The sequence below is a fragment of the Malaclemys terrapin genome, chromosome 16 (assembly GCF_027887155.1).
Source record: "Malaclemys terrapin pileata isolate rMalTer1 chromosome 16, rMalTer1.hap1, whole genome shotgun sequence".
Lineage (NCBI taxonomy): Eukaryota > Metazoa > Chordata > Testudines > Emydidae > Malaclemys > Malaclemys terrapin.
The window spans coordinates 13,514,429-13,655,782 of NC_071520.1; the positions used below are offsets into that span (position 1 = coordinate 13,514,429).

General features: G+C 44.1%; 8 protein-coding genes across 16 annotated transcripts in view; all 8 read right to left on the bottom strand.

Annotated features, from left to right (window-relative positions):
- Positions 1 to 2,289: 2,289 nt before the first annotated feature.
- Positions 2,290 to 22,107, bottom strand: LOC128824590 (glutathione S-transferase theta-1-like). Of its 2 annotated transcripts, XM_054006271.1 has the most exons (6): positions 21,919 to 22,107; positions 19,781 to 19,837; positions 10,910 to 10,997; positions 8,792 to 8,942; positions 4,071 to 4,247; positions 2,290 to 3,211 (listed from the first exon to the last, which is right to left on the bottom strand). In XM_054006271.1, exons 1-6 carry the CDS (start codon positions 22,028 to 22,030, stop codon positions 3,011 to 3,013), a joined length of 786 nt encoding a protein of 261 aa, XP_053862246.1. In that variant the 5' UTR covers positions 22,031 to 22,107; the 3' UTR covers positions 2,290 to 3,010. The 2 variants fall into 2 exon arrangements, with proteins under 2 accessions (XP_053862246.1, XP_053862245.1); XM_054006270.1 differs by lacking the exon at positions 19,781 to 19,837 and having other exon boundaries at positions 21,919 to 22,104.
- A 5,128-nt stretch (positions 22,108 to 27,235) lies between these two features.
- On the bottom strand, positions 27,236 to 42,773 carry LOC128824589 (glutathione S-transferase theta-1-like). 3 transcript variants are annotated; one of them, XM_054006268.1, is made up of 6 exons: positions 40,251 to 42,773; positions 31,626 to 31,713; positions 30,737 to 30,887; positions 30,191 to 30,286; positions 29,007 to 29,183; positions 27,236 to 27,662 (listed from the first exon to the last, which is right to left on the bottom strand). In XM_054006268.1, exons 1-6 carry the CDS (start codon positions 40,474 to 40,476, stop codon positions 27,561 to 27,563), a joined length of 840 nt encoding a protein of 279 aa, XP_053862243.1. In that variant the 5' UTR covers positions 40,477 to 42,773; the 3' UTR covers positions 27,236 to 27,560. The 3 variants fall into 3 exon arrangements, with proteins under 3 accessions (XP_053862243.1, XP_053862241.1, XP_053862242.1); XM_054006266.1 differs by having other exon boundaries at positions 27,570 to 27,924; XM_054006267.1 differs by lacking the exon at positions 30,191 to 30,286 and having other exon boundaries at positions 27,570 to 27,924.
- A 78-nt stretch (positions 42,774 to 42,851) lies between these two features.
- LOC128824591 (glutathione S-transferase theta-1-like) lies at positions 42,852 to 56,652 on the bottom strand. Its single transcript, XM_054006272.1, has 5 exons — positions 56,438 to 56,652; positions 48,835 to 48,922; positions 47,456 to 47,606; positions 46,323 to 46,499; positions 42,852 to 43,079 (listed from the first exon to the last, which is right to left on the bottom strand). The coding sequence occupies exons 1-5, from the start codon at positions 56,547 to 56,549 to the stop codon at positions 42,888 to 42,890; spliced, it is 720 nt and encodes a 239-aa protein (XP_053862247.1). The 5' UTR covers positions 56,550 to 56,652; the 3' UTR covers positions 42,852 to 42,887.
- Positions 56,653 to 60,605: 3,953 nt separating this feature from the next.
- Positions 60,606 to 75,423, bottom strand: DDX51 (DEAD-box helicase 51). Of its 2 annotated transcripts, none has more exons than XM_054006265.1 (16): positions 75,349 to 75,423; positions 73,968 to 74,253; positions 73,318 to 73,605; positions 72,503 to 72,653; positions 70,207 to 70,352; positions 69,784 to 69,855; positions 69,469 to 69,575; positions 68,370 to 68,478; positions 67,329 to 67,474; positions 66,240 to 66,438; positions 65,359 to 65,474; positions 65,147 to 65,263; positions 63,600 to 63,701; positions 62,954 to 63,017; positions 62,185 to 62,319; positions 60,606 to 61,466 (listed from the first exon to the last, which is right to left on the bottom strand). In XM_054006265.1, exons 1-16 carry the CDS (start codon positions 75,369 to 75,371, stop codon positions 61,440 to 61,442), a joined length of 2,088 nt encoding a protein of 695 aa, XP_053862240.1. In that variant the 5' UTR covers positions 75,372 to 75,423; the 3' UTR covers positions 60,606 to 61,439. The 2 variants fall into 2 exon arrangements, with proteins under 2 accessions (XP_053862240.1, XP_053862239.1); XM_054006264.1 differs by having other exon boundaries at positions 73,318 to 73,577; positions 73,826 to 74,253.
- Positions 75,424 to 76,711: 1,288 nt separating this feature from the next.
- On the bottom strand, positions 76,712 to 80,646 carry LOC128824593 (macrophage migration inhibitory factor). The gene is made up of 3 exons (XM_054006275.1): positions 80,425 to 80,646; positions 78,456 to 78,628; positions 76,712 to 76,978 (listed from the first exon to the last, which is right to left on the bottom strand). The coding sequence occupies exons 1-3, from the start codon at positions 80,530 to 80,532 to the stop codon at positions 76,912 to 76,914; spliced, it is 348 nt and encodes a 115-aa protein (XP_053862250.1). The 5' UTR covers positions 80,533 to 80,646; the 3' UTR covers positions 76,712 to 76,911.
- A 4,709-nt stretch (positions 80,647 to 85,355) lies between these two features.
- On the bottom strand, positions 85,356 to 95,128 carry LOC128824594 (macrophage migration inhibitory factor-like). The gene is made up of 3 exons (XM_054006276.1): positions 95,021 to 95,128; positions 86,448 to 86,620; positions 85,356 to 85,559 (listed from the first exon to the last, which is right to left on the bottom strand). Exons 1-3 carry the CDS (start codon positions 95,126 to 95,128, stop codon positions 85,493 to 85,495), a joined length of 348 nt encoding a protein of 115 aa, XP_053862251.1. The 3' UTR covers positions 85,356 to 85,492.
- Positions 95,129 to 100,892: 5,764 nt separating this feature from the next.
- On the bottom strand, positions 100,893 to 133,107 carry LOC128824644 (solute carrier family 2, facilitated glucose transporter member 11-like). Its single transcript, XM_054006379.1, has 12 exons — positions 133,000 to 133,107; positions 126,342 to 126,440; positions 123,517 to 123,677; positions 121,178 to 121,302; positions 120,801 to 120,930; positions 120,053 to 120,201; positions 119,445 to 119,632; positions 118,420 to 118,530; positions 117,132 to 117,233; positions 116,444 to 116,519; positions 106,904 to 107,031; positions 100,893 to 101,184 (listed from the first exon to the last, which is right to left on the bottom strand). The coding sequence occupies exons 1-12, from the start codon at positions 133,021 to 133,023 to the stop codon at positions 100,978 to 100,980; spliced, it is 1,500 nt and encodes a 499-aa protein (XP_053862354.1). The 5' UTR covers positions 133,024 to 133,107; the 3' UTR covers positions 100,893 to 100,977.
- Positions 133,108 to 139,787: 6,680 nt separating this feature from the next.
- LOC128824646 (solute carrier family 2, facilitated glucose transporter member 11-like) overlaps positions 139,788 to 141,354 on the bottom strand; it is a 17,731-nt gene continuing 16,164 nt past the window's right edge. For all 5 annotated transcript variants that reach the window (XM_054006381.1, XM_054006382.1, XM_054006383.1 and 2 more), the window contains 2 exons: positions 140,699 to 140,826; positions 139,788 to 140,343 (listed from right to left, as the gene is read on the bottom strand). In XM_054006381.1, coding sequence (XP_053862356.1) covers positions 140,140 to 140,343; positions 140,699 to 140,826 — 332 coding nt within the window. In that variant the 3' untranslated portion in view covers positions 139,788 to 140,139. The remainder of the gene's footprint in view (positions 140,344 to 140,698; positions 140,827 to 141,354) is intronic.

The window sequence follows — 141,354 nt, forward strand, 5'->3', positions numbered from 1 at the left end:
CAGCCACCTTGTCTCTCTAATAAACTAAAGGCAGTTTCTTTTCCTTCGGAGCAGACCATTAACAAGTGTGTGGGTGTGTACGTACACAGCAAAAAAGACAAGCAGAGAAGAAACACATGGTCTCATCTGGTAAATTCATCCGCAAAGCCTTCATCCTTCAGAGAACCAATGATGGCTTTTATTCTCTGAATGGAAGAACGTAGGAATGCCTGGATGTGCAAAAGTCTCTCAAAATCAAAACAGAACCATCCTGGCCACTATCGATGTAGAAGCCCTCTACACCAACATTCCACACAAAGTTGGACTACAAGCTGTCAGGAACAGTATCCCTGATAATGTCACGGCACACCTGGTGGCTGAACTTTGTGACTTTGTCCTCACCCACAACTATTTCACATTTGGGGACAATGTCTACCTTCAAGTCAGTGGCACTGCTATGGGTACCCACATGGCCCCACAGTATGCCAATACTTTTATGGCTGACTTAGAACAACGCTTCCTCAGCTCTTGTCCCCTAATGCCCCTACTCTACTTGCGCTACATTGATGACATCTTCATCATCTGGACCCATGGAAAAGAAGCCCTTGAGGAATTCCACCATGATTTCAACAATTTCCATCTCACCATCAACCTCAGCCTGGACCAGTCCACACAAGAGATCCATTTCCTGGATACTACAGTGCTAATAAGCGATGGTCACATAAACACCACCCTATACAGGAAACCTACTGACTGCTATACTTACCTACATGCCTCCAGCTTTCATCCAGACCACATCACGCGATCCATTGCCTACAGCCAAGCTCTAAGATACAACCGCATTTGCTCCAATCCCTCAGACAGAGATAAACACCTACAGGATCTCTATCAAGTGTTCTTAAAACTACAATAGCCACCTGCTGAAGTGAAGAAACAGACTGACAGAGCCAGAAGAGTACCCAGAAATCACCTACTACAGGACAGGCCCAACAAAGAAAGTAACAGAATGCCACTAGCCATCCCCTTCAGCCCCCAACTAAAACCTCTCCAGCACATCATCAAAGATCTACAACCTATCCTGAAGGACGATACCTCACTCTCACAGATCTTGGGAGATAGGCCAGTTCTCCCTTACAGACAGCCCCCCAACCTGAAGCAAATACTCACCAGCAACCATATACCACACAACAAAAACCCTAACCCAGGAACCTATCCTTGCAACAAAGCCCGGTGCCAACTCTGTCCATCATAGGACCTAATCACATCAGCCACATCATTAGGGGCTCATTCACCTGCACATCTACCAATGTGATATATGCCATCATGTGCCAGCAATGTCCCTCTGCTATGTACATTGGCCAAACCAAAAACAGACTCCAACGAGAAACTGCAGAACTGGACGCCATTAAATTTGGCTTGAATAAAGACTGGGAGTGGATGGGTCATTACACAAACTAAAAACTATTTCCCCATGCTAATTTTTCCCCTACTGTTACTCACACCTTCTTGTCAACTGTTTGAAATGGTGTCTGATGATGTCTGCATGCATCTGATGGTGTCTGCACGCATCTGATGAAGTGGGTTTTAGGTCACGAAAGCTTATGCCCAAATAAATTTGTTAGTCTCTAAGGTACCACAAGTACTCCTCGTTCTTTTTGCTGATACAGCCTAACACGGCTACCACTCTGAAACCTCTCAAAATCTTAGCTCTCATAAATACATGCTGTCTCTCTTGAATCTGAAATAAATAAATGTCGAACCTTTTTACGATTCACTCATAGCTGTATTTTATATTTTTATAGGAAAAATATAAATAAAAACATATTAATGACCCTCTATTGGAGAAAGGGGGCAGGAGAATTCAGAAAACACTGCATTTCCCAGGCGAAGGTCAAATCAGAAATCATATTTCTAATATGTTTTGTTGATCAACGTTGGCTTCACTCTGAGAAGAAAAAGTCTTCTTTGATGCCTTATGGACTTGTGATACATTTACAGAATATTTTCTTGCCACAAAACCTAATTTTAGCTTGTTGATAAAATTTAGGTTCAGGTTGAAATTTATAATATATGGAGATATACCTATCTCATAGAACTGGAAGGGACCCTGAAAGGGTCATTGAGTCCAGCCCCCTGCCTTTGCTAGCAGGACCAAGTACTGATTTTGCCCTAGATCCCTAAGTGGCCCAGTCAAGGATTGAACTCACAACCCTGGATTGAGTAGGCCAATGCTCAAACCACTGAGCTATCCCTCCCCCCTTATGATATACATTCTCAGTTTGGGAAGGAATTACCACATCACTCCATACACACAGTTTATAGGTTAAATTTATAAAAATGCTTCCAAGGTAGCTTAGAACTTAAAACCTAGTTCAGTAGCGCTATTACAACCATAATGACATTGTAGAAAACTTCAGCAACAACAATCTATATAGCTGAGCTAGTAAATACTTAAAAGGAAAGAGGGTGTAAAATATTGAAGTTTTTAATCATGATATTGTCATTGTCAATGGGGAGAAAGTTTTGCCTGAGCAAGAACTTCAGGATAAGGTTCGAGGACAACAGGAAATCATAACTATAAGCACATTGAAATACAGATTCCACCCATTTAGGATTCTTTCACAATTGGGTGTTTTCAGCAGAATCCAAAGTCTTTGTATAGTTTTCTCATCACTGCCTCCTCAATTTTGCTGCAGTTCCAGAAGGTTTATGTGTTATTGCTACAGATCACCTAAAAGTAAATATGACAACAAAAAAGTCACAAAGCCCATGCCCCCAGAAGATTTGCTGCCCGTTTATTTGTTCTCAGATGCTTCCTGTGAATTTACAGCTTCAGATTCTAAGATTTCCCCAGCTTCTGTCCCTGAGGACAATGGACTACCATGGACTAAGGGTGGGCTGCATTTTCCACATGGAAAGTACTGCATTATTCTTTCCTCCTTATGAAGGGCACTTACTCATGGTTCTGGAGAGGGGGTTGGGGGAGCAAGATGGTGGAAAGATGCAGATCAAATGGTAACAGAACATTAACTCATTTCATCATTTTCCTTAGCACAGGCGCCAGATGCTCTTTCAGCTGTGGGTCAATTTGGATGTTGCTGAGTTCCTTGATATTCAGAATAATCTCGTGTGCTTCCTGGAAGAGCTCTTTCCCCACAGCTTCCTCCACCCGGTTGCGCCATTCTGATAGCTTGGGTCTGTCTTCAAAGATGTCACAACCTACTCCAATGGGCTGCATAGAGAGACACAACTGCAGTGAGACATGCTGAAGCTTCCACAAGGGAAGACACCGTAAGTGTGTGTGTGTGTGTGTGTGAGAGAGAACTCATGGAAGAGCATCAGAAAGGTTGGGAGATCTCCTAGTCTACCTATGCACCTGGAAAAAAAACCCAACTGGACTGTATTTCTTCGTGCATTTTAATAGTCCCAAATCCATTCCTGACAAAAGTGGCCACTTTTACTTGATGATGACACGATGTGGCTAGCACTTATTTTGAGTAATGCTCAGCTACAGTATTAAAGAGATGGGGCTAGAGAGTCCATTGGTGGCTGCTGATATTGCCTATTTGCTATTTGTACAGTAGTGAGGAATGCTAAACCAGATAGCACCCTATGAGACCACCACCACCGTTGTAACTTAAGCTGAGGTTTTAGTTGGCGCTTCCCCTCTACTTTCTGCCTGACCCACCCTCCGAAATGCTTCACTGCCGAGATGCAGCACTGCTATTTGTTAGCCACCGAGACATGGAATTCGGGGCGGGAAATGCTCTTGCTCTGCAGGATCTGATGGCCTAGGACCGAGCAACCAATCTAAGTATGATCCACTTAATTTGATTTTTTTTTTTTAAAAAAAAAGCTCCCCACAGCTTTGCTACTGGAGAAGTTTCAAGTTGGGATCTTGTGGGTCTGGTGTGGGGAAGAATAGGTAGGTCTGGAGGAGAATATTCTAATATGAGAATCTCTCCCTCTGCTGAATTAGATCTGCATCCCGGCTCTTGGGAAATAGTACCACATGCTGCTCATTCCCAGGTAGTTAGACAATACCAGCTTTTCCTTGTGCTGAGTCTTCATGATTACAATCCACTACTCACCTGCATGAGCTCCACAATAGCCATTAGGTCTGCCAGGGAGATCTCACTGCCCACGATGAACGGCTTGTCCTGAAGGAATTTCTCCTCAAACTGCTTCAGAGAAATAGCCAGCTCATCCATAACCTCCTGCAGCTTCTCTGGAGGCAGAGTCTGGCCTGTAAGGAGGGGAATGAGCACCTATGTGGGGAGAAGGGAATAGACTTAGCCTCCGTAGATGTACTTGCATTGGAGTTCCTTTGCCTTTGCAAATGGGATCCACTAAGGGCTGGTCTACACTGGAGGGGGGATCGATCCAACATACGCAACTTCAGCTACACGAATAGCGTAGCTGAAGTCGAAGTATCTTGGATCGAATTACTTGGGGTCCAGATGGCGCGGGATCGATGGCTGCGTCTCCCCCGTTGACTGTGCTACCGCTGCTCGCTCTGGTGGAGTTCCGGAGTCGATGGTGAGCGCGTTCCGGGATCGATATATCGCGTCTTAACGAGACGCGATATATCGATCCCGGATAAATCGATTGCTACCCGCCGATACGGCGGGTAATGAAGACATACCCTAAGTTTACTGATCATCATGTCATACACTCTAGGATCAGTTTGAAGTGATGCTATATTCACATGTGGCAAGATCTCAGCTTTCATAAAAAGATGATCCTTTACCCTCCAAAATGCTCATAGTCAAAGCAACCGTGTCCAAACACCACACAGCTTCACTGCTACCTCCTGCTATGGCTTCTGATTAAGCCTCTTGTTTATTTTGGGACTGTGGCGCTGACAGCTAGCCAGCTCAGGTCACAACTTGTTAGAAAAGAACAAAAATGGATGTTATCACATTACCCGTACCTGGTAATTACATTTGCTTTAGATGCATGAAAGCTAGTGAAATTATGTTATTGTCTTCACCTGTTTCCTGTGATTGCTATCTTTGTACTTAATTAACCTTAGCCCAGCAGTTCTCAAATGGGGTCACCAGAGCCGAAGCCTGAGCCCAACTGCCCGGGGTTCAAGCCTGAGGGCTTCAGCACTGGCTGATGGGGCTCTGGTTACAGGCCCCTAGCCTGGGGTTGCAGCCCCTGGGCTTGGGCTTTGGCCCCTCACACCTAGGGCAGTGGGGCTTGGGGTCCCCCCACCCCCCACTAGGGGTCATGTAGTAATTTTTGTTGTCAGAAGGGGGTCGTGGTGCAATGAAGGTTGAGAACCCCTGCCTTAGATCAAAGATGTGCTAGGATAAGAGTTGGCTTGATGTCACATTGTTCATGAAAACTAATGAAATTGTCTGGATGCCTATACCTAAATGTATTAGGATGTCTCTGTAATTGAATGGCCCATCAACTGGGGTTGAAGCCTTAAACTTTAAATGAGAAGGTTGTTAACTTCAAAGTATGGGTCATTATGTAAGACAATGGAAGATCTACAAACTTGGTCTGCATTTAATTGACAAAACAAGAGCCCCTGCAGCGATGTAAACGCTTGCCAGACTTTTCAGCTATAAAAAGGGAACCTGGGAATGATTCTGCATTTCTGATCTATTTGGATGCTTTAGGGGGCATTCCAAATACAAGACAGAGGTCCCCAAAGCCATTTTGGGCAGCCCTAAGAGATTATGGAGAACTAAGCAAATACACCATCTCTGCTATCACTTTGGACTTACAAACTTTGATTCACCTGTTATGTATTTTACCTGCTTTAATCTCTCAGTAACGATCATTTCTTTTTCTTAGCTAATAAATATTAGGTTAGTTTACTAGAGAAACTGGCTTTGGTGATTTCTGGTTTTAATAAACTTTCATCATAAAGTCCAGTTTATCTGGGTGGTAAAAAGGGGCTGGAGAGCTTAAGGGGACTGTTCGTGGCTCCATGGTTAGACTAATTCAGTAGTCCAGGATTGCACATTTGTTACTGGTTTGGTGAAATCTAATTATAGAATATACCACCAGTTTGGGGTATGAGAAGGAGTAAATAACACTTCCTTATTTACTCTTTCCACACCAGATATGATTTTATAGACCTCTATCATATCCCCCCTTAATCATCTCTTTTCCAAGATGACAAGTCCCAATCTTATAAATCGCTCCTAAAATGGAAGCTGTTCCATACCCCCTAATCAATTTTGTTGCTCTTTTCTGAACCTTTTCCAATTCCAATATATCTTTTTTGAGATGGGGCGACCACATCTGTACACAGTATTCAAAATGTGAGGGTACCATGGATTTATATAGAGGTCATATAATATTTTCTATCTTATTATCTATCCCTTCCTTAATGATGCCCAACATTCTGTTAGCTTTTTTGACTGCCACTGCACATGGAGTGGATGTTTTCAGAGAACTATCCACAATGACTCCAAGATCTCTCTCTTGAGTGGTAACAGCTAATTTATATTTTATGTGTATAGTTGGATTATGTTTTCCAATGTGCATTACTTTGCATTTATCAACATTGAATTTCATCTGCCATTTTGTTGCCCAGTCACCCAGTTTTGTGAGATCCCTTTGTAGCTCTTGGAAATCTGCTTTGGACTTAACTATCTTGAGTAGTTTTGTATCATCTGCAAATGTTGCCACCTCACTGTTTATGCCTTTTTCCAGATAATTTATGAATATGTTGAATAGGACTGGCCCCCAGTACAGACCCCTGGGGGACACCACTATTTTCCTCTCTCCATTCTGAAACCTGACCATTTATTCCTACCCTTTGTTTCCTATCTTTAAACCAGCTACCGATCCATGAGAGGACCTTCCCTCTTATCCCATGACAGCTTACTTTGCTTAAGAGACTTTGGTGAGGGACCTTGTCAAAGGCTTTCTGAAAATCTAAGTACACTATATCCATTGTATCCCCCTTGTTCACATGCTTGTTGACCCCCTGAAAGAATTCTAGTAGATTGGTGAGGCATGACTTACAAAAAACATGTTGATAAGACAGAGTTGGTAAGACAACTCCCACCTGTTCATGCTCTCTGTATGTGTGTATATATATCTCCTTAATATATGTTCCACTCTATATGCATCCGAAGAAGTGGGCTGTAGCCCATGAAAGCTTATGCTCTAATAAAGTTGTTAGTCTCTAAGGTGCCACAATACTCCTGTTCTTTTTGCGGATACAGACTAACACGGCTGCTACTCTGAAAAAAACACATGTTGACTCTTCCCTAACAAATTATGTTCATCTATGTATCTGACAATTCTGTTCTTTACTATAGTTTCAACTAGTTTGCCTGGTCCTGAAGTCAGGCTTACCGGCCTGTAATTGCCAGCATCAACTCTGGAGCCCTTTTTAAAAATTGATGTCACATTAGCCATCCTCCAGTCATTTGGTACAGAAGCTGATTTAAATGATAGGTTACAAACCACAGTTAGTAGTTTGGCAATTTCACATTAGAGTTCCTTCAGAACTCTTGGGTGAATACCAGCTGGTCCTGGTGACTTATTACTGGTTAATTTATCAATTTGTTCCAAAACCTCCTTTAATGACACTTCAATATGGGACAGTTCCTCTGACTTGTCACCTAAAAAGAATGGCTCAGGTTTGGGAATCTCCCTCATATCCTCAGCCGTGAAGACCAATGCAAAGAATTCATTTAGTTTCTCTCCAATGGCCTTATCATCCTTGAGTGCTCCTTTAGCATCTCGATTGTCCAGGGGCCCCACTGGTTGTGTAGCAGGCTTCCTGCTTCTGATGTACTTAAAATGTTTTTGCTATTACTTTTTGAGTCTTTGGCTAGCTGTTCTTCACATTTTTTTTTTTGGCCTTCCTAATTATATTTTTACACTTCACTTGCCAGAGTTTATGCTCCTTTCTATTTTCCTCAATAGGATTTAACTTCCACTTTTAATTTTCTTTGAAGCCTTGTGAGAGCAGGTTGCAGAGATTGGAAGCAATTGTATGTTGCATATGTGACTCATATTTGTATTTCTTCTTTGTGGAGTTTAGCCAACTGTATTCTAATGTCAACAGAACAGGAAGCTAAACAAGCCCCAAGGTGTTTAGTCAATTACTGACAAGGGCAAAGTTACAACAAGCAAGATGAAGTTATTACATGTTTACTGGCAACTCTCCGCTCAGAGTGTGTACCCATTATTTCTATTCTTGTTCCCATTTTGGAGTAGCATCTGTGTGTGCTGGAAGCAGACAGTCCCCTACAGATTTCATAATTGGTGGGTCTGCAGGGGAGCTGTGATTAAAGAATACAAGCCTTTCAGCTTTGTATAGAAGAGCATGCACAAGGGAAGCAAAAGGAACCCAGGTCCTATTCACATCTCCAAGCTCTCTCTTTGGCTATGTCTATACTAAAACCAAAGGGTGTGATGCGATTTGTGTAGACATACCTGAGCTAGCTTTAATCTAGCAGTGAAGGGGCAGCAGCACAGGCTTCAGCAGGGACTAGCCGCCTGAATAATCACCTAGGGTACCAGGTCTGGGTGGGCTTGTACAGCCTGTACTGAAGCAGCTTCACTTTCTGAAGATCTGTGCTTCCCTGGCGAGGTTCAGACCTTCTGTGTTAGACTGATATTTTTAAGGGAAAGTTATTACCAAAGCCTTCCTTCCCACATCCAAATATTAAGGCAACAATTGCCTACGTGAGGTTTCTTCTCAGCTGGGTATGGGGCCAAGTGTGCTATTTTGGGGAGACAAACTTGCTTTGTCTAGGAGCTGTTTAAATGTCCCATGTCCAGTGAGGAAATACTAGTATTCTGAGCTTTTAGCATTTAATCTTCTTACCTTGATCCACAAGGCCTTGCCAGCATTACCCCGGATGTTGGTATGATGCCATGACAGGTATTCATCTACCCGGGCCCGTTTCTGTGTGTCGGACGGGTACCAGTGATCAGGGGTGTTGTACTTCCGGCTCAGATACAGAAGAATTGCAGTGCTGTCCAGAAATTAATGGGAGACAAACCGTGGGGCAGATAAGTTGAAAGAATATACTGAGCTGCATCAATCTCTCCTCCCTCTTGCCTAATGTTGCTTCCACTAAAAAGTGTTGGGGCTGGGATTTTCAAAGGAGCTTAATGGAGGTAGCCACTCAATTCCCACTGAAAGTCAATCAAAGCTGGGCTGGGCACCTAACTGTTCAAGGCTCCTTTCAGAACTTTAACCTGTAGGAAAATTAAGCCTCAAGATGAAACCAGTGTTTGTACAGTGCCTAGCACAATGGAGTCCTAGTCTATGACTAGTGCTCCTAGGTGCTCCAGTAACACTACTATTACTACTACTAACACTAATAATAATCTGTAGACAATAGTTTGCTAAAAACCCATTAGCAGCTGTAACTCTTCTGATGCCTCTCTCATCAATGCAGATTTTCAAGGGGTTTGTGTACCAAAATAAACTCTCTTTAAGTGGCACCCTCCTCCAATCATCTTCATATAGGCCCTGTCCTGCAAGGTCTCCCCACCCAGAGCTCCTAGTGAGGTCAAGGGAATTCCTTGCACAGAGAGCTTGCAGGATCAGGCCCTTGGTGTTTGTTGCAGCTTGCAGTCCAGTGTTTGTGTCATCTCTAGCAGGCAGGAGAAATCAGCTGGTTAAAAATCTTGGTAATTTGCAATGGCGTATGGTCAGCTATTGTGGTGGGGAGTGAGTGCCATAGAAAAACCTATACTGACAAAAGTAAAGAAAGAAAATACAAGCAGCCCATGCCATTCTGATACAGATATCACTGAACTATTTTAGCATTATGACAGTGTTAGCCTGCTGAGCTAGGGCTCTTCAAAGGATGCAGACAGGTCATTTTGTAAAATAAAAACAAGGTTTTATCTGTCTGATGCTTATATGGCCTTTGTCACTGTAGTATCTGAGTGACTAACATAAACAGAAATGTTGCCATGATTTTGTATTTCACAGTAAAAGTTTTTGTTTGTTTGTTTAGCTTTAAGCATTCCTCTGCAGTGTTCGTAACCCAAGACTTTGTTGTGTAGTGCATGCACATGAGAACTAGATGGCAAAACCCATGCCTAAGGCCCTAGGTGCTATGGTCACACAAATAATACATAATAACAATAGTATGTTTTCATCGTAGAAGCTAACAAATGCAGAAAAGCAAACAAAGTAAATGAGATTTTTTTATTACAATAACCTGAGATGTTAAAAGGTAAGAATTTTAAATCTTTGTGTATGATTTTTATCTTGGCAGTGTCCCTTTCATTGTAAAGAGGTTTCAAATGTAAGAAGGTCATTGCAAAACATTTTCAGTGGATACCCATGGCCCAAGCATGAGTGTCAATTAAATTAACCCCTTCAGAGCCAGCAGAGAGGCACATGAGACAAACACTGTATTGTCCTGCTCCAGCCCATACCAGAAAATCCTTGGTTCCCCATGAATAACAAGGATCAATTAATCTAGAATGACTACTCCACAATTTCAAATACACCTAACCAAAGAGGACCCTTCTGAGTATCAGCTCCAAGTCTGAATCATATCATATGTTCGAAATATGTGCATAGATTTAAGAACATAAGAACGGCCATACTGGGTTAGACCAAATGTCCATCTAGCCCAGTATCCTGTCATCTGACAGTGGCTAATGCCAGGTGCTTCGGAGGGAATGAACAGAACAGGTAATCATCAAGTGATCCATCCCATCGCCCATTTCCAGCTTTAAACATCTAAATGCTAACACTGCATGTGAGTCAAGTCCCTACCATCTCCTTTCTTTGCAGGAACATAGGAGCTGAGATACCAAAGCAGATCATTGATCTATCTAATCCATAAATGTATATGCCAAATTCTGCATTTTTTTTTGTCAGCCATAGGGAATGATACTTCCCAACCCCTGAATTTAATCACCTTATCCCCTCATAAGTATGGTGAGTAATGGAATTTGGGGATTGAATTCTTACCTTTCTGCTAAGGTGAAGACTCCATCCTTCAGTGCTGGCACTTTCTTTAGGATGTTCACTTTGCCAAACTCTTCTCTATAGTGTTGCCCTAAAAACAATTAAAATGTGATCGTCCATGGTCAGAAGTATCTAAACCTGTGAAAACTGAAGCAAGCACCTAGCTCATACGTAACTAGACCATGCATGAATGAGGATCAGTCAAACCCATACGAACATTCTACCTTCACTTCATGGTGTTCTGTTAGAGTTTTCCTACATGTGTCTGTTTCATATTAAAAAGGGGCATAAGTTAAAGAGCTAAAATATAAGCTATGTGTGAACTTTGCAAGCTGCTCAGGTCTGCCAATGGCATGGCGCAGTTCAGAATGTTGCATGAGGATTCAGTCATTTGACTCCTGTCAGTGTTAGTTATTAGTATTATATAGTTTATATTATGTAGCAAATATTATGCATTTTTAAAGGCCCTCTATTTAAGCTAAATAAAATACCCTCCTGTCATGCTTTGCACTAGAAATGTATTAAACTGTGATTAGGCTTTTCTTCTTGGTACATGTGAAAATCATCAAGGACAAGATAGCGTGTAGTTGAGGTTTGCTAAAATTAATCGGTAACTATAATTGTTGCAGTTTTCTATAAATATTTTGGTATAGATGTCCAAGAACCTTGGAAAACATGTGCAAACTGGATAAGAAAGAAAAATAGGATACATAATGAGACAATGGAATGTGGGGAATTTCCTGTCCGTGATAAACAACACAGAGGGTGTGTGTGTGTGTGTGTGTGTGCGCGCGCGTGTGTGTCCATCAGTGGTGTGATAAAGTGTAATCAAGGATTAATAATTGTGATTTTGCATGGTCTCAATCATGGTGTCCCCAAGAGTTTGTAAAAGAACCCCTGTGACTCAAACAGTGGGAGTCACACCCCTGAGGTGGCTGTAAGAGGGACGACTTGTCCTTACAAGGCTCGGTGGCACTTGACTGCAGTATTGCTGGTGCAGGTAGCAAGTGGGGATTAAGCCCCAAGCCCCTATGTCGTTGTCTAGCTCAGTCAGGCCTCCCTATGGGGGTGTCGCTAGGCACAATGTTCCTGCTGAGCCTCTCAAGGGGCACGGCTGAACCTGTGCTCTCCACTGCAGGCCTCTTGCTGGCAGGGTTAAGAGCACAGCTAAGGACCGAACCAGCCCGCAGTGTTACCACATGGGACAGGACTGGTGCTCAGCTGGAGCCCAATGGGCATGAGGGGAAAATTTCCCACCTTCCGGTGAATTTAAACCTTGCCTGGCCTGAGGGAAATAGCCCTCTGATTGGCTGTCTTCCCTACCTGCCCACCTCCTTGGGCTGAGTGACCAATCAGAGCTGCTACAGGAAGAGTTAGCGCTCACTCTCTCTCTCCACAGCGACCCAAAGCCATTCTCACAGGAGGGGAGGGCGGAAAGAGCCCAGCCTTCAGGGCAGCTCTGCTGCCTCCTCCCGCTTCCCTCACTTCAACACTGGCCCTGAGCGGGGGTGGGGCGAAGAGCCCATGGAGCTGCCCCCAGCCTGGAAGGGGAGAGCAAACCCCACTGCAGCCCCCAGGCCTGGGAGTGGGGGTGCAGAACCGTAGAAGGAGCAGAGGTGAGGCTGGGGCGGGGGCTGGGCTGATTGGGGGCATGGGCTGAACTGATGGGCTCCAGGGGGCAGGACTGATCTGGAGGTTGGGGCAGGGGCAGAATTAATTGCTGGGCAGGAGTTGGGCAGATGTGGGGTAAGAGTTCCTGCTGCAGAGGCCAAAATCATCACCTCACCCAATAAATCTGGGAAATAGTCAACACTAGTTGTCATACACAGACAGGCATGCACAGACACAGGCACGCACACACATGGGCTGTCCATAAATTATATAATACATTTTTTGATTATTTTCGAGCCCCACCCACCTCTTGTAACACGTAATAACACTGAAACAAACACACAAAATTAACCACCCACCCACCCCCTTATGTAACTTATGGATAGCCCCACCACCACCACCTCACAGACACAAAGGGGATGGGGAGGAGGAGTTAAAAAAAATCAAAAGTCAGACCAAAAAAACCACAATATCACCTTTAAAAAAAAAAAGCATGATTTTTGTGGGGTCTGACTCATGGCACTTGAGGTCAGCAATACTGGAATCAGCCAAGGAAAGTGAAGACCAGCAGAACAGGGTTGAGGCACGGTAGTAAGGCTGTGTGTTGAGACCTGCATTGCAGCTGCTTGTAGCTATCCTGTGCAGAAGGGGGATTTCTAGCATCTCTCACCACCCCAAATAGTCACTAACGTTAAACAAATCTGTTAAGTGAGAGGCTCAAACAAATTTCCAAAGAAAAGAACAGCCCTGAGGCAAAGTACAGGGGCAAGGCTCATTATCTCAATATTTTGAGTTCTGTTGACAGACTGAGCTCTCTGCAGAGTAAGGCTTGGCTTTTCGATTCTGTAACAGACAGAGCAGGCTGTAGGGAGTTGTCTCCATGAGGATTTAGTTGTTGTCCATAATGTTAGTGAGACAAACGATTCCAGAATGTGGGGATTCTGTATGTGGGAATCAGCATGTGCATCTTGGACAGTAGCTTCGTGTTAGGTTAAAGGGAAACAGCATTAATGTTTCCCAGCAGTCTAAAAGTTCACAAGAAACACCTTTCAAAGCAAGTGCACTGGTGTCTGAGCCTATTGTTAGAGGCAGCCAACAACAAAGTGATGATGTCCTTTATCACAGTGGCAGCAGAAGAGCTCCATGTGTAATACTCTGAACCAGTTTCCAAGCTGCTTTAATAATTAACAGCCCTATTAAGAACTCAAAATTAGTGTCCTTGATGGAACTATTAAATTATTAAAGCAGTTTGGAGACTGGTTCAGAGTCTCTTACAGGAAGCTCTCATGCTGCCATTGTCAAAATGAGAAATTACATCTAATTTTTTTGTTTCATGATGGCTTTACATATTCAATACAGCCTTGCTGAGATTTCTGTCACAGGGCTGTGCAGTGAACCATTCAGGTTTGCAAAGAAAAGCCTTAATGCCAACGCTGGTTTCACATTGCTTCAATGGGATTAATGGTTTATTTATTTATTTATGATAATTATTATGACTGATCTTTATATTTGCAGTTTAGCAGAGATGACACTGTTGCTCCTATTCTACTAGGCTGTGCTGGCCACTATAAGTGAGAAGCCTGTTCACAGGTTACCTGGTGTTGACCTGACTTGTGCAGTCATCTTTTGAATGAGAACCAGATCTGCTGCAAGTAATGAATGATTTCAAAGCCGCACCTCCAGCTCTCTTGGGGTTATGTACACAAGGGTGGTTGCCCTGCCTCAGAGAGCAATTTCAATAGGTAGTACACACAGTTGTTCATGGAATCAAGAAAAGGGTTATGATACTAACAATAAGGACTCCTAGGTATAAGGCCTTAGGGGAAAGGAAGTTTATTGGACAAAGGAAAAAGAGCAAAGTGGGTAATACATCATAAAGAAAAGAGAAAAATCAATCCTTTTGTCATGGCCAGCCATTCGCCCAGGACTCACATTTCTGAGAACTCCACTTCTTTTTAGTTTCAAAGGTGACTAGGGTGATCAGATGTCCTGTTTTTAAAGGGATAGTCCCATATTTAAGCCCTCCTGCAGGTGTCCTTACTTTTTCTTAAAAACAGGCAAATTGTCCCATATTTTCTGTCTCCCGCCATCAGTACTGGCAGGTCCTTCTGCTGAGCAGATCCCGGCTCGCCAGCCAGCCACCCACGAGCAGTGAATGGAGGGGTCCAGTGGCCAACAGTGGGTGTGGGTGTGCAAGTCTTGTGGCAGGGCAAAGCTGCAGTGAGTGGGGCCGGGCACTCACCCTGCTGGTCTATCAGCGCAGTCCCTGCTGCGTGCCGGCTCTTGGCCAGCAGGGCCCCATCCCCCATCCTGTTTCCGACTGGCATTGGCTGCAAGCTATGGTGGCTGGTGAGTGTGGGCAGGCACCAGGCCGCATCTGGTTATGTGTTGCATCTGCTGCCCACCCACTGGTCCTTTACATATTTCCGCTCCCCTGTCCTCTCCCTCTTCATCTCCTCCAGCCCCACTGCTCCTCCATATCCCCCCCGGTGGGGCGCATCCCCCTCCCAGCGCTGTGCGGAGGACCAGCCCCCGGTCAGAGTGCTCAGCTCACCAACAGCCTGGCTGGCAGGCTCCTTCCTTCCCTGACTGCCTCTGGCTGGGCCAGCGCCCTGGAAAAGCCCAAGACCCTCTGGCCTGGCGCGCTGGCCAGGAGGAGCTGAGCCCTGCATGTACCAAAGCTCTGCACAGCGCTGCCAAGGGGAAGCCTCTCCGCCCCTCAGTTAAGCTCTGAAGTGGCGGGAGGGGAGGGGGAAGCGATTTCCAGCCTGTTCACATCCCAACACTGCAGGCCCCACAGTAGCCCCCCTGGGCGGGTGCTTAGCACCCTCTTCATCCGCATCCCCCTTCCTGGGTCCTGCCCCCAGGAAGCGCAGGGCTGCTCTGTCCCGTAGGCACCCTCCCCTGCTGAGCCACCTGTCTGGTTGGGTTCGCTGAAGCCCCTGCAGCCAGGTTCCCTGGGCCCTGGTGCACAACGCATCCTTACAGCTTAACCCCTTCCTGCCCGCGTTGTAACCGGGGACAGGAAGTAGTGGGTTATGTTGGTGTCCAGCAGCAACTGGAGGTGTTAGCTTCCTTGTGACCATAGGTATGTGCAGCACATTGTATTAAGGTGTGCACCAGGGAATTTTTTTTTTCTTTTTTTAAAGGCGAACATTTATCGAATACTCAATCATAAAGGACATTATTTTTATTCATCAAACAAACTGAAGAAACTAAAACTTAACTAAACTTAATTTTTTTAAAATTAACAACTAAACTTTACTTAAATTAAAACGCAAAGCCACTTTTTTGAGACATTAGGGTGTCCCTGGGCTCACCCCATATGCACACCTATGCTTGTGACACTCTGCAGGCAGGAAGGGACAAACTGCTTCCAGCCACAGGGGAGTGTGGGGAGTGGGAAAGAGATGAGCTCTGCAACGACAGGGGCCAGGTCATCCCTTCCGCCCCCTCCCCTGCGGCTGGAAGCAGCTCCCATTCCTTCCCTCCCACACAGCTCCAAAAGGCTGCTGCTGGCCACAGTTAATCTGGGGAGGGGACATGTGTCCCTGCATACGCCCCCCCCACACACACACGTGTTGCATCAGGAAGACGTGGTGCCAGGTACCAGGAGAGCCGGGTCCGTCCTGGGGGCCCAGCCAGGCAGGGAGGGCGGAGAGTGCCGGGCAGGGAGGGTTGGGTTGCTTGGTAACCCCGCTGTGTGAGAGAGGTGTACAGGAGTGTGTGTGTGTCATCTCTCCCTACGTGAACCCTAAAGCCTTAACTATAAGAAGGTAAATAAAAAGAATCCAACTACGCAGTATTTCTTTTTAACAGGGGCTCAGTCAACTTGATGTTAATTTGAACATTTGTACTGCAGTTTTCTTGGATTGCCGTTGAACTAGCTTGAATACGAGTCACTTTACCACGTCTCCCGTATTCAGCATAGGGAAATACAGTCACCCTAAAGCTGGCAGATGGGTGTAGCTGGAAGCTGCAGTCAGTAAATGAGTAACAGTCATTTTAAACAATTGCGGGGGTCTAAACAGAAGCAAGCCGAGTGCTTCTGATAAATACACAATCCTATATAGTGCTCCCATGCAGACATTCAGACTCTACACAATAATGTCCAGTGCCCAGGCTGTCCTTCCCCTGCAGAGTCTCCGTAACTAACCAACTAAACGCGCCAGACATGACTGTAGGGCATTCCCTGCAGTGCCACAGAAGCAGCCACAATACAGATGAGTCAGTTGGGCATCCCAGGAATAGAAGCACACTGGTCAAACCACAGAAGCCTCTCCCTTAGCTCCCCACAGTAGGGAGTTAAAATAGTGCCATTGCCTTAGCAGTGAATCCTTCTCTCTCTCAACAGGCTGAGCAAAGCTTCCAGGGGCTGGAATAGTGGAATGGATTCAGTTAGGCTGTGCATCCCTTCACAGGGTTTACCTTCTTTCGTGTCTCTCCCATGTGTAAGCAGAGTCAGGATGAGCTCTACCCTGACATCTGGTGGTGAATTATGGCTAGTGTGGAAAATAACTTCAGGGGCTGAACATGTTTGCATAGGCACATCCACCCCGCCTAGCATGAGCCCACGGCAGCCCAAAATGGTCACTTTGGCTGCTCTGGGATCCCCAGTTTCTCTGTTATTGGGGCAGGAGGAGTAAAGTGTTGTTACCCTGATTATGTGAATCAAGGACAATGAAACTGTTTTATGACAGAGGATCTCACCATCACCTAAGTAGCACTTGCTAGACAAGGGACATGGGTTCCAAAACCCAGTAACTTGAAAGAGGTTGGGGGCAAGTATTTGTACCTTGTGGTGTAGGTCTTCTCTGTGAGCCTGAAACACAAATTGGACTCTCTTTTTTCTATACTGTTGAATATCAGAGCTAATTTTGATTCTATTAGGAATCTAGTTATAGGCTGCTAAGCTGAATTCACTTTGGGTCAATGGTGTACCAGCACTGGGGCTCTCCTACTACAAGCTGAAATCACAAAAGAATTTAACTTACTAAAAGCTGAGATCACCCTGAAGCTATATTGCTAAGCGGTTGGTGGAGCAGTTTGCAGGGACAGCTGGAGGAGCAGGCTGGCAGAGCGCAGCAGTTTGTTGGACCGTTGGAGAAGCCCACGGAACGGCGAGCGGAGCCGCGGAGCTGAGCAGGTTGCGGGGACGGTGGGAGCGGCCCACAGAATGGTGAGTAAAGCGGAGCAGTTTGCAGGGATGGCTGGGGGAGTAGAGTGGAGCAGAGCGGCTGGTAGAGCAGAGCAGTTCGTGGGGCGGCAGGAGTGGCTCACGGGACGGCTGGTGTTGTGGACCGTCTCGTGGAAGGCTGCAGCGGAACCCCACGGAGAGGCGGGCAGTCGGCCTTGGACCACATAAGGTACCTCTTAGCACCCTGTGTGCCCCCCTCATGCCCCCCCCACATTTCCACGCAGGCTGGGGGGGGGGGAACCCTGCAGATAAACTTTTGAACTCTGGGGCTGCACTGACCAGGGGCAGAGACTTTTGGGTTGTTGGACTTTTGGGACTTTGGGTGATTCTTGGGTTGTTGAACTCAAGAGACTTTTGGGGTGTTGGACTTTGGGTGATTTTTGGGTTGCTGGATTCAAGAACCAAAGGCAAAGGACACGGCCCAATTTGCTGGGGTGGGTCTTTGCTCATGGTTTGGTCTATGAACTCTAGTTGTGGTGTTTTCCCAATTTAATGCTGATGTTGTTTACCTCGTGTTATCAAACATTTTCTGCTACTCCAAGATTCTGTGCTTGCGAGAGGGGAAGTATTGCCTTTTCGAGGCGCCCAGGGATGTGTGTAAGATTTTCCCAGGTCACTGGGTGGGGGCTCGAGCTGGTTTTGCGTTACGTTGTTGGGAGGGGACTCCTATGTATTGAACCCGACCCTTGCTGCTAACAATTCAGCTGGCAGAAGGGTTACACACGCATCATGGGGCACTGGCTGGCAGGATGACAGCAAGAGGCTGCATACTGCTGTCTCTGAGCTCTGCCCCTGTGTTCTCCTCCAAAACAGTCCCTCTTATCCCCTCCCTCAGCATTTTTTACAGGCTGTGAGAGTGTTTTTCCACTTTCAGGGAACACAAAAGCTCTACTTGCTCATTAAGCACTGACAGCGGAGAGGACCCGCTGACTTGCGCTGACTAGAATTACAGTTTTTGAGTTTCCCTGCAAGAATTCTACAAAATAAATCAATAATGTGATGAATTCCAGATAAGTGGTAGTTTATTGAGGAAAGGTAAATTTAAAAGGAAACAATTGAGATTCTGGTCACAGAGCAAAACTGGAGAGGGAAGAATGTGATGACCAGGTAAAAGAAAGCAAGTATGTCTCCTCTTATTGGTGGGACAACAGGATTCCACTGATATTGGGTGAAAACAAAAGTGCTTGTTGATTGGACAGCAATATTTGCTCTTTCATATCTAGGCCTTTCAGACCTATGAGCAGAGATGGTGTTTGAGGAAAATCAGCCCATTAGCTTGAGAAAGCAGCACATGGATATAAACACACTGATTTGCTGTATCCGCAGAAACTGCCCATAACTCCCTGGCATGGATGTGCCATTGAATCTCCTGAGTTATAAGCAGCCTCCTGTTCACAGCTCCCATTTAACTGAATAGGTAAAACTAGACACCCTGTACTTCCACAATGACTGCTGTCTAGGATTGCCAGCTGTATGGCTCCTGCCATACAAAGTGATCTTCTGGTTACTGGATCCCAAAAGGCCCGTCTACACTGCAAAAAGCGATGTTACAAGACAATATTTCCCCGACCACTTTATAGAAAATATTGTTCTTGCTGTGTAGATGGCACCAAACAGTGTTATACATGTTTCCTAAGCCCTGTAAAGCTCAATGTGTTTCCCCCTTCCATTCAGATGAGGCCAACACATTTTAAGAAGATCCAGGGGTTATCTTGTTATAACATGATGCCAAGGCACGGTTCTTGGTTGTTATTTCTAAAGGAGAGATGCCTATGGTTTGTCAGGCTGAACAACAGGCGTTGCTTGTTAACTGGTTGCAAGCCCTGTTAGTCATCTGAGGAGTCAGTGCAGGAACTCTCTGTGAGTCCCTATTCCAGTGAGAGGAGAAGCTGCTGAGATGACACTGGGGAGGAACGGGGGAAGTAGAGAGCGAGGAGTGGCAGGGGGAAGAAGAGGTCCAATTCAGGGCCCCCAAAGCTCTGATAGAAAGGGGAAACTGTTCATTTTTGTAGGATTCTGTCTCTTTTGAGTAATGCAAGAGCAGTGTCTGTAACTAGGACCCTTACCTTCGTGTGAGTGTCCAGGGTGATTGCCACCTGGCATTTTCCTCCCCAGAATGGAATCTGCCAACAGACAGGTAGATTACTGTGACCGAATGCACCCCTGCATTCGCACTCTACATACTAGTGTAATGATCTTTGTACAAAATATGCCTTGTGAGGTATCATTTGAAAACTAATAGCTTGCTGGTCAGTAATGTGTGTAGCAACCTTATATGTAAAGTTATGAATTCTTCCCGAATTATGTTAGTGGCACAAGTTCAAACCCATATAGCTCCAATTTGGCAGAATTGGTCAAGCAGGCCTATCTTAAACAAAAGAAGGTGTGTTTAACTCAATTTACATATAAGTAATAAACAAGGTCCTTAAAACAGCACGAAGGAGACAAGGCAAATCTGCATTTTAGCAAAACACAGTAGGGAACCTCTTTCACCACCAGATTCCTTGTCTCTGTGCTCACAGCATCCCTGAACTTTTACCCAGGGTAACTCTCAGGAAAATGCATTTCAAAGGGTGACAGACCTATAAAAGTGAGGGGCAAAACATCCCAGGCTCTCTCTCTATCCATCTCTCTCTTGCACCTGAGAAGACAAAAGAAACAGCCTATGGACTTGGGAGCAGATCCTGACCTGAAACTTGGTCAGCAGTGTTACTGGAAATGTGTGGTAAGAATTTCACCTTGGACCAAGCCTAGTTTAAGTTTAGTACTAGGAAGGATTTTATCTTTATTTTGCTAGTGATCATTTCTGATTTTAATGCCTTATACTTGTACTTATGTAAAATCTACCTCTTTATAGTTAAATAAACTTAATGTATTCTTTAATCAAAGCTAATCCAGTGTTGTGACTTGTTTGGGTAACACCATTTAGCGTAGCAAACTATTGTATATTTTAGAGGAGCAATGAACCTAATGTATCTGACTGTTCAGGAGGGGGCTGGACACTACAGAACACATTTTGGGGAGAAAATCTGGGACTGGGAGTGTATTAGGGTCACTCTGCAAATGGTACCAAGGCTGGTGGAATTCAGAGTGTGACTGATGTGTGGCTGGCAGGCTGCAGCTATACACAGACATTCAGGGTGTTACCTCCATGCTGGAAGGCTACTTGTGAGCAGCCCCGTTGGGAGCTACAGCAGCAAAACATTGCGATGCACTCGAATTGCAGGACAGGGGTGACACAACCCCTCACTGGTCTGGATTGCATTCCCCAATGTCATAATTACACAAACCAGAGGGACAAAAGGAAAAAGGCCTTAAATACTAGGGGGTCCTTAGACAGGGCCTATTTTCTTCCCACCTGAAGTAAAGCCCATGCTGTCTACAAATGTCCCTGCAAACCTCACATTCCAACCTCCTCATAAACTTCCAACCCTTTTCCTAAAACCTCCTTTACCCCCATCTTCCTACCCCACCCCCAAGCAAAACTGACTGCCACACACAGTTTATCCCAATCCCTATCTCCCCTGTGTGCCGCATCCCACCCAGGAAAAACTACCTCCCCACAAACAGATTTCTCATCTCCCACAAACTCCTGGCCCTCTCTAACGCTAACTCCCTTCCCACTAGGAAAGATCCCAAGATTTGAACTCAGCTTTCCAGCACCCAGGCCTTGTAACACCTGTCTCCAGACTTCCCCATCCCACTCAGACTCCCTCTCAGCAGAAAAGGCTCCCATACTTTGCACTGCTCTTCTTTCATTGACTTCTGTAAAGTCTGTTAGTAGCAGAATAATGAGGGGTTTTCTACCTGGAAATTTACCAAAATTTCTATCCTGGAATATTCCAGAAAAGTTATTTTTGTATGAGCCTCTAGTGGACCCTCTTATTCCAGAATAAGCATGTCCATACAAGAACCGATACCAAAATTATAATCAACCCAGAATAACTATTTTGATACAATCCCACTATAGAAAAGTGCTTAAAGGAGGAAGGGAAATGCACAGAAATCCTGGGGAGGGGATGGGGGGAGAAGGAAACACACCACAGTTCCTTAGGGCTTGGGAAAATGGGTAATATAGCGCCCTTTCCACAAGTGCAGGAAGTGTACTTTGACTCAGTTACTCACGTACAGGTGCTAAGAAGGCTCAGCCCCCAAGGGGGGATGGGATGCAGAGTGGTAAAAAGGCTCAGCTCCCCTCACTCACCTTTGAACAGCTCCACATGCTTGAACTCAAAGGGGATGTTGTTCTTCTTTGCGAAGATGTAGACCGCTCGGCAGGGCTGGGAAAGCAGATCCAGGTAGAGCTCCAGCCCCATCCTGCCTGCTGGGCACAAGGAGCAGCAGTGAGAGAGAGAGAGAGAGAGAGAGAGAGGGGCTTGTCTTAATGTGGCTTTGGCAGCAGCAACAGACAGGGCGGACAGAAATTTCTCTCCAAGGCAGACAGTGGCTTAACTTTGAACCAATAGGGAGAGCCCTTTCCCTGGACTGCCACGTGTTCCTCTAGGGGAGGTAGAAGGGGCAGGGACTGCAGTAGGTGGGTGGTAACTTTCCCTCTCATTCAGAAAAGGACTAGACATTTATACATATAACACTGAGAACAGCCACTGTTATGTTACATGGGGTAGCAAAGTACAAGGAATATCAAGAAACCTTCATCTTCAGGCCAACAACTAATTGGTTAAGCAGCTGGCATACTGTGACCACTGTTTGATACCCAGATCACTGCTACCTTGTAATCCCCCATCTGTTTGTTTTACCCCATGTGTCTTTTATCATAGATTGGAAAGTCTCTGGGGCAGGCACCAACTTTTCATGATATCTATGTACAATGCGTCGGACAATACAGTGGCTGATCACACAATACAAATAAATAATAATAATTAATTAACTGCATGGAGTTAGGAAGACCTTTCCTTTATGCAGAGGCGGCTCCAGGCACTCGTGCGCCAAGCACGTGCCTGAGGCGGCAAGTCGCTGGGGGGCGGCCTGACAGTTGCCGTGAGGGCGGCAGTCAGGCAGCCTTCAGCGGCATGCCTGCAGGAGGTCTGCCGGTCCCGTGGCTTCGGCGGTAATTTGGCGACGGGTACGCCGAAGGCGCGGGACCGGCGGACCTCCCGCAGGCATGCCGCTGAATCTGCGTTACCAGCAGACCTCCCGCAGGCGCACCGCCAAAAGCTTCCTGCCTGCTGTGCTTGGGACGGCAAAAAAAGGTTCTTCCATAACTGTGGGGCTCTTGTACTTTCCTCTGAATCATCTGGTACTAGCCACTGCCAGGAACAGGATACTGGACCAGATGGACCACAGGTGTGATCCAGTGTGGCAATTCCTATTCCTATTAGAATAGTGCCAGCTCCCAACAACCAGCACGTTGACATTGTTCCTGAAAAGGGACCTTCACCCAATTCAGAATGAAGTCTCATTATTATTTCTAACTGCTCTAATCTCTGAAGTCTCTGTAACCCTTTGATTATTTGTTGCTTTTCCATCCCCTTGGGGAAAGCAGCATCAGGTCATTGATCAAAAGCAACTGCAAACCAGGTAGTTCAGCAAACTCAGTAACCAATAGGAGACAATGGGTTGGGAGAGAGGCTAGGATTTGGGAGACCTGGGTTCAAGTCCCTGCTCCATCACAGACTTCCTGTGTGACCATAAGCAGGTCAGTTAGGTGGGAGTGAGGCACCTAAATACCTTTGTAAATCCCATCCTTAGTCTCTCTTTGCCTCAGCTCCCCATCTATAAAATGGGGATAATAATACTTACCTATCATTAACAATTGTTAGGCACTCAGATACTACAGTAATAGGGGATCTATAAGCAGGGCCGGCTCCAGGCACCAGCTTACCAAGCAGGTGCTTGGGGCGGCCCCTCCGGAGAGGGGCGGCACATTCGGCAATTTGGCGGACGGTCCCTCACTCCTGCTCGGAGCGAAGGACCTTCCCCCGAATTGCCGCCGCAGATCGCGATCGCGGCTTTTTGTTGTTGTTTGTTTGTTTGGCTGTTTGGGGCGGCCAAAACCCTGGAGCCAGGCCTGTCTATAAGTACATAAGATAAATAAATTTCCCCTCTACAGTTGTCTGGGACTGGCCTTTGGGACCTAAGAAATCCACTGTCACAGGCCCCTGGTGTTTAGGGGCGAGATCCCAGACTGATCTGTAGCTTTGTGAGGCCATTCTGCCCAAGGAGTCAGTGGTGGCATCAGAGCTCCGGAAACTTTCCATCTAGATGGCTGTCTGCGACTGAGACTGCTCCACTGCTAAGCAGCCATTGTGGTCTTTGCTCTCAGGAGGGAGAGCTCAATGACATAAAAGGCATTTCAGGCTAGTGAACTAAGCACAGGACCGAGAACAGTGACATTATAGTTAGGTAGTTAGGGTTTAATCTTGCATGATTAAGGTACATTAAAGGGCTTTCATTTACCTGGATCATCAAGACCTGTACTGCCAGTTCCCAGTATAATAAAGTGTATTTCTAACAGCATCAAATTACAGGCCTGCAACGTGTCTCCACATGCATCACCTGAGACATGCAGGACAGACAGAACCGAGTGGGGAGACACTTTGTTTAGGAATACTGGGGGAGTATGTGGTCATGTAACCTAGTATGCTTGCTGGCAAAACCTTTAGTAATGAAAAAGCATTATTAATATCTCTAATCAGTTTAATAATTTAATATTTTTACTGATTGTATATTTCTCTTGTTTTTAATTTGTTTGCTTGCGAGAGTTTCAATTATTTGTGAGTTAAAGTGTGGTAGCCACTGCTTTAGGGCAGTTAACCCTTTGTCTCATTGGAGGCACTACCAAGAAGCTTTTTTCTTTAGCACAACACGAAGAGGAGTTGGCCATCTAGCAGCAGCACAGCGAAATGAGACCAGCAGGTGACAGAAATTTTGGAACCGTCCAAAGACGGTGAAGTAGGAACATAAGAATAGCCATACTGGGTCAGACCAATGGTCAATCTAACCTAGTATCCTGTCTTCTAACAGTGACTGGTGCAAGATGCTTCAGAGGGAATAAACAGAACAGGGCAATTTATCAAGTGATCCATCTCCTGTCATCTGGTCCCATCTTCTGTCAATCAGCAGTTTAGGGACAACCAAAGCATGGAGTTGTGTCCCTGACCATTTTGGCTAATAGCACTCGCTGGACCTATCCTCCATAAACTTCTCTAATTCTTTTTTTGAACATAGTTATCCTTTTGGCCTTCACAGTATCCCCTGGCAATGAGTTCCATAGGTTAACTGTGCTTTATGTGAAGAAGTACTTCTTTATGTTTATTTTAAACCTGCTGCTTATTAATTTCATTGGGTGACCCCTGGTTCTTGCGTTATGTGAAGGGATAAATAACATTTCCTTATTTACTTTCTTCACACCATTCATGATTTTATGGACCTCTATTATATCTCCCCCAGTCCTCTCTTTTCTAAGATGAACAGCCCAAATCTTTTTAATCTCTCCTCATATGGAAGCTGTTCCATACCGCTAATAATTTTTGTTGCCCTTCTGTGTACTTTTTCCAATTCTAATATATATATTTTTCATATGGGGCAACCAGAACTGCACACAGTATTCAAGGTATGGGCGTACCATGGATTTACACAGTGGCATTATGATGTTTTCTGTTTTATTATTTATCCCTTTCCTAATGGTTCTTAACATTCTGTTAGCTTTTTTGACTGCCACTTCACATTAAGCAGATGTTTTCAGAGGACCAACCACAATGACTCCAAGTTCTCTTTCTTGCGTGGTAACAGCTAATTTAGACCCCATAATTTTGTATAGGTAGTTGGGATTTTTGTTTTCCAATATGCATTACTTTGTATTAATCAACATTGAATTTTATCTGCCATTTTGTTACCTAGTCACCCAGTTTTGTGAGATCCCTTTGTAACTCATCACTGTCAGCTTTGGTCTTAACTATCTTGAGTAATTTTGTATCATCTGCAAACTTTGCCACCTCAACGGTTACCCCTTTCTCCAGGTCATTTATGAGTATGTTGAACATCACTGGTCCCAGTACAGATCCTTGGGGAATCCTGCTACTTACCACTCTCCACTGTGAAAATTGGCCATTTATTCCTATCCTTTGTTTCCTATCTTTGAACCAGTTACTGATCTATGAGAGGACTTTCCCTCTTATCCCATGACTACCTACTTTACTTAAGAGCCTTTGGTCATGGACCTTGTCAAAGTCTTTCTGAAAATCCAAGTACACCTCATTGACTTGTATTTATAATGTATCCTTGGCATAGGGTTGACAACCCCCCCGGACTGGCCGGGAGTCTCCTGGAATTGGGCTTGATTTCCCGCTACTGAAGCCAATCAGGGAGATTTTAGGCTGCTAAAAGTCCAGTTGGCAGTGCAGCAGGGCTAAGGCAGGCTCTCTATGTGCCCTGGGTCCGTGCAGCTCCTGGAAGCGGCCAGCATGTCCCTCTGCTTTCTAGGTGCAGGGGCGGCCCAGGGTCTCTGTGCACTGCCCTCGCCCTGACTCCACAGCTTCCATTGGCCAGGAACTGCAGCCAATGAGAGCTGTGGGGGTGGTTCCTATAGGCAGGGGCTTCACACAGAGCCACCTGTCCGCCCCTGAGCCTAGGAGCCAGACTTGCTGGTGGCTCCCGGGAGCCACCTGAGGTAAGCGCCGCCTGGCTGGAGCCTGCACCCCAACCTCCTGCCTCAGACCTGAGCCTCCCGCATCCAAACTCCCTCCCAGAGCCTGCACACCTCATCCCTTCCCGCACTCCAACCCCGATCCAGGCTCAGCCTGGAGCCCCCTCCCACACTCCAAACCCCTTGGCCCCATCCCAGAGCCTGCACCCCCTCCTGCACCCCAACCACCTGCCCCCAAGGGGCAGGAGCGGGGCAGGGGCAGGTGTTTGGGTTTATGCGATTAGACAGTGGCCAACCCTACCTTGGCAGGAATTTATAAAGCTGCTCTGGAGAGCTCAGTCCATACCTTTAATTCAGCATTATTCTCACGATGTTGGAGCTTCAGAAGATGCTCATTTCTAGAGATCAATATACCCTATGCCCATCTCCTGGGTCAATTACCACTGCTTGGTGATGGAGATCTGCAGAGTCATTTTGGGGGCATGAAGAAAACTTGCTTACTAGAACCTGTACTTCTCTGAATATATTACCTCTGGAGATCCACAGTCACCAACCCTTTTCCCCAGGTCTCTGAGGTTTAAGATTCCTTGCAAGGAAAAAGAACTGAGGGAATCCAGAATGGACACAAGCATGTGCCTTGAGCCACTGATTGTTCACTGCTCTGAAATGGAGCTGCAGCCTGTGTGATTCCTGGAGTTGGATATGATTATATTTGGAGCATTTCAGTTACTGGAAAGTATCCTTCTGCACACCCCAAAGTCAGAGCAGGTGAGCCAATGAAAAGTAAAGTCATCCCTAATCAAATCTACCTCAGTCCCCTAGCATCCCCTTAAGTTTACCGCAATCGCTGAAGGCTTATATTTCAGACTTAGATCCTCTGAAAGAGTCACAAGAATCTCAATGAAAGGAAATCCCAGGATTTGCTGCCGTTTTATTTATCACACATATGATTGTTACATAGCACTATGAAAAAGCTTTAGGGCTCTGAGCACAAGGGAGCTCTCAGGTTGAATTGAGTTGGAAACAATCTCCATAGTTTTTGTTTATTTTGATACACACAGGTTGCTAGGATTCCTGCTCTGCATTTTCTAGGAGGCATAGGGATTGCTGTTAAACTTCAATCTATCTGCAAGAGTCTTCTGAGCAATTTGGTCTAGAGTCACTTCAAGGCAGTAAACAACGAACCCACCCCTTTTACAGAGTCATTTTTCGGAGTTACAGCTACACTTTAAGACTATTCCTCAGTTTCTGTAGCTGAGCAGAGAGTGATGGGCTGTGAAGTGTTTCGTTTCCCATATGATGTGGAGTTCTTCCCTCACAGCTAAGAGCAGCCACACATGGAGCTAGGAGACCACAAGATGCAAAAGAAATAAATGTACTGTTACAATTTTTTAAATAAATATTTCAGGCCACCATCTTCAGCAGCCTAGGTTTCATTTGCTCTTTTAGTTGCGGCTCAATCAGCATGCTATTCAAATCCTGGAAATTCAGAATCACTTTATGCGCTTCCTGGAAAAGCTCCTTCCCCACAGCTTTCTCCACTCGATTGCGCCACTCCACCAGCTTGGGCCTGTCCTCCAAGATGTTATAACCAATTGCTATAAGCTGCAGAGAAGGACATACGTAGTTGTGAAACACTTGGGTGAAACTTCGATAAGGGAATTCACCACTTACACAGCAGAATCCATTCTTGGCTAGTGCAAGAGTACTGACTGGGATTTACCTGTGATTGCCACAGGTAGGAAAAGAATTCAGCAAGGGAGTCGCTAAAAGCTGGAGGACAACGCCCTCAGTCTTTTCTCTCACCTGCAATCAGAAGCACCTGAACTGGATTTCTGTGCCCATCTCCGAGGGTAATGACAGCTGCTTTATGATCAAAGGGGACTGGAACTATGTTCCATCACGGTGCTACAAGTCTAATAGTCTGGGCTGGATTTTCAGGCACTGTGATGTATCTGATCACCAGGTGCATTGGGGCAGATTGAAAATATAATAAATGTATCAGATGACACAGTAACATGCACCTTTTCCAAGATTAACACATTCAGACACCAGTGTTTTTCCCACCTTCGACCTGCAGATGGTATGACTGAGCCTGTCCACATCACAGTGACTAACTCCAGAGACAGTCAGCACTGCTACTTGTGTCAGCCAGAGGAGGGGAATGGGAGGATGTCACTGCCAGCCTGGAAGTGAGCTTCTGACCTATCCTAAGTGTGATCCATTTAATATTTAGAAATGACCCACCCAGAAATCTGAGCTGCTGGAGAAGTTTCTGGTTGGTGTTTTGTAGGAAATGTTCAGGGAAGCCATTGCCTTGTGGAGGAAATAGTCACATGGGATCCCTCTCCCTCTGTCCCCATGCCAGGGCATTCCTGAGCATTTGTTCTCCATTAGGAGAATGATATTACTTTTTGGATCTTGCATTAGGAGAATAAAGAAGCTGCAACTATGGATAAAATCCTGAGGGGGTGGTGGGTCAGGTAAATGGGAAGAGAAACAGCTGTAAGAACCTCAGCATGCACCTGCTTCACTAGGTGTCTGACCTCCTTGCGTGGGCTTTGCTCCCCATCTTATCCTGTGCTGATGGGGTACAGAGCACACCCATTTGGAAGTGGTACAGCATGCTGTCCAGTGGCCACGCAGCTCAGACAGCGCTGCTTTCCTCATCCTGCTCCAGCCCTTACCTGCATGAGCTCTGTAACTGCCACCAGGTCTGCCAGAGAAATCATGTTGCCTACAAGGAAGGGCTTGTCCTGCAGGAACTTCTCCTCTAATTGCTTCAGGGGAATGGTCAGGTCCTCTAACGCTTCCTGCAGCTTCTCTTCAGGAGCTGTCTGGTCCATGTATAAAGGAAACACCACCTGTGTGAGGAAGAGGGTATAGACTTAGCCTTCATACATCGACACACACTTGATCCTGTTTAGTCATTGTAAAAAAGGTAAGCTCAGTGGTCGTCATGCTGCAGTCAGTGCCACAGTAACCAACAACAGTGGTGCTGTTTGTGTGGATGATACACAGACGGGAAGTCGAGACTCATACAGGGATCAAGTCCCTCATCTTAAATTAGAAGATGATCACTTGTCCTCCAAAATGTTTACGATTAGGGCAGTAATGCCCAAAGAGAAAGCAGAATAAAAATTCTCAATAATTCACAGCCTCAGGGGGCTGACAGCATATGATCTGTGCCCAAGATGGTGGAAATCTCTCAAGATTTGCTTATTTGCAGGTATTGGAACTGGCAGGGCTGCAGGGGAGGAGAAGGGGAACTACAGTCAAAAAATAGGATATGAAGGCTGAGCCAGTGATTAGGGCACTAACCTAAGTGCTTCAGGAGGCCTGGGTTCAGTGCTCTGCTCTTACACAGACTTCCTGTATCACTTGTGCAAGTCTCTCTGTGCCTCAGTTCCACATCTGTAAAATGGGGATAACAGCACTGCTCTACTTCATAGGAGGTTGGGAGGTTGAATACATGAAAGACTGGGAGGTGCTCAGTAATGAGAACTGTCGCAGTTTCAGGGTAACTGCACCTGTATTCCCCCCACCGTTGTCCCTCAAGGGCACCCACTTAAGGTTTCCAGCTCTCACCATCTCCTCTCTTGCTCAGAAACCTGTGTCTCGTTGCCTCTGGACCAGGTTTTAAGGCTGCACAGCTATCTGTCTTATGCTGTGATTTCTGCAGCAAACCAATCGACCTAAGGGCCAGTGCCTGTGCTTTGCTTTCTCTCTGAGGGCTATGACCAATGTATTGCCAGCAGTTACAAGTTATCATACAGCTCTTTCTAAGCAAGCACATTTATTCTTAAGGTAAAATCATTACAATGAAAACATAAACAAAACAAAAGTTCCTGTACTTGTGCTCAAAACTTACCAGAGGTCTCCAATCAGTCAGACACTTAGTAAGCCATAGTCCTTCCAACCCTTTTGCAAAGGTTGAGGCCCTCGGACAGAAGGTCCTGTCCATATTCTGAATCAAAATGAAGGCCCTGAATCAGTTTAACCACAGCCTGTTTATGCCAAAAGCCCTCTCTTTATGTCTGTTGGTCTCTGGAAAATCCAGTTTGGACCAGTAGATGTGCACTTCCCCAGGGGTAGTGCCTCTCTGGAGGTGTTTACAACCTCAGTGATTCACCTTTTTCACTCTCTCCCACCCCCCGTTTCTGATTCCTAGAGGAGCTGCGGTAACCCTTCTCCCTGGAATTGCATACAATCCCTGGCCACAGTAGCCCATAAACTTACTCCAATATGTTCCCCGAAAGATGCTGGATGTGGTTGCAATATCTGTCACAGGGGCCATAGAAAGTACCTAAGATAGATAGTACTAGGTTCTGGAGCACAATTCTCCACCATGGGAAATTCAGCAGCTGCTGACTCACAGAACATATGAGGTCCAGCTCTGGATATTTAAATCTCTTACCTTGAGCCAGAATATCTTGAAAACACTTGACCGGATGGCAGAATGATGCCAAGACAGGTATTCATCTACCCGGGCTCGTTTCTTCATATCCAATGGGTACCAGTGGTCAGGGGTTTTATACTTCTGACTCAGGTAGGTAAGAATTGCAGGGCTGTCCAAGTATAAAGAGAAGAAGATAGGCAGGTGAGTTAAGGTGAAAGAAAGTTTTCATCTGCATCCCTTTCCTCTTCATTTCTTCATGTTACTTGCATGATAAAGCATAGGAATGGTAGAGGGGGACAGCCAGGAAAAAGGGAAAGTTAATGAGATAAAAAAAATTGAAGTGGGGAAACAGGAGGACAGACTAAAGAATTTGAGAGTTCTGAGTTTATTCCTTTCCAGTGAGCTATATTTGCTGTAAACACCTGAGATACATTTATTAATGTAATTCTGCTGGGATGATGGGAGACAAGAAAGATTGGCATTCTGGGGACAGAAACTTAGGGAAGAAGGGTGACAGGAAGCAGGAAAAGTGATCTTGAATTGAGGAACAAGTGGAGCACCAAGGCCAGTATATTGCAAGAAATCCACCTATGGCATCACATCCCTAATGGTTCCACTTGTGGGGAAAAACAGAGATAACTTTATTCTAAAGACTGCATCACTCCCCAAACAGACAGACAGGCCTTGATGAGATTCCAAGCTGGGTCTGGCCAGATTGCTTTTCCCAGTGCCACCGGCAATCTCAAAACAGCAGCGAACTCTTATCATCCACTTTTCCTTGCCTGCTTCAGGACCAAAACCATCATCCTAAAATGGATTGCAGCAGACAGATGTGCAGCCTCAGAAGTGTTAAAATGATGAATAATGGGACAAGAAAGAGAAGAGGGTACTTCTGTTGAATTCTTACCTCTCTGCTAAGGTGAAACCTCCATCCTTCAGTGCTGGCACTTTCCTCAGGATGTTCACCTTGCCAAATCCGTCACTGTGCTGTTGCCCTGGAAACAGTGAGAAAAACCTCACCAGTTATGAGACTGGTAGCTGGACCAATGGAAGCTAAAGCGAAAGGAGCACCCAGCTCACACTGGACTCTGCCCATGAGAATGTCTTGCCATTATTTTATGATGCTTATAGGAACCTTTGTGATATACAACTAGAATTTTTCCCATATCATGTATTTGTTTGATAAAAGGGACTATATTGGAGAGAGACAAAAGACCTTGCCCAGATCTGACAGTCACATGGAACAGGGGATTTGCTGTTGCAAGAGGATTCAACCATTGACCTCTGTCACTGGCAATGGCATTTGTGCAACTTGCTGAAGTGTTACTCACAAATGTCCACTATGCAGTAGAAAGCGAGTATGCCAAGGACTTAGAGGCAGGGAAAGAAGAGGGAGATTTGAATAAAGGCAACTGAACATCTTAAATATATTTTCATATTTGTGAAGGAAATAGGCATGGCCTGGAAGAAGCACATTTGTGCACAGAGCATTATAAGGAGTCAGATGGTCACTAACCCCCCATTCTCCCTCACAGGGAAAGTCAAAGCTAAACCATTTTCTTGCAGCTCATGAAGGAGACCAATATCAGCTAGGACGGAATAAGGAAAGGAGCTTGAAGATTGTGGGTCAATAGAGATCCCTGCAGTGGATGAATATCAACGGCAGATAGCCCAGCTATGGGAGCAAAGTCTCTGCTCCAGTTTGCTAGGCTCTGAACAGCAGAGGCCACTGAGCGCTCACATGAAAAGAAGATGCTGTCAACAGAAGCTGCTCCCCCAGGAGAGGAGTGGCTGAGGAAGTTTCCAGAGCTCTGACTAGGAAGAGAAAGACAAGGATGTCAGTGACACAGCAGTCAGCTTGTTGCTGCATAAACAGTCACAGAAAATGATTAATCTACAAACAAGGGTTCCCCACCCCTGGAATAGCAGAGAGGCTGGAGGTCAGAGTGGATGAGCATTAACCTAGTTATGGAGAGGGAAGCTTACACAGCATTTCCCTGCACTACTCCTGGCTTGAGGGCACTGATATTAGTGCATCCCTTTTAGGAGAACTTGTGAAATAGTTTATTCTTCCCTCTCTCATAGGAGAGTTTAAATTCCACAATCACACTGTTCCAACTGGCAGATGTTATCTAATCAGGTCTTCAGCTTCTTTGAAAACAGGAACTGCACAGCAAAGCATAAAAGTGGGATTTGGTCTTTACTTCTGAATGATCTAGAAAATATGTCTCAAGAGTTAGATTTTGGTTTTAAGTGTTCCACCCTTTCTCCCTGCCCTTACTTCATATTACACTAGAAATCTTGGATTCTCACTTTTCTGGCTTCGCTGGAGTACCTTGGCAAGAACCTGGGGACCCAATAGGGATGACACATGAAACGGTAACCTGAGCTGTAACATCTACCTGCCCTTTGGATGCTGATTAGGTGGTAGACTGAGTCAGGGAGGGAAAACTGGTTGCATAGGTTGCAGCCTCATGTGACATTAGTGGCCAGACCCTCCACAGATCTTGCTAGGCCCTCCTAGAGCTAGAGAGAAAATGAGGGTCTGGTAAGGTAAAAAACAAGCAGAAAAAACACACCCCGTCTGTCTGTAGGGAGGATAAAGTTTCTGGGGCTGTCTCCGTGCATCATAAAGAACCAGTAAAGGCTACAATCCTTTCTGTTGCTCTTGTTTTGCAGTTTATCTTTAAAGGAACTGAAACATTATTGGCATGGAGAGTCAGTGTTCTGAGTTCCTGGATGGCCACCTGTGCACAGACAGCCCATCTGCTTGTTTATTTTATATTTCTACTTAGTGGGACATTAAGGTCTCGTTTCACATCCAGCTCAGGTCAGTAGTGGCTGATAGTTATCATTGGATAGCTGTTCATTGACCAAGTTTCCTTAGTGATCTTATTGTAGTGGAGAATTCTTCACATTACAATAATCACCACTATCATTGGCACCTTCCTTGGCAGTCTCTGTGGGAGGCCAAAGGCTCAATGGGCCATGGAAACTGAAATCCCCTATAATCCCTGGAAGTGACCTTGTTAGCACAGAGGCAGAGTGGTGAGGTCTGCGCTGTTGCTGCTGTCCCTGTTCTGAGCAGAGGGGGTTGCTTTTGGGGCTCTCAGTCTGGCACCTTTCACCAGCTCTAAATATTCACAAAGTTAAATAAAATTCAGGTGACATTCCAAACAAAAAGGAAAAAAAACAGGCCAGAAGGCAAAGTACAAAGAGGAGGCTCGTTATCGCCAATATTTACAGTTTGGAAATGTTGAAGCAAATTCATTCTTAGTTGAACTCTACTGCCATCCAAGGAGTTGTTTGTTCAAATCATAGATGCACATGGGCCTGTGTACTTGGAGGGGTTCTGAATGCCACCAGTCACAGTATACACAGCTCTGTTGACAGAGTGAGCTCTTTGCAAAGTTAGGCTTGGTTTTTGGATCCTGTGGCAGACCAAGCAGGCAATTGGGAATTGTCTTCATGGGTATGTCTATGGGCCAGTGCCAGCTGATTCAGGGTCGCAGGACTCAGGCTGCGGGGCTGTTTAATTGCAGTGTAGATGTTAGGGCTCATGTTCTAGAGCCCAGGCTCCAGCCCAAGCCCAAACAGCTATGCCACAATTAAACAGCCCACTAGCCCAATCCAGTTGGCACAGGCCAGCTGTGGGTGTCTAACTGCTGTGTAGATAGATCTCCATGAGGCTATAGTTGTTGTCCATGTTAATGAGACAAAAGATCCCTGTACCAGAATGTGGGGATTCTGTAGGTGGTAATCAGTGTGTGCATCCTGCACAGTAGCTTGATCGTTGTGTTGGGTTAAAGGGAAACTGCTTCCATGTTGCACAGCTCAACCGTCTAAAAGTTCACAAGGTAACAAACACCAGTCACAGCAAATACACTGTGAAATCCTGTACGCTAGGTAGTTGGTTATCACTGGCCTCTGAACCTAATACAGGAGGCAGCCAGCAAGTAGGGAGTGATGGTGTCCTTTGTGGCACTGGGCAACAGAAGAATTCCAGGCAAGGGACTCTGTACCAACTTCCAACCTGCTTTAATAATTTCTCAGGCCCATAAAGGATACTAATTTTGTGTTCTTAATAGGCTGTTCCATTTTTAAAGCAGCTTGGAGACTGGTTCTGAGTCTCTTACATGGAGCTCTCATGATGCCATAAATGAGAAATGACACCTTATTGGCTTGGTGTCACACAATGGCCTTTCATACACAATACTGCTGTGCTGAGAATTCTGCCAGAGGACTGTGCATCAGGCCATTCAGGTTTACAGGGAAAGCATTTCATGCCAACACTGGTTTCAAGTTATTTTGACAGGATTAAGGATTTATGTATTAGGATCATGGCTGTGACTGATCTCTATACTCTGTGTGCACCTGAGCAGAAGCGATGCAAGGTATTTGTAGTGGTGGGGATGGGAGGTTCATCCTTTATTTAAAAAAAAAAATAGTTAGAGGTCAGGAATTTGGAGGATGGGTGGAGAAAACAAAATGTAACTGAGAGGGGAGTGAGACCAGTGAGCTCTGACTTCTCTCACACAACACTGAAGCATAATAGGGTCCATTTTATACTGACAGTGCTGAAAAGGATAGCCAGTTGCCTCGGGGTAGGCTGTAGTTCAGGGGTAGGCAACCTATGGCATGTGTGCCAAAGGCGACACGCGAGCTGATTTTCAGTGGCACTCACACTGCCTGGGTCCTGGCCACCGGTCCGGGGGGCTCTGCATTTCAATTTAATTTTAAATGAAGCTTCTTAAACATTTTTAAAACCTTACTTACTTTACATACAACAACAGTTTAGCTATATATTATAGACTTATAGAAAGAGACCTTCTACAAACGTTAAAATGTATTCCTGGCACGTGACACCTTAAATGAGAGTGAATAAATGAAGACTCGGCACACCACTTCTGAAAGGTTGCCGACTCCTGCTGTAGTTCATAGAGGAAGGGCAAAGCTGTGAGAGGGTGAGCCAGTGTGATGTGGCTCACGTAGACTATTTACTTTAGATTTGACCTAATGCTGCATGCAGGCTGCTGAAAGCAAAGGGAAATTAGTGCATTGACCACACAGGATTTAGTAACTATGCCTCCAGCTGCTGGGCAGGCAGCAACAGTGGGGTGCTATTCCTGGAAAAGAAAGAGCTGCTGTTGGTGGGTTTGCTAACCACGGAGTAACAGCTTCTTTTAGACATACTTGCCTGGTTAAAAAAAGGATGAGAAAATAAACATTTGCTTCCTGTGTTAATATCAGTGTGAAAACCGATAGAATTCTGGAATCCAATTTACATTTTCATCACTGGTACCATTTGTTGATGTTCTGCATTTCACTCAGCTTGGAGGGGGGAAATAAATTAGTCCAGTTCACTTTCTGGTTTTTGTGCAGTGGCCCAATGCTGCAGTATGTGCATTGAAAATGCTGTGTCAGGCAGCCCTTAAGTCTTTTGCACTGAAGAGGTGTTAAGACTTACAGATCCACCTGAAAGGGCGTGCTAAGCTACCTTGGGCAGGTAGCCGCCTTCTCTGACTTATCTAGTCACTTGACTTGATGGTGGGGACCTGCATCATTTTTCCAGTGGAGAAAAATAGTATATTTAAGTAAAAGCACCATTACCTGTGTCACCTATTACTGCTGCAGGGGAAGCATTGCATTTCTTGCACAAATCTCACCAATCAAGTGAGAATCCTTTTGTAAAAGCATTCGCTTCGGGATGGGTGGGGGAAGGGCTGTTCAATGTTCCAAGAAAAGCAGATGTTTTTCCTCCTAACACAAAACCTACATTCTGGGTCTAAATTCACTATCCTTTTAATTATCAACTACTCTGATCTGTGGATAAAGAGGCTGAATGGGAAAAGCTGCATACCAAGCTAAATACAAAACTCCTTACTCAGTCAGATCTCCCATTGACTTCAATGGGATTTAGTCTGGAAGTCCTTATTCCACTATCATTAAGGCAGCAAAACTCCCCCTAAAGTCAACATTGGCAAGTGGCTGACTCCCCATACTCCTAAGGGCATTCTGCACCAGAAAATTAAAAATTCTGCAAAATGTATTTGTCAAATAAATGTGGAGGCTCCAGCCTGGCACTGGGGAGCACAGGCCACTGGCTGCACAGAGGTGGGAGATCACTGTGCAGCTCCCCCCCAGGACATGACTCAGCGGTGAGGCTGCACCCAACCCTGACATAGCACAAGGACTGGGCCTGCCCCAGAAACACCCCAGGGCCCTGCCCCTCTGTGCCAGGTCCACCAGGTGTGGGTAGGCAGGCTCAGCAAGGCAGGATCCAAGTGTGGAGGGGCTTAGTGTGAGGGGAACCTGGTGTGGGTTGAGAGGGTTCTGTGGGGCAATCTGGGTGTGGACAGCTTAATGGAGAATCTGAATGCACCGGGGCTTGTTGAGGGGTTCTGGGTACAGGGGCAATGAGACTCTGCAGCAGGGTCCAGGTGAAGGTGGTTGGGGCTCAGCAGGGTGGGGTCTGGGTATGGGAGGGGGGAGGGATAGAGCTTGGCAGGGGGGTCTGGGTGTGTGGGGCTCAGTGGGGTGGAATCTGCATGCAGGTGTCTCATCAAGGTGGTCCAGGTGCTGGGGGGAGTGAGGCTTGACAGGAGGGTCTGGGTATGAGGGGGTTTGGATGCATGGGGGCTGGGCAGATGGGGGAGCAGCTCCCTGTACAGTGATCCCTCCCCCTGCAGCTGAGGAGCGATGGGTGCAGGAAGTGGGGGGGTGGGAGAATTTGCAGAGCTTCCTGCAGCTGGGGGAGGGTTTTACCTAGCCCCAGATGCCATGCAGGGGAAGAGGATGTCCCCCCCCAGGCGAGCTCGGACTGGCAACTGAGCCTGGCACAGGGTAGGAGGCACCAGCCAGCTCTTCTACGATGATTTACCTCTCTGCCATCTGCCATGGGCACCCGAAACCTACTGCTGGAGAGGTTCTCATGACCACTCTTGTGGCTTCCCTTTGTTTCCCCATCAGAAAGTCATTTTTCTGCAGGGAAGCAAAGAAATCTGTGGGGACATAAATTCTGCACATGCACAGTGACACAGAATTTCCCCAGGAGTACCTTGGACAGATAGACAAAGATGTTGGGCTAAATCTTAATCTTAAACAACATAGGGATCCTAAACCAATAACTACCAAAATCAGCACTAAATTCTGAATTGGATGCTTTCTCAAGTGCCTTGCCAGGATTTTGCAAATGGGCCCCAGTGAGGCTTAAACAGCCTTTTACTTCCTGCTCCCATTTCTTTCAGTATCTGGGGTTAGAGTTCCTTCACAACCCAAGTTACTGCTGCTAAGCCTCCCCGTGCTTGTGTACAGAGCAACTTTCCAGCTGCTGGCTCCTAGGAGCTCTTGTCTGACAAAGTTTGTTGGGCAGAACTGCTGAATCATAAGCCTTTCCCCACTAATTGGTTGACAGCCCCATTAGTCACCTGGGGAGGAGTCATTTGGGGCTTTGAGTAACAATGCCTCAGAGGAGAAGCTGCAGAGAAATGAGACTTTGGTTCAAGCAACACACTCCCCCTCCGTTACCAAGGTGTAGAAGACCAAAATCAAAAGCTTGATCAGAAATAAACCCACACCTATTTTCTACATAGAGTAATCTCCCATGCGGCAGCATTAACCACCACACTTGTGAGATAAGCTTCCCTATTTGAAACATGAATAATGCTCAAGAAGGACTGTGAAGATTCAGGGACGTTTCAGACCAGTTCAGCCCTGGTGGAAGCAGACATAACTCCCATGGGAGATGATGAGAATTACATCTACTTATGTTTTTAATTAACTCTCCCATGGACATCCCAAGCCTGCCTATTTTCAGGACTGACTGACAGACTTTCCCTTCATATAAAGCATTTTAGTGGCTTGAAATTACAGAAAAGAATACAGTAAAATTGATTATGCAAAAGGCTCAGGAGACACAGTAGCCTTTGGATGTCTGTGGGAAGCTGATTCACAAAGCTTTGACAGATCCTCATGCTGAGTGCAAACCTCAAAGATGGCCAGCAAAGAAAACCAGCCAGCTTTCCAAAGGCCATTTCCCACTGTGTTGGCCAGCAGCATGTTAGCTCCAGGACTTCTGTGCATGTTCCTAGTCAGACTTCAGCACTGAAAGGTTTATGCTTCAATCAGCCATGAAGAATTCACCATCTAGATCTGTATGTGCAGGTCAGATATAATGTGTGTGTATTGAAGACCTATGTAACTTTCAGATACTCTTCTGTTCATCTGAGGTTCAGATTATCATGGTCTCTACGTATGGTTTTATACTCACTTCCCCATCAACATTGGTATCTCAGTACCTAGTTTATCCACTGACTTTAGAAAGCTCTATGGATGTGCTAAAAATGTTCCCCAGACATGTTGTTGCTTATCCCCGTGGTCAAGATTCTAGCCCTAAGGAGACAACATTCTGCCTAGTGGGAAGAAGAGCTAAAAACACAACCTACATTCTTTTGGTCTAGCAGATACCTTATAATGTGATAAGTAAAATGCAGGTAGACGCTTACCAAATGCAGAATCTGTGATCACAGATTGGAAATGAAAACTGGGAGACCCTCTGGAACCACAATGGGGAGCCATTGTGTAATGAGCGAAAACAAGGAGAGATTATACACATTTTCTGCATCACTATCCAGAAAATAATCAAGGGCTGAAAAGATACTTCCTCATGGCAATCAGAGTAGGCAGAGATTTCCCCTAACCCGTGAGGAAGAAACACTGCCTAATGAGGGGAGCAAGAAAAGAAAAGAAAAAAAAAAAAACACCACACAATATATCACAACCACCACGGAGTCAGAAAAAGACAGCAACACAAGATGAAGACTCTGTATAAAACCCATCACCACCTGTTCCTGGCCACAAGGAGGTGATGCATTTATATTGGGCAGCATCCATATGGCTTGTCAGGTGTTGAAATGGAAGTGGAAAGTATATGGGGCTGGGAAGGGGGAAGCAGAGACAGGGAGCAGAGCACAGAGCCACAGCATAACATAATTCTCTAACCAATTATATCCAACTACCCTAATTAACTTTATAGTTATACAGCAGACAGAAACAATTAGAGAACCAGACAGATTAACAACAGAAAAGTGGGGGCCATAAAGATAAAACATACAGAAATGAGGGTTTCACAACCACAACTATTACAAAGTAATTTCTTGCCAGACAGGATGCTATCAAACTAAGTTTTCTATAACCATCTTTCTCTGGTGGTGATAGACATTATCAGAACAGGATTGTGTTCCTAACAGCCCAATAGCACCTTATTTACATGGGACTAGTTTGAAATGTAAGAATGTGACCATACGCTTCCCAGCTTCTGGCTGCCTCTGCTGCTTAGCCAAAGGCCTTCGCTTAAGAACAGGGCCTCAAACGGTCACAGTAAGAAAAGGCCCTTACACAGATTCTCTCTTTTATATCTCTATAACTAGCTAAATGATAAACATAGACCTAAATTCTTAAAATATAGGCCTTTACAGGCAGCCCTGCATCTCTATATCCTAACACAGCAAAGGGGTTCAACTCCCTCCCTCACCTTTGAGTACCTCCATTTGTTTGAATGTGAAGGGGATGTTGTTCTTCTTGGCAAAGATGTAGACGGATCGGCAGGGTGGTGAGAGCAAGTCCAGGTAGAGCTCTATCCCCATCCTACCTGCTGGGTAGAGGGAGCAGCAGGGAGAGAGGTGATGTGTTGAGGCTGAGACTACCTGTCCTTGGCTGTAGCTGCAGAGAAGGTAGACTGAAGAGAAACTTCTTTCCATCTCTTAGTTATCGTGTATCATTAGAGCACCTCCCCTGCTGTTCCTCCAGAGGAAGGAGACAGGGACCAGGCTAAGGTGGCATCTCTCTCTGCTCCACCAGAATGTGAACAATGTACCTTGGCAGCCACCTGTAATGCAGATATTTACATCGAAAAATTTCATCCGCAGGGGCATATTCCAAGGAGTGTAGCACTCCCACCCCAGAAACCTCTCCCCTCCTGTTTAATAGGACCTGGTCCCAGGACCAGACGCCTGTCGGTAAAACACAAGCACACCTTTGACATTACACAAATAATGATAAAGCCCAGATGCACTTGCATCTCTTGGAAACCACCCCCAACTGGTCTCCATGCTTATTTGTTAATAACCATGTGTTGCTCCTTTCCCCACCCCTCCAGGTGCCCCTTGTGGATCTCCTTGATGGCCCAGCTCCAGTAGGAGGAAGAGGGGAGGCTCCAGGTGAATTTGGGTTTGCTCCAGTTAGAATCCTAACAGCAGCCCATAGACAATAGGCTGCCTGTTGTGGCTTTGCTTAAGAACCAGGTCTGCAAACCTGATCCACCTTCTCACTTGACAGGGATGGGGAATGGGATGGGAAGGGAAAGCAGGAGGCCAAAGAGGAGGAAAGGAAACACAGGCAGGATTGTCTAGCTCAGGTGTTTGCTCATCACTTTGTCCTGAAGTGGATGGAGCCCAAAAAGCAACTCTTAATTCCCCAGCAGCAGAACGCCAAGAGAAGAGGAATGCTCCTGGCTGGAGTAGGGGGAGAGGAGACCAGAGGGAAAGGCTCCGTAAGCCTGGCTCCCTGCTTGGGCTTTAACAGAGCTGTGCTAGGAATGAATTTGGCCATTTGTACCCAATTCCTGTGGGGAATAGGAGACAAGGTGGGTGAGGTAGTAGTTTTTATTGGACCAGCTTCTATTCAATGAAAGATATTACCTCACCTACCTTGACATCCTGGGACCCACACAGCATACAAACCATGAGCGTAGGAGAAGCAATTTGGTTGGAGGGGAACCAAGCCATTTCCCACTGCACCTGTAAGCTGAGCCATGTGCTTCTGTATAGGTCTGCCAGATGGCCTCCATTCATGCTGCCTTTGTGAGTACAGCAGAGGCTTGGCCCTTTCTATTATGAATTATAGTGACTTGGTTAGTAAATCATGTTGGGCTTATTAAGGCCCATGAGAAGATCCATCCACCCCCTCTGACTTTTGTTTAATTCTTTGCATTAAAAAAAAAACCCAAAACAATTCAAGCCAGAGTCTCACTTAGCTGAGGAGGCATTGAACACTCAGCATGGCACAGCATGCTGGCAGAAGCGTCGCTTGGAAATGCAGCTTTTGTTCAGACATTAGATCATTCCTTGCACATTAAGGCTTGAGTCTGCCCATACAAGTATATCTTTAGTCAGGTGTATAATTCCACCTGAAGTTTGGGCATAATGTTACTCATGGGTATGAGTGTCTGCTGGATCAGACTTGTCTTCACCTACATATACCCTATCCCAGTTGGTTCATGGAGCTGGATTCAGTAGCATCCAACTGATGGAAGCATGTGTTTGCTTAGAAATTCTCATGCTCAGCTTCCCAGAAGCTGTCTCTGTCCACTTCTCATCCATTTAGCTGGAGGGTCTCTTTACTCTTTCATTGGCAAGGCTGTGAATCTGCAGCCTACTCCCTGTGCAGACTGGGGCTATGACTCCACTAGAGAGCTTACAGTGCATGCAGCGGCGCCACTGCTCCACCCTAGTGGAGCTGCACTGAGCCAACAGGAGAGAGCTCTCCTGTCGACTTAATTAATCCACCCCAATGAGAGGCAGTAGCTATGCTGACAGGGGAAATCCTCGTGTTGACATAGCCCCCCTTGTAGACAGTGCTAAGTTGGTTTAACTTACGTTGCACAGGGGTGTGCGTTTTCCACACCCGAGTGATGTGGTTACACCCACATAAGGTTGTAGTGTAGATCAGAGCTTAGTTTCAAAATACTTTTCCTTCCCCATTTGGAAATCGCTCGGCCCCTCCGGCACAATGTGACCCGCAACACTAATGCGCCCAAGGATCTGAAATGTAGGCCTCTAGCTAGTGAGGAACTGGGGGCTTGCACGATGCTGAGTGCCAATGTGGATTGAGCTGCTGAGGGTCTCAGACAGGTCCAGTGAGGATGACTCAAGGAAGGAAAGGGAGCTCTACCAATACTGCAGCTCATGTGTCTGCAGATTAAAGGCGTGATTCAGTATCTTTCCCCTCTGTAAATCGTGGAAGGGCTGTGATTAAAGTATTGTTAGTAAGATGCTGTTCTTTCCTCTTGGCAGGAAGGCCACGAAGATGTGGTATTGGAGAAGGGAGTGAAACATGCAGAAAAACCCACACAGAATTAGCTTTGCTTAGAGGGACACTTCCCCTTTTTAATTCAAGGTTTTAGAAGCTGTTTCACATACTCCTTCAGTTCTGGGGGAAGTTGAGTGGTGCTCATATTCTTGACATTCAGGATTATCTCGTGCGCTTGCTGGAAGAGCTCCTTCCCCACAGCTTCCTCCACCCGGCTGCGCCACTCCACCAGCTTGGGCCTGTTCTCAAAGATGTCACAGCCGCATCCTACAGGCTGTAAAGACAAGCAAAAACACAGTAGCACAACTTCCATGCAAACAGCCCAAACCAGAATCCATTTAGAGCAGGGGCCACCAAACTATGGCACATGTGCCAAACACGGCACGCGAGCTGATTTTGAGTGGCATGCTGCCTGCCCGGTGAGAGTAGGAGAAGGAGGGGCCGGAAAGCGCCACGCTGGGGGAAGAAGCAGGAGAGGAGGGAAGCTTGGCTGCCACAGGACCAAGCTTCTGCCTCCTGCCCCCACAGGGGAGAGCGGTGTGGGGCGTCCCGACTCCACTTAGCCCCCCCTGCCCACCGCTCTCCCCTGCGGGGGCAGAAGCTTGGTCCTGCGGCAGCCAAGCTTCCTCCCTCCCCCACCTCTTCCCCCAGCGTGGTGCGTTCTGGCCCCTCCTCCTCCCCCTCCCTCTCCCTCTCCCTGCCCACAATGGCCCTTGCGAGGGGGAGCGGAGCAGAGCCGAGCGCAGCGTGCTCGCTGCTCAGTAGAGCAGGCAGAGAGAGATAGGGACAGGCCTTGGGGAAGGGGGTGGAACAGGGCATATCCGTCCCAGCCCCCTGCCATGAGCCGCTCAGGGCAGGGGGCTGGGAGCACTCCCACAAGCCAAGCACCCCAGCCTTCTGCCCTGCACCTCCACACACCCCCAGCCCTCTGCCCTGACCTCCCCCCAACACCCAGGCTTCTGCCCTGCACCTCCCCCCACCCCCTGCCCTGACCTCCCCCAACACCCAGCCTTCTGCCCTGCACCCCCCCCCACACCCCAGCCCTCTGCCCTGACCTTCCCCCAACACCCAGGCTTCTGCCCTGCACCTCCCCCCACCCCCTGCCCTGACCTCCCCCCAACACCCAGCCTTCTGCCCTGACCCCTGAACCCCCCCACACTCGCAGCCTTCTGCCCTGCACCCCCATACCTGCCAGCCTTCTGCCCTGACCCCTGAATGCCCCCACACCTCTGGCCTTCTGCCTTGAACCCCCCACATCCCCACTGCCTTCTGCCCTCTGCCCTGACCCCTGAACCCCCCCCCCAGGTCTGGGGTCCCGGCTGCCGGCTCCTTGCCAGCTGGCATCCCGGCCACAGGCCTAGGTGAACAGAACCCCAGGCTAGAAGTGGGCTGAGCAGGCTGGCGGTGTAAGATTAGCATTTTAATTTAATTTTAAATGAAGCTTCTTAAACATTTTGAAAACCTTGTTTACTTTACATACAACAATAGTTTAGTTATATAATATAGACTTATAGAGAGAGACCTTCTAAAAAACGTTAACATGTATTACCGGCACGCGAAACCTTAAAGTGAATAAATGAAGACTCGGCACACCACTTCTGAAAGGTTACCTACCCCTGATTTAGAGGGATGAGACCAAAAAGCCATTTGGAATTCAAAATGAATCTCAGGTGGATGTAGTGGGGCAGCTGCCCCACTCCCTGAGAGTATGGGCTGCGGCAGGCCAGTGGGCCTGCGCAGACCCACAGCCAATGGGAGAAGGGCTTACTGGGAGTCAATCAGGGCCCAGGTTGGAGACAGCCAATCAGGGTCAGGCTCAGCCCTATAAAAAGGCTGCTCAGGGAGAGAGCAGTCTGTCCCAGGTCTTTGACAGGGGAAGGTCTGTCTCCAGAGCAGGGAGACTAGCACTATGGACAGCACAGTGCTGGCCAGGCTCGGGGAGCAAAAGGGAGCTCTAGCCTGAGGCCTGCCAGGCTGCAGGCCCTGAAGGGAAGGGCCTAGCGGGTGCAAGGGGCCATAGGGGAAGCGGCCCAGGGAAGTGGGCAGATGGAGGGGAGAGAAGGAGGCCAGCGAGGCTGCCGCCAGAGGGTCCCTGAGCCAGGACCCAGAGTAGAGGGTTGGCCTGGGTCCTCCCCCCCCCCCTTGCAGTACACCCAGCCATTGGCCGTAGGGAGTGGCCATTATAGACCACTCCAGATCCTTGACAAGAGGGATTAGACTTTGGGATGTGTGGTTGACCATGGTGGCTGGACATAGAGACTGCTGATTGACTCCCCCCTTCTTCCCTCCCACCCCTGGAAGGGTGTGTGGAAGGACTAAGGGGCACTGCCAGAGGGCAGTGGTCCTGAAGAGGATGCCGCAAGTTGGTGAACGACATGGGTCCAGAAGCCAACTGAGGGCAAGACAACGAGCGGGATACCACTGAGAGGGGACGCTCCACTGGACGGAGCTAATTCCCGGAGTAACCAGTAGGAGGCACTGCGGTGGTGAGTCCCACCCTTGTTACATTGGAAGATTTGAGATTTTGGGGCCTGGTTTCAGCTCATTTCAAGTCCTCTATTTCTAGGAGACTAGAGTAGTATCTGAGGTTATCTGTGACAGCTACATGGGGACACAGAGGGATGGTAATGTGGTCTTCCCCTTCTGCCAAACATTAAAACAAAAGGCATTCTTGAGTTTTCATTGAAAACACTTCATTTTTTGGGTTTAAAAATCTCTCTGCAGAGTTTGCAACCCCAAAATTAGTCATGCTAACACATGAAAGCCAGAATGTGAAGAGACTAGTATTTCACTCCGCTGGGCAACAAAAATAGACAAGACAAACCAACAGCACAAGTGTCAATAAGTATGTTACAAACATTATCTCAAGAGATAATCAATTTTATAATGGAAAAGTAAAGTAGATTCACACCAGCCAATTAAAAGGAGACTCCTGCAATACAAAAACAGGTACTTCATTCTTAAGGATACATACAATGGTATGAATGTGTTTAGGGATACAGAGGAAGTCCTCGCTCTAATATCTAGACATGTTTTCTTTCTCAGTTTAGACTGTATGCTCAGGAAAAAACAAACAAAAAAACACCCACAATTCTGACCCCCAGACTTTTCCCTGTGGAATTCCCAGTCTGAGGAAGGGAAACCATGCATTTCTCAATCAGTTTAAAACATAGGTAGTTTTTCCACAGTGCTGAGCGTCTCCAGTTACTCACCCTAGAATAAGTTTTAGTAACTTAGGACCTTTCAGCTAGTCTACTGATTTCCATTTATTTCTGCCAGAGGACCAGTAATCAGAGCAGGGTTGAAATTCTTTGTTCAAAATATTTTTCATTTCCACAGGAAGTGTTGCTTCAACTCTTTCAGTTTTATCCAAAAAGTTTTAAAGACCAACTGAGAACTCTTATATGAGGTATTTTTGCAGGACCTGAAAGCCATGTGTCAGCCCACTCTCCCAGCAACCCAACTTGCTTTGTCTGAAGTCTGGTTGGCAACTGGAATCAGTAGGACCAACACTCACCTGCATGAGCTCCACAATGGCCACCAGGTCTGCCAGGGAGATCTCATTGCCCACAATGAAGGGCTTGTCCTGCAGGAACTTCTCCTCAAACTGCTTCAGAGCAGAATTCAGTTCCTCGACAGCCTCCTCTAGCTTTTCTTGAGAAAATGGCTGTCCTACAGCAAGAGGCACCAGTACCTACCAGGGAGAGGAAAATGCAGCTCTTACATGTTACCTGCCAATTTTTAGTCCATCCACCATGCAGCCATGGCACCCTGAACCACTCTAAGTATCCCTCATGAGTTTATTATGGAGTGGGCTTAGTTAACGGATACTGGAAACCCCCTCTACCAGGCTAGCTAGCATTACAACCCGTTGTATCATACTCCTCCAAACCAGGCAGTCTTGTTCAGATTCTCCTCTTTGGAGACATTTGCCTTTAAAAAACATTTCACACCAACTGTGATTGCAGCCCCTTGTTTCAAGAAGAGAGGGCTTGTCTCTGTAGACACAAGCATCAGTTATGTCTAGTCAGTCAGAAAGCAGGAGGAAAGTGGTCAGTGTGTGGCACCATCTCACCCTTGCCATGCTGCATCAGTTACATGTATTTACTACTCTGGACTGAGTACAGCAGAGACAATGTTCCTGCAGATTCAATCTTGGGAAGAATTAGGACTAAAATGTAAAGGAATCTTTCAGCAGGAGTAAGTGGGGTCATTAAAATCCATAAGGCAGGGTGCTGGCTCACCAGGGACGCCATTGCAACTCAAGTTCCAGTTTGATTTCCAAATATCAGCTGGCCTGGGTCTTTGGCTAGTGAGGCACAACATCCAGAAACAGTCCCAGTCATCCATACAAGAAACTCCAAGCAAACAGCATGTCTGGCATTTTCTAACTTTTGAGTGCTGGACTTCGCAACCTCAGTGCTCTTTTAATGTGGTTTTGGGATGTAATAGAGATCTACACCACACAAGCAAGGTACCAGCTCAGCAAGATAGGTCATTCCGAGTATGCCCCTCCCCACCCAATCCCTTGCCCCACACATACTTTATAGGAAATAGGGATGCTAGGGAGAGGGGAGGTTGAATGCATTGTATGTGCTACAGCACTAGCAGGTGCTAGCAGTCAGTTCTCATGTTAACTAATATCTTTACCTTGGTTATGAAAATTTTGCACCCTTTCTCCCGAATGGTAGTGTGCTGCCAGGACAAGTACTCATCAACCCGGGCCCGTTTCTGCAGGTCTGAAGGGTACCAGTGATCAGGGGTGTTGAATTTTCGGCTCAGATAGAGAAGGATCGCAATGCTGCCCAGGTAGTAACAGGGAACAATGGGCAGGTGAATTAAGAGGAGTTGGAAGTTATTGTCTCCTCCCTCCCCACAATTCCCCAGAATACTCTTACTACCAATAGCTAGGTCAGTGAGTTAATACTGACAGACCCAAGAATCTCCCCTTAGTCCCTAATAACCAGTCATGTTCTGTAACATGAGAGTTACAACTCAGACTTCTCTTCCTGCCCCCCCTCTCCCGCTCTAGAAATGCATATACCATAGCAACCTCTACTTCCTAGCACTGCTTGAAGTCTTGGGTATTTTTCACAAACAAAATGGTGAGAAAGTGAACATTTTTGGTTTTTTTTTTTTTTTTTTAATTAAAGTTTTGCTTTTCAAGATGAACTCATTTTGAGTTGTTTCGGTGAAATGAATGTTTTAGTTTTGAAAAAAGCATTTGGAGTGTCTGCATTCCAATTCCAGCCACTTTCCTGTGGGGGGAAGGGGAGAGAGAGAAAGTGGGGGGGAAAAAAATCCACTCTCACTTTTGCTTCCCCACCTTCCTCCAGAAAAAGTGAGAAGAAGTGGATTTCCCCTTGTCCTTCCTCCATGCATACTTTTTTTAAACTGCCCTGTGATACTTTATCTTGCTTGTGGGGCGGTGGCCGGAGGGGGGGGGGGGGGAGGAAGGAGATCAGCCATCCAACCCCACTACCGCCTGTATTTCCAGTTGCAACTTGAACCACTAGAATAATTTATACCATTTACACTGGACCATATACCCATGATGGGAAAGCTTTACATTACCAGACCTGTAGACATCCTCAAGCTAGCCCCTCCTCCACATACAGTCAGCAACTCACCAGGTCCATGGAACTTTGCAAGTACTGAACCTACAGGCAGCTTAGCTGCCACACCACCTGATGCAAGTGGCTGGGCTGGGCCAATGTTTATCCTCATCTCCTGGTCTTCAAAGATGGATACACAATTGTAGCAAGGCATAAAGGACAGAAGGAACAGGGAAATATAGGACTGGAAGATGCATAGATGAGTGGGGCTGATAAATAGGGAGAGAAGAGAAAGGACATGAATGCAGAAAAGACACAAACAACAATGTATAAGAGACAGATAAGCCAAGGCATGGAGAGAGAAGAGATGAGCAAATAATAAGGTGGAACTCTGAGCAGGGGACATAGCAGGCAGATGTTAAATGTTGTGGTGATAGACAGTGTATCAGAGGGCTGCATTTGTTTAAGCCTTACCTCTCTGCTAAGGTGAAGGCTCCATCCTTTAACGCTGGTACTTTCTTCAGCACATTCACCTTGCCAAACTCTTCACTAAGGTGATGTCCTAAAAAGATTTAGGAGGAGATTAAGGAGGTGGTGGCATGCAAGGAAGATTCAGTAACTAGAGGGAAACAACCCAGCAAAGTTTAAATTTAGCACCCAAATCAAGCTACATTCTTCACCCATTAGTGAGGATCAGCAAAGTCCATGGGAATATTTGACCATGACATCCTAACTTTGACCACATAAGGGAAAGTCCTGTTTATTTTCCTAAAAGAGCAAATGGGCAACAGAGCTCCATAACACACATAGCTTTATCCTGATGCTATCTTCCCTGTTCATCAGCTCAGCATTCCTGTCTCCCTCCTGTTCATTGTCTGCATGTTCAGTGTTCTGACACTTGTTAATAGGCTTGTAAGGCTCAATTTATGCTGGTAAGCTTGTCAGCTCACGTCTGCTTCATAGACCTTGTTTTAATATCAGATTGCTGCTGCTAGAGTGTCCCAAGACCCCTATCAGGATCCCTGTGCGAGGCACTTTACATAGGCAGAGAGAGAGCCCCAGAGGGCCTGCAGTCTAATTTTAAGATGAGAAATAACAAATGGGTGTAACTGTAAGAGGGAAGCAGGACAAGGGTAACAATGATAAAGTGACAGTTACATAGGCATAACTGGAGCCAGTGGCGGAGCCAGGTGGAGGGAAGAGGGAGAATGGGGGCGGGGGGGGCAGTGCCACCTGCTGCGCCGCTTTTACTGACTGGGCAGCGCTCCGGGTCTTCGGCGGCACCTCATCGGCGGGACCTTCACTCGCTCTGCAGGTCTTCGGCGGCATTTCAGTGATGAAGTTTCAGTGCCAGTGAAGGTCCCGAAGCGAGTGAAGGTCCCGCTGCCGAAGTCCCAGAGGTGAGTAAAATTAAAAAGGTGCCACTTGTGCTCGGTGGGGGAGCGACCACTCCCCCCTCCCCCCCCAGCTACGCTACTGACTGGAGCATAGCTCAATTCAGATGCAGTTAGCTTTTCTGGCCCTGTTAGAGTGAGACAGGATTTCAATCATGCTTTTGAAACATGAAAGTGCAATATTTTGTAACTGAGTGCTGTGACACTTTTACCAAACCCCTCAAAGCCGCTGTTGGAGTTCAGGGTATTTTTGGTTAGTTATCTGCATTATAGTTTGTACTCAGACATCCGTTGCTTTCGATTATCAAATGGAATGGGCACCATTAGTTTATTGCAGGAATAACTTGCATCAGGACAGGGAGGGGAGAGAAAGGCATGCTGTCAGGTCTGAGGTAGTTAATAGACATAGGCATGGGTTTGCATTCTCATGACAATTCTTCAGAGCTCCAATACAAGATAGAAGGAAAGGAATGAGCTTTATAGCCTGAAAGGGAAAATATTTAGTTTACCTTAAGTCTGAGTGTTCACATCAAGGCCCAATCCTGAGAACCCTTCCATGCACAAGTAGTGCTTGCCTACCTAGTTAGACTCACTTGAGTGGATGACTTGTGTGTTTGCAAGATTGGGCCCTTTGTTTTCAAGCTCCTCTAACCAACTTGCACAAGTAAACCTCAGAGAGCTAAATGATGCAACTCTCAAGTCTTTTGTACTAACATTCTGGCACCTGATCCCCAGATAATGCAGAACCTTCTGGGAATTGGTTTAGTTTTCTGATACTTGAATAGTCACAAATGAGGCTTGCCATCTTTACACCGTGAAGTGGTTCTATTTGGAACACAGCCTCATTCGGCAACCTTCCAAAAAGGATACTAAGATTTTTCCACGTTTCTCTCTCTGCTCACTGCTGTGCTCTAGAAATGCCTGGAGGATTCCAGGCCTAGACTTCACTCAGGCCACACAAGCCTTTCTGTTCTGTCCAGTCTTCATCCTTTGCATCTGTTTCCCTGAAGCCCACAATGTTAGAGAAGTAAGAATGCTTCAGAGGACTAGTTCCAGCCAGTCTCCAGACCTATGGAAATTCACTTCCAAAGCAGCACTTCTGAAATGCCAACCATCCTTAGGCTTCAGAATGTGGCTTCCAATGGTTACTGAACTCTGCTTTGCAATTCGTGGTTTTGCTGTTATCACACAGATTAAATGGGTCTGGTTTTAGTTTGATAGGTGGGATTTATGTATGCAGTGCCAACGCTTAATAGCAGACTGGCTTTTATTTTCTTTTAAAATATAGCTTAGCCTGTATATTGTGTTTTTTAGCCAGGGGTTGGTCTTTACATATTAAGCAGCATTGGTTGCTATGAGCTAACATGTAATTGCCACTTTATGAAAGAGCTCTGAGGCATGGGTGTAGTTTTGGGGCAGAGTGTTGCGCCGCCCCCCCCCCCCAACTGCAAGCCTTGGGCAAGCGTGGAATCCCCCCTTCCAGATGGCCCCATTGGCCTGCTGGAGCTGCCCCCCCCAAATATAGAAGTCAAACTACACCTATGCTCTGAGGCCTTATTTAAGGTATCACCTAACAATGGTGACTCTTCCAGGGAAGCAGAGCATCCACTTGGGCTGAACTTTGTGCCCTCCTCATGGTGCCTCCCATGCTCAGCAACTTTGTCAGGATTTGAGAGTAGAGCTTGAAGCAAGAGTGCAGATCTGGACTGAAGATTTTAGCACACCCTTCACCTGCTGTCCCATATCCAGCACCGGTCTGTCTGCATGCTGAGGCCGCATAGGGGCCCACGGTGTGTCTGTATAAAAGGCTATAATAACCCTGATTTTTGCACCATGAATCCATGCCTATGTCCACACTGGTAGCACTTAGGACCTGAACATAACCAAATGTATTTAACTTACAAGGATTTCCATAGGAATCCAGGAGGTTAGTGCAGTCAGAGATACAATGCACTTTAGAATCCCTGTAAGGGGAGCGAATGTAGCAATGCTTCTCTGCTGTATTCATAAGCAACGTGTAGGCTTTGGCAAAGCCTAGCGCTGCTACTGTGTAGCATAGAGCATTTGGAGCTTGCGATTTTGTTGAAATCTCCTTCAGTCAGTCCAATGACAACGGAGTCAGTTTCTCAGCCTTTTCAGTAAGTTCATTGGCTTCTCTCCCCCTGCCCCATATTTAGTGGCTCATGGTGGTCAGTACTGAAAAGGCAAGAAGCCCAAACCTGTTTGTTTAAAAAGATAAATATTCTTTTAAACTGACAACGCTTCCTTCCCCACGGTACCTTGAATATTCTTATTCATCTCCCCCTACCAAAGTCTCTAGAAAGGCGAATGTCAAGCAAGAGCAAGGCAGAGAGAGGAGAGAATGTAGCCAAACTCCTCATTATTAGTAGGCTTTATTGCAAACTCAGGCTTCCCCACTGAATGAATGGAAGCAAGCAGGAGACTTCTTGGGGAGAGCACCTGTGCTGTGAAACACTGGAGTTTGCCATAGGCCTAAAGGGGATTCACTTAACCTTTCATTGAAGCAGTTAGTTGAAAGCTGGTGGATTTACTGCTGCCAGGCTGCACTGGGTTATATCAGTGAGCACTGGGAAAGGAAAGAGTAACTGCAGAGTGTCTGCTCAAGAAACTGCATTTCTCCTTCCTGCTGTTACTGGAAGAGGGACCTAAAGCAAGAGCTGCAGTGTGTTGCAACAGCAACCCAAGTGAATCTTTAACATGCCTATGACTGCAGTCTCAAGGTCACCCCAGCATACAAAGCCTAAATCTGACATTATGCCTTATTAGCAGCAATGGGAATGAGGGGAGTAGCTCATATGTTAGTAATTACAGGCAGTTTCTCTTTTGTGGTTTATTCCAGCCAGGTTTAAACTACATTTTATGTCATCAGCTGGATGGCAAGGGAGCATCCCTGCTGTGTCCGCTCACGTTCCCCTCACCAATAGGCCTGCAGCAGGAGCCAGGGAGGGGTAAAATCTCTGCGTAATGTAGAGCAGGAACCAGCACGGGGTCCGAGACACAGCAGCTGCTGCAAGGTCAGCATAGACCCATTAAGGCCACATAACTTTGACAGATTCTTCTGTGTGTGTCATAGCTCAGCAAGATCCCAGATGGGGCTGCCTGAACTCAGCCAAAATGGGCATTTCCTAGGCACAGTAAAACCCCGGGAGTCCTGTTTGCAGAGAAGAGTATCCGATTACATGTCCTCACCTAGTTCACACTTCTCTTGGTGAACTATCGCCTTTGGTACCAAAGACATTTAGCAGGCACCGCTTTGACTTCAGGACAGCAGATCTGGCATCCTCTCCAGAACCAGCTGGGGCAGCTCCGGCTACCAGCATGACAACATAGATACTGCCTGGGAGGCAGCTTGTCAAACATGAGCAACTAAATGAGACTCATAAAACCCCCACTGGCGTGTTTATGCCACCCCTCCCCCCACATGCTATTTTGTTGCTTCAGACTAGCAGTGCATCCCCCACCATCACAGAAAGCATCTTGTGCTCCATAGTAGCAGGGTATGGAAGTACCTCCAGAACTTTAGAGGATGTAGCTGGGAGTACTTGGATTACTTTAGACTCTGACTCAGAGCAGAGCTTCCAGCCCCTGCCTCCAGCTAGGAAGGGACTTGTCCTAGAGTGAGCATTTCGTATGTAATTAGGTGTGCTAGGAGAATGCCCACAGGATCAGTCCCAATAGGCAGGGCAATGCCAGCTTTCACCTGGCATGAGAGAGGCATTCAGGCACCTGCCTGAGGCATCAGTACGTATACCCAGAGGCAGAAATATAAGGACCTAGGAAACTTTTACAGTAAAAATTTAGGCACTGAGGGATTTGAGACACCTCTAGAATGAGGTAGCAGCTGAGGGGTTTTGGTGCCTAAACTTTGACCTTAGGTGCCTCAGAAGTGGCAGTTCGGTGCCTAAGTGCGTGAGGCATAGAGGCTGAGGACACTATGAAAGACCAGTCACAGCAGCAGGCTGGGCAAGTGCTTTCACTTAAACAGGGACGAATGGAGAGCTCTCCTTAGCAGGGCCAATGTTCTGGTTAACGCCGCTTAACTGAGAGAGGAGTTGCTGTTCTTTGTAGAGGGAATATCCATTGGGGATGAATGGAGCAATTAAGTGCATATTAATAAATGAAGGACGAGGGAAAGGAGAGAAAACACAAGTCATAGTGAAAAGTCTAAAATCCCTGCTCCCCTTTCAAAGTTTGAAGGCTTTTGAAAGGTAAGCCTGCAAAGGAGGTTTTTTAAAAAAGAGTTGTGCCTTGTTTGTTCTTTATGGTGGATAACAACCCACAAAGGCTTTCCCTCCCTTCATTGTTTGCAACATTGTCTCCTGTTTGTTTGTTTTTAAATTAGTAAAACATCATGAGTGCAAGGCTAGATGACCTCCTGGAAGACTCAAGAGGATGTTTGTTATGAACTTGAGCTGAAGGGCCCAGGGCATTAAGTTTTTAACAAAAAGAGTCAATTTAGCCAGAGTGTTAGTCATTGACATTAGATAGGTATTAACAAGAGACAGACATCAACCAATAGCCAAATGTAAAGCAGTTTGATGAAAACCCCTTCCTTTCTCAATCACTCAGTTTTCACTCTTGTGGTGACTGGAGAGCTAGTGCAGCGTGACATCACAAGCCTTACATCTAATCTACAAAAGAGTCCTCATTGCTGACAAGGGATGTTGGCAACATGCACACTTGAACTGGTAAGCAACATGGCTGTTCTTGTAGTTGAACTGAGGACTAAACATGTTCAGCACCATGTCAGAAGTGATTGTTAAACCCCGCAGCACCAGGTCACCCACCAATCCCTCCATGGTCAGTAGTGGGAAATTTTCACAGTGTCAGCAAGGCTACCGAGTTTTGTAGGAAAGGCAAATTAAAACAAAACAAAGAAAAAGTAGAGAAGAGAGAAATCCCACCTTTCAGGCTCTTTCTACAGTCCCCCTCACCCCCACTCTCTTTAGTAGCTCCAGAATATACTCCCATGGAAGTTCTTCACTGAAGAGTGGTTTTAGAGAGTGGCCTTTCTCAGCTCTCCATATCTGCTGTCTGCATATGTTCAGAGAGTCACAGCTGCTGACTTTAGTGACAAAAATAAGTCCCTAGGTTTTGACTCCAGCTCCCCTATAGCTCAAACACAACTAGAAGGGAGTTCACACATTCCTTAGAGTGCTTATCAGAATTGTCTACCAAGCTCCAGTCAATTACACCAGCGTAAGCATGTTGAAAGGAAGGGGGAGCACACGTGTAACTAACTTGGCTTGCAGACCTCCTATTACAGCTCAGTTCTCTTTTCCCCCCACTCCAGGGTTTAGGAAAACAAACCATACTAACCCCAAAGCCCTGCCTGAGTTTGTAGGCCGAGCATATTTTATTTGAGGCAAGTTCCCTTCACCAAAGGTCACTTTCCAGACTAGAACCACAGTTTAGAGTGGGGGCAGGCAACGGTCTCTGCTGCAAGAGCTAGAAGTTTGCCATGATCACCTAATCATGGGAGTTTTTTTAATTTCATGGGCCGTCCGCATACTCCCCCTTATGACAGGCAGCATTTCCATCCTACAAGAATAGGGGTACATTTGAGCAGAAGGCATAAACATCCCCTTTAAAAAAAAAAAAAGAAGTTGGAGGGGAGCATGTGACGCAGCTGGCTTTTACCCAGTGAGATAACGGACACTTCCAAAGAGGGAGTAAAGGCCATAACAGTTTGGTGGAACAAACTTTCTCTTGACTGCAATGGGAGAAATCTGCAGGTGGGGATGGGGCAAGAAAGGCCATGATTCGAGAGCACAGTAGGCCAGACAGCCCCAGCAGATATTGAGATAGATAAGAATATTTATAGGTTACTCATTACTACAGCATTTAAACAGCAATTAGTCTTAGTCTCTCTAGTACCCATTTTATGGACTGTGCAAGAATCTGCTTCAGGGTCATAAGAGGGAGACAAAACTCAAGACTTTTTTAGTGTTAAAGATGACCCATTAGAGCCAAGGTTTAGATCCAGATCAGCAAGTCTGAATTACAGGGAGCTGGAGACCACTCAGCATAGGCAGGACTTTTCAGAAAGCATTTCTGCTCAGTGCTTTGGTGTAGTCATGTCATCATACAGGAGAAACATACTTAGTGGAGTATGGAAACAGCAGGACTACTGCTAGTAGGAGCCTGCACGTGTGACTGTGAGAGCATGCCCCTGGCCCCATTCCTTCACTTAACAATGCTCATTAACTAGTAATATGCTTAACTGTTGAGAATCAGAGACTGGGTATAACCTTGCACCTCCTAAATGTGAGCCTGACAGTTAAAAACAGCCAAGACTCCACCCCACCAAATGTTCAACTGTTACAACAGTGCCCCAAAGTACAACAACAGAAAAAAGCTTAAGGAGCTGGGGCTACATTTCTTTCATGTGTCTAGTTTCCTAAATAAGATTTCCACTCTCAACTAGAGGTCAGCAATGAACAAGGCAAAATCCCTGTTTGGGGGGACAGAGCTACATTAGGGTTTATAGCAAGGGAGGTGCCTGGGAATCAGTTACACCTGAGAAGTGGAACATGCTGCACAGTGCCCAGTGCAGATCAGTTCTCCTAAGAGCGAATGTTCTCCCTTAAGAAGTTATTGCCAGGCCCCCCTAGCAAAGTAAAGGGATAACACACGCACAGGTAAATGTGCCTTTCACTCACCTTTTAGCAGCTCCACATCCTTGAACTCAAATGGGATGTTGTTTTTTTTGGCAAATATAAAGAGGGCTCGGCAGGGCTGGGAGCGGAGATCCAGAAAAAGCTCTACCACCATTCTGGCAGCTGGGATTCAGTGAGAGAGAAGCCCTACAGCCTAGAGAAGAAGAGCCTCTCACAGCAACTCAGCCTGCAGTAGGTGGCCTAGAGGCAGGACTGAGAATAACTTCTGCATACCTCTGTTAAGAGCCCTTAGTAAGCAACTCAGCCAGTGCGGCTAGTTACTTTGGCCCAATCAGGAGAGACTGCAGGGCTCATTTGGCTGGAAACACTCCAATGCTAATTCCCTAGCCATGGGAACAAAGGTTGAGGGATGGGGGAGGCAAAAAGTAGATAAAGACTGACCTGGATTTATGAAAGGCCAGGCCATTCCTCTTGTCCTTTTATTAATTTAAACCAGCTCAGTTAACAAAACGGTGGAACTGCAGTAAAGCTATCATGACTGCTGAGTCCTTTCTGACCTCAGCCCATCAGTACTGAGACCGTCAGCAGTTCATGGCAGGGACCAGGGGCAGCAGTCTCAAAGGCAGCTATGTGATGTAGGTGCCTAAATCCTATTTTCAGAAGTGACTTAGACACTTACGAGCCTAAGTCTCATTCAGAGTCAACTCTGATTTGCAAATTGGACTTAGAGCCCGTTTGAAAATTTGCCATATTGTCTTGGGCCTAGCACTGTCAGTGCTTTATAGGATGAGCCCAGTTAATGGGAGAAAACCTTTTAAAACACTGATCCCAGCTTGTATCATCACTGGAAGGATAGCAAGAGAATTTATATCCTGTTGCTGCACACACAATGTAATCCTACGCTGAGTTCCACTGAGTTCATTGCATGATGGGGGTCTAAATGCTTAACTGCTTTAGTGAAGGAATCTGTCCACACTGAATGAGGCTGAAAAACTTCTACATGACACTGACCTCTGTAATGTGCTTGGAGATCCAAGGATGAAAAGTGCTATGTGAAAGCTAGGTATTATAACTTTTTTCTATATAGGTTTTTATCCACTAATCAGTTGTATTATGTGGCAGATTTTAAGTGCTAGATTGTAGGTATAAACGTGTAACAATCACTCCTGCACAGAACCCTGTTAGGAAATATTCTGGTTTACAGGTATGGAAACTGGGTTAGTTTATCTAAGCTGCTGCCAACCACAAATTATCTTGAGGATTCTACCTTGAGCAGGCCAGTGTGGTAGAAAATTGAAGTGAATTTCACAACATTTTCTCTCACCTCTCATAATGCCCAGTGCCATGTTAACAGACTTGAGCTCAACCCCACTGCTTACATGGAGCTTATTGCAGAATTGGGTCCTTAGGCAGAACTCGACAGAAGTTCATTAATACAAGTACAATGCACATTGGCTAAGGAAGGTATCACATAACTTTATTGCACCTGGGCCTGTTTCATTGAGTTACTTCACCCCCCACCCATTTTCTCTTTGATTTATTTTAGCATTATAATTTTTTCTAATTGAAGTGGATAATATAGGGCCTGTGCCTGCACATGCGATTGCTTTCCAAGTACAACAAGGTACGTTTCCAGCACGGTGCACGTTCCTTTAATTGGCGTGGAAGCTCCCCCTCACAATACCTTGACATTTTACCTCTGAAATGGAACCATATTTATAGATTCTTCTTAGCTTAACAAGTTCTGCGAAAGCTGTGCCAGGTCATTTGAAAGGACAGTCAATACCTGCAAGCACAAAGTGACAGGATCAGGCTTCAAAGGCAAAAGCATTCCGAGCAGCCAATTGCAACAGCAAACAAGGTGGGAGACTTTGGCTCGTTTCATCAGGACTGTCTGTCTAAAAAAAAATTTAAATCAAGGCCAACAGTTTTATTATAATTTCAAAAGAGTACAGCTTATTGGGAGGATGCAGAGACAGGTGCCCATGGCCCTGTTCATATTAGATAACAGCTGAGCACTTGGAGAACTACATGCTTTTTCTTTACCATCACTGTCACTTCAGTAGTCAATATTGTGAAGTGTGTAATAGAAACAGCTGCTGTGCAGAGATTTGGGGAGATGGGGGGGGATTAGCATGAAAGATGGTTTTAGCATTATGCAGGTGCTGTAAAAGGTATTGTATTCCCCCCTCCTTCTACAAAACTAGACTCCCCCCATCAATTCAAGATAATTTAGTCACCCATCTTCACCCCCCCCCCCCCCCAAAAGCCCTATCCCTCACCTGCCTCCTTCATAGCTCCCCCTGCGCATCCAGACCCACTTCTTTCTGGAAGCTTTCCAGGGCTGCCTTCCCCCATCCCACCAATGCTTGACTTTACTTCCACAAAGTTAGTTTGATTTTTTTTTTTAAAGTTAATATTAAACAATAACTCTCAAACCTGACATGCAAAAGGATACATGATCGTTCACTGTAGTTTTGAAATCCCCAGTTGTACTGTGTCTAATTTAAATTGCAAGCTCAAGGAGCAGGAACTTGTAATTGTTTGGAGAGCATCCTGCCCACCTCTTTCACTCTAAACATAATATTGGGCAGCTGAAATAATGTGTCAGAAAAAGGTTTGGAGCTAGCCAGGCCCTTACCAGCAATCACATTAATGGTGTGTGTGTGTTCATGTTACAGGTGGTTTTATAATGTAAATAGTAGGGCTGTCAAACAATTACAAAAAATAATCACAATTAATCGTAGTTAATAATAGAATGCCATTTATTTAAATATTTTTGGATGTTTTCTACATTTTCAAATATATTGATTTCAATTACAACACAGAATACAAAGTGTACAGTACTCACTTTATAATTTTTTTATGACAAGTATTTGTACTGTAAAAAAAATAATTTTTTCAAGTCACCTAATACAAGTTCTGTTGTGCAATCTCTTTATCATGAAAGTTGAACTTACAAATGTAGAATTATGTACCAAAAAAACTGTATTCAAAAATAAAAATGTAAAATTTTACAGCCTACAAATCCACTCAGTCCTACTTCAGCCAATCTCTCAGACAAAAGTTTGGTTACAATTTGCAGGAGATAATGCTGACCACTTCTTGTTTACGTCACCTGAAAGGGAGAACAAGTGTTCACATGGCACTGTTGTAACCAGCGCCGCAAGATATTTATGTGCCAGATGCGCTAAAGATTCATATGTCCCTTCAAGTTTCAACCACCATTCCAGGGGACATGCATCCATGGTTATAACGGATTCTGCTCGATAACGACCCAAAACAGAGCGGACCGACATGTTCATTTTTATCATCATGAGTCAGCTGCCACCAGCAGAAGGTTGATTTTCTTTTTTGGTGGTTCCAGTTCTGAAGTTTCCGTATCTGAGTGTTGCTCTTTTATGTCTTCTGAAAACATGCTCCACACCTCATCTCTCTCAGATTTTGGACGGCACTTCAGATTCTTTAAACCTTGGGTCAAGGGCTGTAGCTATTTTTAGAAATCTCACATTGGTACCTTCTTTGTGTTTTGCCAAATCTGCTGTGAAAGTGTTCTTAAAATGAACAACATGTGCTGGGTCATCATCTGAGATTGCTATAACATGAAATATATGGCAGAATGCGGGTAAAACAGAACAGGAGACATACAATTCTCCCCCAAGGAGTTCAGTCACAAATGTAATTAACACATTAATTTTTTTAAACGAGCATGGAAGCACATCTTCTGGAATGGTGTCTGAAGCATGAAGGGGCATACGAATGTTTAGCGTATCTGACACGTAAATACCTTGCAATGCTGGCTACAAAACTGCCATGTGAATGCCTGTTTTTATTTTCAGGTGACATTGTAAACAAGAAGCGGGCAGCTTTATCTCCTGCAAATTTTAATGAAACTTGTTTGTTTGAGCAATTGGCTGAAATAGGGTTGAGTGGACTTGTAGGCTCAAAAGTTTTACATTGTTTTATTTTTGAATGCAGTTATTTTTTTGTAAATAATTCTACATTTGTAAGTTCAGCTTTCATGATGCAAGTACTGTAGTGCAATCTCTTTATTAGGTGAATTGAAAAATACTATTTTGTTTTTTACAGTGCAAATATTTGTAATAAAAATAAAGTGATCACTGTACACTTTGTATTGTGTTGTAATTGAAATCAATATATTTGATGTAAAAAAACCATCAAAAAATATTTAATAAATTTAAATTGGTGTTCTATTAACAGTGCGATTACTCAAGATTAATTTGAGTTAATCACGTGAGTTAACTGCGATTAATTGACAGCCCTAGTAAATAGTAAAACTTCAGCATAATTAGTGGTGTAATTTAGATGGATAACACAGCTGGTGTTTCCAGCAGGAACTATGACCATGGGTCTGACTTGGTAAAGGGGGAATAAAGGTTGGTATGAGGGACCCATGACAACGATTAGTTCACTCTAAAAACTCCTTTACCTACTCAGAACCATCCTTTACAAGAAAACAAAACCATATTTTTTAAAGTTACTCTTTATTTAAAAACTTAAAGTCAGCCTTTTTCTCCACCCCCAGCCTGGAACAGTTCTAGAAATGGCAGCATTCTGCTAAATACATGGTATGGCTTTTGATGCATTTTGCAGATACAGATGGTGTGTCTGCAGCAAAGGAGAAGGAACAATTGTCTGCTGAAATGATCCACAGGCAAAGCCAAGAGAGGCCTGGCCCCATCAAATTTGATAAGTGGAAGCTCCATCAGATGCACATTCTAAGAAGGCAGGATGTTCTATTTACTGTTGGCAGTTTTCAATATACCAATAGGACAGGAGAGAATGTTCCCCTTCAAAGAATATTTGTTCAAGCTGAGATCTGTTGCCAGTTCCCTCAGAATGGAAGGGGGCTGTACACACTCCTTGGGGTCCGCAATGCCTGTTGGCAAGACGACAATTTAGCCTTTGGACTAGGAGGCTGGGCAACTAATCCATCAGCTCTGGAGCTGCACTGCTACCGACACTTGCCATTAACAGCAAAATCGTGATCAGTCCTGGCCATGGAAAATATACACCAGTCTTCTCATGCTCGTTTCTGTGCTCGCTCATCCTGTTAAGACAAAGAAAGTGACTACAGATACTCAGAGCCTCAGTCACACAGATGTGCACAAACTGTACCAGGAAGCAATGCAGCAGAATCTGACAAATTTTCTTTCCCTTCTCTCCCACTTCTCCAGCACTACTAAAGTCCAGAAGCTGGACGCCAAAGCCATCTATTTTGCAGGGACAGGTCACCAATCTTGACTTTAGTTTTAGGATTCTCTACAAAGTACTAGAGCAGGAGCTTCCCCCCAGATCAGTTACAATGTGTGACTGCTCTTACGCTTAGCTGGTAAGGACACTGATGTTCTGTTTACAGATGAAAGCACTCCTTTCTAATAGAGGATCAGCAAATGGAACTCCTTTTCCTTGAATGTTCAAAACATAGCTATGCAATTTGCAAGTTGGGTGTTTTGTGTCTCAAATTCTGATTTGGCAGAAGGTTCAGCCTCTGCATATAGTTACTCTGTCTTCCTCTTCCCAGCCCTCAAATCCCCAGCGCACTAGAGGAAATCAACAGCTCTGCAGAAAGGCAATAAAATACATAGTGCCTACTGTACTTTCAACACAGGGACCCTCCGTTCTCTACTGACTCAAGCATCTCAATAGATCTCCATGATTAAGAGAAAAGACACTGAACACTAATTGATGTTCAAGTCTGCAGCAGGTTACAATGAGCTTTTTGTGCAGCTGAATTTTATACTGCAGCTCTTCACTGTTGCGGTTACCTTGACAGTTTTCTGGAGCTTGGACAGTGCTTCCTCATATTGCTGCAACAATGGCTTTAAATACTCGCTCTTCACCAGCTGCTTCTCCAGATCTGGGGTGCCAGCATCTCTCAGCATCTGCAAAAACTTCCGCTCCTGCACCGCAAACAGATACAGAAAATTAAAGGGAGGAGGAGACTCAGGAAAGTGGGTGTTGCCCCCTTCAACTTTTCACCACAACTGTCAGACCATGAGCCTGGGAAGTGAGCGAGTCTGGGCGGCTCCATCTAGTTTGGAAATTACTAGTGAATAAAATTCACAACCAAATATAAGCTCAATTTTGAGAAGACCTAACTTTTATGCTTAAAAACTGGGTTTGCAATCTCCCCAAACTCCTGAATAACTCACACACGAGGCCTGGAATGCAACAGAGTTCCTAGGCTGGCCGGAAACCAAGGGTTCATTTTCAGCACTGGATGTGGAAGCTTAGGCATGCTGCTTTCATCGGTGTGTGAAGGGGGGCGGTGTGGCTACCTCCCTTCATGCGATGAGATATGCATAACTAAGAATTCATACTCAATACAGCCAAACCAGGACATCTTCACAACCAATGAAGAGTAATTAAGTAATCTCTATGAAAAATGCGCTGTACAGATACCACTGAAGGGAAAGCACCTGTACACAGAACTAGACTGCACGTGACTGGATGGAGGAAAATTACATTAACCCCACTCCTCCTCACCACTCTGCTGTGCTTCACTTCAGAATTGCTGCCAGGACTATGACTCACCTGCACTTTCAGGAGCATGGTGAATGCTAATCCCACCTTGCCAGCTCGAGCTGTTCTTCCAACTCTGAAATCAGATAAAAGGAGGCCAACCTCAATGTTGGTTTAACTGTCCATCTGTTCCCCCCTCAGCTGCAGCACATTCCTTCCCACCTTGCCCCAACAGGAGTTCTTGAAACCTGAAGAGGACTAGTCAGATTATTTCTATAAGTACCATCAGTATAAGTAGGCCTCCTGTACATAAACACAAAAGATTAACGTTTCAGGGCTTGATCTTCAGAAGTGCTGACCCTACAGTCCTCATTGATTTCAACTGGAGTTGGGGCCCTCAGCACTTCTGAAAATCAGGCCATCAGTGTTTGGGACCATCCAGGGCAATACCCACATTTCCTATAAATTAGGCCTGGTATAGTAGAAAGCAGCCCTAATTTAGAATGGCCTTGTGTCACTACAGTGACTCTAAAGGCTTAATTTTGATTGAACAACTGCTTTCATATTGAACGAACAGCTCTATTGCAATGGAATTAAAAACTTTTCACACCACATACTTTGTGTATATGAAGAATACTTAAACGTCTAAAAAGCCATATCCAAAAGAGGCGTTATAAGCCGAATTCACGTCTCTTCTTCGTATTCCTCATCCACTCACCGGTGAATATAAGTCCTGATGAACTGAGGGGCATCATAGTTTATCACACACTTCACTCCTTTAATGTCAATCCCTCGAGCAGTGGCATCTGTGCTGATTAACCTGTTTTATGTTTTAAAGAAAAGAAACTCGTAGTGTTAATTTCCAGGTCTGTTGCATGGCATAAAGCAATTACCCAATGACACTGCAAATTCTGATAACTGGATACAGAGCAGCTCACAATATGTTACTAATCTCCCTCATCAATACAGAGGGCTGGGTCTTTGGAGCATAAGATAGCAACACGAATCACACCACAGATTAACTATACCAGCCATATTAGACACCTGCGGGGAAAATCCATTCCAGTGATATACTAAACACTTCTGGAGGCTTCTTTTCTATTGACATAAACAATGACCCCATTGGGAGTTTCCAGGTTTGGTAGACACGGAGGATATTAGCAGCACTATATGTGGAAGTTTTAGCCAGGTGACTCCTATCAAAGTAATTGGGAGCTAAATGCCCACAAACCATACTGAAAATGCACCCAAGTGTTCATGCTCAAAGCATTCAAAACAGGACAGCTGAACAGCCACTGCAAAGAGAGGTTTGTATTAAAAAATATGTATTTTAATATGTTTACCCTCTCATGAAAGGTTCTCAAGGACACTTGTCAGGCAATGAGTACTCAATGCCCCTATCAGCATTAAAGAAACTGAAGCACAAGATTAAGTGATTCAGGTCACAGCAAATCAGTAACAGAGCTGGGAACAAAAATCTAGACAGTCAGTCTAGCAGGTTCTTGCTGTTATGAATAGAAGTAATGTAATTTAATAGCCCCTGTAGTAAAGCGGCATCCATTTTATATTATGTGCCAATAAAAACCTGATCTGCAGAAAGGCTCAGATTTTCAGAATTACACATGTGCTTTGTGCATTTACTGCCATTGCACATGACAAATGCCCATGCAACATAGCAGCTAGATTCTAAGTGGCCATTTGCACACACAAGTAGCTCAACTGTACAAAAAATTGCAGTAAATGCACACACAAATGCACTAGCATCTGCACATTCAGAAAACGTGAGTCTCAGGCTATGGCTACACTACAGAGCCTACAGCAGTGCAGCTGCATCGCTGTAATGCTCCTAGTGCAGATGCTCTAAGCTGATGGAGAAGGCTTTCCCATCAACTTAATTACTCCAGCTCCTGCGAGCGACGGTAGCTATGTCTGCGGGAGAAGCTCTCCCGCCAATGTAGCGCTGTCTAAATTGATGCTTATGTCAATGTAACTTACGTTGCTCAGGGAGATGCTTATTCTCATCCCTGAGCGACATAACTTATACCAAAGTACGCTGTAGTGTGTACATAGCCTAAGCCTCCCACTCAGTTCCCAAGTTGGATTTTGTAAGCTCAGTTTTGCAGATGAGTTTGTTTTATTACATACATGTTTCTACTACTCTCTCTCTACACTGGAAGTAGCCTGGGTTAGTACCGGACCCCCCCCCCCCCCCCCCCCACAAAAAACCCCCAAACACACATACACACACTCATCTGAGACACTCACAGTTGTATCTTCCCCTGTTCAAACTCCTTCAGGGTCCTCTGTCTCTCACTTGGAGTCAACCAGGAAGAGAACTCAGCTACATTCACTCCACCAAAGGCTCGAATCAGTAAGAACAATCTATTTGGAAGTGGTGGGGAGATAAAACAGAGTCATGAATTTACCCAATTGACTTATACAGGTACACATAGTCAGTACCCCATCAATGAACTCACCTGTGGGAAGTCTGCTTGGAATTGGTAAAACAGAGCACCCGGGTGAATTTCATTCTCAGCATGAAATACAAGAGGAACAAAGGTTTGGAATTCAGGTTACAGGGTACATAATATTGCTGCAGGGGACAGAGAAGAAACAGTAAATTTTAAAAATGTTGCTCTTCACATGGATTCTTCTCCCAAACCTATTTATCCGAGCTTCTTTCTTACTTACAAACCCATTCACTATTACAGATAACTGATCCCACAGTGCCATCTCCTTTGGGACAAGTCATGCAGGGAAGGTAACATGGTCTAGTGGAGACAACACAGGACCGAGGCAGGAGATCTGTGTTCTAGTCTTGTCTCTGTCACTGATGCACGGTGCAGAGTCAGGCAAAACAACACTGTGCCTCAATTTCCCAATCTCTAAAAGAAGATAATGATGTATACTTGTCTTTGCTACATACTTGTGGTCTACATCTGGAAAGTGTGATCTAAGCGCTATGTATTACTCTTATCTTATTATCGCACTCCTTAGTGATGATGCTGGTCATCCTCTTTTAAAGGAGTATCTGTGTAAAAAAGCCCTGTTCTGAGATGAAGGACAGGTGGCAATCCATCAATAGGTATGCATGTGTAGGTCCTACTTATGTAGGTCTATCTGTTCCCTTAACCATTTCTCCTCCTGATCCTCAGTAATGCAAGACTGCCTGGGGAAGAAATGCTTTTATTCATGGGATAAAATTAAGGGGAAAATGTAACCACATTTCCACAAGCAGATCAAGCTGCTTTGAGTCTGATGTGTTCTTCAGATGTAACCTATTCAAACTCCTTCCCTCTTGGAAAGCTGCCCAGCAACATACCTTCCATGGCTGCAAGAGGATAAATCACCTTCTTACCGAAAGTCCCTCGGGGAGAGTGTATTTCTTTTCAGCATCCTGTTCTGTTTCTGTCCCAGCTGTAACGGCTTGTTTCTCAGAGTAGACAGATGTGAAGAGGCGAGGCTGGTACAAGCCCAGCTGCTGCAGTTTCTCTGGGTTCCGAGTCAGTGTGGCTGAGAACAGCAACTTCTGTAGTGGTATCTGGGGACAGCAGGTGCTGAGACAGAGAGCGTGCAGGCATTGAGCATTAGGGCAGACGGGAGGAATGTCACATTTTATTCCTCCCCTCTAACATCATCTGAAAAATTTGAGAAGTCATTAACTCTTCCTGGAACTCTCTTCCTGACCCAATCCACTTTCTACAAGTCACTTTGCAACCCCCTGCCCCTTTAAGCTTTCTTATACTGCTAGTGCTCTAATTAGTTCAAAGCAGTTAATATCAACTAAAAAAAACACCACACCCCTGTAAGCCCCCCATCCTTCCCCCAGTGCATGCACCAGCTTCCCAAGTGACCAGGCAATCTTTTGTGTCTTCACCTTGGTCCTAACCCCAACCCCTCCTTCAGTTTTCTCCTCCTGTTGTTCTGTCTTAACCCTGCTCTGGGCAGGTAACCTGCCTGTATGTATTCTGTGAAAGTCCATGTATGTCTATGCTGCTACACTGAAACAGCAATTACAGACGAATAGCTCAGGGGTGGTCCAGCAAACATTCTCCCAAATCTCCTTATAGGGGAGCTATGATAGTTCTGGTGCAACTCAGTCAGCTATAAAAACATAGCGATTGGTCCTCGAAGTTTTGTGCATTTTTACTTTCTTTAATGCCACCCTAATCTAGCTGGAGAAAGGATCAATTGATCAAGATGGTAAAGCTTACTTTAAAAAGCATGGGTCAATTCCTAGCATCAGCCCTTTGCCATCTGCATTTTCAAGCCACTGAAAAACAGCAGACTTGATTAGCGGTATGTTTTCTAACTGAATGAGTATTGGAGTGTACACAACAATCAACGTCCAAATGGAGAGGACAATAAAACACCAGCACTGAATAGAGGGGTAACCTGAAGACCTCCTCTGTAGTACTGATTCAGCAGAGTGTCTTTTCCAAGTTACCTGGCTGCCGTTACGGGTCCCGGTTCTGTCCTCTGGAAAAGCATGTTGGTGCCAGAGTCCTCTTCGGCTCGGAACACTGCTTTTACCACTTGATGCAGCCAGTTCTGGTGCATGTCATCTATCATACGGTCAGCTTCATCTATAATCTGCACTCAGACAGAAACAGCCCTTGTTGTTAGGCTCTTTTTGGTGCTGCAGCTTTCCTCCTACATACATTAAACCCCACTCTTTATAACAGACAGAAGACATTTCTGCTTGGGATAAACAAATGATAGAAGGGAGTGTGCACATGCATGCGCACACACACACACACACACTATCCTTCTATATATGCATAAATTTCTAATCAGCCAAACTATCTAGCTTAAAAAAAAGAGCAGAGTTTTAATATAGGAGCTGAATCCTACATTTGGGTCCTTGCATAGGCATCTAAATACCTGATTGATAGATTCCAAGGCCAGAAGGGACCATTGTGATTATCTAGTCTGACCTCCTGTATAACAAAGAACTTCTCCAAAATAATTCTTAGATCATATCTTTTAGAAAAAGATCCAATCTTGTCTTACAGTATTCAGTGGCCAAACCGAAGGGCGACCTTTAGTCCCCTATGAAAAATAGATTTGATTTCACTTAAATCCATTAGCTAATAAACACCACATGGCTTTAAATGACATAAGGGAAATCAGATCTTCAACACCATGAATAAATAAGGCACCCAACAAATGTGGCCCCAGTGCATACTCCGATATACTGGTGAGTTATTATAAATTTGATAATTTACTGTGAAATCTTGGTTTTGATTGTTGAAGTTAGACCCGTTAAGTTTTATTTTTGTAGATTTTTCCCCTCCAGGTGTTTACATAAAATGCCTTTTCTGGAGGCAGATACTAGGATTAGATGGACCAATAATCTGAATGGCATGGCAGTTCCTATACACAGATGTGTATATGCACCAGGAGTACAAAAAGATGTAGAGTAGGAATTATAGACACAAAGAGCCTTGTGACAGTCAGCTCAGTAGATCGGATTGTTTTAACTCACCAGAAAGCGAAGTTGTCTCAGGCTGAACCCTGGAGTCTGGTCAATATGATCCACAAGTCGTCCAGGTGTGGCCACAATGATATCAGCCAGACTGCAGTAACCCATCACTCTGAAAAGACAAATGTCCTGTCACCAAGCTGCTTCCTGCTCTGCACAGTATAGTGGGGTCAATGTAACACGTTTCTGTGACCAACGAGTACCTGGTTTGCTTTTCTTCCCTTTCTCACTTCACTTAATTGAGGAATAAGAAGTCAAATATACCATTTACATTAAAGAACGTGTATGTAGGATACTCGAGGCCATGCTGTACTCTGGAGAGCTGAGATGGAGAACTAGCTTATTTCAGACAGATTTGGCGAATGCTTCACGGCTAAATCATTGGAAATTATCTGGTGTGTAACCCTTTTTTAGCCAGTGTTATAATATGGGCTGCAGGCCATCACCATTGCCCCAATCCCAGGTTCTCTTAGAAGCAGTTATGTCTGTGTTGAGAACCTAACTGCAAAGATAAAATAAGAGGACAGAACTGAAACCCACGCCGAATAAACAGCAAACCTACAAAGCAGCCACTGGAGAACAAAAGAGTTTCCTGGGGCAGTGGTTAAAAAAACCAATCAGCTCTGGAAAGAGACAGATCTTATAACACCAGACAAGAGCAGAAAGCACTAAGTGCTAAGGATCCCAGTAAGGAGGGACATCCTCCACCTTTCCAATTTCATGAGCAATTTGATTTCTGAAGGTGTAACTGACAAACAAAGCCACTTCTTCCCCCACCCCTGAGTGGGCTGCTGATCCCAAGGACAGACTCTATTGCATAAGTAGCAGTTTGTACTCAAAGTCACAGATAATGTGTTTCTATCCTACTAAAGCGAACAAAGCTTTAGTAATTGTAGCTACTCCCAGAAAACGCTGATCCTAGCATTCTGGCAAGCAGAGATTTTAAACAATATCTAGTATATGAACCTATTGTTCAGAAAAACTAACATGTGATGCAACCTAACGTGATGCAATAGCCTACACTTCAACCTCTCCATGCACTGAGATAAGGGGTTGAGACATCTGAGCTGTAAAACATTATCCAAAAAAATATTTAACCTACGTTCTCTGGACAAGAGTCTCTTGCTCCTTCCCGAAAGATTTCTGCCCAGTAACCAAAACAACCTTCAGACCTGTCCCATCAGTGTAGATGTTGAATACTTTACTCACCTGCAGAGGGGAGATGCGATTGGTTAGCTACTTTGACAGTTGTTTATGAGGATGCTTTCTATTATGTTAGCCAGCATCAAACCCAGTTAGTCTTCAACCTACTTCACATGGTAGAAATCACATGTGTTCGGGCAGTGAGTTTAAAGCACCAGCCTTTCACTTGACTTAAATTCAGCTCCGAGAAAGGGAGGAATAAAAAGTCTCTTACCTGCTGTGCCAGTTCTTTGGTGGGCAAAACTGCCAGAGCTCGCACCTGGCAAACCACTCGTTCTAACAGAGCCTGCCAAAACAAAGGCCAAATGAGCACTTGTAAGCTAGTGGCGTCTCTGTGCACAGTCTGGGCAAGTGGGCGGCATCCTAATAATATCCCAACATTTACTAATTCATTTATTCCCTGCTGTCTTCCTCAACCCCTCACATTCTGTTCTTTGGCCACAAAAGCTAGATGGGGCACTGAAGTTAATGGGAATTGTATCTAGGCAACTCTGAAGTTCTAAGCCTCAGTGCTTTTGTTGGTGTTTCTTCCCGACTTTCTTACCTACCTCAAGAGGCTTCCATTTTACAGCCCTGCTGAGAAACAAAGGCAACTGTGGCCCTCTCTGTTACAACTATACACCTTGGCTGAACTCACCTGTACCACAGGGATGACAAAAGACAGTGTTTTACCACTGCCTGTAGGGGCCGAGACACAGATATCGCTGGGCTGGTATCCTCCCCTCCCTACCAAAAAGCCACTGGACGCATTCTCCAAAATGGCAGGAATCACCTCTCCCTGAACTGAGCAAAAAGAAAATGAGGATCAGTAAAAGGCAATAACTGGGCCAAAGTCTATCCGTCAAATGCTATTAAAAACTGTACAAGGTCATCTCTTTCTAGGTCTTGGAAAGCCTTGTGTTCTCCCTGCTGTTAAGTTAGGGTTCCTGGTGCGAATATGGAAGATCTAGAGTTCAAAAGAGCTCTTCACTACTCGGGGGAACCCCAATTCATTTTAGGGAAGCTGTTTCACATCCTTTCAGCAGGGTCTTTAACTGGCTATAAACCAAAGATTAAATCAATTTGTTGTTTCTGAAAGTGAGCCCTGACTAGATCTAAGCAATGATTATGTGGGTTTCCCTATACAAGTGATTCAGCTGTCCCTAAATCCAAACTTCGCACCCCCTTGTAGCTCACTATGTCATTTTGTCTTGTTTGCGTATGTATCAAGGTGATGAAAGTGTGAACAGAATGATCTTAGGCAGGAGTTTAACAAGAATAACCACTTAACTATTTAGTATTTTTTAAAATCTTCCTTTCACTGAGAGACAGCACAGAGCCTGTTCCTTCCAGGCTGAGGGCAGCTGTGTACTCTCTGCCTAAAAAGATGGTTCTTGCTCTCATCTGGAGCTAGTCCTGCAAGGGGCTAAATGCTCCCAAGTCATGTCAACTTCAGTGGGAGCTGATGGTTCCCAGCTTCCTGTAGCTCTGGGTCCTTAAGGAGACGTTACAAATGAAGCAAGAGCAAATTAGTCAGGACAAAAGCTTTGACTGCGACCTGTGACTTTTCCCTTCTCCTTCGGAGAGCTCTGGCTTATTAGCCAACTTTGAACTAAATATCCACTAACAAATCATCTATGAGCCTCTTCCTCACAGCATATTATGTATTAGTTTTATATTGCATCTATTGATCAAGAACAGCATAAGCAGTAAATTATTGAACTTATGTCCTGCCAGTGTATACTATAAACTGAAGACAAGGGGTTCTGGACCTCAAAGTATAAGAGTCTGTGATTGACCTAAGGAGAGTAATTGAGGATAGCATACCAGCAACTCATTCCACTTTGCTATGTGTCCTAGCACAGCAAAATATTAAATAGTAAAATAATTTAAAAGAGAAAACGTCTGAGCTAGATCTGCAGTTCTTTGATGGTCTTCCGATGCAGATTAAGCCCTGATAAATCCAGATCACAAATGTAATTAGTTAAGTCTTTAAAAGTGAAAGGTTAATGCACTAACCCATTGTAATAATTCTACGTTTGTTTTAATTCCTTTGTCTTAATCAAATCAACAATGTGCAATATACATGCTACCAATAAGACCTTCCAGTGGAGAGTTTACAGAGGTTTGTCCCTACCTAGCATATATCATAACCTCTACGTATACACCAGGGGTGGCCAACCTGTGGCTCCGGAGCCACATGTGGCTCTTCAGAAGTTAATATGCAGCTCCTTGTATAGGCACCGACTCTAGGGCTGCTACAGGCGCCAACTTTCCAATGTGCTGGGTGGTGCTCACTGCTCAACCCCTGGCTCTGCCACAGGCCCTGCCCCCACTCCAGCCCTTCCCACCCCCTCCTCCGAATCTGACGTGCCCTCGCTCCTCTCCCTCCCGCCCAGAGCCTCCTCCACACCACAGAACAGCTGATTGGGAGGTGTGGGGAGGGGGCGAGAGGCGATGATTGGTGTGGCTGCTGGTGGGCGGGAGCTGATGGGGGGCTGCTGATGTGTTACTGTGACTCTTTGGCAATGTACATTGGTAAATTCTGGCTCCTTCTCAGGGTCAGGTTGGCCACCGTTATACATAGTAATACCGCAGCTCCACCTGGTGTCCAAGTATGGAACAGCACGTTTTTTCTAAGATCGATCAGTCTCCATCCAGCTCTGGTAGTGAAGATGACTGGTCCCTAAGTAACCACTTAATTTAAAGTTAAAAAATCCACACCACTCTGGCTAAAGTATCATATTCTTGTCAGCTTTTGGGAAATTTTGGAATTTGTTTCCATTCCCCCCCCCCCCCCCCCAAAAGAATCACTCATCTCCAGCGTTCCCCACAGCCCTGATTTTCTAATAAGTTTTTTATATCCTATACAAACACACAAATTGAGCTGTTTGAATAATGGAGAAGTTAGCTGATTTTAAAAAAACCAAAACCAAACCAAATATTAAAGGTACCTGGGAAAAAAGACTCAATTCCATTCATTTGCAGCTTCTTTAGCAATTTGGGATGGATTCCTGCAACATCCTGGATTGGAACTAGGTTCTCTTTTATGCGTTTATGGACCAGCTTGGGTTGAGCAAGCCACTGTGGTAGGATGGGCTGAACCTGGAAACAAAAAGTGAATGAACCCTGAAATAGATTCTCAGCAACCCGCCTGAAACTGAAGTTCCTTTAATGCAGGGGAAAAAGTTAGTGTAACACAATCAGTAACTAATTAGTATTCAGCATTTTTAAAATTATCATCATTGTGGCAAGATTTTATGCCTTAAGAGGATACGAACTTTTCTGTAGAAAATGGTAACATATTGTCCCAAAGTAACACACAAGCAGCAAGTTACAGGCTTGAAGATAGGCCAAAACTGTGCATCTCTGCACTTGTACAATTAAACGTTTAGTATCTGCACGAAGAGTTTTCAGGATTGGGACCTTATGCACTGACCATACCATTAAAAAAATGAAAAACGGTAAAACACTTGAAGAGCAAATTGAAATGAAAGGTCAGTCAACCATGTATTATATATCAGGATTAAATTTAAAACAATGCTGAATGTATCAAGAAGACTGTATAGTCAATAACATTGTTTTATTTTTTGTGTACTTTATCCTTTATAGGAAAAATAAATTATTTATTTAGAAAGGCTAGTAAGCCATGTATTAATGAGATGATTTTTACCATAAGCCTGACAATGCTATATATAAAGCATGTTAGAATACTCCTTCTCTCACCCAAATAACATAATCAGAACAAAATCCCTGGCTAGTTGGTTACCTTCTGTACTGCTCTTCTGTCATACCCTCCCAAAACCAACAAACTAGAGGGCGGCAGTGTTGCTTTTTCATTCAAAGTAGGTATGCACACTTTCTCCTTTGTGCTTTGATTCCCTTTAACTTCTTCACTACTGTCTTTCTCCGCAATTTCAGCTCCATTTGTCTCAACTTCTGTTGAAATGTCCCTCTCCTTCTTCCTCTTAGCTTTGTCTCTCTTCAAATTACTTTTATTTTCCTGTTGTCTATTGTTTTCGTCAAGATCTGAAATTTTGGTAGAAGGAATAAAATGCTAAAAATCAGACAGTGAGACAGAAAAAAAAAGGAAGTATTTTTACTAATTAGGGTTTCCAGGATCTAAAAATCCACCTACATTCTCATCTCTCTTTCCAACCCCCTCCAGTTGTAAACCAGAACCAGAAGTTCAGAATTTTTCACTTTCTTCTAAAATAAAAAATAATTTGACATTGAATTTTAACAATTAAATCCTACACTTTCAGTTTTGTTTTCACCTGCTTCAATTTTCTTTTGAGATAGACTTGATTTTTTCCCATTTTCATTTTTTTTCTTCTTAGCTGGAATGTAGCCATTGGCAGCCTCACCAGCTAGGCCAGAATCTGCCCCTGCCAAAGGCTTCTCAGAATCACTGCTCACTTGGTGGTTCTTCCTCAGCTTCTTTTCCCCTTCTCCACAGGAACCCTCACCGCTGTGTCCTCTCTTCCTCTTTTTTGCTTCTCTCTGATATTCATTTTCAGAATCAAATCCAGAGTGTTTGAGCTTTTGGTGGAGTTCATTTCCTGTTTTCTTTTGTTTTAATTCATCAGAAGGCAAAAGCACCTGCTGCTGCTTTTTCAGTTGCCTGGCTCTAGCTTGTTCACGCAGCCGTTCTAACAGGGCCTGTGACCTGTCCTCAGTAGCATCCTCCTCACCACCAAGGTATCTGAATGTTTCACAAATAAAACACTTTAAACATACCATAGCAAACACTATAACAAAGCTATAACCACCTTTTTCACATCTTTACTGGCAGAGAAAAGGCAACAAAATCCAGTTTCAGTTAACTAGATAGTGTAAGAAGGTACAGTAATCTAGTCCAGTGGCTCTCAATCTTTCCAGACTACTGTATCCCTTTCAGGAGTCTGATTTGTCTTGCGTACCCCCCACGTTTCACCTCACTTAAAAACTACTTGTTTGCAAAATCAAACATAAAAATTCAAAAGTCAAAGCACGCTATTACCAAAACATTGTTTACTGTCTCACTTTTACCGTATAATTATAAAATAAATCAATTTGAATATAAATATTGAACTTACATTTCCACATATAGTATATAGAGCTATATAAACAAGTCATTGTAAGAAATTTTTGTTTGTACTGACTTCACTAGTGCTTTTTATGTAGCCTATTGTAAAACTACGTAAATATCTAGATGAGCTGACATACCCCCTGGAAGACACCTGTGTACCTCCAGGGGTACATGTACCTCTGGTTAAGAAGCACTGCTCTAGTCTACATCTTTGCAGCCAATGAAGAATACTTCCTTTTGTATTCTCATATTAACCATAGCAATACAGGCATTTAAACCAAAGTCTTATGACTGTAGTGAAAATATTGAAAACATGGTGCAGCCTGAAGGCTCCAAAACCTGACAGCAAACTACAAGAACTCATTACTTAAGACGAACCAGGATTTTTAAGACAATCTCGTGATTCGGGGCGGGGGTGCCTACTGGTTTGTGTGTTTGGGTGGGGAATGGAGGGGACCCCCTTCATGTAACGTGGATGAGTTACAGGAGTGACGCTACGTTACAAATCCCTGCCCAGCAGTAACGCCCCCCCCCCCCCCCGCTCGCAGCTGAGCCTGTCTGCTCCACACCCACTGGAGCCCACGAGGGGCGGGCGAGCAGACGGTCCCCAGCAGCGCCGCCCCTCCCCCAACACACGTGGGCCTGTCCGCCGCCACCTCCTCTCTACGCGCCACTTCCCCGCGCGGGCTCCATTCTTCTCCCGCCCCCCGCACTCTCTTTCCCGCTTACCTGTTGATGCGGAAAAGCGCCATGGTACCCCGGCTCCACTTCCGGATCCCGCACCTCCCCCCCGCCCCGGCTCGCTCCTCGCGCGCTCAGATGACGTCAGCCGGCGCAGCAGTTACGTTTGCGACCGAGGGGACCATAGAGATGTGCACAGCTAGAGTGCCAGGCAGCCGCCATCGCCCCCTACAGGCTGGGAAGCGCGAAGGGGCAGCTGGTGCCTTTGGGCACCTCAGCCTGGCTCCGCCCTAGGCCTTGCCTGGCAAGGGCAGCCCTTTAATCTGCCTCAGGCTCGGGCCGCCTGTCAGAGTGTACACCCCAGCCAAGGAGTGTCCCTGAACAGCCCCCTCCTCTCCACCAGGCCTGGACACAACTCAGCTGGCAGCCTCCTAAGGCACAGGCTGGTCACCCCTAAAGAGCCCCGCCGGGGTCTGGGCGGCAACATCAAGTAGCACCAGGGGTCTTGTCCCCATCCCAGCTGGCAGCTCTCTGCTGGCCCCTGGCGTAATGGCTGCTGGTGAGACGAGACCCTGGGTTGTGAGATACATGCTAATTGCACTGTGTTGTACATAAGAACCAGGAGAATTCTGAGACCTCGGCCACCCAGGAGAGCCTACCCGCACCAGGCTTTACTCAGCAACCCTTCCGAGAAGGGCTCGTCCTTTGTATCTTCTTCCAATGGGGGACTGAAAGATGCCAGCTCAAGCCAATGGGCAAGTATAGTTTTGCAAGGCATGTGCCACTGACAGCTAAAGAACATTCTTGTGCACCTACCCAGCCAATGAGCATGTGAATATGTGAGTGTGCTTTGGACGACACCACCTCTACAAAATGCAATGAAAGGACACGTGGATTACAATACATTTGAGATGTACTTTCATGCGCTACACAATATGGAATTAAAAAGGAGCAAAGAAGTGTGCTACCTCCATTTTGATCACTGGTAAATTATTCTGCTTGCTGCCTGAAAAGGAGCTATGTGTAGACCTGTCTATTACTTTTGCACTACACAGATCTCAGATTCAAAGGGATAGCCGTGTTAGTCTGGATCTGTAAAAGCAGCAGAGTGTCCTGTGGCACCTTATAGACTAACAGATGTATAGGAGCATGAGCTTTTGTGGGTGAATACCCACTTCTTCGGATGCATGTAGTGGAAATTTCCAGGGGCAGGTATAAATATGCAAGCAAGAGTGAGTAAGGCTAGAGATAACAAGGTTAGTTCAATCAGGGAGGATGAGGCCCTCTTCTAGCAGTTGAGGTGTGAACACCAAGGACACAGTGGTTCAACGAGACAGAAAAGCACTTGTTTGTTAGGCTGGCCAAATCCCTCCCTCCCCTGATCCTAAAGGAAGAGCTCACACCATGCCACTTCCTTCTAAATCTTTATTATTTATTTTCTACATATAGAAAACAAAAGGAATGCTAAAACAGTAATGTGAACACACTAGCAAGGAACCGCCATCCGTGACAGTGCACAAAGTGCAGGGAAGGGCCATTTCTGCCATGATCTGCTGATAGGCAGGAGATGTGCAGGTCCAGGAATAGCCTCTTTGTTCACATGGGAGTGCCCTATGCGAAGGTGGAACCATTCCAGCCCACATTAGCAGCATTCATGTCATAGTAGTTGATGTAGACTCTGTAAAAAAAAAAAAAAAAAAAAAAAAAAGAGTAGAAATATTGACCATGACAAATGTTTGCTTTCGTGCACCAAGCATCTACCCATTATTACTTGTATAGGAAACAAGGGGGGGGGGGGGGGGGAAATCACTCCCCCTCCCACCCTCCAAGGGATGTGGTTTCACATTTTCCATTTTAATTTTTAGAAAAGCGAGCAAGGTCTTTGCCAGTAAATTTTGGCTTAAGCCCAAAAGCTGCACCACCCACAACTTCCCTTCTCCAATACTTTACCAAGCAAAGGCAAGCTGGGTTTGCCAAAGCTCACACCCTCCTGCACACTGCCTTTTCTTCCTTGCATTTCCAAGCTCTTAGTTCTTTAGTTAAAACATGTCATTTTAGTGACATGCCTGGAACTGCAGGAGAGATCAAAGGGTTTGAGCGCTTTGAGGGCTGCAACTTTTTGCCAACACCAAATGGGCTCTTCTGGCTGACTGCAGCTCCCTGCTTCTCCACACATAGGCAGCAGCAGCTTTCTCCTACTGTTTGCCACTGAGCACAGCTGCTCTATTCCCTGGCTGGCTGACAGAACTGCAGCTGTTTGCCAAGTGCCAGCGTTCTTCTGGGTCCCCTTACCTACCTTCCAGCTCCCTATCTGCCCAATGATCTCCCTTCATGCCCAAACAACCCTCCCCCCCCACTGAATATTATACATGTGGTCATCATATTTCACCCTAACCCCTGAGGGTCTGATTATACTGCATTAGTCAGCCATTCCGGATTAGAATTAGTCCATTAGTCCAGTGGTTCTCAACCAGGGGTACGCAGAGGTCTTCCAGGGGGTACATCAACTCATCTAGATATTTGCCTAGTTTTACAACAGGCTACATAAAAAGCACTAGCGAAGTCACTACGAACTAAAATGTAATACAATGACTTGTTTATACTGCTCTCTATACTATATGCTGAAATGTAAGTTCCATATTTATATTTCAATTGATTTTACACTTATATGGTAAAAATGAGTAAGCTATTTTTCAGTAATAGCGTGCTGTGACACTTTTGTATTTTTAGGTCTGATTTTGTAAGCAAGTAGTTTTTAAGTGAGGTGAAACTTGGGGGTATGCAAGACAAATCAGACTCCTGAAGGGATACAGTAGTCTGGAAAGGTTGATAGCCAGCCTGAACCACATTAATCCAGAAAAGGCCAATTCATGGCACTAGCACACACCTTACAGATTTTACAACGGTTGTATCTCCCTACTCAAAATAGATACTGTTCTGTAGTAAAAGGCTTGCAAGATGAAGGACTTGTTCAGTTAGGAGTCTTAGGCAAGAGCCCTATTTGCAGTATTTTACTGAAACTAGCTGAAAGAAAGCTGGAAAAAACAACCCCCCCTCGGGTGTGAAAAACAGACAACAAGAGAACATAAAGAATCCAAAAAAGTAATAATTTTAGACAAGCTGATAACTGGAATGTCTCTCTGGTGCAGTCTTACCTGTCTGCAGGTATGTGCAGCTGTTTAGTGAGCAGGTCACACAGCAGCTTGGTATAGCTCTTGTTCTGCTGTCCTCCTATCTTTCCAATGCTGTGAAGGCTGCAAAGGGCACAGGGATCGGTGGAGCCCCCAAAGGACATAAGTTGGTCAGCTGCAATGTGCACAGCTATGTACTGTGAAACAAATCAACAACTGGTGATCAGGTATTATTCCTCGCTCTCCTGATGTGTATTTACGTGGAATCCAGAGAGCAGGCTTGTTTTCTGGAATTAGCTACTGCAAGCACAAATGGTGTTTAATCATACACATTTCTAGAGCATCCACTGCAGTAGTACAGTACCTTAGTCAGACATGTAGTGATTTAGCTCCCCAGCTTACATTTTTTCCTTTTTTTTTTTAAATTAATTCTGTAAAGACATCTTCCACCTCCTGCAAAGGTGTAGTGATCCTCCTCATTAAGACTAGTGCCTGACTCCAACTCGCTCTCAAGCCAGTTGATGTTTAGCCTCCACACAAGTTGTAAGCAGGTGCACATCACTGTGACCAGTCAGATTGCGCCCATAAATCTATAACATTTCACGGCATCTGTTGTCTAGTAGATTTAGCACAGGACAGGAAGTCAGGAGGGCTTTGTTCTCTTGCTTGCTCTGCCACCGATTCACTGGTGGTGTGTACACTAGCCTTTTTGTTCACATTTCACACTGGTACAACTCCAGTAATGTGATTACAACTCATGGAGTGTTCGTGGAGAAAGACCTTGGCATTTTGGCCACCTCATCTCCTAACCCTGCTTAGGGGCATGTTAAGATAACAGGGTTATCAAAACGCTAATGGGCTGTCTACTCTGATACTCCCAGAACTTTAGCTCCCATTATAGTAGCACAAGTGGGAAATTTAAAGATAATGCTAGCATTGATAATAGCCACTGTATGACCTTGGACAAGCCACTTAGCTTCTTTATACCTCTGTTAAGTGGAGCCACATACCCATGTTTGTAAAGTGATTTGAGAGCTATGAGGACCAAGAGCCTCTATATGTGCTAGATAGTAGATAAACATTTTTCTGACTGAACAGGATTTGAAACTGTATTTATTTGAAAGCTGAATTCTCTGCAGCTGCCTGGGGCTGGCATACTCTCTCTTACCCATTGCTGCCCTCTATGACAGAAGGTTTTTCCAACCCACTGGGCCTCATTGCAACCCAAATCAGTAAGAAAAAAAAAAGTGACCTCTCATAGCATTAGTCTTCTGTACTCATCATTCTTTAATAGCAAAGGCCCACTTTGATCCAGCTTTTGTGGACATCAGTAGAGAAAAATACTTGGTGAGAAGAGCTTGCCAGGTTAGTAAGAAACACAAGAGGTTTGCATGATGAATATTCCTAATCTATACACCCATTACACTGAAGACCGACCTATTCTAACGGAACAGTTCCCTCCTACAAACACACCTAACTCTGGTAGGCAGAGCAGTCTTATTTGCTTTTCTAGAAGATAAGCATGCGAGAACCCACTCCTGCACCTACAGAACCAACACCCTGGCCTTGCCCATGAGGGAGAAAGGCTTCATTGTGCAGTGTCACTTCTACATATTAGTCAGCCGCACATTCAGTTATTCCATTGGCGGCAGAGAAGAAGAAACCAACCCCCCCGGGGCCATGCCAGCAAACCTCCATGTGCTCACTCAGTCCTTCCATCCTGTCTCGCCTCACTTCCAGGCGACCGACTGAACTAAAAGCTGCCTGGAGCAATAGAAATTAGAGGGCTCCCTTTTACACTGAGAATCGTTACGAGAGAATCATTTCCGTTTCCTCTAGGTTAGGAAGGAAGCATCTAGGAGAACAGCACCAAGGATTCAGGCTAACTACGGCATCCTTACCTTGTACAAGTTGCTCTTTCTGCATGCAAGTTATATACATGCCCATGCGTACAGCGCTGGGGGTGGGAGCAGGGTTGGCCTCCTGAACTCACCTGGGCAGGCTTGCCTGTAGCCTTTGCTAGCTGCTGGGTGATCTCCCCGGTCAGGCTCTCTGGCACTGCATCCTTGCTCACATTGGTGTTAACAACAAACATGGGCATCTTGAATCCTTGCAAAGAACTTTCCCTTTCTACTAAATCGTTAATCTCAGGCTACAGCTGCTTCCCCTGCTGCTGCTGCTGCAAAATGGAGCTGAAGAGAAGAGAGCCCGCAGCAAATCCCTCTCTGAGTGTGCTCTGAAATGCTGCTCATGTGATCTGTGCTGGACCAGATTCTTAAAGGGACAGCAGCACTCAAAAACGGGGGCTGCTATCTGCAGATAATTTTGGCAACTAAACATTCAGTTAAAGCGTATTCCTGGTGCACCTACTGGGTTTAATGTCTTTATAGTTTCCCCTCTCCCCTAGATTCCCTACAGAGTTCTTCCCATTTCTTCCTTTGCTCAGTCATTTACTTTATTATATTATATTATTATTAATAATTATTATTATTAAATATTTATATTATGGTAACACCTAAAGGCTCTCATAAGGATTTGATACCCCTTTGTGCAAGGCACTGTACGAACATAGGCCCCGATCCTGCAAAGACTTATGCTTGTGAATGGTCTCACTGATTTCAATGGGACTACTCATGGTGGTAACGTTAATCACAGGTATGTTTGCAGGATGGGGCCAAAAAAAAGACACAACTCCTATCCTGAAGATGAGTTTTTATTTGCAAAATAAATGGCATCCCTCTGCATTTTTTGATATAAATGTGTATTTGGCTTTGTCTGTTTTTTTCCTGTCACATAATGCAAACCATGGTTTATAATTCTGTGTTGCTGGCATGAGTTAGTTCTTCAATTCTTCTCCTTCGCTTTTGACTGTTAAATAGACAATGATCCATTTCTTCTCAATGCTATGATTTCCATACCATGTTTTCTTGTTTGAACTGAATTACGCTGAAGTGGTCTATCTAATCCTGGCTCATGGATGAAGTGGATATATACAGGCCAAAGGCTGCTTAAGCAATGAGCCCTCTGCTGGGCTTTGTGCTGTGATGCACGTAGATTGCCCTGCATCTTGTGTAGTCATTTACCTCAGTGCAAAGAGAGTGTAAAATGCTGCTAAATCAGAACGGTAGCATTTTACCCCCAATTTACACTGGTTAAATGACTCTCAAAATGGAGGGCAACAGAGAATCAGGTTCATAACCTCCTCCAGCCTTGCCTACACACACACACACAGGCACAATTGAAAAATTACTTGGTTCTTATATTTGTAGAAAACCTGCCAATATGTAAATAATGATACAACTGAGCATAGACCCCTGCTAATGTACCTACAGTAATGGTCCAGAAAAACAGTTTACAATAAATAATAAGATGGCAGGGTCTGGGCTAAGAACATGGGGAATGTTTTAAAATGTTTTAGTAATGCTATTTTTAAAAAGGACACACTGTCCCTATTATTCCCTGCAGTTGCATAAATCATCTCCCTCCCTCCTCTCTTACCTCCAGCTCCTTGAGGGATTGCAGGAATGGAAGGGTGTTGCTTCTGGGAATTCATGCAATACAGGGGATCATGCCGCAGCCAGTGACTGCACCCCAAATGTTCTCACATACCTTCCCTGGCCTGCCAACCCCAAAACTATAGAACCCCAGCCATCCTGCAGTTCTTGCATGGAGAGTATCTATGGTCTCTGGTGATGCTGTGGAAGTACTCTTCTCCACTTTGGCAGGTTTGAGGGGAGGTTTCCCCTACACAGTGGAGGGCAATACTTGGCCCTCTGTTTGGATCTCAGATGAAGGGCTTGCATGTTCACTAAAGCTGCCCATGTGCATGTGTAACCCACCTGGAGTGTGTATATGTTACATACACACAAAGTTTTAATCATTCATTTTTGGATATACAGCATGCATTTTAAAATGTGACCTGAGTCTTTTATTCTTTCCTAAGCATCACTACATACTGTAGAACCTCAGAGTTATGAACACCAGAGTTATGAACTGACCAGTCAACCACACATCTCATTTGGAACCAGAAGTACAAAATCAGGCGGCAGCAGAAACAAAACAAAACAAACAAACAAACAAACAAAAAGCAAATACAGTAAAGTACTGTCAAATGTTAACTATTTAAAAAACAGGGAAAACAGCATTTTTCTTATGCATAGTAAAGTTTCAAAGCTGTATGTAAATGTTCAGTTGTAAACTTTTGAAATAACAACCATAGCTTTTTGTTCAGAGCAATGAACATTTCAGAGTTATGAACAACCTCTCTTCCTGAGATGTTTGTAAATCTGAGGTTCTACTGTATTTTATAATTAAAATAATAATAATGACCATCTTGGGAAGGAATGTGTGGAAGAAATAAGGATGCTGGGATCTCAAATGGTTTGAATTTGTACAAACAAAAATTAATCAGGTGCAAAGCTCTAATGACGTGTGATGGCTGCAGTGGGCAGAGCGCACCCATCTTTTTTTTAAAAAAAAATGTAATGCAGGACAGTTAGGACCAGATCTTCAAAAGGATTTAGGCTCCTAACTTCCATCTTAATCTTTATTGTCATTGGACATTGTTCAATTGGTGAAAAGGGGAGGGGAAAAGGTTTGTCCATTTGCTGTCTCTGCACATTCCAAATCCTAGGATTTGATATTGGCCCCTTGTAGTAGATGTGACCATAGTTTCTAGTAAGTGGCTAACTACCTTCCTACAACTATGTTTTTTGGTGTAAGTACAATTTTGGACATACTTTTGCTAATCCAGATACAGGGAGGGTTTGCAGTGCAACCCTACCCTTTAGTTTAAGTGTGCAGACTGATTCTAAGAAAGGGCAGTAAGGCCAAATCTAAAGTGGGCTGGGAGCCATGTTATTCACACTATTTTGGAATACAATTTAAAATCAGTTCAAGCTAATTCAGTTTAAATTATATTAGACTAGCCAGCATGAACAGGCCAAAAGCATGTCTAAACTTAGTTTAGAAACTGTGTTCTAGCCCAGATTTCTACCTAAGCTAGAATACGGTTTCTAAATTCATTTTTTAACTTCTCCACACTAGCTGACTTGACTAAACTGTGTTTAAAGGAACACTCTTATATTAAAACATATTTTTAGGAAGCACATTTCCTTATGTGTTGTCACAGGGTAGCTGGCCCCTTTAAAGGGAGTCAGAGCTCAGTCTACCTATAACTGACATCTTTAAGGAGAATGAGCCAATCTTGGCCCACCTGCCAATTAACTGCCTAGGTGGGTGGTTGGAAGCTAATTTTTCTAATGAGCACCTGGAGCTCATGACTGGCTACCAGAGTGCAGGTGAAGGGTACTCCTACAGAGAGTGAAGGCTTCTAAGGAAAGGAAGTGTTTAGATAGCTGCAGGAAGTCTAGTTTATGAGGAGCTATGGCTTGTATGCTGTCAGGAGAAGAGCTGCAGTTGGTAGGATGGTGCTGGCTCCAGTGAAGGAATCAGTGTTGAGAGAGTGCCTACTATGTAAAGAGTCTAGGTGTGGGAAAGGGTGCTATTTGCTATGGTGGTGGGGAGTTACTCTTACTTACTCCTTGACTTTTCCTAGGTCTGTGTTCTCTTATCTCTTCCACTTCTTGCTTGTCCTTCTCTCTGCCTGAAGACTTTGGATGTGGTCATTAGAAAGATAAACTTTCTTTGCCTCCCCCAGAATCTTTCTTAAATGATGTACTTGATGTGGGATTAGCCTGAGACTGAGATGAAGGCTGCCTCCTAGTGAAGAAGATCTTTATTTGTTGTGCAGTCTGTTAATATCTGAGTGTCTCAGAAGTGGTGAGGGTTTGGTTGACATGTAAAAGCCTTGGCTAACTTTATTGATAATGGAGTTGGGGAAACTATGGTAGAGTATCCACAGTGCTGGAAGGATGTTTGTGTTGGAGGGAAGAGGGTGGATGGCCTGTGCCTTTTATACATAATATAACATACTTTAGATCAAGACCTGAATCAGCTTAAATTACTGACTTTTTACTACCTTTATGTTGTTTACATCTGGTATTTTTCTTCATGAACTAGCTGGAATAACTCTTGTTTCTAGTGAGTTTGTAGTGCTGGAGACCCTGAACTACTGCAATGTTTGGAAGCTGGTGCTAAAGGGGGATGGTTATTTGTTTAAAGAAAACTTCCACTGGAAAAGCTCTCATGATAGAGTCCAATGTTTTGTGCTTGTTTGGGTAAAACCAGTCTTCAGCTGCTATACTGACGAATATAAACCTTTAGATGGTTTCAGGCAGGAGACAAGATTATTGGTGATAAATTCACTTACCCAAAACCCTGCACCACAGCTGACAATATGTATTTCTTCAAAGGTTAACTGGCTGCATGTTCAGCTAAACAAAGCTAGGAAGACCATTTACAATCTGGTGACTGTGGTAATGTTGCAAAAACATTGACCAACTTCTGTTGGCTTTATGTTTATGGCTTAAAAAAACCAAATGTCTACATTTTGGGCCAAATTGGACCAGTCAGGTTCTTTACACTGAATTAACCTGAGCAGGTTCCTCAGATAAAACTACCATTGAAGTCTGACTGTAAAGTATACTTTTAAAATTGCTTTCAGAACTAAGTGCCTGGTGCAGATGGGCTAAACTTTGGCTAGATTTCTATTGCCATCTAATCAGGCATTAAGTGCTGTGCTCATCTCTTTCTGTGGCTTTGTCTAGGCAATGAACACTCAAATTTCCCCCTAGTACTAGCAGCTTGTGTGAAACCTTGTGTAGATAGGTTGCTGCTGACATTTAATAAGTCAACTAATCTTATTTGGAGCAAATTTAATGTACAATTAAGAAGTATCTCTCATACAGATCAACAGGAAGTGTGTCCATCTTTCCATGTCTCTGAAAAGTAATAAGGCTCACACTTGGTATTTTTTTTTTCTAAGACTTTACTTCTCTTTTACAGGTGTGGTGCAGAAGAATGTTAAAGCAGCAACAGGCAAGCATGCTACTTGAATTTGCGCACACAATGCAGAAAGTATGACTGGAACCATGGTGAGCACTAATCATTTAACTCAGTAAAATTCTGATCCATGAATAACCTGTTACTTTACATAGGCCTTAAGCAAAGGTGGTACGGTTCCAGCCTACGTTGGCAGCACTCATATCAAAGTAGCTGATGTAGATTCTGAAAGAGAAGAGAGATGCTGAGAACAGAGCCTGCAAAACTTCTGGATTTCACTTAATGAAACTAACATATTTACAGTGTCAAATATCCCTGTAATCCTGAAGCCTTCTCCAGATTTTACTATCTGACTTACATGCTCCGTAAACTGTCAAGCATCTGCAAAAGCTTAATATATTCTCCTTATCTTCCTGTTAATTTGTACATATTTCAACTTACCTTAAAATTATTTACTCTTAAATAAAGAGACATTGTCTTGGCTCTTTGGGCCTACGTACAGGAAGAGCAACAGAAATGCCGCTTTTCTTTTGTAAAAATTCTGATGGAAACAGGTTTTTATATATATATATATATAAAAAAAAAAATTCCTCTGCTGTTTGCATCCCAGATACTGCATTGAAAATGCAAGTGCATGAGAACCTGAAAGTGAAATTAATAAGAACTAGCAAGCGATATTGACTAGTACAATGTTGCATTCTGGAAGAGATGTGAAAAGCAAACAGAAGTAGTGGAAATTTATTTGTTTTTCAAACCTTTATTTTTAAAAAATATGGCTTCTAAACTGACAGGATTTCACCTTTTTCTTCAGTTTCTGTTCTGGTAGCATTAATTTTTGTTCTCTAGTAGTTAATCAGATTGTATCTAATCAGTTGGTCATGGTCACATACTAGTTGAACCTGAGATGTTCAGCACCAGAACCTCCTACCATTTGTGCTAAAGGGTTATCCCCTTCCTATTATGACAATTGTCAATACAAAGTTTAAATATTTATTTTTTATCGTTTTCAAACAAATTTTTCAAAAAAGTGTAATGCAAAGAGCTATGTAGTTTGGGGTTAGTAGTTAACAGATATGGAGACCCCAAATCAGGCACACTGTAGTACAGGCTCACCTGTCTGCAGGTATTTTCAGATGTTTGTTCATCAGATCACACAGCAGCTTGGAATAGTCCTTGTTCTCCTGGTCTCCTATCTTGCCAATGCTGTAGAGAAAGCACATGGCGCAGGGGTCTTTGGAGCCATGGAAGGACAGCAGCTGATCAGTAGAGATCTGTAGCGCTAGGTACTGTGAGAAGAAAATTGCTTTTCTTTGTCATTGTTGGGGAGACTTTTTTCAAAGGCATAAATTACACTTGGGTGCCTAAATCCCATTAACAGCTCATGGCAGTTTGTACTGCAATACCAGTTTGTGCTTTGGAATTCTCCCTTGTATACAAATTTTTTAACCCTAGCTTGTTGTTACATTCTTGGGTGCGTTCAATACTAGTGAGGAGTTGCCACCCCTTGCCCTGTAACCTCAAGTGCGTCACAATGCCTTGCCACTGGGGCTCCTCTGCCTGGGTCACTCACCAACAGCAACAAGCATGTGCTGTCTATATAGGGGGCAACCCTGGTCCGATGCTTTGGATCCCGGAGTCTGCCTGCAATCCCACAGATCTCCACTGGCTTCTACCAGCCTTGGTTAACAACTGGTATGGTGACGCCACACGCTCATAGCCCTGAATTTTCCCGAAAACCCATTTTGATTGTTCCAGACTGGACATATCAGAGGGGTATTAAGGATTACTGCCCTTTTTAAGGAGTCAATATCCAACAGCTGGCTACTTTAACTGGCGTTACCAAACTGTTCAGTTTAAATACAGCACTAGATTATTATTTTTTTAGATTAAAAATAAAACAAGCTTATAACAAATATGATTTCAAGTATGAGTTAGAAATGGTTACCTGCAAATAAAAATGAAACCACCCATCTAAAATTTAATCTAGCAAATTTTGGTTCAAAGCTTTGTTTAAAATGTTTTCCATTAAGAGGGTGACTGACTCTTCCTTGGTTAGGATCTCGCCCAGATGCCCAAAGGTGTTTAAGTGAGGGGACCGGGAAGGGGCAGAGTTGGGGCAGGGCTGGGGGTGGAGTTGAGGCAGGGCCAGGGCCCTGTGGAGTGTCTCTCTTTTTTTTTTTTTTTTTTTTAAATTTTTAAATATGGTAACCCTAGCTTAGACTTGCATGTTTTTGTTTTATTTTGCTTGGTAACTTACTTTGTTCTGTCTGTTATTACTTGAAACCACTTAAATCCTACTTTTTATATGTAATAAAATTGCTTGTTTATTGATTAACCCAGAGTAAGTGATTAATACCTGGGGGACTAAACAGCTGTGCATATCTCTCTATCTGTGTTATAGAGGGTGGACAATTTGCATTTACTCTAAAGCTTTATACAGAGTAAATGCAAATTTCTTTGGGGTTTGGATTGCATTCAGAGCTGGGTGTCTGGGTGCTGGAGACAGGAGTACTTGCTGAGCTGTTTTCAGTTAAGTCTGCAGCTTTGGGAGTGTGATTCAGTGTCTGTGTTGCAGCAGGCTAGTGTGTCTGGCTCAACAAGACAGGGTTCTGGAGTCCCAAGCTGGCAAAGAAAACTGGCTCAGAGGTAATGTCAGCACATCACGTGACAGTCCCAAGGGGGTCTCTGTGCCCAAACCAGTCACAATGCTTTTGGTCACACGTGCCATACAAAACTTCTAAAGATAGTGCTGCTAATCACCCAACTGGACAGTTATTAATGAGCCAGGGATGCTTCTAGCATGTAGCATTTGGGCTGGGTGATGCTACCTTCATTACTCCTCTATTGTAGAAGTGTTTTCTTAGAAAGCACTACACTAAGGCTGTGCAATGCACTTCAGCATTTGGTGCATTGCAGCTGTGCAGCAGCTGTTGTCCTTGCCAGTATTAAGTTGTAGGAGGTAGCATAGTTCCCTTGCTCTCCTTCCCCACATATGGGGCATCTCTTCCTCTGCACCCATATAACTCTCCCTAAAGAATACACCGCTAGGTGGGGTGGTTTTTGATTAAATGTAAGAATCATCAGGATTAGTTTCCTATTGGAGGAAAATGGGTGGCACTAAGCTCTGCCATTTTGCCTCCATGGAGCAGGTGTCCATTAGACCAGCCATGAAAATAACCCCTTGGTAACAAGAGTTAGGGAAGGAGGGAGAGTGCCAGTTATTTACACACACTCAGATACAGCATCAATATAGTGGGAGGTTTATAAGGGGGAATTAGCCAAATGATTTTAACTGTTTTTATATAAAAAGTAGCTGAGCTGCCATCCCTTCCCCATATGGGTGATACTATAGGAGGATTATTGTCAAACGGGGGTTCCCAGAGAGGAGGGCCAGTGGTGCTTATATTAGCACTTACATTGGATTTAAACCCTATTCTGAGGGCTTAAGTGGTGCACTAGCTTTGTGGTGCCTCTCTGCACACACGAGTGACTGTCATCTGAATAAAACGAAAGTGTGAATTTAAGTGGAACAGAGCCATTTCTGCCCTCTACAGTGGGATGAATTTCAGGAGGGATTTTCAAAAATGCTTTATGGTGGTCAACTTTGCTCCCATTGAACTTAATGGGAGCAGTGCCAGGCAGATACTAAGTACTTCTGAAAATCCCACCTGTAGCCCCCTAAGTGGAAACTTGAGCACTGAAGTGTGGGCTGTGGACGTCTCACATAAGCACACATTTGTAAGATGGACTCCTGGCACGTTATGGTGCTGATAACTCTCTCAAGAGACATGGAAAGAAATCCCTGTGTTAAGGTCTCCATTTTATTCCTAAACTTTTACTCTGAAACACAGAAGGCACAGACTCCCTTCTCGTGCTTTTCTCCCCATAATGCCAACAGCAGCAGACTACGAAGGGAAGCATGAGGAGTGATGGGTTAATTGATTTACACCCTCCCCTACCAAAAATAATAAAATTTAGTGCACATCACTTGAGACTAGAATGCACCATTCTAAAGACTTTTGCTGCTGGGGGAAGCTGCACAATGTTATCTGACATAAACACATTGGAACTGTTCTCAAAAAGTCACTAAGGGCCAGACTTCAAAAGGCATTTGGGTACCTAATGATGCAGTTAGGCATCTAATGTGATTTTTCTAAAGTGTCCAGGGCCCAGATCCACAAAGGTATTTTGTTCCCTAACCTGCATGGAAATCCATGGGATTTAGGTGCATAAATATATTTGAAGCTCTGGGTGTAGGTGCCTACTTCCCATGTCCCCTGACCTGCAATCTGTTCATTTTTGTTTCCTGTCTGTTTCTGCATCAAATTCAAATACCTCATCTTGCCTTTAAAGGTGCTGCTCCTGCCTACATCTGAACCCTTGTTTCTGCCACTATGTAGGGAATTGGATTGCTATCATGAAAGGCTTCTGAAAGTGCATCATTCACTTAACAGCCACAGAGAGCTAAAGCTTTATTATTTTTATAAAATGAAGATGTTTATTAAAAATAAGGAAACATTAAATCTTCAGTTAAATGTTCCTTATTTCCTTTTATTTATATACTCCAATGCCCACCCATTCGCTTTTAAAATCAGCACATAGAGGAATTGATCTGAGAACATACGTCCTCCTTACACACTTATCTTGTTTGATTCTGCAATCAAACTGATGAAACTACTAAGGAAGGGAAGATGCCCTTGATTTATCTTTTGGGTGTAAAATTGAAAGCTTAATTATGGCCAATTACATATCAACTCTGTTAATTTTTTCATTTCTGATCATAATACCAGAAACATCAAGGTTGTTTCTCTAGTATGTCTGTGCAGAAACAATAGCTCCCAGTGAGCAAAGAGTTAACAGGTGATCTGCCTCTTCCCCTTGCACAGGAGCTCAATAGAAGTGTGGCTGCTTGGGAGACTGGGGAGTAAAATGTCATGAGGGTGATCAAGATCCATGCACAGGGCTCCTGGGGTAGCTTGAAACTCAGACTGGAAGATGTTGTTTTGTAATTAACTTATTTTTTTTCTTATGAATATCTCATGAGGTAGACAGTTTGACTCAGTAGAACAACATGCAGTCAGTCAGCATTCTGCCAATTCATAGCTGCAGAGTAAATAGTGTGCCCTGACACACTATTGACTTGAAAGGATGTTTCTAGGGAATCACATTGAGAATTTGCATCCTCAAAATTTGCATTCTATTTAATGGACTTCTAGCTAGAGTGGTGGGGAAGAGAATCTACAGAGAAAACATAAGAATGACCATTGCTGTGTACTCTGGTTTAAGCAATAGGAATGGAGAAGAAAGGATTGGCTTTAGTGATGATACAGAAGGGAAAGTGGCAGGAGTTAACAAAAGCCTGAATGTGGAAGAAAGCTAAGAGAAATTGAAAATTATACTGACATTATGACCTCAGGAGATGGAGAGGAAAGTGTTTTCAATTGTAAGAGAAAAGGGCAAGGTCTGGGAGGAAAATATAAGTAGTTTGGGATATAGTAAGCAAATTAATTCCCAGTGTAATGTCATTGAATTTCCTGGATTTATACCTGCCATGAATTTGGCTCACTGAATTGACTCAATTGTGCCTATCAGAGAGGGAAGTTAATATTTAAGTATTTCCAATGGTACTGTGGTAGCTAGTCATGAGATTGGCTTGTTCAATTGGTTTTAAAGAGAACTGAGTCTTAGAAAGGAAGATGAGACTAGTGGAAAATGAGCTACAGGTAGGAATTAGTCCATCACAGCAGAAGGTCCCACACCTGGTGATTATTGGTAACTTAATCAGATTACAAATGAAGTGTTAGAATGCTCAATTTCAATTACTAGTATCAAAATCCTGGTCAAGAACACCCCTAACACACCACTACAATGGGTGGTGTAGCATTATCTAACCCTAATTGTACAGACAGCATTCTGAGGGAATCCTACCTTGCAAGCTCTGGCATCTTTCTTCTATTGTTTGAATATATCTTCCTAGAATGGAATAGGGAATCCAATTTTCTAAAATGCTCCTCTGCCAATGAAAAGGTGTCAGTGTAGTACAGTACTTGACCAAGCTGTGTATTATTCATGAAAGCTGCTGCTGCTTTAGGGACTGGAGAGGGTAGATCATGTTTTAAAATTATTTTATTAAATTATGGAAATGTTTTACACCTTTCACTTGCATATTAATATGGACGATAGTGCCACCAATTAGTTTTGAGTGATGAATTGTGAGGAATACAGTCTACTCTGACCTGAAAAAGTTGAGAGTGTCACCAACCACTTTCATAGCCATTTCTTTAAATTCAATAAACAGGCAACTTGTGCCTTGCTTTTCATATAAACTTCTCGAACAGTCTTTCAGTAAACATCTGATGCAATTCCCAGCAGCTTTTTGGTATTAGTGAAGAAAACAGATCCTTGCAAAAGCTCTTGAGAGCAATATCTGTTTAAAAGTGGTGTTTTAGTACCTTGATGTCGGTGCCACAGTCATGGATCTTTGTGTGCTAAAAAGTCCCCATGGGTTTGGTAATGAGGCAAGCAGAGAGTAGTTTGGTACTGGGTACTCCAATCACTTCTATTAGGACATGACCAGAAAGCTTGTAATGAGACACGCTATGCTCTTTTTTAACCTTCGCTAAAACTCGAACAATGATTGCTTTTTATGACTTGTACTTATCTAGCAGGTCAGCTTTGGTTGGAGGCAGCAAGAATGTATATACTAGTGTCTCCTTGTTTCTGTTACTGCTTGATGGTGCTTCCAAAGAAGCTGTGTTTATGCAAGATTCTTGAATAATTACCAAGGGTTTGGCGGATTCTCCAACCGTGGCAGTTTTAAAATCAAGGTTGGATTTCTCTTTTTTTAAAAAGAGAATTCATTTTGAACTAGAGCATATTTTGGGAAAGTTCTAGCACCTATGTTATATGGGAGGTCAGACTAGATAATCAGAGTGGTCCCTTCTGGTCTTGCAGTCTTAAGAATCTATGCAAAGCAGAAGCTTGATGGACTGTTATTTGATACTAACAACAATGGTTAAAAAGTTGAGCTGGTCAGATAAAGAGAGTGCCCAACTTCACAGCAAATATTATTTACCATGAATTCAAACATCTGTAGTAAAAACTTACGCAGCACTGATTCTAACTGTAAAACTTCCTATCAGATTTGGTAAGCATGTACTCTATTCCTCCCCACTGCCTCCCCCAGTGGCTGCCTATCAGTGAAGCACAGGCAGCAATTAAACCATCAGTCCTTACCCAACCAATTCTGTGGAAATGCAAGAGAATCCCTTATAACCCCAACCTCTGACTCCTAAACACTGCTGTTTTTACATGTAGTCACCTGGGACAGAGGCTGGCTGTACTGCATTATACAGCAGGCATTTATTTCCTTTTCCACATTGAAAATAGTTTGGTTTTTCTAAGTGTTCAATATAAAGAAGAGCTGCTTCTGGAAAGAGGAGCATGTTTATACAAAAAGTTTTGCATTACTATTTCAGTTGTTTGAATAACAATTCTTCTCCCTCACCATCCAGTTCCTGCTTCCATCTGCTTTCACACCACATTTGAGATCTCAGTATGTGGCTATGGAAAGCCACATCTCAGTAGGAGGCACCGGCTGAGATATTAAAGTTGGTTCTTCTCTAAATGTGTCCCTGTGTAGAGCTGGGCAGACAATGCCATCTCCATCCCGACCCCGTGGAAAAATTGTTTTATTTTTTATTTTTTTTTGGGGGGGGGGGGGGTCAAAAATCAAAAATTTCAGTTTCTGATGAAAAATCAAGATCTTCTATATAAAACAGACATTTTCCATGGAAATTCAGTTAGTTGAAACTCCAATTTTTCATTAAAAAAAAAAAAAGTTTTGATGGAAAATTTTCAACCAGCCTTAATTCTATGGTCTCGTGTTCATTGTATCTCTCTGATTGCATGTAAAATTGTCAGCCTGCAAACAAAAAGTTGTCTTTTCTAACTGCCAGCAGTGCAAACTCAGCCAGAGACTTGGGTCCTGAAACTCAGGCTGGGTTCTTTCTTTCTTGTACATTATCACCAGAAATAAAGATACTAGAGGCCATGGTTTAGTATCTCATTGACACCTCTGCAAATCCATCATCTTTTAGTGTGGTTGCACATGAGAAATGGAAATCAGAATATGAAGGCAATAGGGTTGCACTTGTGTAACTGAGGGCAACAGTTGACTTGCAATATCTTAATGCTGGGATGTGTGAGAAGAAGAGAGCTCAGCTTGACTCTAAGTCCAAGTTGAGTTTGCTGGGCTGTTAGTTGGAAAAATGACTGAACTTAGCAAATCTCACATGGAGTCACATAGAGTGAATATTAGCCCCATTTATACCATTGTTACAAAGTCACTTTTCAGGGAAAAGCTACACTTCAATTCGAAAGCTGATACCTATCTATGTTTAGATCATATTTCTTATTTCCCCATCCTGTTTTGACAATACTGAAATAAATGTCTTACCCCTCTTCCAAAAATGTGAAAAGGATGTTTGCATGTTCTAAGAAACATTAGGTGGTGTTTTTCCTGCTCAGATAACTGAAAATTGTTTCTTTTTAAAACTTTAGATTTGTCATGGATTTAATCCTCAAAAGTGGAAAAATGCCTCTGAAAATATTGGCTTAAATCTAGCCCTGATGTACAACAGGTTCAGCTCCATATTTGCACCCACTTACACCACAACTGATTTTGGTGGTCTTGGTTTAGAAATAATAGATGTGTTTTGAAAATATTGCTGGAAAATCACATTCAGAAAGCACATTGATGCATTCAGAAAATTGCAGTGAGTATGCACTGGGAACTTCACACAGTGGGCTGTATTCTAGATTTACACTGGGCTGACAGATCTGAATAAGTCTCATCTTGGCTTGATGAGAATCTAGCCCACTGAAACAAATTTTACATTTATTTCAATTGTCGTCCTGTATACATGGAAAGATTCACATAAAGACACTGGGTCAAATCCAGAATTAGTATTAGGAGGGACAATTCTGTTGACTTTAGCAGTGGCATATCAATTTATTTGAATTGCACATTGGAGTCTATTGATTTTAATTTGCAGTCCCATTTTTCTTGATTTTAAAAACCAATTCCATGTCAGTGCAACATAATGATTGAATATTTAATGCCAAAAATTCAGGAAAGTCCATGGCAGAACTGGGACTACAATCCAGATCTCAGGACTTCATAAGGGGGAGGGTTAGCTCAGTGGTTTGAGCATTGGCCTGCTAAACCCAGGATTGTGAGTTCAATCTTTGAGGGGGCCACTTAGGGATCTGGGGCAAAATCAGTACTTGGTCCTGCTAGTGAAGGCAGGGGGCTGGAATCGATGACCTTTCAATTCTAGGAGATGGGATATCTCCATTTATTTATTTATATGCAGTATGTATATTAGTTGTAGAAAAATGTACATTAAAAGGGAATTGTTATGGTTTCCACATCAAGGGAATTACTTTTTTTTTTTTTAATGAGTCATTTTAAATGTTATACACAGGCTGTTCAGGCCTGGAAGTGTTTTAGGGTGTGTGTGTGCGCAAATGGAAGGTTCTAAATACTGTTACATTTTTCAGGAATTCAGTGAAGTAACAATAGATGTCTTAATTGAGAAAAGAACACATGGAAATACCTTAGCATATACTACATTGTCACTAGATTACAAATACAGTAATTGTTTGAACCTTTTTCTGCTTACCTGTGCCGGTTTGCCCAGTGCTTTTGGCAGTTGCTGGGTGAGCTCTTCTATTAAGCAATCTGGCACTTTATCCTTGCTCACGTTTGTGTTAATAATGAATTTAGGCATCTCTTGATTACAAGAGACCCTTTTTCTAGCCTTTGTTAAAATCCTCACTGAAGCTACTAATCCCTATGCTGTTTCACAGTATACCTGTTATGCTGCTCACTCTGCTATAAAAAGCCCCACAAATGCATAATTAATTAGTATCTCCTGATAGGCAGCAGTTCCCGCCCCACCAGCAGTTCCTGCAGGCTCACCTGTTGGGGTTAGTAGAGAGGAAAGAGGCTGGCTAAGCCATCTGCTGGACTTTGTTAATGAAAGTAGGAACTGTAAATATATTACAGTGGGGAAAATGTGTATTTTTCACTCATAACAAACGAACATGGATTTTGTTTAAAGTTTAAACAATAATTAATTTTTGGATATAGGGCAAGTATGAAAAATATTTAAAAAGTGAATGTTTCAGAAAGTTACAAGTGTATGAGAATAGGGGACTATAACGGGAATTGTTTTGCAATGTTAAGTATAACAACAAATGTAGAAACTTTCCATAACTGTGGGTTCTGGTAGCACTTTACATGAATAGAATACAAGAAAATAGCAAATGCTCCTTGTGTTATGTGGGCCTGGCCCAAAGTCAATGGAAAGGCTCCTATTAACACCAATGGATTTTAGATCAGGCCTTATGACTTTCTCTTTCACCAGTGCGACATTTTCTAATCTTAAAGAAAAGGACTAGTCTCTGAGTTCTTGTTCTTCATGCTGTATGCTACAAGTGATCCCATGCAATCAATGGGAATTCTCATAGTGTAAGGTACTACACAGATGAATGTGGGTGGAAAAATTGGGTCAGTGTGACTTTTGTCCCTACTGAGGATTGCTGTCCACTCAAATGTTTACCAATAAGGTTATTTAGGAGACTGATGGGGAGGGGGATAGGGTGTGTGGGTGGGAGGGTATTTGAGGTGAAGTATGTGTGTGGTTAGGATAGAAGGTGGGTTTTGGGGGCCCAGTAGGAGAAAAATGGAATGAATTCTTTCCTGAGGAGAAATAATAAGAGTAATGGTGGATCTAGGCCCCTGTTGCCCCTCTGGGGCCCCCCATTGCCTTCAATCAGGGAACAGGGCCTGGAACTGCCAGCCCCGTGTGTGTGTGTGGATGGGGGGGAACATACAGCTCTAGTTCCTCCTTATCCCATAGTTTCCTGACTGCTGGCACCCAAAAGGTTCCTCCTACTAGACCAGTGGTGCTTGGTGCCTACTGGGAATCTTTGTGTTGGAGATCAGTAAATTGGCATGGTCTGCAGAAAGCTGGGAGGAGACTGTCTGAAAGTGGATGGTAATAGTGCTGCCGTTCTTGGAGCTCCCATGTGTTCTGCATTAGCAGTGTGTGTCGCTTGTTGATTCAGCAGCCCTCGATGTTGCTCATAACAAAAGACCACAGGCTCGGTTTGGTGGCAAAGGTTCAGCCAGGTTTATTTTCAACAAGGCACAGTCCTAGTGCCCGGCTCAATGGTTACAGGGTATTAACACATGCCTGCAACAAGGTATTAGCTTGATCAACATGATATCGTCCCCTAGGCCAATACAAAGATACCACTCCTTCCGCTCTCCTTTCATATATTGATACAAACAAGTTATGTATTCCATTCCATATGTTAGCTACCCTCCTAGTACCTGCTAGTTTAATCCTCATCTATTATCCTGTCATTCCTTTCTTATTTTACAAGGGGTCTGTGTGTTCCTGTACTACTCTCTAGGAATTTGTTGATGTAATTACTTGAGAGTTCAGGGTGCTGTGTACCATCCTTTCAGGTCAGGAATGTGCTTACGTGGGTAGCTGATACCTAGTGTGTTGGTATTCTGCCAAGGCCTACTTTGGTTCATACTTTTAGCTATCCCTATGGCTCCAGCAAGGTCTACATTGGGGACCCTAGGCTGAGGCAAGGGAAAGAGGAGTGGGATGTGGAGGGGACGGGATGCAGCACTGGTGAATGATCCATCTGCCTCCTGAGGGGAGGCAATTAGTGATCTCCTTCCTGGACTGAGGCTCCGCTTTGAGAGGAAAACCCCCCCACCATGGTCTACCTGGGCAGAGACTGACTCTCCTGCAGGGCCATTTGGAACTGAGCCAGAGAGTGACATCCTTCCAGGCCACCTGGCCTGTGGCAAAGTAAAAGGTGGGATTAAGGAAGCACCAGCAAAATGTCAAACTGCCTCCTGAGGGGTGGTCATTAATTCCCCATCCTGGGATGAAGGACCTGTCTGAGGAAAGAGAACCTGCCCTCCTCCTCCCACCATTGGCTGTCTAGAACTGAGCTAGGCAACCTCCCCCCCCCCCCCCGCACTTCCAGGCTGCTGGACTGAGGGGAGGGAAATGGGGGGAGGAGGGGAAAAGGGCAGCATGAGGCAAATCAATGACTTTCCACCTCATCTGGAGCAGCTAGTGACCTCTCCCAGAGCAGAGAAGTGCTGCCCCACCATGGGCTGCCTGCAGCTGGGAGAGGGTATTCTCCTAGTCACCAGTGGGGAGCAGGCCCCCCCACATCTCACTATCTCCTCAGACTCTTCTCTGCTATTAATTGTGAGAAGATCCCTTACCTAATCACACCTGAGGAGTTGGGGCCTAGTTGGATGGCTGAGGGGACAGTGAGAGGATCCCGCTCTCCTGTCGTCCCTGAGGAGCCTGGTCCCCTGAGAGGCAGCATCACAGGGCCCAGTCCTGAGCAGACTGCCTTGTCCTCAGGGATGCTGCAAGATGCCATGAGGCTGGATCAGATAGTTGGAGAGACTCTCACAATTGGGTTACATTTCAGGTTAATGTCCTGCTTGGTGGGGGATGGGACTGTGCCCCAGGTGGCAGTGGATTGTCTGAGGTGTTCCAGGAGCCATTCTGTATGAGGGTAGTTGGTCACATGAACTATGGGGCATTCCTGGTCTTCAGGAAGATAGAAATTTCAAGTAAACATATACCAATAGCTCTGTATATACCTGCGGCTATGTGAGGTGTGATCTCTCCACATATTGCAAGTTAAGCATAATTAGGGAGATTCTATGGAAGTCTAAGGAACACTTAGATGCTGTGGAACATAGTACTGATGGTTCAGTAAGAGGCACTTTGCCCTCTGAACTGGAACTGAACCAATCCTCCAGGTTGCTGTTAAGGGGCACCCATTTCTGATGTGATAAACGACCGTTTTGACTACTAGTGGCCATTAAAGATCTCTAGGCTCCTTAAATAAGAGTTGAGGTTTTAATCATGCTTTCTTTGGAAATTTTAGACTAACTGCACAGTACCTACCTAAATTACCCCAGCAGTTTTAGTTGGATATGTTATTCCTCACTTCCTCTCCTTTGTGTTCTCAGTCTGAAGTCCCTCCAACATTTTTCTTCTTCTTAAAGACAGCATTTATCACAAATATTGTCTGACAAGAGAATACAGATGTCCTATTGTTCATATAGCCATACATAATTACCTGTGTCCACTCATCCTGAAGTGTAATAGATGATGCATGTGACGGGTTGGATCACAGAAACTCCTTTGGGACTGCCACCTGCTGTGCCTAGACTACCTCTGAGCCTGTTTTCCCTGCCAGCTTGGGACTTCAGTGCCTTGCCTTGTTTGATCAGACATGCTTGCCTGCTGCAAAAACAGATCCAAGTCTGAACCATGTCCCCCACAAGCTGCAGGCTTAACTGAAAACAGCTTAAGAAGTACTCCTGTCTCCAGCACTCATATCCAACTCCCAATTGGGTTCAAACCCCAAATAAATCCGTTTTACCCTGTATAAAGCTTATAAAGGGTGAACTCAAATTGTTTGCCCTCTAACACTGATAGAGATGCACAATTTGGCGGATTCTCATAGACAATAGGTATTTTCTATCTCTGGTAGGTTATTTAGACAATCTTCATGCCAGTACAAGGCTGATCCCGAAGATATATTTACTAGTGTACAGGGAAGCAATGAAGTTTCCATTACTTTCCTGAAAAGACTATTCCACTGTCCAATCGATTTCACTGTCAGGAAACGTTTCCTGATTTTTCAGCCAGAATTTTCTTAATTTCATCCATAACTCTCATTTATACTTTCTTCTGTTTATCCTAAATAATTTCTCGTGATCTTTGTTGTTTTATAGCCTGCCATTCAAATACTTGTAAATTCTCTGTTGTGGTCATTTTAGCCAAGCTATACATATTTAATCTTTTAACATTTTTCCTCAAAGTCAACCCATTTAGCCCCTTAATGTTTTTTGTTGCTCTTTGCTGAAGTCCTATAATTTGCCAATGTTTTGATACTGAGATGCTTAGAACTGAACAAAGTACTCCAGGTGTTGCATTAACCCAATCCAAAGAGGGAAAATGGTTTCCTTGCTGAGCAATATGATGCTTTGGTAGTAGCCATATATCTTAGTGCAAATTTATGCTTAATAACTTAATGATGCCTGGTATCCTTAGGTTTCTTTTATCCTTACTGCTCCCACTGATTAGTGTTTCACATAATTTTTCTGGACTGAATGCCATTTGTTTCCTTCACAAATTTCTAACCTTCCTACTTGAAGGGCTGAAGAACTGAGTTCTTAACTACTCTCAAGGGACAATCACTTGTAGATTTAGTACATATACAGTCTACTGCCATTGGAAGTTGTTAAATAACTTGGAAGCCGCTATCTATCCCTGTGGTAATTCATTAGACATTTCACTTCAGTTGGGTATGCTGCCATTTATATTTACCCTTTTTAAGTTCAAGAAATTCAGTTCATATGACAATATTCTAATCCAAGCCAATGTGAAGTAAGACTAAGATTTCATTAGAAGCTAAATCAAATACTTTACTAAAATACAAATACAACATTTAGTGTAGTCACTTCATCCACTATCTTTATAATTCTATTGGAAAAGCAATTGTTTGATGAGATGCTGTTTTTCATTATTTCATTATCCTATAGATGTTTAAATGACTTTTTTCCTTTTAATATTCCACTTATTTTTACTAGAAATAGAGGGAACCCTGCAAATCCATGGATATCTGCTTTATATCCACAGATATCTGCATCTGCAGACCATTTTTGCCGATCGCAGATGGCTACAGATCCAAATCTTGTATCTGAGCAGGGCTCTAGAGACAGAAGTTAGACTTACCAGATAGTAATTGTCACGCCTCTTTTCTTGTTTTGAGGACTGGTACAACATTTGCTTTTTTTTCCCCAGTCTTCTGTAAACTTATCCAATTTTTCCATGACTTTCCATGATGATTTCACTTGTTTGGTAAGCACACCAAATTAATTCCCTTGATGTGGGTCATCCAGTCTGGCTGAACTGTTTACAATGATGCTTTTTTAGCAAGCTTTTACCTCCTCTTTATCAATAGCTATTTTACAAGCTATTTTATTGCTTCCTAAACATCCAGTCCTCTTTTCTTTCTCGAGAAAAGACACAGATTCTGATCCCACTGACTTCAATGGGCTTTGAATCAGGGTCATAATCAACCTGAAATCTAGTCAACCAAAATAAATACATAAAAGTAATTTCAGGTACTTTACTTACTTGATTCCCCCTCTCCCCCACTTATGGTTTTTATTTTTACAGTTCCATTTTCCTGTTTCTTGTAAAATCTTTCCTTTGTTGCAATATGAAAGACCCACAGGAATAGGGGAAACTGATTAAATATAGTCCTTGTGCTAGTGAATCCTGGTGCAGGATTGACTGGAGTTCAAATTGAGTGACCTATGTAACCTTGAAACTGTTTGACTATCTGGGCGAAAATAAGACTTAAGCATGAGGAATTTCATGTCTGTATAATTTTATGAAAACAAGAATAAGACAGTAAAGCTAACAGTCCATTTTATGATTATATTTCAGTCTGATTGAACAGTGCTTCCTGTCCTTCTAATACATAAAATTTCCCACCTGATAAGTCAGAGTTTGGTGCAGAAGGTGTGTTCCTTAGATAAATTATTTTCTGTGTTCACAGCTTGTTTCTTTCCAAAATTTAACTTATTAAATTCGCCTTTAATTTCCATGATTGACTTCCCCTTTGTCTCAGGGAGGAACAGGTAGGTAAAGATTGTTGAGAACACAAGGCTCCCCAAAAATATAAGGAAGCAGAAAGGTCCGAGGCTTTCCTAAAACCAGAAATAAGAAAAGATTGTAAGAAAAATACCCTTCGGACTCTTATTCCCTTACTTCTTCAGCACAGGTTTATATTTTAGGAATGAGGAAAATTCTTAATTCTAAAATAAAATAGAGTCCCAAATCATTAATGAAGGTGGACTTTGTTATGCATTTCTATTGGGATTTGTTAATATTTTGTTAGGTATAGAATTCTTAAATATTTTGCCTTGCCTAGAGCATCTAACATTCACCAATTCTGGGCATAGGATATGCATCCGGAACTGTGATGGTGTTAAGCCTTCTGTCATCAACACAAACTTATGGTCACATCCTTTTTGGGAATCATAACAACTGGAGAAGTCCAGAGACTTTTTGACCCTTTAGTTATCCCCATGTTCAGCATGCTTTTTATCTCCTTATGAATTCTCTCCTGCATTTTTCTAGTGGTCTGATATGCACTGCTGGGGGCAGGTTGTGGCTCCACAGTGGTGGTCTTATGGAGCACTTTGAGTCAGACCTGGCCCACTGGAAAATACCTGCTAGTGACTCTGGGACATGCTCATAACCTTTGCCCTTTCAGCTAGGGTTCTCTTCACACACCTCAATGCTCCCTACAGAGATGTTACTATAGCACTCGGCCATCAAGTCAATGAGAGGGGCAATCTGAGAATCCTCCTCTGAACAGCATGGCATGTTTACAATGGCTTCTCAGTTGCTACACTTTGAACTTGTTGCATGCACTGTCTGTGCAGCAGCCTTGCTGTGGGGCCCAAGTATATTGTAGGTAACACCTTTCCAGCACCCCCCAAAGACCCCTTCCAGGTGTTCTGCATTTGTAACTTTTCACAGGGAGTAATACCAGCACCAAGTCCCCCACATCAGATGAATGCTCACTTTGTTTTCTGAGCAGCTTGGCTTTTTGTGAAGTTTTGTTGAACCATTCCTATCATTGTCTTTAAATCATTCCTAAACGTTTGCACATATTCAGCCTCTGCCTCAGAGCCACCCTTCCAGGAGCCTCCGAGATCCAGGGCACCTTCTGACTTTTCACCCATAGAGGAGATTACAGGGTTCACCCATTTGGACTCTTGGGGCACCTCCCAGTAGGTGAACAGCAGATAAAGTAACGTTACATCCCAGTTCCTCTCCCTTCTTTTAAAATATATTTCTAACATCGGTTCAATGGGGCTCTAAAATCTTTCATTTAAATAATTTCTCTGGATGATATGGATCAGATTTTAATTGGTTTAGCCCACACATCTTCCATAGCTCACTAAATAAGTGGGACATGATATTTGACCCACGATCTGACAAAATTTCCTTCAGGGAAACCTACAGTTCTAAATAAAATGAACAATATCTTAGCCACTGTTTTCAGCCTCTATATTAGAGCAACTGCATCTGGATACCTAGTGGTGAAATATATCGGTAATAGTAGATTTCCCCCCTCTCTGTTTTGGCTTGGAAAAAGGTCCTTTAATGTCCATGGCAACCCAGTAAAATACTTCCTTGATTATTGGCAAGGGACCCTTGCAGTGCCCTACAGGCTTTTTCTGCTTCTGACATAAATCACCAGTCCTGCAGTAATCCTTTACCTCATTTTGAATATTGGACCAATACAATTTTTTTTTCAAACCTTTCATATGTCCTCTGTTCCCAAGTGTCTTGCACAAGGACAGTTGTGGGCTAATAACTACACATGATGCTTTGAGGTCAAAAACAATTGTTTGTATTTTTTGTATTCTATTTTTCCGCACCAGAGCCTTCCAGTACAGTTTAGCCTTTCTTCTGTAAAGAGCCTAGCCCTGTTCTCCCTATCTGGGACCCTACTGTGGATGGCTTCTCTGATGCTCTCTTGAGAGGGGTCAGCATTGTGCTCCACAGCAAACTCACTTTGGCTGTGGCTTGCTTAGAGAGCTGTCACCAGCAGCTTCTCCCCTTTCTCTTGGGACACATTGATATTCTCCCCTGATAAGGGGACTGAGACTTCTCTTCCCCCTCTGCTCCCTTTATCTCCTCAGAGGTTACCTCTGTGAAATCAGGGACATATTCTCCTTTTACGGGTCACAATACTGACCGCTTTGGGCAGTGATATCACGTAATTCTCAACCAACGCAGCTTTTTAAAAAAACAAAACCAAAAACCCTACTTTCAAAGTACCCTTCCCATTCCAATTTGATGCAGGCCAAAGGCACTGTTGTTTTAAATTGTCCTAAAGAGAGTAGTTTTACCTCTTCCCCCGGGAGCATATCATTCTCCTGAATCACATCCCCCCCCCGACCAGGGAAATCTGAGCACCAGTGTCTTGCCACCTCTGGCACGCTTCACCATTTATGTTTGGCCATTGTTATAAACTAGTCTACCCCTCAGGAGGTCAGACCTGACAAAGTTAACTAGAACTCCCTCTGCCACCACTGAAGTTTCTGACTCCAGCGTAGCTGCATTAACTTGAACAGATCAGGGAGTGAATTGGGATCCCCCGTACTTAGGGCATTGCCTTTTCATATGACCAAGGGACCCACATAAATAATGTTTCTTTGGGGTGGGGGTCCAATAATTAGGGTTACTAGGAGGAGACTGGTACTGGGGTAGTGTGGACTTAATTCCCTCACCTCTCTCCCTATTCCCAGGGACAAACTGGGAACCCCCTTTTAGGCAAGTTTTTGCCTTTCCCTTTGGAATTCGTGCTCCTCGAATAGTCTCGCTTGTATGTACAAGTTACCTTTGGCAGATGTTTTCACCAATACTGGAGTTTTTCTCCCACGCCATGGCTTGCCCTTCCTCAGAGCAGACCTCAAAGAACTGCTCCTGAGCAGTGGTTCTCAAACTTATTTGATTGTGCCCCACCTTCTTTGTGTCTATAGTCATTTACCACCCCAGGTACATATACCACCACGCAGCTCTGAAGGGAGAGTGGAGAGCAGAGGCTGCTGGCCGGGCGCTCAGCTCTGAAGGCAGCGCTGTGCCAGCAGCAACACAGAAGTAAGGGTGGCAGTATGATTTGTCAATATTGCTTTTCAAAGTAGACTTAGCACCCCATCTCCACCCTTATTTGTGCACTGCTACTGCCACCCTGGGGCTGACAGCTGGAGCCCTGCTGCCTCCAGGTGAGGGATGTGGGGGGAAGGGAGGAAGTAGAGCCCAAGCCTGGGCTGCCTCCTGGTGAGGGATTGGGAGGGAGGGGGAAGGAGAGCCTGATCCTGGGTGACGGGGCTCTGGCTGTCCCCTTTATCTCATTTCCCCCCCCCCCAGGTGTGCATGGCCCTTCCCCACAAGCCCCAGCTGCCTGGGGCTGACAGGCAGAGCTCTTAAAAAACACACCGCTCATGCCTTCCTTGACACATTCCTGCACCTCCCCATAGTTTGAGAACCACTGCTCTTGAGTGATCAGATCTACCAACTTGTCATGGGTGCCTGCCCCTTTACTAGTTATCCATTTTCTCCACATATTCCCCTCGATGTAACTTATCAATCTTTTTGAGGTTTCTGAATGCCTCTGGACTAGTGGGAAACCTTTTTAACAGACTCCTTGAACTGCATGCCTGTCGGGGTGGTCTAGATAGTACTTAGTTCTGCCTTAGTGTAGGGGACTGAACTAGATGACACATTGAGGTCCTTTTCAAATCGACATTTCTATGAACATGCTTCTCAGCCTCATTAACCTCCATATCATTAAATACTGTCATTCTTTGTTCATTTGGGATTCTATGTATCATGCATATTCTTTTGAAGGGGATTAAATATTCCTCAGTGCAAACAGTCTCTCTAACTCAGGCATAGCTTGTTGCAGCTCTGTGAACCCTGGTGAGAATTCCCCATGGGATGAGGGATCATTTTTTGTAAATTCAATATGATCAGGGCATGTAGCTTCTCTGTGTTCCCCCTTTCAGGCCTAAGGGCTTCTGCTTCTTGGGCTTCGTGCTTTGTCTTTTAGCGGGAGCACTCTTTGATGGTGAGTTATTTGCTCTTTGACTCTATCTGCAGTTTCACACCTCTAGTGCTCTCATTTCTTTTCTGCTTAATCATCTCCTGGCGAACTCCAGCTTCATGGCTGTTTCACTGAGAGCTGCATCAGGATTGTTTTCAAAGCCTGCACCCCCTTTGCCCTTTGGTCCTTTTGGTCAATCAGTCTGATCACTTTTTTCTGTTCATCCGCTTACTCATTTTATATATTCTTTTGTTCTGTTTCCCTTACCCAAAATAACAAACCGTAACCTTTCTTTACCTGTTTTCCCTATCTTCTCAGTTGTGAATCTCTCAGCAACTATTATTTATTTGGTTAAATAAATGCCTGGAGCATGATCCTTAGCTAATCAGCAAACTGGGTGTAATATCCTGCCAACTGTGATGCTTCCCAAAGTTGTGAGGCACCTCATCCCACCTGCTCTTGTCATGAGAGAGTCTTATCTGGGCCTGCTGTAGATCAGCTCCCTGAAACCACCAACTTCTGGCAACACAAGCACTGCTTTCCATGTCTCCACCGGCCTCGCTGTCTCTCTGTATGAGTTAGCGATAGACACACTCCAGCTCCCAAATCCTCCTAGCATCCCTCTGGAGTACTTGGCCCCTGTCCCACTGAACATTCTCGGATCCAAAAGAGTAGTACACCCCAGCTTGCAAGACTTAACTCGAGCCATACTGTACTTAACACACAGCTAAGATATTTGTAGTGAAAACAAGAATTTTTTTATCAAAGAACAGTCAAGTGATGGAGAGTGAGAATATTAGAAACAAAGGGTTACATATAAAACAAAATCATAACACCATTTCTAGAGTCTAAGCTTAACTAACAAGGCATTCCGCTATATCCTACAAGATTGCTTACTGTAACAAGGCCTTCGCTTGCCCTCGCAACAAATCAGCCAGAGACCTCTTCTGAGTGCAATCACCAGTGCTTTTTATTTTCAGTGCCAGCTCCCACCAGCTGCGGACAGCTAGCTTCTCCAGCCAACTGGGATGCACAGCCTTTGCTCCTCCCTCCCCTTTCCCTTCCCACCTGCCAGTCTTATATAGCCCCCTGGCTACTAAGGCCCACAGGTGCTTCTCTTCTAGCAATTAGGTGTGGCATACTCAGCCAGCCCCAATTAATGCTGCTTAATTGGAGCTGGGCTAACAGGGGCCTGGCTCAGGATCTCCTGGCCAGCACCCTGTTACACTTATCCCTGGAATTTTCCCCAGCATTTTCAATCCGTTTGGCTGGGATCACATCTCATAAGATCAAGCCCACTGGCAGTTTCTCCTTAGAGATTTCAGGAATGAGGGTGTACCTCCTTGCCTATACCTCCAAAAGTTCACTGTCCTTACTTCTGAACAGGCCTCTCCCCTGCTGGTTCATTTCTTCCTGTAACTCTCTCCTCCTTGTGGATTTAACGATCCTTCTTAGTATTTGGCTCAGACTGTAAATGAATGTGAACCTCTGTGACCCACAGACTACCTAATTTACATGTAAACCAACAGCTAGATAAACATTTCTTGCCTAAAAGAAAACCTGGTTTTCACCTTTCTAGTGACCAGTCCCTAGTCACAGATCTGAAGAACATAATTTTCAGTATATATACATAGAACTCCTTATACAGATGTTATATATACATTTTGGTATGATTATGATGACCAGTGTGCCACTGGCTTTAATTAGAGTCCTTACACTGCATTCTTTTGTACTATGCCTATGTACGCCTGTGCCCTCAGCCAGATGGCATCCCGAAGAGGTCGGGTCACAGAATCACTTACCACAATGTAGGGAAAAATCATTCCAATGACAAAAAGCCACATCCAGCTGATGCATCCATTAAGCAGAAAGGCTGATGGTCTGAATGACTGGCTGAAGATTTCAGTCATTATGGATGCGGTGGCTCCAGCTGGAGAAAAGTTGTTTCTTTAGTAATTAATTCACTTGCCTCTGCAAAGAACCTCACCCTGACAAGGCCTAGTAGATCACTGGGACAGACTTACTATTATTTTCTATGTGGTTAGTGTCCTCTACTACAACAAAAGAACTTGATTCCCAGCCCCAGAACCCTGGCAGTGGCACTGCTGCAGACAGTGTGCAAAAACTCAGGGAAGGGTTGGGTTGCCTTGTAGGGAGGTGTGGGCTAGTGCACAGAAGACTAGACTGGGACTTGGGACTCACGGTATGTGTACTCTGCAATCAGGAGTGACTGCAGCATGAGTAGACATACCTGAGCTAGCGTTCATCTAGCTAGCTTGAATGACAATAGCAGTGTTGCTGTGGCAGCACAGGTGGTAGCATGAGCTAGCCACTCAAGTACATACCCAGGATCCCAGGCAGACTTGTACAGTCCATGCTGCTGCCATGGCTTCACACCACTCCCCCCCCCCAACTAGATCGAAGCTAGCTTGGGTATATCTACACACTGTTCAGTCATACCTTTTGACTGCAGTGCAGACGTACCCTCTGCCACTGACTTGCTGGGTGAACTCAGTCAGTTTGCTTCCCTGTGCCTCAGTTTTTTTATCTGTAAAATGGGGATAAATTATATTCACCTCCTTTGTATAGTGCTTTGAGATTTATGGATGACAAATACTATATAACAGCTATGTATTTATTATGATACCTTGCTGTCCTGAATTTTGAAACTGTACCGATGGACTCTGACAGGGTCCCTGCCTTAACTCAGCTAAATAGATGGAAATTGTGATGTAAAGTCTTGATCTTGTTAATTTCAAATTGAAATGAATAATGGGATATTTAATCTGTGAGATGTAGATAGCATCCCTTTCTGCTGTGAGGAATGAGGGAGAAGAAAAACCAGATTTTCAAACTTTGTATACATGAGCCTCTGAGGCCTGGTCTACACTACGAGTTTAGGTCAAATTCAGCAGCGTTAAATCGAATTAAGCCTGGACACGTCCACACGACGAAGCCCTTTTTTTCTGACTTAAAGGGCCCTTTAAACCGGTTTCTTTACTCCACCTCCGATGAGGGGATTAGTGCTAAAATCGGCCTTAGTGGGTCAGATTTGGGGTAGTGTGGACGGAATTCGATGTTATTGGCCTCCGGAAGCTATCCCACAGTGCTTCGTTGTGACCGCTCTGGACAGCACTCTCAACTCAGATGCACTGACCAGGTAGACAGGAAAAGCACTGCGAACTTCTGAATTTCATTTCCTGTTTGCCCAGCGTGGAGAGCACAGGTGACCACGCAGAGCTCATCAGCACAGGTAACCATGATGGAGTCCCAGGATCGCAAAAGAGCTCAAGCGTGGACCGAACAGGAGGTACAGGATCTGCTCGCCATATGGGGAGATGAATCAGTGCTAGCTGAACTCCGTAGCAGTAAATGAAATGGCAAACTATTAGAAAAAGTCTCAAAGGCCATGAAGGACAGAGGCCATAACAGGGATGCACAGCAGTGCCGCGTGAAAATTAAGGAGCTAAGGCAAGCCTACCACAAAGCCAGAGAGGCAAACGGAAGGTCCGGGGCAGAGCCGCAAACATGCCGCTTCTACGCAGAGCTGCATGACATGCTAGGCGGTGCAGCCACCACTACCCCAACCGTGTGCTTTCACTCCATCAATGGAGAATCACGCAACAGGGAAGTGGGTTCGGAGTACGAGGAAGATAGCTCACAGCAAGGAAGCGGAGAAACCGGTTTCCCCAATAGCCAGGATACGTTTATCACCCTGGACCTGGAACCAGTAACCCCCGAACTCACCCAAGGCGTGCTCCCAGACACTGAGGGCACACAAGGGACCTCTGGTGAGTGTACCTTTGTAAATATTACACATGGTTTAAAAGCAAGCATGTTTAATGATTAATTTGCCCTGGCAATCGCGGCCAGTACAGCTACTGGAAAAGCCTGTTAACGTGTATGGGGATGGAGCGAAAATCCTTCAGGGACATCTCCAGAAAGCTCTTCTTCATGTACTCCCAAAGCCTTTGCAAAAGGTTTCTGGGGAGGGCTGCCTTATCCCATCTGCCATGGTAGGACACTTTACCACACCAGGCCAGTAGCACGTAGTCTGGAATCATTGCATAACAAAGGATGGCAGCATATGGTTCCGGTGTTTGCTGGCATGCAGACAACATCCATTCCTTATCTCTCTTTGTTATCCTCAGGAGACTGATATCCTTCATGGTCACCTGGTTGAAATGGGGTGATTTTATTAAGGGGACATTCAGAGGTGCCGGTTCCTGCTCGGCTGAACAGAAATGTTCCCCGCTGTTAGCCACGCGGTGGGGGGAGGGGTGAAGTGATCATCCCAGAGAATTGTGTGTGTGTGGGGGAGGGTAGTTGGGTTTGTGCTGCATATTAATCTGGAAACCGCAGCCCCTCCTTTTACATTGCAAACCCATTTTAAATGGCCAATCCAACGGGTGCTTGGTATGGGAAATGAGGGCGCTACTGTTTGAAACCATTCCCACATGTTAAGAAGGTTAAAAAAGCCAAAAGACTGTGGCTTACCATGGCTGCCTGCAAGCCAAAATCTGTTGCCTGGCACTGCGTGAGTGATCTCTCACACCAAACCGGCAGGCCCTCAATATAAGAGGAAAAATGTGACCTTGTAACGAAAGCACATGTGCTGTGTAATGTGAACAGCAAAATTTAACATGAAAGTGTACCCATTGTTCTCTAAAATGTCTTTTTGTAACCACCTCTCCCTTCTCCACCACCAGCTGCAAATGTTTCTCTTTCACAGAGGCTAGTGAAGATTAGGAGGAGAAAACAGCGGACTCGGGATGATATGTTCTTAGATCTCCAGATGTCCTCCCACGCTGACAGAGCACAGCTGACAGAATGTGTGGAGGCAATGTCAGAGTGCAAAAAAGCACAATATGAACGAGAGGAGAGGTTGCAGGCTGAATCGCGGTCTGAAGAGAGCAAGTGGCGGGCTGAAGATGGTAGCTGGCATCAGCTTGCTGACAGAAGGCAAGAGTCGATGCTCCAGCTGCTGGAGCATCAAACTGAGATGCTCCAGCGTATGGTTGAGCTGCAGGAAAGGCAGCAGGAGCAGAGGCCGCCGCTACAGCCCCTGTGTAACCAACAGCTCTCCTCCCCAAGTTCCATAGCCTCCTCACCCAGAGGCCCAAGAATGTGGTGGTGGGGGGGCCTCTGGCCACCCAGTTACTCCACCCCAGATGATTGCCCGAGCATCAGAAGGCTGGCCTTCAATAAGAGTTAAAGTTTAAAACTGCAGTGTGGCCTTTTCCTTCCCTCCTTCCCCACCCCTCCCAGGCTACCTTGGCAGTTATCCCCCTAGTTGTGTGATGAATTAATAAAGAATGCATGAATGTGAAGTAACAATGACTTTATTGCCTTTGCAAGCGGTGCTCGAAGGGGGAAGGTGGGGGTGGTTAGTTTACAGGGAAGTAGAGTGAAGCGGGGGGTGGCGGAGGGTGGAGGGTTCATCAAGGAGAAACAAACAGAAGTTTCACACCGTAGCCTGGACAGTCACAAAACTGGTTTTCAAAGCTTCTCTGATGTGCACCGTGCCCTGCTGTACTCTTCTAACCACCCTGGTGTCTGGCTGCGTGTAATCAGCGGCCAGGCGATTTGCCTCAACCTCCCACCCCGCCATAAATGTCTCCCCCTTACTCTCAGATATTGTGGAGCGCACAGCAAGCAGCAATAACAATTGGAATATTGGCTTTGCTGAGGTATATCCAAGTCAGTAAACTGCACCAGCGCACTTTTAAATGTCCAATTGCACATTCCACCACCATTCGGCACTTGCTCAGCCTATAGTTGAACAGGTCCTCACTACTGTTCTGGCTGCCTGTGTACAGTTTCATGAGCCATGGCATTAAGGGGTAGGCTGGGTCCCCAAGGATAACGATAGGCATTTCAACATCCCCAACGGTTATTTTCTGGTCCGGGAAGAAAGTCCCTTCCTCCAGCTTTTGAAACAGACCAGAGTTCCTGAAGACGTGAGCATCATGTACCTTTCCCGGCCAGCCCACGTTGATGTTAGTGAAACGTCCCTTGTGATCCACCAGGGCTTTCAGCAGCATTGAAAAGTACCCCTTGCAGTTTATGTATTTGGTGGCTTAGTGCTCCGATGACAAGATAGGGATATAGGTTCCGTCTATCGCCCCACCGCAGTTCGGGAATCCCATTGCAGCAAAGCCATCCACTATGATCTGCATGTTTCCCAGAGTCACTACCCTTGATATCAGCAGGTCTTTGATTGCGTTGGCTACTTGGATCACAGCAGCCCCCACAGTAGATTTGCCCACTCTAAATTGATTCCCAACTGACTGGTAGCTGTCTGGTGTTGCAAGCTTCCACAGGGCTACTGCCACTCGCTTCTCAACTGTGAGGGCTGCTCTCATCCTGGTATTCTGGCGCTTCAGGGCAGGGGAAAGCAAGTCACAAAGTTCCATGAAAGTGCCCTTACGCATGCGAAAGTTTCGCAGCCACTGGGAATCGTCCCACACCCGCAACACGATGCGGTCCCACCAGTCTGTGCTTGTTTCCCGGGCCCAGAATCGGCATTCCACGGCATGAACCTGCCCCAGTAACACCATGATTTGCAGATTGCCGGGGCCTGTACTTTGTGAGAGGTCTATGTCCATGTCAATTTCCTCATCACTCTCGTCGCCACGTTGCAATTGACTCCTCACCTGGTTTTGCTTTGGCATGTTCTGGATATGCATATACTCCAGGACAATGCGTGTGGTGTTCATAGTGCTCATAATTGCCGCGGTGATCTAAGCGGGCTCCATGATCCCAGTGCTATGGCGTCTGGGCTGAAAAAAGGCACAAAACTATTGTCTGACGGAGGGAGGGAGGGGCGAGTGACAACATGGCTTACAGGTACAGGGAATTAAAATCAACAAAGGTGGCTGTGCATCAGGGAGAAACACAAACAACTGTCACACAGAATGGCCCCCCCCAAAGATTGAACTCAAAACCCTGAGTTTAGCAGGCCGTTGATTTCATGGAGGGAGGGGGAAGCAAATGAATACAGAACAAATCTGGTCCATTTATTTTTTTACATCTTAAGCTGGCAGCAGATGGTGCAGCACGACTGATAGCCATCGGCATCTTCTGGGTGCTTGGCAGAAGATGCTATACTATGACTGCTAGCCATCATCATCAAGACAGTTCAATAGGACTGCCAGCAGGACTGAGTCTCCAGGAGACAAAACATGTCAGGAAACGAGAGGGAGTGTGGGCTATATTGGCAGAGAGAAAGGAGAGTCAGGACAAAACTGGGAGGAAAGATCAAACCAGTATCTTAGATGCCTATATACAAATGCGAGAAGTATGGGGAATAAGCAGGAAGAACTGGAAGTGCTAATAAATAAATACAACTATGACATTGTTGGCATCACTGAAACTTGGTGGGATAATACACACGATTGGAATGTTGGTGTGGATGGGTACAGCTTGCTCAGGAAGGATAGACAGGGGAAAAAGGGAGGAGGTGTTGCCTTATATATTAAAAATGTACACACTTGGACTGAGGTAGAGATGGACATAGGAGACGGAAGTGTTGAGAGTCTCTGGGTTAGGCTAAAAGGGGCAAAAAACAAGGGAGACGTCATGCTAGGAGTCTACTACAGGCCACCTAACCAGGTGGAAGAGGTGAATGAGGCTTTTTTCAAGCAACTAACAAAATCATCCAAAGCCCAAGATTTGGTGGTGATGGGGGACTTCAACTATCCAGATATATGTTGGGAAAATAACACAGCGGGGCACAGACTATCCAAATTCTTGGACTGCATTGGAGACAACTTTTTATTTCAGAAGGTTGAAAAAGCTACTAGGGGGGAAGCTGTTCTAGATTTGATTTTAACAAATAGGGAGGAACTCATTGAGAATGTGAAAGTAGAAGGCAGCCTGGGTGAAAGTGATCATGAAATCACAGAGTTTGCAATTCTAAGGAAGGGTAGAAGGGAGAACAGCAAAATAGAGACAATGGATTTCAGGAAGGCAGATTTTGGGAAGCTCAGAGAGCTGATAGGTAAGGTCCCATGGGAATCAAGACTGAGGGGAAAAACAACTGAGGAGAGTTGGCAGTTTTTCAAAGGGACACTATTAAGGGCCCAAAAGCAAGCTATTCCGCTGGTTAGGAAAGATAGAAAATGTGGCAAAAGACCACCTTGGCTTAACCACGAGATCTTGCACGATCTAAAAAATAAAAAGGAGTCATATAAAAAATGGAAACTAGGACAGATATCAAAGGATAAATATAGGCAAACAACACAGGAATGCAGGGGCAAGATTAGAAAGGCAAAGGCACAAAATGAGCTCAAACTAGCTACGGGAATAAAAGGAAACAAGAAGACTTTTTATCAATACATTAGAAGCAAGAGGAAGACCAAAGACAGGGTAGGTCCACTGCTTAGTGAAGAGGGAGAAACAGTAACAGGAAACTTGGAAATGGCAGAGATGCTTAATGACTTCTTTGTTTCGGTCTTCACCGAGAAGTCTGAAGGAATGCCTAACATAGTGAATACTAATGGGAAGGGGGTAGGTTTAGCGGATAAAATAAAAAAAGAACAAGTTAAAAATCACTTAGAAAAGTTAGATGCTTGCAAGTCACCCAGGCCTGATGAAATGCATCCTAGAATACTCAAGGAGCTAATAGAGGAGGTATCTGAGCCTCTAGCTATTATCTTTGGAAAGTCATGGGAGACGGGAGAGATTCCAGAAGACTGGAAAAGGGCAAATATAGTGCCCATCTATAAAAAGGGAAATAAAAACAACCCAGGAAACTACAGACCAGTTAGTTTAACTTCTGTGCCAGGGAAGATAATGGAGCAAGTAATTAAGGAAATCATCTGCAAACACTTGGAAGGTGGTAAGGTGATAGGGAACAGCCAGCATGGATTTGTGAAGAACAAATCATGTCAAACCAATCTGATAGCTTTCTTTGATAGGATAACGAGCCTTGTGGATAAGGGTGAAGCGGTGGATGTGGTATACCTAGACTTTAGTAAGGCATTTGATACGGTCTCGCATGATATTCTTATCGATAAACTAGGCAAATACAATTTAGATGGGGCTACTATAAGGTGGGTGCATAACTGGCTGAATAACCGTACTCAGAGAGTTGTTATTAATGGTTCCCAATCCTGCTGGAAAGGCGTAACGAGTGGGGTACCGCAGGGGTCTGTTTTGGGACCGGCTCTGTTCAATATCTTCATCAACGACTTATTTATTGGCATAGAAAGTACGCTTATTAAGTTTGCGGATGATACCAAACTGGGAGGGATTGCAACTGCTTTGGAGGACAGGGTCATAATTCAAAATGATCTGGACAAATTGGAGAAATGGTCTGAGTTAAACAGGATGAAGTTTAACAAAGACAAATGCAAAGTGCTCCACTTAGGAAGGAAAAATCAATTTCACACATACAGAATGGGAAAAGACTGTCTAGGAAGGAGTACGGCAGAAAGGGATCTAGGGGTTATAGTGGACCACAAGCTAAATATGAGTCAACAGTGTGATGCTGTTGCAAAAAAAGCAAACATGATTCTGGGATGTATTAACAGGTGTGTTGTGAGCAAGACACGAGAAGTCATTCTTCCGCTCTACTCTGCTCTGGTTAGGCCTCAGCTGGAGTATTGTGTCCAGTTCTGGGCGCCGCATTTTAAAAAAGATGTGGAGAAATTGGAAAGGGTCCAAAGAAGAGCAACAAGAATGATTAAAGGTCTTGAGAACATGACCTATGAAGGAAGGCTGAAAGAATTGGGTTTGTTTAGTTTGGAAAAGAGAAGACTGAGAGGGGACATGATAGCAGTTTTCAGGTATCTAAAAGGGTGTCATAAGGAGGAGGGAGAGAACTTGTTCACCTTAGCCTCTAAGGATAGAACCAGAAACAATGGGTTTAAACTGCAGCAAGGGAGGTCTAGGTTGGACATTAGGAAAAAGTTCCTAACTGTCAGGGTGGTTAAACACTGGAACAAATTGCCTAGGGAGGTTGTGGAATCTCCGTCTCTGGAGATATTTAAGAGTAGGTTAGATAAATGTCTATCAGGGATGGTCTAGACAATATTTGGTCCTGCCATGCGGGCAGGGGACTGGACTCGATGACCTCTCGAGGTCCCTTCCAGTCCTATAATCTATGAATCTATGAATGTCTGCTCAGGTGCCTCTGATTGAACTCACTGAGGAATACGACAACTATGGATACCAGTCGTAATACACCATCTACTGCCAAAAGGCAAGGAGCTGCTGCTGTATAGCAATACAGCCCCATGTCTGCCAGCACCCAGATCGCCGATGAAGGCTACCGGTCATACTGCACCGTCTACTGCCAAAAGGCAATTAGCTGCTGCTGTGTAGCAATGCAGTACCACATCTGCCGGCACCCAGTTGACATATGGTGACGGTGAGCTGAGCTGAGCGGGCTCCATGCTTGCCATGGTATGTTGTCTGCACAGGTAACCCAGGTAAAAAGGCACGAATCGATTGTCTGCCGTTGCTCTGATGGAGGGGGAGGGGCCTGACGCCATGTACCCAGAACCCCCCGTGACACTGTTTTTGCATCATCAGGCATTGGGATCTCAACCTAGAATTCCAATGGGCGGCGGAGACTGTGGGAACTATGGGATAGCTACCCACAGTGCAACGCTCTGGAAGTCGATGCTAGCCTCGGTACAGTGGACGCGGTCCGCCGACTTAATGCACTTAGAGCATTTTATGTGGGGACACAAACAATTGACTGTATAAAACCGATTTCTATAAAACCGGCTTCTATAAATTCGACCTAATTTCGTAGTGTAGACCTACCCTTAATCTGCTAGATTGTAGAGCACAGTTTGGCATATTTTCTCTGATTTTTATGTGATCTATGTGGTTTTATATTTTATTGGTATGCACCATCAGTGCAATAAATTGTTAATCCACATCCCTCATCTGTTTTGCGGCCTCTTCCATCAATACTCCTCCATGGGCAGAAAGTGCATCAATTCAATATTTTAACAAAGGAGGTGATCGCTAAATATGTACTTATCAATGTTCTGTTGGGGGAATTGTGTTAGTAGCAGAGTACTTTGGGGTTCTTCCTCTGGGATTTGGGTCTCAAATTTTCTGGGAGAGGAGGATACTACGTTCTGAGTTAAGAGCCAGTAAAAGATCGGCAATAAAACTTGACGTGCTCATGTGCTCTTTCCACGTTTCCCATTTATGGACACATTGTCTCCTTCTGTTAATGTATTCAGATAGCTAAACCCCCTTCCCTTGCTGCTCTCTAGAGATGTCACAGTGGTGTTCCATTCTTTACCCCACTTCTGATGCACTTGAGTGGTATGGTGCAAAGTTTCCCCCTCACCATCGTCTAAAGTGGATGTACTCACATGGTCCAATTCCATAGCAGATAACGAACAAGAAGATCAGAGTGACGCTGAAGTAATGCATCCATAAGAATTGATGCTAGAGTGAGAAAGCAAAGTGAGAGCAGACTCTTTAATAATATGGTAGAATAGAATGCTCCCTGCCAGGGCCAGATTTACACCTTATGCGCCCCTAGGCACAGCATCTTCAGCACCCCCGTCTCCGCCACGCTCGGCATTCCCAGCCTGAGCTAGGGCGCAGCCCACCCGCTCAAGGCGAGGCGCAAGCGGGGGCCTGTACCTCTCCCCATGGCAAGCAGTCCCTAGGTGTCTTCTGTCCCTCCCACAACCCAGTGTGGTAGCCATGCTCCGGCTCTGCCTGTGCAAGTGAATGGGGCACCGGCCACGCCCTCCCTCTCCTTCCCCAGCACGGGGCGGAGGTAGCTGGGTGGCTGAGATTGGAAAGGGGCTGGGAGGCTCCCAGCACCTTCAGCAGCCGCCCCACCCGGTCGTGGCTCACAGTGCCCCACTTTTAACTTTTACGTGCCCCTAAGCACGTGCCTAATTGGAAATCCGGCCCCGCTTCCTGCTTTCCACCATGGTGAATGAAATTCACTTTGGTGGTTATTCTGTTGTGAAAAATCTTGCCCAGGAGGAAAGATCAGAAATGGGGGTCGATGCTGGAAAAGTACCGATTAGGAAATCTCCTTACCTGCAGGGAGAGAGTCATTGTGAGGAGTGCTAACACGAAAATCATTAGTACATATCCTCCACACAACAGCATCCTCCTGCCAAATCGCTCAATAAGGGAGCTCTGGAAAACACAACATCACAAATATGGTTAATTCCAACTCCAAATGAACTGATTACTTCTCATGCTCCTAACATTCTTCTCAGAAGTCTTATTCAGTTAATACAAACAGATGAGACTCTCTAAACATCAGATGAATTTTATTGATATTTCAGTTTATCACTTGTACTGGGGACTGTACCTTTAGACCAGAAAGATTAATTTATACAGTATGGTTGGACTGATTCTGCTTTACTTCAGCATCTCCTATTGACTTATTCAGAAATATTTTTCTACTTGAGTATTTCTTCCTTAAAACCATGGCCAAGAGGTATATTTTACTTTAATCGTTGTACATCAGTCTTGATTCCTGGATATCTAGAGAGAATCCATTTTTAGGCAAGAATGCAGTGTGTGTGGACATGAGCTATATATATCTGTCCTACTTACAGGAATAATTATTGTATTGTGTCGTGAGAAAAGGTCATAAGTCAACACATAGGATTGAACTACCTGAGGCTTACCCCAGAAATGAAGGCAGAAAGTAGGTGTTCTTGAAGGGCTTATACGTCCCAGAGCCTCCACTGCAATTCCTTAAAAATTGAGGGGATAAAATAGTTCATGGACTTTAGTCTCCTTCATTGTGGGAGCTGGTAACTTTTTCTGTCTCTGAATAGGGAAAGTGTACAGCCAATTGACAGCCATTCCCTACAGGTGATAACATCTTTTTACCCAGAATGACAGTGATCGGACATGCACCAGCTTCTTGGCAAATTACATAAATTTCTTTGTTATGTGCAGATCTGTGTCAAACTGTACAATTTTGTATCAATCCAAAAATTCACATGGCTTCACGTAATCCACTATTTTGCCCTTTACAGGCCATTGAACCTGTGCCCTTTTCTCTTCCGATCTATTCACAAAGCAGTTATCTGTACAAAATCACGATTGGTTAAAGCAGGATGTGAAACTTATTTCACAGAGTAAAAACGAGGACAAAGACATTCAGCAAGACAAAGTTAATTGGGGAGAAGGGCTGCCTTTCTCAGCTTCATGTGACTTAGAAGTAGGAGGAAATTTCTTGGTTAGTTTACACAAAGGAGTGATTCTCTCCCCCTAGCTCCCCTCTGCCAAAGCCACACATTAAAAAAAATTGCTCTCTCTAAACACTTTCCTTTCTTCCTACAAACTCCAGTTTGGTGAGACTTACACACACTATAGATGATAGGCATTCACACATCCCAATTCCTAGTGATACGTACGGGATGAGATCTTCTTCAAACTTGGCTGTACGGAACACTTCAAAAGAGTAGAAATAGATCTGAAAAAGGCAGAGAGAAAATAGTGTAAACAATCATCTTGGAGGCATGCTGTGAAACTCCTCAGATGTGAGGCAGAAATCGGACAAAAATTATTCTAATATAAAGCAAATTTACTAATGGGTGGGCTGTCTGCAAACACAGAGGCAGTTCATTGATAAAGCATTTTGGTGCCATCTAGTTCTCACTGTACGTGTGATAGCATGTCACAAGCTCCTTGTACAAGTGAAGTTCTGTCTGCTCTATCCATTCCTATCTCTACAACCACAGCTTTCTAGCTTCGCACACTGATAATTCAAAATTATGCACATCATGTCTCTCTTGCTGCTTTTGGAGGATTACATATTCTTAGATCTTCATGTACCTGAATGAAAAGCTTCATCCTTGTCTCAGTTTTCAGATTCTAGCCTTCAGTACCTCTGACCTCACCAGCAGACTCCAACCTATGGACTCTAGGGGGAATGGGACAGCAGTGTTTTGACATAGAATGTGGTGCAACAATGGTGTGTCTTTGTCCATCATCTTTATTGGTGGAGACTGACCCTAGAATTGGGCATTGAATACCTCCCCCCAATATTTGTTAGCTTGTTAGCAATTCTGGAGAGGATCCCTCACATCTGAGTGAGTGGCCTATGTGGCTCTTTGGTGGAGCTGGTAAACTTGCTAATGCATTCAGGATTCCATACTAGAAAAGTCAGAGCAGAATTGTAATGGCAACAACTAGGGACCCCCATTGATCAGGAAGAAGAGGACCAAGATTCTCAGATTTTAAGGCCAGAAGGGACTATTATGATCATCTAGTCTGACTTCCTGCATAACATGTGTCATAGAATATAATAGTGTAACAAATAACTAGGCTTTTTTTTAATGCTACCTAACAATGACTCTGAGTCTTTACACAGGGAAAACACTCAACTGCATTGACGCCACTAAGCTGCAAGGTGGTCATGATGGTGACCAAAATGTACAATTGCCAGCGCAAGGATCGTTCTTTAAATAGTTCCAGGACACGCAAGGTTTTGGTGCTTTTCATTGCAGCCTTTTCCTGCAATATGTCATTAATCTCTGCTTGATGATCTCCTTCACCCCAGAGCTGCTTAATGGCTGTGCAGGAGGAAAAACGAAATAGTTTAATCTATCAGCTCATCTCCATCACTGTGTATTAATAAATCCTTTTATTCTGTCTGAATCACAGAGATTTAATTAGTCTCCTGTCCTTAGCTGATTTCACCACATCATGATTTGGTATATGCTGTCGGGGCAATGTGTGGAAGTCTACTCTTGTGCTTGTTCTATAGATAGCTAGAAGAGTTTTGTCTTCGGGGCTGTCAGTATGTCATCTCACACTAATATTGAGTTGACTTAAATGTAACAATTTTAAAATTTTTATTTAATAAAAATGAACATTAAGAGCACAGTTTTATTCAGGTAGTGGGAGACTTGGGTTCTACTCTCCTTGCTTACAATGGCTAACACTCCAACAAATTAGATGATTTACTGAAATGAGCGGAGTAAGTACTTTACCTTTCATGAAGGCATCCTCATTACCCTTCTGTATCAGAAGGTAGGATGGGGAATCAGGGAAGAATGGGAGCATAATCAGTTGAATCAGTGCCGTGAGTCCAGTAGAAGCCAACAACAATGGCCACAACAATTCATTTCCTAAGAGCTCCCTAGAGAGTACATGTAAAAGTGCAGTCATGGTCAAACCATTACATTAACATTCAATAGCTTTTTCTGACTGATAAGCAGAGAGACAGCAAATGGGCCAAATTCCAGTGGTGAGTGCATTGCAGCAGGGTAACTGAGTCAACAGTCTGGAAAATTTTGTGAAACTCAGCAGCACTTTGGAAAACTTTCTAATGATAATCATTAGGTCTCACAATGAACTTTAGGAAGTTTGAGATTGTGATGCTAATTTTGAACGGAATAACTTTCTAATATGCTGTGCATCTCAAATGTGATCCCATGTGCTAGATCTCAACAAGATATTTCAAATAAACCTCAGGAAGTTTTAAGGTAAGCCAACTGGTAGCAAGGCTATAGAGGGAAAAAATGTCAGATTATGGTTAATTACTTGTATTTTTCTGTGTACAATGTCTTAAACATGGAAATCTCAGATTTGGTCAAATACTGTCTACTGGCTTAAGATAAAACATTTAATTGTGAAAATGAGAGGCGTTATTGAGGATTTTAGAGGGTGGCTTTTCTTTAAAGACTTAAGACCAGCTTCTGCTGCTGCATAGAAAGGTGGTAGATGATTTTGTTTTACCTTAGTCCAAAAATCTGCCCTGAGACTTTTCCTAGTGTCAGAAAAACAGACAGAGTGGCGTTTGAAAATCCACGCAGCTTCTTGGGTGAAATTTCTGCTACGTACTGAGGATGTATAGTGAGAGAGAAACCTTGGACAGGAAAGAAGAGAGATGCCCATTAAATTGAGGAAAATATTAACTGTCTCATCCCATGCTCTTCCCACTATTCATTTCCACTCCCTGCACCTTTGATCAGCTGTTATGTTTCAGTGTCTTTTGTGACATGCCAAGTATACTTGGTGGGTAATATAAAATAATTCTAAAAGAATAATAATAATGAAAGGAGACTGTACTGGGACAGCAAGGGACTCCCTTTTGATGTATACAGAGGTCATACCTGCACCAATGCCATAGAGGAAGCGCCCAATCAGAATCATCTCAAAGGACTTGGCCATCTTGCAGAAGGCCATGAAAAGTGCAGCTACTAGCATGATCAGGTTAGTGACAATCTGACACTTCTTTCTGCAAAAACATAGAGAGAATGGTATGAAGTGAGTATCTCCTGTACTGTTTTTGATTAATGTATTTGCTGTTACTTATCCAACATACAAGCACGTAACTTCTTAAATATGTTAACTGTAAGTATGGTACAGCAATTACTGTTCCTTTGTGGCATGGTTTAAATCAGTGATTCTCAAACTTTTTTGTACTGGTGACCCCTTTCACATAGCCAGCCTCCAAGTGCAACTCCCCCTTATAAATTAAAAACACTTTTTTTATATATTTAACACCATTATAAATGCTGGAGGCAAAGCGGGGTTTAGGGTGGAGGCTGACAGCTCGCGACCCCTCACATAATAACCTTACGACCCCCTGAGGGGTCCCGATCCCCAGTTTGAGAACCTCTGGTTTAAATGGATACCAAAACTCGATATTTCCAGGAGAAATTAAATGATTCTTCACTTTCAGAATTCAAGAACTTTTACTTTATGAATGTACCTTGGCAGCATGTGCATTTATAAATGCTTAGCATATGTCAGTATTTCTGTAGTATTTCTGTAGGATGGGAGTTCATGTGTAGTCATACTTGAACAACAGGTTGATCAAGAACAATATGTTGAAGGGTACAAGTATTGGGGTTGCCATTGGTGTATTGAAGTCACTAGAATTCATGGTGCAATATCCAAAATACCAGCTTGTTACCAGCAAAATACCAGAAACAATTTGACTTTATGGGAGCCAACTGTAGACATGACTTGTGGATCTGGCAGAAAAGATGTACCAAAGAGAGGCTTCAGTAAAGACTATGTTGTAAATTTTGGGCCTGATGACTGCAGTAGTAAGCGGTGACCATGGCATGTCACCTCAGTGCACCCTGATGTCTCAGACTTGAATCACATAGACTTTTGCATCTGGGTAACTAGTGGTTTCTGAAACACACTGGCTAGATTACTGTCCAGAGACGTTCAGCATTCTTGGAAAGGTCTCACAGATTCATCTGATTCAGATTATAACTCTGGATGCACTTGTGAAAAGGAGCCTGTGTGGAGTAGCTTTTCACTCAAAGTTGTTGGTATCTCCAAGGCCAGTTGCTACACATAACTGCTCTTGAGATGAATGTGATCTTGTATGCATTAGGAGCATACAGAAACCGTAAACCTAAAAGGTGGTTCTAATTCAGGCAGCTAGGCTACCAAGGTTTACATAAATAAGTGGAGAGGAGCAGGATCTTGCTTCTAGTATCAAGAGGCCTTCAAGTGTGGGATGAGGCAGTGTCCCACAAGAAACTTCTTGGTGGCACGTATCTGGCAGGAAAGAACAGTTGCAGTAGATCTGTTTTGCCAATTTCTCTGCAAATGAAATTATTGGTGTTACACACAAGATACTGAGAACACACCAGATTAGGGTGACCAGATAGTAAGTGTTAAAAATCGGGACAGAGGGTTGGGGTGTAATAGGAGCCTATATAAGAAAAAGACCCAAATATCAGGAATGTCCCTATAAAATCGGGACATCTGGTCACCCTACACCAGATGCATGAGGAATCCTTTCTCCATCTATGGTGGAGTTACTTTGGGACAGACTTTTAATAGAGGACATTACTAACAATGGAGCAGTCTCTTATACAGAACTATAGGTAAAGTTAACTTTCTTTTCTGTTCAGTTTCAGGTTTTCATTAGAATAGGTACTAATAATTCTTTAATACAACATTCACTCCAGAATGAATAAAAGTCAGATTCCCAAAGTGTAAACAAGCACTTTAATGTCTCAGGTTTACCCCTGAGTGTTTAAGCTACATCTCTCAAAAGTTGAATTCAGGCTGGTCCACGTGTGGAAATTGATTGTAACAGTTCCTGGGAAACCTGTGTTTGAATGAATATGCACGGCTTCTGTTTCTGGATTTGTGGATCTTAGAAATTCTGTACTGGAGACATATGTTATCTTGATGTGAGGAAATTGTGCCACATGTTACTTCCCCACAAGGCACTAGTGAATGGAGTGCTGGTAAGTGCATCTTCAGAAGGGACCACACTTCACTATCAGCATACTATTTAAATGCATTGAATGAAAGACTGGTTACCGCTTACACTGGGTGGCTATGATAGCAAATTAAAGCAATTTAATACAAGTATATATGGTCAGACTATGGAAAAAGAATAGCTGACTGGATGTGCTTTGCTAGTACATTTCCCCCCACATGCCTTGATTATCAAGATATTAAAAGAAATACTTACTTTCTGTATTTTGTAGTAAGGTAGCCACAGCATAGGCTCCCTAGCACTCCTCCTATACCATAAACAGACACAATGAAGGACCACAACAACATGATGGTCTCATGATGGAGGGGATAGCCATATCGCTCTATCCAGGTTTCATTGATAAACGTCCTAATGTGCTGAGAGAGAAAATGAGATTTTTAATTAATAGTAAATATGGACTTTCCTCATACTATTCTGTTACTGTGCTTCAACTTTGATCCATTGTTGTAGTTTTGAACCTCTTTTAAAAAGTAACCTTCACTGTCAAAGCAAATTAGCTAAAGTTATTTGCGTACTTTGCCAAATTTTCATCTAAACTTTTTGTAAGTTTAGATGTTCAAGACACTTTCAAAGTTAGAAATTGCACCTCGAGTTTATTTTCTTTATAATCCTTTCAAGGCTTTTTATGAAGCCATCTCTGAAATGTAGAAATTTCAGGAAGCCTTGGGAAACTCTGATGTAATAGACTGGCTTAGTATGGTTTATCATATCTCCTGGTTGGCTAGATCCAGCAACCAGAACAGTGTATTACAACGGAAGGAGCTTTCTTTTAGTTCAAGTATCAGAGCTATGTGCTTTTAGTAATGAAGGTCCAGCATTTAGTCTTTGATTTCTTTGTATATTTGGCCATTGTTTGTTGCTAAATGGGACTTGAACTGTTGTAGACCTTGCACTCAGGATGAGTTAGCTGTATTGCCAATCCCAACTATTGAAATATCATGAGCCAGCTCCCCCCAAATCATAAGATTGGTTTAAAAACCATGAGATTTGGAATATAATTTATGATTCTTTTTATTTTTGTTCTGGTTTTTGAGCCTTTAAGGCAGGAGGGCTAAACACTTCTTTTTAAATGGAAGCTGAAATTTTAATGTAATCACATGATTTCTGGAGCTACGGTTTTAAGAAAGATCAAGTCTCATGAGACTTGTGATAAAATCATGAGATATGGCAACACAGAGATCATGACGGACGTGGTCAGGTCTAATAGCAGGGAGCCAGGAGCCAAGCCGGGGTTAGAGCTGGAGTTGGGAGCCAGAAGGGCAGACACAGGGCTGGGAAGGGAGCAAAGCAGATAGAAGAGAGATTGCAGCTATGGGGAAGTGGATTGAGCAGCTGCCACAGCCCAGTGCTACTGCTGGGTTGAAGAGCTGTCCTGGCATCAGCCAATCAGGCTGATCTGGCCAGTTAGGGGATTTAGCTGAGGTTAGCTAGCTGATCCCAGGCCCACCTGGAGGCCGTCATTCCTGACACTGAGCTAGTGTAGTGCATGAAACATACTGCTGTAGGCATGTGATCATATTTCATGCTACAAGCTGGCCCCAGGGACTGTAACTGCCTACTTGTGTATGCAGTGGTGTTGTACAGTCTCAAAGCTTTAGTTGAAGTGGTATTCATTCCCCACTGATGACTGCAGTGTCTGTACACAGCCATGGTTGGTTAAACTTACAGATAAAGGATGGAATGCCAATCGATATTTTTCACCAGCAGAAACTCTTTTCTCTAATGCACGAGATTACTTTAGTTTTCTGACATTTCTGGGATACTAGCCTCATTTACGGCAGATTTTTTTCCTCATTCATACAGCTCACTCAAGTGCAATTAACACAGAAGAAAAATTGATACTCTTAATCTTTTTTTCACTTTTTAAAAAAGATGTAATTTTGTTTTGAAAAAGCATTTTACATATTCAAAAGTTTAGTCTCCTCACCCTGTAGTGCAAATTTCTGTGAATGAATGAAAACTACACAGCTTGCCCAACTTGCTGTTCAGTTGGAAGACACACTAGTTAAAATGTTACTTCTAGTGACAGAGTAGAAATCCGCTCTCTTAAAAAAAGCTAACTTCTCTACACAAGAAGCTATCACCGCTACTTTCTATTAGGAATCCTTCTCACAGTACTCTGGAATCAGTAATGAACCTGTTGCAGCACCTTTTTACTTGTGAAATGTTGAGATTGTTTCTGTTAGCACATTGGGAACAATAGGAAAAAGTCCCCTCAGCAGGCTCAAGGGAAGGCTTTTACTCTAGACACTTCATAATTCTAAGGAAAAAGTCTTTATCCTCTGAGACTTGATGAAGCTGACCAAATTATCTCTTTGTAAATTCACAACACAGATGCAGGTTTGTGGACTTGAGCTAGGAGGAAGTATACGTTTGTCAGAGCTATACCAAAAAAACACCTTTCATTTTAGTGATAATTGGGCCTCCTGCTGGTCTCCTGCTGACCTCCTAAATGAATATGGTTACTGAGTTTTGTTTCCAAAACAATTTTTTAAGCCCCCTTTAAAAGAGGATTTAAGTTTTTTACCTTTTAAGCAGAGACTGCAAAATTGTGCTTTAAGGTGTAGTGGCTTTACAGTAAGATCACCACATTTAATTTCACTTGTTACGTAAGGGAGAACTTAAACCCAAGTCTTTAAAGATAAAAGGCTTGCACACAAATTGATTGTACGAGGTAGTCCCCTGAAGCTTAGCCTATAATCACATAAATACCTCCCAACATTTTGGCAAATCATTTCTGAAATGTAGGAAAGTCATTTTGGGTGTCGCTTATTTTAGATTGCAAGAAAGAATATTCCTTATGCTATTGGGCTAACAATCTCTCTCTTTTTTTTCTTAAAGTACTGTCTGTTGGGTTTAAGGTGCTCTACCCGTATGATATTTACTTTTCATTATGGATCAAAATGGATATTTGAAGAAATGGCAATGGAGTTTGTTGAAACACTCAGCAAGTTTTGAGAGTATCCTTAGCCCAGACCCCTCTACCATGTGAACTCTCCCTCTGGGGAGTCTCTGCTTACCATGGAAGGGTAGTTAATCACAGAAATATGGAACCCAAATGGGAAACTTCCACCAATTCCCAGCACGAAGATCATTTGAAACAATCCCCGATACTGAATCTGAAAAGAGAAGGCAATGCTCCATCAGCTTGTCATAAATCTAGATTCCCTGATGGTCTTGCATCCTTGTCTGCCATACTCACCTCTTCACTCTGAAAGTATGTATTATTCACTACAGATACTTTCAGATATAAACATTCTTCCAAAAGCCCATAGTCCCATGCCAAAAGCAGAATAATTGGCCACAGGACCAGATTAAGGCTAAATCTTACCTAGTGCAAGGGAAATCATTGTATATTACAAAATTATCTACATATCTTTGCTTAGAAGTAAGGTAGCAGACATTAAATCAAATGTTGTCTGCGGCATGGCTGTCGCTATGTGGATCTGACTGCCGTTGTGACAAGCTGACAGGAAAAAGGGTGTCAGTCCAGGTAGGATGGAGTTCTAGTACCTTGAATCCGCAGTTTGTTTATGAACAGTAAACCGTAAGTGTTATCCCCTAAAGGCCTCTCCAAATCAAACTCCCTTGAAAGTAAAACAAGACTTTCTCTCTTCCAGGTGTAACATAAAGATTTACCCCTCAACTGTATTACAAACACAGAATTTAAAAACAACCAACCCTTCCCTGCTCCATCCACCCACGTTTCTGATCCAATCCAAACTTTAAATATGAGAATAGAAAGATACTTTCTCCTCTCATCATTAGTAGAGAGAATAAGAGGAAACAGCTATGTGCCATTACCAGAGCCAAATTCTTCTCTTCCTCTGAGCTCTACTGGCTCTAAAGCCCTTTGAGATGTGCTGGTGTTATCAGTGGCGATTGGTATCATCATTATTTTGTTCTTTTCTAGTCCTCTGTACTCCTGTTTTACCCTTGTAAATGGGCTCTACTTTGCCAGCCATTAGGGTCTAGTCCCTTCCTCCCTCTAAAGGGACCTGCCTGGTAGTACACACCTTTTCTCTGCACATTTTCATTTTGTTCCCCTTCTGCTGTTGTTTAACTCAAAACATTTTGGGATGTAGTTAGTAAGACATGCTATATAAAATGAGTCTTGTACTGTATTGCAAAGCATAGCCAGGCTTTTAACATTACAGGTTTATCTACAAATGTATTCCATACAAATAATTATGCATCAACATTTTCCATGGGGAACATATGTATATGTCCTGGCACAGAAGTGTTTCAAATGTTGAATCTATAGTTAGCCTAGTATACAGGGCTCTATTTAAACAAAAGCTGTTGATTCAATCTACATTGATCAGGCTGCCAAATATAGCATGAGCTTCTTAATTATTATTTAGCTTGAATATTCAAAGAATACAGCCCTAACTGGGAGTAATATTATCTGAAGCATATCGGTTTGTGCTATAAAATAAGGTCTAAATAGGCCATTTAAGAGATTACTATTGGTCCATAAAAGGGATTATCCCAAACAAATTTCACACAGCGAAAAAAGGATAAAAACAACTCCATCTGCTTTTCACTCCACTGTGTCATGGCACTTAGGCTGTTTCATGCCACTGCCACCTTATGCATGGTCAGTGGTAGGAGAATAAGGGGTCAGAGAAATCACTAGTTCAGCTTGTATGGCAGGAGGCTTATTTGCATGAGCTCAGTTTGTGACAGTGGAGTAATTGTTTTTCATTGTTAAGCAGGGGTTGGAGGTAGGTGACTTCTATGGCAGATTGCTCTTTCCTGTAAATTGAGCTTCTCACAATATGGCAGATAGTTTTTCTCTGACCTAACTCATGAAGATAACTGCTCACTGCCTTGGTCCAGCAACAGCAACTTTGCCATTCATCTTTTCACCTGCACTCCTAATCACTAACTGCTAAATGTAATATTAAAAAGTAATAACATAAAAATAGCTATTTCCGGGGTGCATAGCGGCAAGACTCAACATCTCTTAAGATCAGCCCCCAGACTAACCTCAGTGGCAGCCGTGGGTGCTTAGCACTGCACAGAGTGGTGGGAAATAAGTTACTGAATGAAGATCCTAGAGAGTAAACATCACATGAAAGACGGTGCTTATTTACTACAGTATTTCTGAAACATCCCTCTGAGCTGCATCTGTAGTAATTTTGAAATTACATTCTTTGTGGATGCTCAAAAGATGCTTCTGTAGATGCAATAAGTGTTTCAAATATGAGAAGATTGAACATTCCAAATCAAGGAATATGACTAGCTGAGCTTTTTGAAGTGCTCTGGTACATCAGATTTCATAATGTAGCCTAATTACCACATACTAATTGTCTGGGTCACATTGCTGCATTCTTTTGTCCTTGTTTCTATTGCCTTCTCATGTGCAGGATAACGACTAAAAGATTGTGCCATGTTTATCTTACTTGAAAGGTGAAATAGATTCAAATTTAATAAAGCTTAAAGTGTGTAATAACTGGGAACAGACTGCAATTGCACTAATAAAAAAACTTTAATATGTATAAATGGTGGTTGCCTTCCTCTTCAATCTTTCTCTTCCTTAAGATATAAGAATAATTGTAGAAGTGGGTATTTGTGTGTTCCGATCGATTCCCTCCACAACTCTGTGCCTTTCTTTCTCCCCACCCCCACTATGTCCAACAATCCAGATCCCTGTCAACGAGGCTTCAGGTCAGGATAAGATACTTAGATATGCTTTGGTAATGAAGTCATTTTGTCAATAGACGGGGAAATACACCCATGCACAACCTGCTAGACCTCTTTGTAAGAGACAAGGTAGGTGAGGTAATATCTTTTATTGGCACAATTTCGATTGGTTGAAGGTACAAATTTTCGAGCTATACAGAGCTCTTTTTCAGGTCTGGGAAAGGAAACAGACCTTCCCCAGACCTGAAGAAGAGCTCTCTGTAGCTTGAAAGCTTGTACCTTCTACCAACAGAAATAGTCCAATAAAAGATATTACTTCACCTACCTTGTCTCTCATATCCTGGGACCAACATGGCTCATCCACCACCACTGCAAACAGACCTGGCTGTGGCATACGATTCTGTTGACCACTAAACCCTCCCGTCCTGCTTCTGAGTGCCTGTTGGGCTGAATGGAAACATCCTGAAATGGTTTAGCTCTTAACTCACAGACCAAATCCAAAGGGATCATTGTGGGCAATTGTTTCACTACCTCCAGGACCCTCACATGCAGAGGATCCTACAATGCTTAATTCTTTCTCGTTGGTAGGAGTATGAACAGGAGTATGCAGATAACATTTGGCTTTACATCTCCTTCGTGTCAAACCTAACTTGCACCATCTTCCAGGTTCCTTATTGCCTAGCTGAGATCAGTACCTGGATGTACAGGAGCTGGCTGAAGCTGAACTCAGATGAGAATGTGGTGATGCTCCTCCCCCACACCCATCAAAGGCATCTGCCTCCGATTGTTACATTAGTCAGCGTTTAGATCCACAGTGGCAAAACCAGTCCACTTCTGTCTTGCCTGGCTAGAAAAATGTTTCTAATCCTATTTATTTGATTTAATTTATTTCTTCATATTTCTAAAAATAGAACTAGAGGCACCCATACAGTAATCTGGGCACTTACTTTGTAAACTAACAATCACAAAATCCATAAACAAAGGATTGCCGATAAATATATCAACCTCAGCCCACAAACTCCTCAGCAGTTCTAGAGGAAAGAGAAGAAATATGGCCTTTGTTCTATGCCTGAAAAGCTAACAAATCCGGTCTCTGGAGTGTGAGTTCCAAGACCAAGGATACTTCACAGAGCACACACCGCCACATGCTCCCTTATGTTTATATTGAAGGAGTGCCATCTGAAGCACCTTTGCTTATCTTAACTCTGGCATTGCGTACTGGGGAAAGAGGTGATTCTTCAACTAATCAGATCCTAGAGCATTAGGCATTTCATAGATTAAAACCAATACCTTGAATTCCACCTGGAAGTTTACTGGAATCTGATGAGATTAGAGAGCTCTCGTCTAAGTCTAATGTGCTCCCAACATGCAGCTCCTCTTAATAAAGAAGCGGTGGTACTCTGCAATAGCTTCAGCTTCTGAATGGTCCCAAGGTGTAGTCCTATCCAAATGCTATCAGATTTAGACCTGAGATTACAGTGATCTATGCATTTGTAATATCTAGGCTCCACTAGTGTAATGGTCTATAATCAGAAATGAAGCTCCCTGACTTAAGAAAGCTCCAGCTAATTCAAAACATAGCAGACTACCTCCTCAGCAACATAAGTTATTATCATGAGCCCTTCATGAGTGAGCTGGACTTCAGTGAGTTCATCAGCATGGATGTGGAGGAGGCAGCTGTGAGGGAGATGGCCAGCAAGGAGTGCATGTTGCCCAGAGGAATCAGTGGGCCGAGGCAGCCTAGTGCTCAGAAGAGGAGGATGGGGACCTGGACCCGGGGAGCTGTGTCATTGCTGCCGAGGCTCTGACTTGGCTGTCTGCTGCCATGAAGTGGTGCCAGGTCTATCACTGGGAGAGACTGCTGGAGACGGAGAGCACTGTGTGTGTAGATGATTGTTGTGGCCAAGGCCAGCCAGAGCAAGGTTCTCCGCTGCTCCAGCTACATGCCCAGCATGGGACTGTAGACCTTGGCTCCAGCTGTGCTGGGCTCAGCCCTGCTTTGACTCCTCCTATAGGGTAGGAGGGAGGGAAGGACAGTGGGTCCTGCTCCTGCAGTGCTTCCCTCTGATCCGCACCCCTCCCTTCCCCTCGCTTTGCCTGGCACAGGGCGGTGAGCTTCAGGCAGAAGGAACAGCATAACAAGGTGAGCTCAGTGCCAAAGGGGCTGCCCACAGTGTGGAGAGGGGAAGGGCAAGGGGTTGTCAAGGGCTTGGTCACTGGTGCTTATACTGTGTGTAGGTTAGACATGGTAGGGTCTGGGGAGAACATCGAGCAAGTGGTGTATGGACACAAGGGGTGGCGGCATAGATGAGAGGAGCAGAGATGGAAGGGGTGAGGACAGACAATGTGGTGTGGGGGAGAAAGGAGGCTTACAGTAGTCTGGGGACGGGTCTCTATTTTTTTTTAAATAAAAAACCCCACAAGTTATTAGGAATGCATCAACTCAATATGGTGCTTTCTTCACTGGCTCCCCATTGAATGCCCAATCTAGTTCAAACCCTCCCATGGAACTAGTCCTGACTATGTTAAAGGTAATTTCACCTAGTATGACCATGGTTTGCTACAGCAGCTGTGTTCCACTGGAACAAACAAACTGTTGACCAGTAGGGGGAGACTTGTACCTGTAGGAGTTAGAACCTTCACGAGAACCAAAGCAAGACCATTGGACTTGTTACTAGACCAAACAGGAGAGGCTTCTAACCTCATCACATTCATAGATAAACTGAAAACCCACCTCTTCACCCAAAACATTCCTGACTAAACCCTCCAATGATGGGGATTCCACAACCTCTCTCTGAAGCCTATTCCAGTACCTAACTATCCTCATAGTTAGATTTTCCTAATATCTAACCTAAATCTCCATTGCTGCAGATTAAGCCCGTTACTTCTGTTCCTACCTTCAGTGGATATGGAGAGCAATTGATCCACCATCCTCTTTACAACAGCGCTTAAAATATTTGAAGACTATCGGGGCCCCCACTCATTTGTCTTTTTCAAGATGCAAAGTACCCAGTTTTTTTAACCTTTCCTCAGAGGTTAGGCAGTCTAAATCTTTTATCATTTTTGTTCCTCTCCTCTGGATTACCTCCAGTTTGTTCACATCTTTCTTAGTGTGGCACCCAAAACAGGACACATTACTCCAGCTGAGGCTTCATCAGTTCTGAACAGTGTGCGACAGTTACCTCCTATGTCTTGTATACAATGCTCCTGTTAATACACTCCAGAATGATCTGAGCCTTTTTCACAACTGTGACATGTTAGTTCATACTCAGTTTGTGATCCACTATAAACCCCCAGATCCTCTTCTGCAGTACTACCACCTAGCCAGCGATTCCCCATTTTGGTTTTGTGCATTTGATTTTTCTTTCCTAGGTGTAGTACTTTGCACTTGTCTTTATTGAATTTCATCTGGTTGATTTCTAGTCCTATCTTTCAATGACAGGCAGGAAAGAAAGATAAATTAACATCTTGCCTCTTTGGCGGCACCTGGACACAACAGATGCTAATGTACGTACCTAGGGTGAAATTCTTGCCCTAGTGAAATCAATGGGAGTTTTGTCATTGACTTTAATAAAGCCAGGATTTCATCCCTACATAGATTGAAAAGTCATTTTGAAAAGATGGACTAGCTAATCTCTACCATCACAGGAAACAAGAGACTCCTGAATCTTTTTTCCTCATAAACTGGAGCAGTTTAGGAGCCATTTGGATGGTCAGAGAAGAAAGTGATAATTAGTCTACTAATGGCATTGGTTTGGAAAAACAAACTATTAAATACAGTCATTTTAAGTATGATATGATGAAAAGAGGCAACAGATTTCAGTGGTGGTCTAGGGAAACAAGATTATTATTTGTATTGTGGTAGCATGTAACAGCCCCTGTCACGGTCCAGGACTCCACTGTGCTATATGCTTTACTAACACAGAACAGTCTAAAGATGTTGAATCTTTCCTATTCTTCTAGTTTTATCTCTCTCTTTGGTCTGCTACTACTAAATAGAGCCCCCAGATTAACTGAGCAGGTACTCACCAGGTCTGAGAGACAGTTAGCCATCTCCTACAAAAGGGCTGACTGCTGTTGATCACGGACTCTTTCCTGTGAAAGGAATGAAGTGTGCTTTGGGTGTCCTTACTTGAATTATGCTGTCGCACTAGTAGCATGCTGGCACCATGTGATTCAAGTTAAATTTTACTTTCAAGGTTTTCAGTTACCTAAAGTCTATTTCAGCTATTGTACAAAGTTTAGAAGGGTTGGATTAAATATTTGAACCAACAGTTATGTACAGTCCAATCAAATGAGGTGGTCTTCTTGATGAGGAACTTTTTTTCTTGAGTACTCACTGATTGGGGGAGGGGGAGCAAGTTAGTTTAGGCTTAAATTCTAAATAGGATCCTGTTTATCATAACTTATTTTGTCTTCAGTATAAATTGAAAATTAGTTCTGAGTTGTTATCTGGTGGAAGTGGAGGATGCCCTGGATGGAATTTGGACACTGAACTTTAGGACTTTTGCTATAAAAGTGAAGTACCTTATAAATTAGTCATTACTTAAGACAATATAATTGCTTCATCAGTTTAGCAGTGGGCACAGTCCTAACCAGCGCTGCAACTGGATATCAGGGTCTACCAGCTAAGCAATTGAATTTTCTTTTTGAGTTTTTTGACTGATTCATTGTTTTATAGTCTTCCTCCAACTTTTGCTGTTTGCCTACATAATTCTTTTTTTAGCTCTGCCTCCCTGGGATGGGATGTACAAACCCTGCACTGCTGAGGTGAGGGTTAAGGAGATGCTCTGGACACAGGAAACCATGCCCCTTTGCTCCTGCTGGGCATGCTCTCAGTGGAGGGAGTTCAAAAGGGAGCGGCTCAGTTCAGTCTAGGCTGGCCGGCAGGGGCACTCTAGGCACCAGCAAAGCAAGCACGTGCTTGGGGCAGCCCATTTGCAGGGGCAACAGGGATCCAGCAGGGGAGCTGAGAACCAACAGGGGGCTCTGGGGAGCTGTAGTTCCGTGGTTAGCTCCCTGCCTATAGAGCCAGCCCTGGAGCAGGGAAAGAACTACATTTCCCAGCATTCCCTTGGCCACTACCAACAGGAAAGAGGGGGAGGGAGTGAGGGAGCTGAGACCTCATGCTGCAGCCTGCCGTGAATGGAGAGCTGCACTGTGAGTAGGGATACCATATTTTGACATTCAAAAAATAGGACACTCCACGGGGAGGGAGGGTAGCCCCACCCTGCCACCATCCACTCCCTCTGACTGCCCCCCACAGAAACCCCAACCCCCCTGCTCCCTGTCCCCTGATCACCCCCTCCCAGGACCCCTGCCCCAACTGCCCCCCAGGACCCCACCCCCTATCTAAGCCCCACTGGCCCTTGGCCCCTGATTGCCCCCTCCTGGGACCCCTGCCCCTATCTAAGCCTCCCTTCTCCTTGTCCCCAGTTGCCCCCTCCTGAGACCCCCCCCCAACTTTCCCCCTAGGACCCCACCCCCTACCTATCCCCTGACAAACCCCTGGGACTCCCATGCCTATCCAACTGCTGCCTGTCCCCCGACTGCCCCCCCGAACCCCTGACCCATCTAGCCCCCCCGAACCCCTGACCCTGACTGCCCCCCCAAACCTCCACCTCATCCAACCCCCCCTGCTCCCTGTCCCTTGACTGCCCCCCCAGAACCCCCTACCCCTTCTCCAACTCCCCAGCCCCCTTACCGTGCCACTCAGACCAGCGTGTCTGGCTTCACGCAGCGCCAGACACGCTGCTGCATACATGCTGCCGTGCTCCCCTGCGGAGCCACAGCCCCCTCCCCCCCCGCAGCACCTGCCTTCCAGATTTGAACACCTCAAAATTCAGGAGTGCTCAAGCTCAGTTTGGGCGGCTGTTACTTCATTTCTCCCAAATCAAATATACCGATCCACTGTAGCTTGCTATAGAAAAAGTAGACTAAAATCGAGCAAGAAATGCTTCCCAGTGGTTATTAGGACTGGAATTGCTATTTTCAACAGCCATTGCCTTGTTTGTTTGTTTGTTTAAAAGGAAGACAGTGATATTGCATTGGCAAATTCCCCGTAGAAAGAAAGAGTGGAACAAAAGAATAATAAAGGCACCTCAACTTTTCCTCATTTATGTAGGACAGTCTTATAATATGCATCCAGATAACCTCCAATCACACAAGCTGAAAATTGTTCCACTTTACTGCAGTTCTGTAACCATATGGGAACCAATCCTGTCTGTGTTCTGTGCACACCTAAAATCGCTGCCAGGGCAGGTCATTCAGCAGGAAGTTACCAGTGACTCAGGGCTGCGGCAGAAGGGGAAGGTGCAGGTGCGGGGGGGAGAGCCCAGGGCTGCGGCGGAAGGAGGGTGCAGGTGTGGGGGAGGAGAGCCCAGAGCTGAGGCAGCAGTGGGGTGCAGGTGGTGGGGGAGAGCCCAGGGCTGGGGGGTCGGGGGGAGGGAAGAGCCCAGGGCTGGGGCGGCAGGGAGGTGTGGGTGGTGGGGGAGAGCCCAGAGCCAAAATTTTTTTTGCTTGGGGCGGCAAAAAACCTAGAGGCGGCCCTGCTGGCCGGGCAGGTGGGTACTGCAGCCTCCTGCGGAGAAGCCGCTGGGGCTCCAAGCAGCCGGGACTGAGCCTCACAGTCAAGCTGCTGGTGGCCTTCTCTAAATCCACAGGCACTAAATACAATTCCTTGTATTTCTCCTTCAGTATTCAGGGTGAAAACACTGCATCCAGTGCTGAGCTTCCTGGCATAAACCCGTATTTGTTATTGCTTACTTGAAGCTCCAGTTCCTCCTGAAGAGTTTTCTCCATAATTCTTTCTGGCCATTTCATCGTGTGACTCAGTAACTTGATGGGTCAGTAATTACTGCGTTCTTGCACATCTCCTTTAGGCTTGAAGATCGGGACCAATGAGCCCTTCCTCCACTCATTGGGCATTTCCTATTCACTATAGTTACAGTTTGTCAGTCCCCTGCAGATCAAACTGGAGTTGACCTGGTTAGTCATTCTAGTTATGAGTACAGGCTATTACTTAGCATCCATAGTTCTACACGATGCTTATCTGCGTGTGCTGATTGCTCCACAGTACCTCTTGTTCAGTTTCTCCCTTCAGCCCTATATTGCCAGTACTATGCTGTCTTTCCCCATCTTTCTTCAACCCCTAGAGTTTTTACAAAACTCATTGCAGTTGTAGGAGTTCACCTTTGGAAGCAGGCAATCACAGTTATTCACTAGATAGTCTGGGGCAGTTCTCTCTTAGAAACAGGAGCAGCAGTATTCCTAACTTTAAATCTTTTCCTGACCCTAGGTCTAATTGTGAACCTTGGCAAGTTTTCTGGCTCCTACAGAGAAACTGATTTACCTTGGAATTAACTTCCACACAGACATCACAAACAGGAAAGCTCTTCAAAATGGGAGTTCCAAGCTCCACAGTCCTATTCCCTTCACCAAGGAATAAAATTCCTTGGCTTTCTTGCATCCTGCCTCTAGGTGGTCCTCTGGCTCCACTCCTGGCTTCAGCTCTTATAGTTGTTTCTTCTGTGAGTTGGAGCCAAGCAGAAACAAAACTAGGTGGATCCAGGACTCAGATATATTAGATAATCTTTCTGCCTAACCTTTCTCTGGATTGTTCTAAGAACAAACATAAGCCTCTCTGGTTGTGAAGGATATGTGGGATATAAAATGGCTCAGGAGAAATGGTCCAGCTCTGAGTTAAGGTTTCACATAAATGCTATAGAGCTAAGACCTATAAAAAGGGTCTTATTTGTGTTTAGAAGAATTCTTTTAGACAAGCCATGGTTGGTCTGGAATGGCAACTTTTTCATAATGGAATATTAATTATTGTTTCTTAACTGATAACGATGAATCAGACTCCAGGGCTCTCTTCTTGTGAAGGTGTTCTATGAATGCATTGCCTTTTATTGTATCGTCTCTGCTATGCTGTCATTGCCTGCCCGCCTGCCTGCCTGCCTGTGTATGCCCCTTTTTTGCTCCAAGGGGATTTCTTAGCATGATGTGGGAATCTTCATGAAATAATGCTGACAGATTCAGCAGTCATTCCTGTGAGCATTTATTCGCGGTATTGCTGAACGATGGCGAGCATGATGCGACATTGTACCTCTAGTTCAGATTCTATTGAGTGGCATCTTTCCTTATACAGAAATGACAGGGTTGCTTTGCACATGGGCTCATTTTGTGACTTCTGTATGAAACAAACTTACTACTTTTAAACATTGGGGTGGTCACGAGCCATTTTATATCTGCTTGATATGATTGTATTGTGCTCCATTATATGTTTTGAAATTCACTTTTTGTTCATTTATTTTCAGCACAACAAACCAATCTGTTATGGAAACTTCCTTTGTGAATTATAAAAGAACCCAACAAAGCTCTTTCCGTATCTTCATCCTCATCAGAACTTTGTCCTCCAGTTCTGTGTCTATGAATGTATTTTGGTTTGCACTACTTTGTGAAGAGAGTAACTCACTTCTGCAGACCATGTGCTCTTATTGTATAATTGACACGGCTATCCTTGTGCTTGGACATTTTTTGTGTTTAAATTACCTCCGCATTTACAGAAATCAAATCTGATCTCACCCTTTTATTCTATTTGTGCCTCAGTATACATTTTTAATTAGATATCCTTCAGTTTTACTACTTTAACACTTCAATTTAACACTAATTTGGGAAGCATCCTTTTCACTATTCCTGCTAATAACCACTGTTCTTTGCAAAGTCAGTTCCATTTCTGGTGATTGTCTTGTTTTAACCTGGTTCTCAGTAAGGTTGCAAAGTTTCTCACAGCGTGAAAAAGTCGCCAATAGCATTATTTTCCTGTCTGTGACTTTTTTCTGTGTCTGCGACTCTCTGGGCATATTGGTGGCTTTTGTCCCCCACATGTCTGTTCCTGGCTCCCCGCTCCATGCATTGTAACCTTGACCATCAGGTCACAGTACTGCTCAGGTTTGGCCCACCTGAACCTCTATTGTTTTAAGTGGTCAAATTCACATGACTTAGCCTTACTGTGTAGATCTATAGCAGGGGTAGGCAATCTGTGGCATGCGTGCCAAAGGCGGCACGCGAGCTGATTTTCAGTGGCACTCACACTGCTTGGGTCCTGGCCACCGGTCCAGGGGGCTCTGCATTTTAATTTAATTTTAAATGAAGCTTCTTAAACATTTAAAAAACCTTATTTACTTTACATACAACAATAGTTTATTATAGAAAGAGACCTTCTAAAAACGTTAAAATATATTACTGGCACGCGAAACCTTAAATTAGAGTAAATAAATGAAGACTCGGCACACCACTTCTGAAAGGCTGCTGACCCCTGGTCTATAGCATGGTCTCACCAGACACCTGATTTCTTTTAAAGAAGATTACTTTCATATTCTTGAAACTTTTGAGTAACTGTCTAGTTTGTAGTCCCCTTCATGCTTCCACTGGAGCATAGTGTAGATTCCCAGCGCTCTAGATTTGCTATGCACAGTAATGTGGCGTATTTCACTCTCAGGAAGGAGGGGACAATGTGCCATATTGGTGATTCTTTCCTTCTAACAGATTTTAGGACATTTATGTGGCTTTTGGTTATTTTCATTCCTTCTGAACGTAAAACAGGAAGGGAAGATCAGGTCCTTTAACATTTAAATATTTAAATATACTGACATTTATGCTTACCCAATTCACTATTGAGTCATTCATGATATATATATATATATATATATATATATATATAGCAAATGCATGGACAAGTGTATTTTGCGCTATACCCGTCTGCTATTCCAGTCATCTGAATACACGTTTCTTAGAAAAACGTGCATTTTTCAGAATTGACCTGTGCTCCAAACATCAGTTCCAGTCAGTTCTCTTGTTAATGTTCCACAGGGTATTGTTCCACTTGCTGGTGAGAATACTCTGAGTAACTGAGATCAGGGAAGTGACTCAGAACAGAGCTGCTCATGGAATGTCATGTCATGCCATTCTCATACATTTTCAAATGTTTTTGTATTGTTTACCTTGAATTAAAATATTTTCAGTAGGTCTGACTGGAGAACTAGAATTGTTTCTTAAAAAACTGAGGTTTCAGAATTTTGTTTTCATTTCAATGCAGAAGGAAAACCAGATCTTTTGAAATGCTTTGTGCAAAAAAAAAAAAAAAAAAAAAAAAGGGCGAGAGAGACCTCAGAATAGCTAGCTAGTAGCCCAGTGGTAGGTGAGTGCCCCTACAATAGGGCACCTAGATTCAAATCTGTTTCCATCAGTGTCTTTCCTTGTCTGACCAATGAATATTTAATTATTTATACAAAGTTGAGCAGCTCCAACAAAATGAGGAGAGAGAGAGATTGACTCTATAGATCAGTGATTAGAACATTCATCTGGGATATAGAACACCCAGGTTTGAATTCCTGATATAGCCCATTGATTAGGGCATTCTCCTGGCATGTTGGAGACCCAGGTTCAAATCACTGTGGAAATCTCATCCTGGACCTGATAAAGCTTCTCTGCAAATGGGTATTTTCTGTCAAAAAACCATTGTCAGTAAACTCCTGACCAGCCCTCATTGTCAGTGACTGGACAAGGTTTAGAAGGGTTGGATTAAGCGCATAAGCAAACAGTTGTCTGACCCAGTCCAACCTGAATTATAGGATAGGAAAAATGATGATACTTCAGGAATACAAACATAAGTGATATTCTGTTGGTTTTAACATCAGTTGACTCTCAGATTCAGTGTTGTCTATGAGTTACCCATTTTGGATGAAAGTGTGCTCCATTGACATGGTTACTGAGCCATAGGACAGCACAGTCAAAGTGACCAACAGGGTAACAAATTCAGGCATATAAACTGTCTTATTTATTATCTATAATATGTGTATATATTGCAAAGCCAAATTGTCTTAGTGTCCTTACAATGGTATTACATGGGCAGAATTAAGGTTTGGGTGACTTTAAAAGTATGCAAGTACACATTTGACTGGTGATGGTGTCCATTAGATACTGAAAGACACTCGTGTTATAGAATCACATGGGGCGATCTTCTATGAAGTCTGTTTGCACGAAGAAATGAATATGGAATACAGAATAATAGGAGTAAAATATTAAAGCTAACATTCTTTTTTTTATATTTGTCTGTGTGTGACACCATTTTCTGTCCCTTTAAGAAATTACTCCTCTTCTGTCCAGTTATAACTTGGTACATGATGTATATTTGTCAGAGGGATTCTCTCTCATGGCCTGAAATTTCTTCCTGAAATTTAAATGCTTGAATTCCTCTTTGATTGCCATGACTGATTTGCCTTTTGTTTCTGGAAGGAACCTGTAGATGAGAATCCATGAGATCGAAATGAAGCCCATAAAAATGAGGAAGCAGAAGGTACCGAGGCTTTTCTGAAAACCAAAAGAGAGAGGAAAATAAGTTAATTCTCTTCCCTGGTTAGCCTTGACTGTTTATAGTTTGGAAGTTTTTAAAGAAGATATCTTAATTTCAAATGGTGATGAAGGACATATATAGCACTCAAAGAATGGAGCAATCTCACACTCTTCACCTCAGTGATAAGGGCTGAGTTCTGTGTTAAGGCATGTCTACCCTTGGCTAGGAAGCAAGGATGTTACGGTTGTTCCAAAACCCAGGCTTCCTGATATGCCGGTGTGCTGTGATGCCATTGCTTTGGCACAGAAATAGTCTCAAAACATTTTTTTTAATCAGGCATCCTCAAGAAGAGCTCAATTTAGATTCACTTACCACTACGTATGGGAAAATCATCCCGATCATATAGAGTCCTACCCAGTGTAGAGACATGGAGATCGCTAATGCGGATGATCTGGATGACTGGGTGAAGAGTTCAATCATGACTGGGAATGAAGCTCCAGCTGGAAAGGAAAAGATTTCTCAGAATAATAATTAAATCATAAAAATAAATGCTTGTTCATTTCTAAGCTAATTTAAATCCAGTGAAGTTTTAGTGTAAAGTTTACGGATATTCGACTAGATTCCAATTTAACACCAGTTTTAGACTAGTATAACTCCATTGATATAAGTGGCATTACCACTAGTTTATACTGGTCTGGGGGGGAAAGAATCAGAGGCATTGAATTCTAATAGTCCATGCACAGTCGGTAGTATTTTTAGTAGTAAATTCTTTTTTCTGTCTTTCCAAGTGGAGGAACTCAGATTTTTTTCATTGGTAAACTTCCTTTTTTGATCCGTGTGACTTAAAAGAACTTCTCTTGTTTAATTTTTATTGCAGTAAATACTCCAGCCCCTGACACTAAAGAAGTTATGACAGTGTAACTTATAAAGGTGTGATCCAATCAAGGCCATGCTACTAACATTCACATATAGCCTTTATATTTCATATTTGATCTACAGTCAGATTCTTAAGAGTAAATAGTTAGTAG

Excerpts from the sequence above, each read along its gene's own strand:
- LOC128824590 (XM_054006271.1), bottom strand. The coding sequence starts at position 22,030 with ATGGGGCTGGAGCTCTACCTGGATCTGCTTTCCCAGCCCTGCCGAGCG. Across the intron at positions 8,943-10,909 it reads GTCTTCACCTTAGCAGAAAG|CACTGCAATTCTTCTGTATC; the intron begins GTAAGAATTCAA and ends ATTTCTGGACAG. Across the intron at positions 3,212-4,070 it reads CTATTGTGGAGCTCATGCAG|CCCATTGGAGTAGGTTGTGA; the intron begins GTGAGTAGTGGA and ends CTCTCTATGCAG.
- LOC128824589 (XM_054006266.1), bottom strand. The coding sequence starts at position 40,476 with ATGGAAAGAAGTTTCTCTTCAGTCTACCTTCTCTGCAGCTACAGCCAA. Across the intron at positions 29,184-30,190 it reads TGACTGATTGGAGACCTCTG|GTGGTGTTTCCTTTATACAT; the intron begins GTAAGTTTTGAG and ends TTCCTCACACAG. Across the intron at positions 27,925-29,006 it reads CAGTTACAGAGCTCATGCAG|CTTATAGCAATTGGTTATAA; the intron begins GTAAGGGCTGGA and ends CCTTCTCTGCAG.
- LOC128824591 (XM_054006272.1), bottom strand. The coding sequence starts at position 56,549 with ATGGTGGTAGAGCTTTTTCTGGATCTCCGCTCCCAGCCCTGCCGAGCC. Across the intron at positions 48,923-56,437 it reads GGATGTGGAGCTGCTAAAAG|GACATCACCTTAGTGAAGAG; the intron begins GTGAGTGAAAGG and ends AAATCTTTTTAG. Across the intron at positions 47,607-48,834 it reads GCCTTCACCTTAGCAGAGAG|CATTGCGATCCTTCTCTATC; the intron begins GTAAGGCTTAAA and ends CTACCTGGGCAG.
- DDX51 (XM_054006264.1), bottom strand. The coding sequence starts at position 75,371 with ATGGCGCTTTTCCGCATCAACAG. Across the intron at positions 63,702-65,146 it reads GAACAGGGGAAGATACAACT|GTTAATCAGCACAGATGCCA; the intron begins GTGAGTGTCTCA and ends AACATAAAACAG. Across the intron at positions 62,320-62,953 it reads CCATGCTCCTGAAAGTGCAG|GAGCGGAAGTTTTTGCAGAT; the intron begins GTGAGTCATAGT and ends TTTGCGGTGCAG.
- LOC128824593 (XM_054006275.1), bottom strand. The coding sequence starts at position 80,532 with ATGCCCATGTTTGTTGTTAACACCAATGTGAGCAAGGATGCAGTGCCA. Across the intron at positions 78,629-80,424 it reads CTACAGGCAAGCCTGCCCAG|TACATAGCTGTGCACATTGC; the intron begins GTGAGTTCAGGA and ends TTTGTTTCACAG. Across the intron at positions 76,979-78,455 it reads CTGCACATACCTGCAGACAG|AGTCTACATCAACTACTATG; the intron begins GTAAGACTGCAC and ends TTTTTTTTACAG.
- LOC128824594 (XM_054006276.1), bottom strand. The coding sequence starts at position 95,128 with ATGCCTAAATTCATTATTAACACAAACGTGAGCAAGGATAAAGTGCCA. Across the intron at positions 86,621-95,020 it reads CACTGGGCAAACCGGCACAG|TACCTAGCGCTACAGATCTC; the intron begins GTAAGCAGAAAA and ends TTCTTCTCACAG. Across the intron at positions 85,560-86,447 it reads CTGAAAATACCTGCAGACAG|AATCTACATCAGCTACTTTG; the intron begins GTGAGCCTGTAC and ends CTTCTCTTTCAG.
- LOC128824644 (XM_054006379.1), bottom strand. The coding sequence starts at position 133,023 with ATGGCTAACTGTCTCTCAGACCTG. Across the intron at positions 123,678-126,341 it reads TGATTAACTACCCTTCCATG|CACATTAGGACGTTTATCAA; the intron begins GTAAGCAGAGAC and ends TTTCTCTCTCAG. Across the intron at positions 116,520-117,131 it reads CAATGACTCTCTCCCTGCAG|CATCAATTCTTATGGATGCA; the intron begins GTAAGGAGATTT and ends TTCTCACTCTAG.